The sequence below is a fragment of the Rhinoderma darwinii genome, chromosome 6 (assembly GCF_050947455.1).
Source record: "Rhinoderma darwinii isolate aRhiDar2 chromosome 6, aRhiDar2.hap1, whole genome shotgun sequence".
Lineage (NCBI taxonomy): Eukaryota > Metazoa > Chordata > Amphibia > Anura > Rhinodermatidae > Rhinoderma > Rhinoderma darwinii.
In genome coordinates, this window is record NC_134692.1 from 145843915 (window position 1) to 145962315 (window position 118401).

The 118401-nt window shown below is 44.2% G+C and overlaps 2 protein-coding genes across 2 annotated transcripts in view; one reads left to right on the top strand and one right to left on the bottom strand.

The window, feature by feature from the left end:
- LOC142656702 (transmembrane protease serine 9-like) overlaps window positions 1–643 on the top strand; it is a 38872-nt gene extending 38229 nt beyond the window's left edge. The window contains exon 9 of the mRNA XM_075831628.1: window positions 1–643. This exon is cut by the window's left edge and continues 718 nt beyond it. The gene's annotated coding sequence lies outside the window, so the exon portion shown is untranslated.
- A 57711-nt stretch (window positions 644–58354) lies between these two features.
- On the bottom strand, window positions 58355–112713 carry LOC142656090 (very long chain fatty acid elongase 4-like). The gene is made up of 8 exons (XM_075830960.1): window positions 112628–112713; window positions 86557–86623; window positions 85498–85685; window positions 82655–82735; window positions 79669–79725; window positions 76477–76591; window positions 75198–75325; window positions 58355–58771 (listed from the first exon to the last, which is right to left on the bottom strand). Exons 2-8 carry the CDS (start codon window positions 86612–86614, stop codon window positions 58601–58603), a joined length of 798 nt encoding a protein of 265 aa, XP_075687075.1. The 5' UTR covers window positions 86615–86623; window positions 112628–112713; the 3' UTR covers window positions 58355–58600.
- Between the last annotated feature and the right edge of the window lie 5688 nt (window positions 112714–118401).

Below are 118401 nucleotides of genomic sequence, written 5' to 3' on the forward strand. Positions count from 1 at the left end.
GCCTGCACCATGTTGTGTTAGATGCCACCCCACAACCTCGGACCAGGGAGCCAGAATGTTGTATGGGATAATGGTGGCATCACTTGGAGAGGGAAACCCTGCACCTTGCACCCTGCACCCTGCGTCAACAGTGGGGAAGGTGATGGGGCCAACGTGATCTTGGGTTTCCCTTTTCATGGAACCCATAGCAGTTGACTGTTTCCAGCAGCAGAATGGAACATATTTTGGAGGATCTCCTAATCTTCATGTGTGTATATATATATATGTTCATGTCTGCTAAGGACAATGTTTTACAAGGAAATCCCAGTAGCCCCATCGATGAAGAGCAGAAACGGATCATTGATTTGGTGGGATTGAAAGTCCTGTTTATAAACTGCTCATACAGAAATGATGATGACGCCATCCGGAAGGATCAATAGTCCATGGCTGCTGTGTATGTGGGATATATCCTGCGGGAGTCAGGTATACAGCGTATATTGTACCTACATAACAATCCCCTCCGATGACGTCATCCCAGACATCAACAATAGATCACAGAGTCTTTACATAATGTACATCTGGCGAGTTATCTGTCTCTTTATGATTAAAGATGGAAAGAATCTCCGTATTTCACATTATGACCGCGCTGATGATGTCATTGTTCTTAGCGAAGCTCATATCATGTAATAATATCATGTAATAATATCATGTAATAATGTAATAATATAACCATATCTCACTGATTGCTAAAAAAAAAAAAAAAGATCCTGAGATATTTAGGAGTCACAGAAATAAGATGTTTTGTTGAAATCTTCTGCTCTCCTTATTATAACAACATATAAAGCTGAAATCTGCGATAAAACAATCCTGCAGGGAAGTAGATGGAGAAGTAGATGAGTGATCAAAAAACGGAGCATTACACCCAGTATACAGGACAGGAGAAGTGGTACTGTGCAGTGTGTATATATATATACAGAATAATACAGATACTGAGAATTACACCCAGTATACAGGACAGGAGAAGTGGTACTGTGCAGTGTATATATACAGAATAATACAGATACTGAGAATTACACCCAGTATACAGGACAGGAGAAGTGGTACTGTGTAGTGTCCATATATACAGAATAATACAGATACTGAGAATTACACCCAGTATACAGGACAGGAGAAGTGGTACTGTGCAGTGTGTATATATATATACAGAATAATACAGATACTGAGAATTACACCCAGTATACAGGACAGGAGAAGTGGTACTGTGCAGTGTGTATATATACACAGAATAATACAGATACTGAGAATTACACCCAGTATACAGGACAGGAGAAGTGGTACTGTGCAGTGTCTATATACACAGAATAATACAGATACTGAGAATTACACCCAGTATACAGGACAGGAGAAGTGGTACTGTGCAGTGTATATATATACAGAATAATACAGATACTGAGAATTACACCCAGTATACAGGACAGGAGAAGTGGTACTGTGCAGTGTCCATATATACAGAATAATACAGATACTGAGAATTACACCCAGTATACAGGACAGGAGAAGTGGTACTGTGCAGTGTATATATACAGAATAATACAGATACTGAGAATTACACCCAGTATACAGGACAGGAGAAGTGGTACTGTGCAGTGTATATATACAGAATAATACAGATACTGAGAATTACACCCAGTATACAGGACAGGAGAAGTGGTACTGTGCAGTGTCCATATATACAGAATAATACAGATACTGAGAATTACACCCAGTATACAGGACAGGAGAAGTGGTATTGTGCAGTGTCTATATATACAGAATAATACAGATACTGAGAATTACACCCAGTATACAGGACAGGAGAAGTGGTACTGTGCAGTGTCCATATATACAGAATAATACAGATACAGAGAATTACACCCAGTATACAGGACAGGAGAAGTGGTACTGTGCAGTGTATATATACAGAATAATACAGATACTGAGAATTACACCCAGTATACAGGACAGGAGAAGTGGTACTGTGCAGTGTATATATACAGAATAATACAGATACTGAGAATTACACCCAGTATACAGTACAGGAGAAGCGGTACTGTGCAGTGTATATATACAGAATAATACAGATACTGAGAATTACACCCAGTATACAGGACAGGAGAAGTGGTACTGTGCAGTGTATATATACAGAATAATACAGATACTGAGAATTACACCCAGTATACAGGACAGGAGGAGCGGGTGAGTGCTGTCTGGGTGTTGGAGGAAGCTCTTTCCGGGTGTCGGCTCTTTCCTCTCCAGGGAGAGAGTTTGCTGCTGGGGATGAGAGGAAGTTCTTCCCAGCCAAGTGCTTCTCAGCCTCCTGTTACCCGGTCTAGGCCGGCGGGTAGCGGGAGCGTTCAGCAACCGGCCGAAGTTGTGGGGGTGAGAAGATCTAGTCGGGGTCACAGCGATGTGGCCCCGATCCTGCCCCTGCCTGAAACCAGGACAGAAAGCCAGGAAAGCCGCAAGGTTCCTGGTGTTGCAGCCAGCAGGATCGCTCCTGGAGATGTGCAGCAGAGCATGCATGATGGTGTGGAGGCAGATTGGGGTGAACTACGTGCCACGGAGTCAACAACCACCTTTAGCTCCCGTGTTGCGGAGTGCCTCCGTGGGTATGAGGACGCCGGGAAGGCCATTCGGAAGCTCCAGGAGGAGCTGAAAGCAGCCCGGGTTCGGTCGCACGTCACTTCTGGAGCAAAGAGGTTGGTAGTAATGGCGACTATCAGGGATCTCAAATCTGAGGTGGATGCCCTGAAAGAAAAGCGCAAGTTTATTTTGGAGAATAGTGGACCTTTCAAGGAGAAACTCCTCAATGATGATCGGTTCCGGGCAATGAAGGGTGTCTGTGACCCTGGAAAGCAGACGGATGATGAGGGTGAGGAGGAGGAAATGTGTCCGGGTGCGTCTGGTCAGTGGAGTACGTGCAGCGAGCTGCCTGCAGAGCAAGTGGCTTTACCCATGGACTCCAGCTCAGCCGGTGAGGGGGACACCTGTGACCAGGACATCAGCAGCGGCAATTCAGGTGGGAGGCTGATGGCGGAAATACGGCAGCTCCAGTCTCCGGTGAGCCTGCAGCATTTTTCTTTTGGCGCGGACTTGGGTCCAGAGGAGAAAGTTAATGCCAAGCGCGCAGCAAAGCGCAAAGCCCGGCGGCGACTAAAATCCAGAAAGGCTGGAAAAATCGTGGAGGAGGTCAGTTTTAAGTTTGTTCCCCACCCAGTGCTACCCCAGCTGGCCGCAGGGTCAGCTCGCTGCACAAGCCCCGTGATCCAGCCTAGCCCGGGCCCTGAAGTGGGTCCGGTGCAGGAAAGCGGGGAGATCAATGATGGCGTGATAATGAAGGCTGATGTCCCTGCTTGTCGTAGTAGCGGTGGCGTTTTTGGTGGCGTTTTTAAGGCGTCAATAGCGCCAGATAATGTTGGTGGCACAGCGTTGGGTGCAGAACAAAGCTCTGGTGCTCAGGTTTCCTCCTCAGTAATGGGGGGCGGCTCGACACCAGAGCTGGCAGCGAATATTCCAGTGTCCCTGGAACCCGTTGGTGCTACTGAGCGGCGGCAGCATGAAGGGGCTGCTGGGACTGACGGCACGGTTGAATGTCCCCCCAAGCTTGCGGTCATTGGGTCCGGTGGCGCAGTCACTAGTATTCCTTTGGTGGCTGCGTCACATGAATCCCCAGCCCGGGAGCCAGCTTTGCCAGGGGTGAGGGCGAGTCTGGGCATTGCTGGCTCTAAGAAGGAAGGATTGCCTCAAGTAAAGAAATGTCACGCTAATGAGGTGGAGGGGAAACCTGATGACACCGAGGCGATAACATCCGGCCCAAAAACACTTTTTACTGCTGGTCCAGCGGGTGAGGGTATGAATGGTGCCGGTACAAGTGCTGTTAATAATGGTGAGGGTATGAATGGTGCAGGTACAAGTGATATTAATAATGGTGATGGTATGAATGGTGCCGGTACAAGTGCTGCTAATAATGGTGAGGGTATGAATGGTGCCGGTACAAGTGCTGTTAATAATGGTGAGGGTATGAATGGTGCCGGTACAAGTGCTGTTAATAATGGTGAGGGTATGAATGGTGAGGGTATGAATGGTGCAGGTACGAGTGCTGTTAATAATGGTGAGGGTATGAATGGTGCTGGTACGAGTGCTGCTAATAATGGTGAGGGTATGAATGGTGCTGGTACGAGTGCTATTGATAATGGTCCCTCTCCTGTGTCTGGGGCCAGGGTGAGTGGTGGGAATGTTACTGCCAGGGGTATGAGGTCTAGTGAGGCCGGTCCATCTGCCCCCCCAGGGGTGACTACTCGCAGTTATGCCAGTGTCACTGCTGGGGCCTCCTCCTCATCTTCAGGCTCTGGGGACGGTATTTTACAGCGGCGCCTCCTGGAGGCCCTTAAAAAGGGTGAGAGAACAATAATGGTAGAGGGCCGAGCGGTTGATCTGTCCTTCTGGATAGACAGGCATGGCCTGACTGCTTTCCGAGAAGAAAGGGAAGGGGAAACTGTGTGGACCCTTCCGACAGCCGGGCCTGGGGGGGCTCGTAGGAATGTTGTTCGTCTTCGCTGGAGAGGCAATGATACGTGCCCACCTAGGGCAAAAATAGTTGAGCTTCTCTTGAAGATGAATTTCAGGGCGATCGACATCTTTGCCCTGATACATCCCTATGGCACCCCAGTATTTGACATCAGCTTTGTTCGGCCGGAGGGCCTGGAGCTCTTTTGGTCAAATTATGAGCTGGTGAAGAATGAGCCCGGCTGGCGAGACTTCGCTGTACAAGCGTTGTCTCGTCAGAGCGAAATCAAGAAGGTGACCGTCCTAACTTGCAATGAGTGTCTTTCTTGTATGGACATTATGACCTGGCTCAGCAGGTACGGGGAGGTAACGGAGGTCCCCAAAAAAAACAGGGATGAATTTGGCATCTGGTCAGGGGCCTGGACCTTTATGGTTAAATTAAAGCGTTCAGGAAGTTCTGTCACCCACATCCCTTCCTCAGCCTTTTTAGGAAGGGACCGAATCCTGGCCTTTTACCAGGGGCAGCCGAAGCTCTGCCACAGGTGTGGTGACCCCACGCACTTCAGTGCCCACTGCAGAGTGCAGAAGTGTGCGTTGTGCGGGGGGATAGGTCATCTTGCCACATCCTGTGGGGATATTCGGTGTCACCTGTGTGGGGATCTAGGTCACCCATTCAGTCGCTGCCCTCGTTCCTTTGCCAACGCCATGGCGGGCCCAGCGGGAGAAAGCCGAGAGGTTGCTCCTGCCGTGGTTGGCACTGGTGGAGGTGAAGGGGCTGAGGGGCCAGGGAAGAAAGGCAAGTCACCCTCCAAGTTAAGGCGATTGGAGAACCGTCGAAGGAGTAGGGAGCTCGGGGAGCCCCAGGCAACTGGGGTAACCCTTGGCCCTGCTCCGGGGGCAAGTGTCATTGCTACTGAGGCCCTGGGGGAACAGGACTTGAATGAAGAGGTCAGGAGGTTGGAGAGGGAGGAGGAAGCCGCTTCTTCATGTTCCTCGCTATATGAAAGTATGGATGAGGACAGTAGACGGTGGCTAGATGAAAAGCGCAAGCAGGGTGCTAAAAAGAAAAAAAAGGGAGATAAGAAATCTTCTCCTCCCCTGGTCCAGGTGCCTAAGGAAAGCCCAACCGACTCACCTCTTGTTGTTCTCTCAAACCGCTTTCAAACCCTCAAGGACATCTCCTCTTCAGATGAGGAGTGTGGGGGCGAGGATGTGGCGAAGGTGACGAGGGGGTCTGTGGGGGGCGTCCAGCTTCTTGCCTCAGGGCATGCGGAACCCTCAGGGAGAAGCGCTGTCTCGGAGCCTGGAGGTGAGGTTGATAGTGGTGCTGGCGGGGAGCTGGAGGAAGGGAGGGATATGGACACATCAGCATCCCTCAAAAGGGCCCTCGGCTCTTCATCAGACAGCGATAAAAACCAGGGGAAGGGCAAGGGGAAGGGGAAAAAGGTCATCTAATTCAATCACCCAGGATGGCGGCACCCACCCCGTTGACGCTGGCATCTATTAATGTCGCCAGCATTAAATCTGACAAGGCTAGATTTGCGGCCTTTGATTTTCTCGGCCGAATTGAGGCCGACATTTTATTTTTGCAAGAGACCAGGCTGACAGACTTGGCAGCCATACATAAAGCGAAAAAGGAGTGGAGGCGTGGACCATCTTATTGGTCTCTTGCGGCCGAGCCGGGTAGCGGGGTGGCGGTTCTTTTCACCGCATCGGTAGAATGCAGACGGGTTATTGAATTAGAAATGGGGAGGTGCCTGATCTTGGATGTCCTCATGAAGGGACAGGAGCTCAGGCTCATTAACATCTATGGTCCCCAAACCAGCTGGGACCGGAAAAGTCTCTTTATGAGGATCAAGCCCTATCTTTTTACGAGTCGGCAGGTGGTCTTTGGAGGGGACTTCAATGCTGCCACGAGGTCCCAAGATAGGGGAGGTTCCAGAGACAGGCTGACTTATGACTGTGTGGCCCTAAATAGGATAGCTAGTGAGGCTCGCCTGGTGGATGTCCACATCCGGCACACCCCAGGCCACGCGGGATTCACCTTTTATCGAGGTAGTTGTAGGTCTAGAATAGATAGGTTTTATTTAAAGGAGGATGCCATCTCTTCGGCAGTGTCCGTCGTTGAGGTGGAGTTCTCCGACCACTGTTTAATTTTATTTTCTCTGAATGTTGCAGAGACCCCCCGGATGGGAAGAGGCTTTTGGAGGCTCAATTCGTCTCTCTTGGAAGAAGCGGAGATAAGACGGTCCTTTGAGGATTTCTTTCAGAGCCAGGTACCATTACTGGATCTTTGTAGCAGTAAGTCGGAGTGGTGGGAGATGTTCAAAAAAAGGGTGGCGAGTTTCTTCCGCCAGCTCTCGAGCCTCAGGAGCCTGGACAGGTACCGCCTGTATCAGGGCCTGAGGAGGAAACTCGAGCATCTTGTCTCGACTGGAGGTGACCGCGAGGACATCTCCAGAGTGAAATCTTTGCTTAAGAGTTGCCAGTATGATAGACACGCATCTTTAGTTTTTGAGAGGGATTTTGGGAAGTACCGCTCGCCCGACCCCTACAAGAACTGCAAGATGTCAGTAAATAGTAAAGTGGTTTCAGGACTGATGGACAGTACAGGATCCCTGAAAAGGTCCAGATCAGGGATCTTGGAGGTCGTCAGATCCTTTTACTCGCACCTCTTGGGAAAGATGGATCTTGATCGGGATGCGATGTCGGCTTTCCTGGCTGAAACTGTCCCCGAACCAGGAGTAGACCCCTCTCTTGGTGTCTTGGCAGAGGCGATCAGGGAAGAGGAAGTGAGACTGGCGATTGAAGGGCTTGCCCTCAAGAAGTCGCCGGGTCCAGATGGCTTAACGTCTGAATTTTACAAGACCTTTAAGGACATTTTAGTTCCCCTGTTGACTGAGGTGTTGAATGAGTGTCTTTCCTCGGGCACTTTGCCGAAGTCAATGAGGAGGTCGGCCCTGATCATCCTGTCAAAGGGTAAAGACCCATCGCACATTGAGAATTGGCGTCCCATAGCGCTACTCAATGTGGACAGAAAGGTTCTGGCAAAGGTGCTGTTTAATCGGCTGGTGAAATTTGCACCCCGGCTCCTTTCGGGGGCTCAGCATTGCTCTGTTCCAGGCCGCAGCGCGTTTAGCGCTGTACTCGGTGTCCGAGAGGCAGTGGAGCAGAGTAGGGCGGGCCGTTGGAAGGGGTACTTGCTGTCCTTGGATCAGGCAAAAGCGTTTGATCGGGTTGATCACGAGTATCTCTGGTCGGTCCTTCTGAGGTATGGTCTGCCGGGGGGGTTTGTTGATTGGCTTAAGATCTTGTATGCAGGGGCAGAGAGTTTTCCGCTTGTGAACGGTTGGATTGGCCGCTCTTTTGAGGTTGGGTCTGGGGTTCGCCAGGGTTGCCCGCTGAGCCCGCTTTTATACGTGTTCGCGATTGACCCCTTCCTTAGGAGGGTAGATCGTGGACCGTTGGTGGGAGTCAGCATGGACTTGGCAGCCTCGGAAGCCACTCTGAGAGTGGTGGCGTATGCGGATGACGTCACCGTCTTTGTGTCCTCGAGAGGGGAGGCAGAGTGGGTGATGTCTGAAGTTGACCGCTACTCGGAGGCATCCGGGTCCATGATCAACCAGGATAAGTGTAAGAGTCTCTGGCTGGGAGGGGGAGATCCTACCTTTGATCTCTCGGACACTCTTCCAGGGCCTCAGGAGTTTGTAAAAATTCTCGGCATCGAATTTGGCCAGGGGGATTACCCCAAACAAAATTGGGACAGCAGGCTAAAGATCGCCGCTCAGAAGGTCGACCAGTGGAAGGGTTGGTCTTTGACCCTCAGAGAAAGGGTCAACTTGATCAAAACTTACCTGCTCCCTTTGTTAATCTATTTGGGCAGTGTCTGCATCTTGCCAGAACCTCTCTGGACTCGGGTCTACAGCTTGTTCTTCCAGATGTTATGGGGGAATAAGCTGAACCTAGTCAAGAGGGAGGTGACATACCGTACGAGGAGACTAGGGGGGTTGTGTATGGTCAACCCTGTGGTATTCCTGGTTAATACCTTTGTAAAGATCAACATGTCAAACCTCTGGCAAGAGAGGGCTCCTCCGTGGGTAGTCTCCTGCAGGGGGTGGTTTCGGCCTTTCTTCCAGGAATGGGAGACAGGAGGGCAAGTGAAGGACCTTCGCACGCCGCATGGGCATCTTCCGGCTTACGCTACCGTGGTTCTGAAAACAATTCGCCGGTGGGGTCTGGGGATGTGGGAGATCAGGACTCTGTCAAGGAGGCTCCTTGACAACAGGGTTCTGTTGACCCATTTCCAGAAGCCCCTGGCACTCAGGGACTGCCCAAGTCGGGATCTGGAGGTTGGTTTGAGGGTTTTAAATTCTAGTAGGATCCCTTTAAAGTTTTGGGACTTGGCTTGGCGTTGCTTCCATGGGAAACTGTATGTGAGGGACAACTTGAAACACAGGAACCCTGAGGAAAGGGGTTGTCCCCGGGAGGAGTGTGGCGGCGTGCTGGAAAGCATGGAGCACTTCCTGCTTCATTGTCCCCTCAATACAGGGGTCTACAGCAGGGTGGGTGCCTCCATTGGTTGGCCTGGTCTGACCGGTCTCTCCTATGCGGAATGGGCCTATGGAACATTCAGACACCTGGGTGGTCGAGATCGGGGCACTTTATTCTTAGTCAGCTTAGCGGTCAGGTACGGCACGTGGAACGCACGGTGTTTTGTATCAACCAGACAAAAAACCCTCCCGGAGGAAGAGGTGGTGAGGAACATTCTCGGTGACCTGGGGAAGGTTCGTTCTTTGGAGTTCGAGAGACTGGGCACGAGTAGGGCCTCCATGCTTTGGAGGGGTTTCTCCTTCAGCGTGCCCTAGTCTAGTCGTCTCTATTCCTGGTGGGGGGCTAATGCTGTCACTGTAGCTTTTTGTTTTCTTTATAGTTGATGATGGATATAGGGCTTGCAGGTACCGAACCAGGGCCTTGTGGGTAGGCTTTGTTAAGGATGTGTTATGTGTTATGTCAGGTAATGTATGCCATTGTACAGGCTGAGTCTTTACTTACTATATCTTGTAGAGTGTAGTATTTTTGTATAGATGTGAGGGGGTTAGGTGTTAGGTGGGGAGGGGGGAAAGGGGGGGAGGGGGGGTACAAATAATAAGAAAAAGCCGGGCCCGATCAAAGAGACATTGAAGGATGGACGATGGTGTCGGTCGGAGCTTAAAGGTACGGACTTTGGACTGGACATTGGTCTTGAATTGGGTATAATGTATATATTATATATATATATGTATGTTCAGTATTGCTTTGTATATATTGTATATATTGGTTACTAATTGGTATTCATATTGCGGATTTGTGGTTAAGAAAAAGGGTGGAGGGAAAGAAAAAAAAAAAAAAAAAAAAAATATTAAAAATGTAAAAAAAAAATTACAATTAAAAAAAAAAAAAAAAAAAAAATAAATAAAAAAAAATTTAAAAAAAAAAGGGGGGGTTATTTGCCAATTAGGCCCATGTTGTGTTTTCTCATGTAGGAATTTCTCATTTTCCTTGGTTAATATTTTTTGATGGGCACAGGGACCGGTTAGGGTCAGTTTTTGGTTTTATTGTGGTTTAACAATTTTATTTATTTTTTAGACTGTTACTGATTTTGTTCCTTTTGAGGCGTCTGGATTGATTTGTGACTATGAGTTTTGTGTATTTGTATTTATACTGATGTGAGTGACATGTGGATGATGAGAGTGATGTGTGGATGATGAGAGTGATGTGTGGATGATGTGAGTTATAATACAGAAGACTGAGTGCTGGTAGGAATGTGATCTGGACCAGAGAGGAGGCGGCCGAGATTGATAATGTGTTTATAACTTGTTCATTTTGTGTTGGTTTTTGACCCGTGTATTGTATGTGCGGATTTATGGCATGTGTATGTTTGTTAACATTTATTAAAAAGATGAGAAGTGGTATTGTGCAGTGTCTATATATACAGAATAATACAGATACTGAGAATTACACCCAGTATACAGGACAGGAGAAGTGGTACTGTGCAGTGTATATATACAGAATAATACAGATACAGAGAATTACACCCAGTATACAGGACAGGAGAAGTGGTACTGTGCAGTGTATATATACAGAATAATACAGATACTGAGAATTACACCCAGTATACAGGACAGGAGAAGTGGTACTGTGCAGTGTATATATACAGAATAATACAGATACTGAGAATTACACCCAGTATACAGTACAGGAGAAGCGGTACTGTGCAGTGTATATATACAGAATAATACAGATACTGAGAATTACACCCAGTATACAGGACAGGAGAAGTGGTACTGTGCAGTGTATATATACAGAATAATACAGATACTGAGAATTACACCCAGTATACAGGACAGGAGAAGTGGTACTGTGCAGTGTCCATATACACAGAATAATACAGATACTGAGAATTACACCCAGTATACAGGACAGGAGGAGCAGGTGTGTGCTGTCTGGGTGTTGGAGGAAGCTCTTTCCGGGTGTCGGCTCTTTCCTCTCCAGGGAGAGAGTTTGCTGCTTGGGATGAGAGGAAGTTCTTGCCAGCCAAGTGCTTCTCAGCCTCCTGTTACCCGGTCTAGGCCGGCGGGTAGCGGGAGCGTTCAGCAACCGGCCGAAGTTGTGGGGGTGAGAAGATCTAGTCGGGGTCACAGCGATGTGGCCCTGATCCTGCCCCCGCCTGAAACCAGGACAGAAAGCCAGGAAAGCCGCAAGGTTCCTGGTGTTGCAGCCAGCAGGATCGCTCCTGGAGATGTGCAGCAGAGCATGCATGATGGTGTGGAGGCAGATTGGGGTGAACTACGTGCCACGGAGTCAACAACCACCTTTAGCTCCCGTGTTGCGGAGTGCCTCCGTGGGTATGAGGACGCCGGGAAGGCCATTCGGAAGCTCCAGGAGGAGCTGAAAGCAGCCCGGGTTCGGTCGCACGTCACTTCTGGAGCAAAGAGGTTGGTAGTAATGGCGACTATCAGGGATCTCAAATCTGAGGTGGATGCCCTGAAAGAAAAGCGCAAGTTTATTTTGGAGAATAGTGGACCTTTCAAGGAGAAACTCCTCAATGATGATCGGTTCCGGGCAATGAAGGGTGTCTGTGACCCTGGAAAGCAGACGGATGATGAGGGTGAGGAGGAGGAAATGTGTCCGGGTGCGTCTGGTCAGTGGAGTACGTGCAGCGAGCTGCCTGCAGAGCAAGTGGCTTTACCCATGGACTCCAGCTCAGCCGGTGAGGGGGACACCTGTGACCAGGACATCAGCAGCAGCAATTCAGGTGGGAGGCTGATGGCGGAAATACGGCAGCTCCAATCTCCGGTGAGCCTGCAGCATTTTTCTTTTGGCGCGGACTTGGGTCCAGGGGAGAAAGTTAATGCCAAGCGCGCAGCAAAGCGCAAAGCCCGGCGGCGACTAAAATCCAGAAAGGCTGGAAAAATCGTGGAGGAGGTCAGTTTTAAGTTTGTTCCCCACCCAGTGCTACCCCAGCTGGCCGCAGGGTCAGCTCGCTGCACAAGCCCCGTGATCCAGCCTAGCCCGGGCCCTGAAGTGGGTCCGGTGCAGGAAAGCGGGGAGATCAATGATGGCGTGATAATGGAGGCTAATGTCCCTGCTTGTCGTAGTAGCGGTGGCGTTTTTGGTGGCGTTTTTAAGGCGTCAATAGCGCCAGATAATGTTGGTGGCCCAGCGTTGGGTGCAGAACAAAGCTCTGGTGCTCAGGTTTCCTCCTCAGTAATGGGGGGCGGCTCGACACCAGAGCTGGCAGCGAATATTCCAGTGTCCCTGGAACCCGTTGGTGCTACTGAGCGGCGGCAGCATGAAGGGGCTGCTGGGACTGACGGCACGGTTGAATGTCCCCCCAAGCTTGCGGTCATTGGGTCCGGTGGCGCAGTCACTAGTATTCCTTTGGTGGCTGCGTTACATGAATCCCCAGCCCGGGAGCCAGCTTTGCCAGGGGTGAGGGCGAGTCTGGGCATTGCTGGCTCTAAGAAGGAAGGATTGTCTCAAGTAAATAAATGTCACGCTAATGAGGTTGAGGGGAAACCTGATGACACCGAGGCGATAACATCCGGCCCAGAAACACTTTTTACTGCTGGTCCAGAGGGTGAGGGTATGAATGGTGCCGGTACAAGTGCTGCTAATAATGGTGAGGGTATGAATGGTGCAGGTACGAGTGATATTGATAATGGTCCCTCTCCTGTGTCTGGGGCCGGGGTGAGTGGTGGGAATGTTACTGCCAGGGGTATGAGGTCTAGTGAGGCCGGTCCATCTGCCCCCCCAGGGGTGACTACTCGCAGTTATGCCAGTGTCACTGCTGGGGCCTCCTCCTCATCTTCAGGCTCTGGGGACGGTATTTTACAGCGGCGCCTCCTGGAGGCCCTTAAAAAGGGTGAGAGAACAATAATGGTACAGGGCCGAGCGGTTGATCTGTCCTTCTGGATAGACAGGCATGGCCTGACTGCTTTCCGAGAAGAAAGGGAAGGGGAAACTGTGTGGACCCTTCCGACAGCCGGGCCTGGGGGGGCTCGTAGGAATGTTGTTCGTCTTCGCTGGAGAGGCAATGATACGTGCCCACCTAGGGCAAAAATAGTTGAGCTTCTCTTGAAGATGAATTTCAGGGCGATCGACATCTTTGCCCTGATACATCCCTATGGCACCCCAGTATTTGACATCAGCTTTGTTCGGCCGGAGGGCCTGGAGCTCTTTTGGTCAAATTATGAGCTGGTGAAGAATGAGCCCGGCTGGCGAGACTTCGCTGTACAAGCGTTGTCTCGTCAGAGCGAAACCAAGAAGGTGACCGTCCTAACTTGCAATGAGTGTCTTTCTTGTATGGACATTATGACCTGGCTCAGCAGGTACGGGGAGGTAACGGAGGTCCCCAAAAAAAACAGGGATGAATTTGGCATCTGGTCAGGGGCCTGGACCTTTATGGTTAAATTAAAGCGTTCAGGAAGTACTGTCACCCACATCCCTTCCTCAGCCTTTTTAGGAAGGGACCGAATCCTGGCCTTTTACCAGGGGCAGCCGAAGCTCTGCCACAGGTGTGGTGACCCCACGCACTTCAGTGCCCACTGCAGAGTGCAGAAGTGCGCGTTGTGCGGGGGGATAGGTCATCTTGCCACATCCTGTGGGGATATTCGGTGTCACCTGTGTGGGGATCTAGGTCACCCATACAGTCGCTGCCCTCGTTCCTTTGCCAACGCCATGGCGGGCCCAGCGGGAGAAAGCCGAGAGGTTGCTCCTGCCGTGGTTGGCACTGGTGGAGGTGAAGGGGCTGAGGGGCCAGGGAAGAAAGGCAAGTCACCCTCCAAGTTAAGGCGATTGGAGAACCGTCGAAGGAGTAGGGAGCTCGGGGAGCCCCAGGCAACTGGGGTAACCCTTGGCCCTGCTCCAGGGGCGAGTGTCATTGCTACTGAGGCCCTGGGGGAACAGGACTTGAATGAAGAGGTCAGGAGGTTGGAGAGGGAGGAGGAAGCCGCTTCTTCATGTTCCTCGCTATATGAAAGTATGGATGAGGACAGTAGACGGTGGCTAGATGAAAAGCGCAAGCAGGGTGCTAAAAAGGAAAAAAAGGGAGATAAGAAATCTTCTCCTGCCCTGGTCCAGGTGCCTAAGGAAAGCCCAACCGGCTCACCTCTTGTTGTTCTCTCAAACCGCTTTCAAACCCTCAAGGACATCTCCTCTTCAGATGAGGAGTGTGGGGGTGAGGATGTGGCGAAGGTGACGAGGGGGTCTGTGGGGGGCGTCCAGCTTCTTGCCTCAGGGCATGCGGAACCCTCAGGGAGAAGCGCTGTCCCGGAGCCTGGAGGTGAGGTTGATAGTGGTGCTGGCGGGGAGGTGGAGGAAGGGAGGGATATGGACACATCAGCATCCCTCAAAAGGGCCCTCGGCTCTTCATCAGACAGTGATAAAAACCAGGGGAAGGGCAAGGGGAAGGGGAAAAAGGTCATCTAATTCAATCACCCAGGATGGCGGCACCCACCCCGTTGACGCTGGCATCTATTAATGTCGCCAGCATTAAATCTGACAAGGCTAGATTTGCGGCCTTTGATTTTCTCGGCCGAATTGAGGCCGACATTTTATTTTTGCAAGAGACCAGGCTGACAGACTTGGCAGCCATACATAAAGCGAAAAAGGAGTGGAGGCGTGGACCATCTTATTGGTCTCTTGCGGCCGAGCCGGGTAGCGGGGTGGCGGTTCTTTTCACCGCATCGGTAGAATGCAGACGGGTTATTGAATTAGAAATGGGGAGGTGCCTGATCTTGGATGTCCTCATGAAGGGACAGGAGCTCAGGCTCATTAACATCTATGGTCCCCAAACCAGCTGGGACCGGAAAAGTCTCTTTATGAGGATCAAGCCCTATCTTTTTACGAGTCGGCAGGTGGTCTTTGGAGGGGACTTCAATGCTGCCACGAGGTCCCAAGATAGGGGAGGTTCCAGAGACAGGCTGACTTATGACTGTGTGGCCCTAAATAGGATAGCTAGTGAGGCTCGCCTGGTGGATGTCCACATCCGGCACACCCCAGGCCACGCGGGATTCACCTTTTATCGAGGTAGTTGTAGGTCTAGAATAGATAGGTTTTATTTAAAGGAGGATGCCATCTCTTCGGCAGTGTCCGTCGTTGAGGTGGAGTTCTCCGACCACTGTTTAATTTTATTTTCTCTGAATGTTGCAGAGACCCCCCGGATGGGAAGAGGCTTTTGGAGGCTCAATTCGTCTCTCTTGGAAGAAGCGGAGATAAGACGGTCCTTTGAGGATTTCTTTCAGAGCCAGGTACCATTACTGGATCTTTGTAGCAGTAAGTCGGAGTGGTGGGAGATGTTCAAAAAAAGGGTGGCGAGTTTCTTCCGCCAGCTCTCGAGCCTCAGGAGCCTGGACAGGTATCGCCTGTATCAGGGCCTGAGGAGGAAACTCGAGCATCTTGTCTCGACTGGAGGTGACCGCGAGGACATCTCCAGAGTGAAATCTTTGCTTAAGAGTTGCCAGTATGATAGACACGCATCTTTAGTTTTTGAGAGGGATTTTGGGAAGTACCGCTCGCCCGACCCCTACAAGAACTGCAAGATGTCAGTAAATAGTAAAGTGGTTTCAGGACTGATGGACAGTACAGGATCCCTGAAAAGGTCCAGATCAGGGATCTTGGAGGTCGTCAGATCCTTTTACTCGCACCTCTTGGGAAAGATGGATCTTGATCGGGATGCGATGTCGGCTTTCCTGGCTGAAACTGTCCCCGAACCAGGAGTAGACCCCTCTCTTGGTGTCTTGGCAGAGGCGATCAGGGAAGAGGAAGTGAGACTGGCGATTGAAGGGCTTGCCCTCAAGAAGTCGCCGGGTCCAGATGGCTTAACGTCTGAATTTTACAAGACCTTTAAGGACATTTTAGTTCCCCTGTTGACTGAGGTGTTGAATGAGTGTCTTTCCTCGGGCACTTTGCCGAAGTCAATGAGGAGGTCGGCCCTGATCATCCTGTCAAAGGGTAAAGACCCATCGCACATTGAGAATTGGCGTCCCATAGCGCTACTCAATGTGGACAGAAAGGTTCTGGCAAAGGTGCTGTTTAATCGGCTGGTGAAATTTGCACCCCGGCTCCTTTCGGGGGCTCAGCATTGCTCTGTTCCAGGCCACAGCGCGTTTAGCGCTGTACTCGGTGTCCGAGAGGCAGTGGAGCAGAGTAGGGCGGGCCGTTGGAAGGGGTACTTGCTGTCCTTGGATCAGGCAAAAGCGTTTGATCGGGTTGATCACGAGTATCTCTGGTCGGTCCTTCTGAGGTATGGTCTGCCGGGGGGGTTTGTTGATTGGCTTAAGATCTTGTATGCAGGGGCAGAGAGTTTTCCGCTTGTGAACGGTTGGATTGGCCGCTCTTTTGAGGTTGGGTCTGGGGTTCGCCAGGGTTGCCCGCTGAGCCCGCTTTTATACGTGTTCGCGATTGACCCCTTCCTTAGGAGGGTAGATCGTGGACCGTTGGTGGGAGTCAGCATGGACTTGGCAGCCTCGGAAGCCACTCTGAGAGTGGTGGCGTATGCGGATGACGTCACCGTCTTTGTGTCCTCGAGAGGGGAGGCAGAGTGGGTGATGTCTGAAGTTGACCGCTACTCGGAGGCATCCGGGTCCATGATCAACCAGGATAAGTGTAAGAGTCTCTGGCTGGGAGGGGGAGATCCTACCTTTGATCTCTCGGACACTCTTCCAGGGCCTCAGGAGTTTGTAAAAATTCTCGGCATCGAATTTGGCCAGGGGGATTACCCCAAACAAAATTGGGACAGCAGGCTAAAGATCGCCGCTCAGAAGGTCGACCAGTGGAAGGGTTGGTCTTTGACCCTCAGGGAAAGGGTCAACTTGATCAAAACTTACCTGCTCCCTTTGTTAATCTATTTGAGCAGTGTCTGCATCTTGCCAGAACCTCTCTGGACTCGGGTCTACAGCTTGTTCTTCCAGATGTTATGGGGGAATAAGCTGAACCTAGTCAAGAGGGAGGTGACATACCGTACGAGGAGACTAGGGGGGTTGTGTATGGTCAACCCTGTGGTATTCCTGGTTAATACCTTTGTAAAGATCAACATGTCAAACCTCTGGCAAGAGAGGGCTCCTCCGTGGGTAGTCTCCTGCAGGGGGTGGTTTCGGCCTTTCTTCCAGGAATGGGAGACAGGAGGGCAAGTGAAGGACCTTCGCACGCCGCATGGGCATCTTCCGGCTTACGCTACCGTGGTTCTGAAAACAATTCGCCGGTGGGGTCTGGGGATGTGGGAGATCAGGACTCTGTCAAGGAGGCTCCTTGACAACAGAGTTCTGTTGACCCATTTCCAGAAGCCCCTGGCGCTCAGGGACTGCCCAAGTCGGGATCTGGAGGTTGGTTTGAGGGTTTTAAATTCTAGTAGGATCCCTTTAAAGTTTTGGGACTTGGCTTGGCGTTGCTTCCATGGGAAACTGTATGTGAGGGACAACTTGAAACACAGGAACCCTGAGGAAAGGGGTTGTCCCCGGGAGGAGTGTGGCGGCGTGCTGGAAAGCATGGAGCACTTCCTGCTTCATTGTCCCCTCAATACAGGGGTCTACAGCAGGGTGGGTGCCTCCATTGGTTGGCCTGGTCTGACCGGTCTCTCCTATGCGGAATGGGCCTATGGAACATTCAGACACCTGGGTGGTCGAGATCGGGGCACTTTATTCTTAGTCAGCTTAGCGGTCAGGTACGGCACGTGGAACGCACGGTGTTTTGTATCAACCAGACAAAAAACCCTCCCGGAGGAAGAGGTGGTGAGGAACATTCTCGGTGACCTGGGGAAGGTTCGTTCTTTGGAGTTCGAGAGACTGGGCACGAGTAGGGCCTCCATGCTTTGGAGGGGTTTCTCCTTCAGCGTGCCCTAGTCTAGTCGTCTCTATTCCTGGTGGGGGGCTAATGCTGTCACTGTAGCTTTTTGTTTTCTTTATAGTTGATGACGGATATAGGGCTTGCAGGTACCGAACCAGGGCCTTGTGGGTAGGATTTGTAAAGGATGTTTTATGTGTTATGTCAGGTAATGTATGCCATTGTACAGGCTGAGTCTTTACTTACTATATCTTGTAGAGTGTAGTATTTTTGTATAGATGTGAGGGGGTTAGGTGTTAGGTGGGGAGGGGGGAAAGGGGGGGAGGGGTGGTACAAATAATAAGAAAAAGCCGGGCCCGATCAAAGAGACATTGAAGGATGGACGATGGTGTCGGTCGGAGCTTAAAGGTACGGACTTTGGACTGGACATTGGTCTTGAATTGGGTATAATGTAGATATTATATATATAAATGTATGTTCAGTATTGTTTTGTATATATTGTATATATTGGTTACTAATTGGTATTCATATTGCGGATTTGTGGTTAAGAAAAAGGGTGGAGGGAAAAAAAAAAAAAAAAAAAAAAATTATAAAAAAAAAAAAAAAAAAAAAAAGGGGGGGTTATTTGCAGATTGGGCTCATGTTGTGTTTTCTCATGTAGGAATTTCTCATTTTCCTTGGTTAATATATTTTGATGGGCACGTGGACCGGTTAGGGTCAGTTTTTGGTTTATTGTGGTTTAACAATTTTATTTTTTAGACTGTTACTGATTTTGTTCTTTTGAGGCGTCTGGATTGATTTTGTGACTATGAGTTTTGTGTATTTGTATTTATACTGATGTGAGTGACGTGTGGATGATGAGTGATGTGTGGATGATGAGTGATGTGTGGATGATGTGAGTTATAATACAGAAGACTGAGTGCTGGTAGGAATGTGATCTGGACCAGAGAGGAGGCGGCCGAGATTGATAATGTGTTTATAACTTGTTCATTTTGTGTTGGTTTATGACCCGTGTATTGTATGTGCGGATTTATGGCATGTGTATGTTTGTTAACATTTATTAAAAAGATGAGAAGTGGTACTGTGCAGTGTCCATATATACAGAATAATACAGATACTGAGAATTACACCCAGTATACAGGACAGGAGAAGTGGTACTGTGCAGTGTATATATACAGAATAATACAGATACTGAGAATTACACCCAGTATACAGGACAGGAGAAGTGGTACTGTGCAGTGTATATATACAGAATAATACAGATACTGAGAATTACACCCAGTATACAGGACAGGAGAAGTGGTACTGTGCAGTGTCCATATATACAGAATAATACAGATACTGAGAATTACACCCAGTATACAGGACAGGAGAAGTGGTATTGTGCAGTGTCTATATATACAGAATAATACAGATACTGAGAATTACACCCAGTATACAGGACAGGAGAAGTGGTACTGTGCAGTGTCCATATATACAGAATAATACAGATACAGAGAATTACACCCAGTATACAGGACAGGAGAAGTGGTACTGTGCAGTGTATATATACAGAATAATACAGATACTGAGAATTACACCCAGTATACAGGACAGGAGAAGTGGTACTGTGCAGTGTATATATACAGAATAATACAGATACTGAGAATTACACCCAGTATACAGTACAGGAGAAGCGGTACTGTGCAGTGTATATATACAGAATAATACAGATACTGAGAATTACACCCAGTATACAGGACAGGAGAAGTGGTACTGTGCAGTGTATATATACAGAATAATACAGATACTGAGAATTACACCCAGTATACAGGACAGGAGGAGCGGGTGAGTGCTGTCTGGGTGTTGGAGGAAGCTCTTTCCGGGTGTCGGCTCTTTCCTCTCCAGGGAGAGAGTTTGCTGCTTGGGATGAGAGGAAGTTCTTGCCAGCCAAGTGCTTCTCAGCCTCCTGTTACCCGGTCTAGGCCGGCGGGTAGCGGGAGCGTTCAGCAACCGGCCGAAGTTGTGGGGGTGAGAAGATCTAGTCGGGGTCACAGCGATGTGGCCCCGATCCTGCCCCCGCCTGAAACCAGGACAGAAAGCCAGGAAAGCCGCAAGGTTCCTGGTGTTGCAGCCAGCAGGATCGCTCCTGGAGATGTGCAGCAGAGCATGCATGATGGTGTGGAGGCAGATTGGGGTGAACTACATGCCACGGAGTCAACAACCACCTTTAGCTCCCGTGTTGCGGAGTGCCTCCGTGGGTATGAGGACGCCGGGAAGGCCATTCGGAAGCTCCAGGAGGAGCTGAAAGCAGCCCGGGTTCGGTCGCACGCCACTTCTGGAGCAAAGAGGTTGGTAGTAATGGCGACTATCAGGGATCTCAAATCTGAGGTGGATGCCCTGAAAGAAAAGCGCAAGTTTATTTTGGAGAATAGTGGACCTTTCAAGGAGAAACTCCTTAATGATGATCGGTTCCGGGCAATGAAGGGTGTCTGTGACCCTGGAAAGCAGACGGATGATGAGGGTGAGGAGGAGGAGATGTGTCCGGGTGCGTCTGGTCAGCGGAGTACGTGCAGCGAGCTGCCTGCAGAGCAAGTGGCTTTACCCCCGGACTCCAGCTCAGCTGGTGAGGGGGACACCTGTGACCAGGACATCAGCAGCAGCAATTCAGGTGGGAGGCTGATGGCGGAAATACGGCAGCTCCAGTCTCCGGTGAGCCTGCAGCATTTTTCTTTTGGCGCGGACTTGGGTCCAGGGGAGAAAGTTAATGCCAAGCGCGCAGCAAAGCGCAAAGCCCGGCGGCGACTAAAATCCAGAAAGGCTGGAAAAATCATGGAGGAGGTCAGTTTTAAGTTTGTTCCCCACCCAGTGCTACCCCAGCTGGCCGCAGGGTCAGCTCGCTGCACAAGCCCCGTGATCCAGCCTAGCCCGGGCCCTGAAGTGGGTCCGGTGCAGGAAAGCGGGGAGATTAATGATGGCGTGATAATGGAGGCTGATGTCCCTGCTTGTCGTAGTAGCGGTGGCGTTTTTGGTGGCGTTTTTAAGGCGTCAATAGCGCCAGATAATGTTGGTGGCCCAGCGTTGGGTGCAGAACAAAGCTCTGGTGCTCAGGTTTCCTCTTCAGTAATGGGGGGCAGCTCGACACCAGAGCTGGCAGCGAATATTCCAGTGTCCCTGGAACCCGTTGGTGCTACTGAGCGGCGGCAGCATGAAGGGGCTGCTGGGACTGACGGCACGGTTGAATGTCCCCCCAAGCTTGCGGTCATTGGGTCCGGTGGCGCAGTCACTAGTATTCCTTTGGTGGCTGCGTCACATGAATCCCCAGCCCGGGAGCCAGCTTTGCCAGGGGTGAGGGCGAGTCTGGGCATTGCTGGCTCTAAAAAGGAAGGATTGTCTCAAGTAAATAAATGTCACGCTAATGAGGTGGAGGGGAAACCTGATGACACCGAGGCGATAACATCCGGCCCAGAAATACTTTTTACTGCTGGTCCAGAGGGTGAGGGTATGAATGGTGCAGGTACGAGTGCTGTTAATAATGGTGAGGGTATGAATGGTGCAGGTACGAGTGATATTGATAATGGTGAGGGTATGAATGGTGCAGGTACGAGTGATATTGATAATGGTCCCTCTCCTGTGTCTGGGGCCGGGGTGAGTGCTGGGAATGTTACTGCCAGGGGTATGAGGTCTAGTGAGGCCGGTCCATCTGCCCCCCCAGGGGTGACTACTCGCAGTTATGCCAGTGTCACTGCTGGGGCCTCCTCCTCATCTTCAGGCTCTGGGGACGGTATTTTACAGCGGCGCCTCCTGGAGGCCCTTAAAAAGGGTGAGAGAACAATAATGGTAGAGGGCCGAGCGGTTGATCTGTCCTTCTGGATAGACAGGCATGGCCTGACTGCTTTCCGAGAAGAAAGGGAAGGGGAAACTGTGTGGACCCTTCCGACAGCCGGGTCTGGGGGGGCTCGTAGGAATGTTGTTCGTCTTCGCTGGAGAGGCAATGATACGTGCCCACCTAGGGCAAAAATAGTTGAGCTTCTGTTGAAGATGAATTTCAGGGCGATCGACATCTTTGCCCTGATACATCCCTATGGCACCCCAGTATTTGACATCAGCTTTGTTCGGCCGGAGGGCCTGGAGCTCTTTTGGTCAAATTATGAGCTGGTGAAGAATGAGCCCGGCTGGCGAGACTTCGCTGTACAAGCGTTGTCTCGTCAGAGCGAAATCAAGAAGGTGACCGTCCTAACTTGCAATGAGTGTCTTTCTTGTATGGACATTATGACCTGGCTCAGCAGGTATGGGGAAGTAACGGAGGTCCCCAAAAAAAACAGGGATGAATTTGGCATCTGGTCAGGGGCCTGGACCTTTATGGTTAAATTAAAGCGTTCAGGAAGTACTGTCACCCACATCCCTTCTTCAGCCTTTTTAGGAAGGGACCGAATCCTGGCCTTTTACCAGGGGCAGCCGAAGCTCTGCCACAGGTGTGGTGACCCCACGCACTTCAGTGCCCACTGCAGAGTGCAGAAGTGTGCGTTGTGCGGGGGGATAGGTCATCTTGCCGCATCCTGTGGGGATATTCGGTGTCACCTGTGTGGGGATCTAGGTCACCCATTCAGTCGCTGCCCTCGTTCCTTTGCCAACGCCATGGCGGGCCCAGCGGGAGAAAGCCGAGAGGTTGCTCCTGCCGTGGTTGGCACTGGTGGAGGTGAAGGGGCTGAGGGGCCAGGGAAGAAAGGCAAGTCACCCTCCAAGTTAAGGCGATTGGAGAACCGTCGAAGGAGTAGGGAGCTCGGGGAGCCCCAGGCAACTGGGGTAACCCTTGGCCCTGCTCCGGGGGCGAGTGTCATTGCTACTGAGGCCCTGGGAGAACAGGACTTGAATGAAGAGGTCAGGAGGTTGGAGAGGGAGGAGGAAGCCGCTTCTTCATGTTCCTCGCTATATGAAAGTATGGATGAGGACAGTAGACGGTGGCTAGATGAAAAGCGCAAGCAGGGTGCTAAAAAGAAAAAAAAGGGAGATAAGAAATCTTCTCCTCCCCTGGTCCAGGTGCCTAAGGAAAGCCCAACCTGCTCACCTCTTGTTGTTCTCTCAAACCGCTTTCAAACCCTCAGGGACATCTCCTCTTCAGATGAGGAGTGTGGGGGTGAGGATGTGGCGAAGGTGACGAGGGGGTCTGTGGGGGGCGTCCAGCTTCTTGCCTCAGGGCATGCGGAACCCTCAGGGAGAAGCGCTGTCCCGGAGCCTGGAGGTGAGGTTGATAGTGGTGCTGGTGAGGAGGTGGAGGAAGGGAAGGATATGGACACATCAGCATCCCTCAAAAGGGCCCTCGGCTCTTCATCAGACAGTGATAAAAACCAGGGGAAGGGCAAGGGGAAGGGGAAAAAGGTCATCTAATTCAATCACCCAGGATGGCGGCACCCACCCCGTTGACGCTGGCATCTATTAATGTCGCCAGCATTAAATCTGACAAGGCTAGATTTGCGGCCTTTGATTTTCTCGGCCGAATTGAGGCCGACATTTTATTTTTGCAAGAGACCAGGCTGACAGACTTGGCAGCCATACATAAAGCGAAAAAGGAGTGGAGGCGTGGACCATCTTATTGGTCTCTTGCGGCCGAGCCGGGTAGCGGGGTGGCGGTTCTTTTCACCGCATCGGTAGAATGCAGACGGGTTATTGAATTAGAAATGGGGAGGTGCCTGATCTTGGATGTCCTCATGAAGGGACAGGAGCTCAGGCTCATTAACATCTATGGTCCCCAAACCAGCTGGGACCGGAAAAGTCTCTTTATGAGGATCAAGCCCTATCTTTTTACGAGTCGGCAGGTGGTCTTTGGAGGGGACTTCAATGCTGCCACGAGGTCCCAAGATAGGGGAGGTTCCAGAGACAGGCTGACTTATGACTGTGTGGCCCTAAATAGGATAGCTAGTGAGGCTCGCCTGGTGGATGTCCACATCCGGCACACCCCAGGCCACGCGGGATTCACCTTTTATCGAGGTAGTTGTAGGTCTAGAATAGATAGGTTTTATTTAAAGGAGGATGCCATCTCTTCGGCAGTGTCCGTCGTTGAGGTGGAGTTCTCCGACCACTGTTTAATTTTATTTTCTCTGAATGTTGCAGAGACCCCCCGGATGGGAAGAGGCTTTTGGAGGCTCAATTCGTCTCTCTTGGAAGAAGCGGAGATAAGACGGTCCTTTGAGGATTTCTTTCAGAGCCAGGTACCATTACTGGATCTTTGTAGCAGTAAGTCGGAGTGGTGGGAGATGTTCAAAAAAAGGGTGGCGAGTTTCTTCCGCCAGCTCTCGAGCCTCAGGAGCCTGGACAGGTACCGCCTGTATCAGGGCCTGAGGAGGAAACTCGAGCATCTTGTCTCGACTGGAGGTGACCGCGAGGACATCTCCAGAGTGAAATCTTTGCTTAAGAGTTGCCAGTATGATAGACACGCATCTTTAGTTTTTGAGAGGGATTTTGGGAAGTACCGCTCGCCCGACCCCTACAAGAACTGCAAGATGTCAGTAAATAGTAAAGTGGTTTCAGGACTGATGGACAGTACAGGATCCCTGAAAAGGTCCAGATCAGGGATCTTGGAGGTCGTCAGATCCTTTTACTCGCACCTCTTGGGAAAGATGGATCTTGATCGGGATGCGATGTCGGCTTTCCTGGCTGAAACTGTCCCCGAACCAGGAGTAGACCCCTCTCTTGGTGCCTTGGCAGAGGCGATCAGGGAAGAGGAAGTGAGACTGGCGATTGAAGGGCTTGCCCTCAAGAAGTCGCCGGGTCCAGATGGCTTAACGTCTGAATTTTACAAGACCTTTAAGGAGATTTTAGTTCCCCTGTTGACTGAGGTGTTGAATGAGTGTCTTTCCTCGGGCACTTTGCCGAAGTCAATGAGGAGGTCGGCCCTGATCATCCTGTCAAAGGGTAAAGACCCATCGCACATTGAGAATTGGCGTCCCATAGCGCTACTCAATGTGGACAGAAAGGTTCTGGCAAAGGTGCTGTTTAATCGGCTGGTGAAATTTGCACCCCGGCTCCTTTCGGGGGCTCAGCATTGCTCTGTTCCAGGCCGCAGCACGTTTAGCGCTGTACTCGGTGTCCGAGAGGCAGTGGAGCAGAGTAGGGCGGGCCGTTGGAAGGGGTACTTGCTGTCCTTGGATCAGGCAAAAGCGTTTGATCGGGTTGATCACGAGTATCTCTGGTCGGTCCTTCTGAGGTATGGTCTGCCGGGGGGGTTTGTTGATTGGCTTAAGATCTTGTATGCAGGGGCAGAGAGTTTTCCGCTTGTGAACGGTTGGATTGGCCGCTCTTTTGAGGTTGGGTCTGGGGTTCGCCAGGGTTGCCCGCTGAGCCCGCTTTTATACGTGTTCGCGATTGACCCCTTCCTTAGGAGGGTAGATCGTGGACCGTTGGTGGGAGTCAGCATGGACTTGGCAGCCTCGGAAGCCACTCTGAGAGTGGTGGCGTATGCGGATGACGTCACCGTCTTTGTGTCCTCGAGAGGGGAGGCAGAGTGGGTGATGTCTGAAGTTGACCGCTACTCGGAGGCATCCGGGTCCATGATCAACCAGGATAAGTGTAAGAGTCTCTGGCTGGGAGGGGGAGATCCTACCTTTGATCTCTCGGACACTCTTCCAGGGCCTCAGGAGTTTGTAAAAATTCTCGGCATCGAATTTGGCCAGGGGGATTACCCCAAACAAAATTGGGACAGCAGGCTAAAGATCGCCGCTCAGAAGGTCGACCAGTGGAAGGGTTGGTCTTTGACCCTCAGAGAAAGGGTCAACTTGATCAAAACTTACCTGCTCCCTTTGTTAATCTATTTGGGCAGTGTCTGCATCTTGCCAGAACCTCTCTGGACTCGGGTCTACAGCTTGTTCTTCCAGATGTTATGGGGGAATAAGCTGAACCTAGTCAAGAGGGAGGTGACATACCGTACGAGGAGACTAGGGGGTTGTGTATGGTCAACCCTGTGGTATTCCTGGTTAATACCTTTGTAAAGATCAACATGTCAAACCTCTGGCAAGAGAGGGCTCCTCCGTGGGTAGTCTCCTGCAGGGGGTGGTTTCGGCCTTTCTTCCAGGAATGGGAGACAGGAGGGCAAGTGAAGGACCTTCGCACGCCGCATGGGCATCTTCCGGCTTACGCTACCGTGGTTCTGAAAACAATTCGCCGGTGGGGTCTGGGGATGTGGGAGATCAGGACTCTGTCAAGGAGGCTCCTTGACAACAGGGTTCTGTTGACCCATTTCCAGAAGCCCCTGGCGCTCAGGGACTGCCCAAGTCGGGATCTGGAGGTTGGTTTGAGGGTTTTAAATTCTAGTAGGATCCCTTTAAAGTTTTGGGACTTGGCTTGGCGTTGCTTCCATGGGAAACTGTATGTGAGGGACAACTTGAAACACAGGAACCCTGAGGAAAGGGGTTGTCCCCGGGAGGAGTGTGGCGGCGTGCTGGAAAGCATGGAGCACTTCCTGCTTCATTGTCCCCTCAATACAGGGGTCTACAGCAGGGTGGGTGCCTTCATTGGTTGGCCTGGTCTGACCGGTCTCTCCTATGCGGAATGGGCCTATGGAACATTCAGACACCTGGGTGGTCGAGATCGGGGCACTTTATTCTTAGTCAGCTTAGCGGTCAGGTACGGCACGTGGAACGCACGGTGTTTTGTATCAACCAGACAAAAAACCCTCCCGGAGGAAGAGGTGGTGAGGAACATTCTCGGTGACCTGGGGAAGGTTCGTTCTTTGGAGTTCGAGAGACTGGGCACGAGTAGGGCCTCCATGCTTTGGAGGGGTTTTTCCTTCAGCGTGCCCTAGTCTAGTCGTCTCTATTCCTGGTGGGGGGCTAATGCTGTCACTGTAGCTTTTTGTTTTCTTTATAGTTGATGACGGATATAGGGCTTGCAGGTACCGAACCAGGGCCTTGTGGGTAGGATTTGTTAAGGATGTGTTATGTGTTATGTCAGGTAATGTATGCCATTGTACAGGCCGAGTCTTTACTTACTATATCTTGTAGAGTGTAGTATTTTTGTATAGATGTGAGGGGGTTAGGTGTTAGGTGGGGAGGGGGGAAAGGGGGGGAGGGGTGGTACAAATAATAAGAAAAAGCCGGGCCCGATCAAAGAGACATTGAAGGATGGACGATGGTGTCGGTCGGAGCTTAAAGGTACGGACTTTGGACTAGACATTGGTCTTGAATTGGGTATAATGTATATATTATATATATATATGTATGTTCAGTATTGCTTTGTATATATTGTATATATTGGTTACTAATTGGTATTCATATTGCGGATTTGTGGTTAAGAAAAAGGGTGGAGGGAAAAAAAAAAAAAAAATGTAAAAATGTAAAAAAAAAAAAAATCAAAATTATAAAAAAAAATTACAAAAAAATTACAAAAAAAAAAAAAAAATTACAAAAAAAAAAAAAAGGGGGGGTTATTTGCCAATTAGGCACATCTTCTGTTTTCTCATGTAGGAATTTCTCATTTTCCTTGGTTAATATAATTTGATGGGCACATGGACCGGTTAGGGTCAGTTTTTGGTTTTATTGTGGTTTAACAATTTTATTTATTTTTTAGACTGTTACTGATTTTGTTCCTTTTGAGGCGTCTGGATTGATTTGTGACTATGAGTTTTGTGTATTTGTATTTATACTGATGGGAGTGACGTGTGGATGATGAGAGTGATGTGTGGATGATGTGAGTTATAATACTACAGAAGACTGAGTGCTGGTAGGAATGTGATCTGGACCAGAGAGGAGGCGGCCGAGATTGATAATGTGTTTATAACTTGTTCATTTTGTGTTGGTTTATGACCCGTGTATTGTATGTGCGGATTTATGGCATGTGTATGTTTGTTAACATTTATTAAAAAAGATGAGAAGTGGTACTGTGCAGTGTCTATATATACAGGATAATACAGATACTGAGAATTACACCCAGTATACAGGACAGGAGAAGTGGTGCTGTGCAGTGTCCATATACATAATAATACAGATACTGAGAATTACACCCAGTATACAGGACAGGAGGAGTGGTGCTGTGCAGTGTGTATATATACAGAATAATACAGATACTGAGAATTACACCCAGTATACAGGACAGGAGAAGTGGTACTGTGCAGTGTATATACAGAATAATACAGATACTGAGAATTACACCCAGTATACAGGACAGGAGAAGTGGTACTGTGCAGTGTATATATATATACAGAATAATACAGATACTGAGAATTACCCCCAGTATACAGGACAGGAGAAGTGGTACTGTGCAGTGTATATATATATACAGAATAATACAGATACTGAGAATTACACCCAGTATACAGGACAGGAGCAGTGGTACTGTGCAGTGTATATATACAGAATAATACAGATACTGAGAATTACACCCAGTATACAGGACAGGAGAAGTGGTGCTGTGCAGTGTATATATATACAGAATAATACAGATACTGAGAATTACACCCAGTATACAGGACAGGAGAAGTGGTATTGTGCAGTGTCCATATATACAGAATGATACTGAGAATTACACCCAGTATACAGGACAGGAGAAGTGGTACTGTGCAGTGTCCGTACATTGGGAAAGAGAATATAAATCAGCCTTTGAATGTAAACGATTTTTCCATTTACTTACAGCATGCAGAGATCTTAAACAACTTTTGGGAGATTGAAACACAAAGCTTACTAGAAACTTCTTTATTATACAATAATAGATTATACTTTAGTTGATGCTGTACATGCCGCCCCCCCCCCCCCCTCCTGAATATTTGAAGGTCACTCAGTTTTCTGGGTTTTCCCCGTCAGATCTGCAGGAAATTCTTAATCACAGACACAACTTATCATTGATTGTCCGAGCTCCACTGCTGAGGGAACCAAAGTTATATCATCCGAAAATAAAATAAGGTCCTTGAGTCGTCGTCTTTTATCTGTTTCTTGGAGAACTGGGTGACAACCAAGGTGACTGTCAGTACAGGGGCCATTACCCAGCTTTCCCGGATTCCTGAATGTCATATAAGTTATACAACTATGGACTAACACTCTGATATCATCTGACCAGGCAGGGCTGTCATTGTCCCGGGACTGGGATCATGAGATGGAGACAAGTCTGGGGAAGGGCAGTCAATCCGGCAACTGACAGGCAAAGAACTCATCATGAATGAGATATTATAGCTGGAGCGACAGGCCGGTCATGGAGAAGTCTTCACATCACAAGCAGTGGGCACAGGAGGGTCCCCATGATGGTGACCATGGACCAGACATGGGACTGAGCGCCACCATCTGGGAAAGCCTCAGTCCTGGTATGACTGAACGTCATACCCCTGGACCTTGTGGAGTGGTCCTCGCACTATTAGTCTCCGGCTGTAATGTGATGGGGGCCTTGGTTGTGTTGAAGATTCTGCTTGGAAGCAAAATATTCCCCCCATCGCTGTACTCCAAAGAGGGTTCATAGTGCTGGAGCCAGGACTGGTAGTGCTGGACCCTTGTGTACACACCCGGACGATTGGGCAATGCACATCCAATACCCCAGCTGGTAATGCCAAGTTGCAGCCAAACACCATTCACATTGCACACGAGGGGTCCCCCGGAGTCACCCTGCAATTATACAAGACAATCCATGGAAGCTTTACTGGTCAGGTCAGTGTGAACCCCATGACCCACCAAGTAGAAAACTACCCTGGGACCTCTACTGCCCCCTGGTGGAAGGTCATGTAAAGGCAATCCACAATACATACAATATATCAGTGTCACTCACAAGAACATTTATCTACTGCTTCAATGTTTCCAAAGCCAAATATTGCATCGCGGCAAACAAACACAACATACACTACAACCCCCAACGTCTCCCATACCTGACATGAATCCTTCCTCCCCTCCTGGTAGCCGGCACAGATCATGTCCTCCTTGATACGCTTGTAGCTGGACTTAGAGCTTGTATCAGACTGGTACATGGTCTCACAGTTTGTATTGTCTATCAGCGCTACGTCCACCTTCTGTAGAGTTTTCGGGAAAGCGAGGGGCACTGTGGAGAACCAGGAGAACGTGATGGACCTCAACCCCCAAATCAGCATCATTTTTTTTTATTTCTGAGACATTTTCCTTACCTAGTTCTTCTACATATCCCCAGCCTGTCACCCAGCACAGGGTCCCCTCCGCCAGCCGAACAGCTTGAGATGGCAGACAGACCGGAAGGATAGACGTAGTAAAAGTGACGGCATTCTCCAGTTTCACCAAAGCAATGTCCCCGCTGGATCCCTCGTGTATAAAGTCGGGGTGAATAATAATTTGCTTCACTCTTCTGGGCAATGTTTTGGGGTTCTGCAGGTCTGATAACTGTAATGCCCCCAGATAGACGGTGTATGCCGAGGTATTCAGAGGCCTGTAAGGCAGGAGGTACATGGTGATAGGACATTGGATGATGTACAAGAGGAGATTCAAGTCCAGCAGAATCATAGAGGGTGACCGATAGAGAGGACTTTAGTGCAACAAAATATTTTTAACACATTAATAAAATGTAACTAAAAAACATAAATCCATGAACCTCTCAGTGCATTTCATGTAAAGGTTCCCAGAAAAGAGACTTGTGTCTAAGCCTGGAGAGATTCAGATAAATCGGGATGGAAAAAGGGGAACCTCCGTGAACTTGAAATCTGTGGTTTACATAAAGCAGGGGGGTCCCAGGGCAAAAATAAAAACCAGGCCCCATAATGCCCCAATAACTATTCTCTTCCTCGAATCCCTCCTCAAGGAGAGTAAGGTGGTGTAACTCTCTGGCCGTCTCCCCCTTATGTTGTGAGTAGGGGCCCTGTTCAGACAACACAACCAATAGGAAAGGGGGATAGAGCTAGTTAAGCTTCCCTCTTCCTTCTCACGGGCCCCATAATCTTATTTATGACCTTACTTTCAAGTCTCCTTTTTCAATTCGACATTTTGCAAATTTCTCCTAAATATAGAACACTTTATTTACCCTTCCCATCATAGACGATTCTCTCTGCGGGATCCTGAGTGCAGAAGTGCAGTCCATATTTCCAGAAATAATTCTGTCCAAACTGGATCCAAGAGCCTGAACCTGAGATGTAATGCAACATCTCATCATTTGGGGTTGCACTGGACCCATGGCGGTGCCCAACCACCAACCAGATAACACCCTTATATATGATCCCAATCCACTCTTCAGTCTTATTAGGATATTTTTTCTGACATAAGTTCTTATTTCATCCACTGAAATGATGTGCGGTCTGACCACTGACTGCTCTCATCACAACCCATCCATGCTGTTTTCTTTTAATGGTGTCGCATTGCTCTAAAAAAATCCTATAGTTCTGGGGAACTTTTCCAGATACATTTGACCAAATTTAAGCTGAAATAAAAAAATATATCGTTTCGGAGCAGTGGTATTCTAGATAGGACAGAACAGTGAGCGTCCCTGCTACCCATACAATGTATATAGGGGATGCACTGTCTGCATTATAATAGATGACTGCTGGGAACTTACTTTATAAAGCAGTGAGCGGCTGTCAGCACCCAGGTATCAGTGATGAGTGATCCCCCACACAGGGCAATGCCATTGATGTGCAGGCTGATTTGCCAGGGCCATTCACCGTGCACAGAGTTCACTCCTCCGACAGTCCTTTCAGACACCATTTGCTTCCCACAACCTGATATATTCATAGAGAACAATGATAGGATATTAATACTTGGGGCAGCACCCAAGGAAGCATCAGATCCAAACTGTTCATTTCTATTCCTTCATTGTCCTTCATGATCGACATCCATTGTTATAAGACACATTTTTGAGACTGATCTAGACCTTCCATAAGGTTAGAAGAACATCTCAATAGCGGTAGAGTCAAGCCTAACCCTAAAGTCAAGCCTAATGGTCAATGATAACTCTGTCCCTTGGCTCAACCACTCCATCTATCCATAACTTTATCTATCCCTACTCAGATATGAGAATCGTTAGGACATCATTTGCCAACCCAAAATATCTCCGTGGACAACTCCATTGACTGCTTGAGGTTCTGAGGGATCTAAACCCGGAACAATACGCTGCAGGTTTTCAGAGATTGGGAGGGGGGCGATCATGTTGGGGCTTATACTGCCCATGGGGAAGGACAATAGAGCCAACCCGGGTTATAGTAACTGCAATACCCTTGAGGGATATCAGGAGACCATCACAAGTCATTGCCAATGTTCACAATCTAATATTCAGGGTGGGATATTTCTTACCTGTCGGAGCGTGACTTCCCCGGAATCCTAAGAAAAGAGGACAAAACAAGAGATCATAAACATTGTAGTGACATGATGAGGATGATGAGGATGATGATGATGAGGATAGGGATGATGAGGATGATGGTGATGAGGATGATGATGAGGATGATGATGATGAGGATGATGGTGATGATAGAAATAGAAGGATTCAGTAGAGCGTCCAGTTGGGGTACACACCAGGTTCTTACCGGGCTGGGTGAGAAGTCTGAGGAGCAGGAGAAGTTCCTTCATGCTGCTGGAGATGATGATGAGGTCCTCTTGCAGACACGTTTCATGTGCCGGTCACTTTCTATATTTCGGACGCGGTGATGACGAGGCTTATATAGAGCATTAAAGCTGCCGGACCGGTTGTGTCCTCCATCATGTGCGTAGATGAGAACAAATTCATTGTAAGAACCATGGAAATTGGAATTCTTCACGTCCAGTCACCTCCAGTCTTCCTGCTGCTGTTATTCATCTCTGCTCCATTAGGACACGGCTTTGATCAGTGACTCCAGCTCAGCTACATTGTCTGTTAGAGTCTGTGGTAGTCTGAAATCCTCCCCTGTCTCATCAGAGGTCCAGGCTTCTGCTTTGTCCGTACATCATGCTGTACAGTGCAGTTCTGCTCCATTAGTACACAGTTATGATCAGCTTGGCTGTATTCTATATTAGGTTCTAAGGTAATTGGAAATCTGCTCCATGCTCTACACTTCGGCACTGCTTCTTTAGACTGGCTGCTGTGTAGAAGAACAAGTTCAGTGGAAAGTGACTTTCATTCTTAGACTTTTCCAGTTGAAATTATTAAAGTAAGATGAAAAAAAAATCTGAACAGAAGTGTGAGGTAAAGCGAGCGCGGGGCATGATGGAGAAGAGGCGCCTCGTCCTCTGATAACAACCAGAAAAATTATAAAGCCAAGTGTGAATAATCACCAAGAAACCCATTCTCCATGGATGTTGGACAAGTGGTGTAATATTACAGTAGAGCCCCCCCCCCCCCCTCAGTGACCTCTAATGACCGAAATGAGGAGGTGCCTATTCTGCATCAATACAGGTATATACTGGTATATGGATGTGTACTGGGTATATAGAGGTATATACTGGTCATATGGAGGTGTATACTGGTATATGGATGTGTACTGGGTATATAGAGGTATGTACTGGTTATATAGAGGTGTGTACTGGTTATATGGAGATGTATACTGGTTACATAGAGGTATATACTGGTTATATGGAGGTGTATACTGGTTACATAGAGGTATATACTGGTTATATGGAGGTGTATACTGGTTATATGGAGGTATAAACTGGTTATATGGCGGTATATACTGGTTATATGGAGATGTATACTGGTTATACGGAGGTATAAACTGGTTATATGGCGGTATATACTGGTTATATGGAGATGTATACTGGTTATACGGAGGTATATACTGGTTATATTGAGGTATATACTGGTATATGGAGGTATATACTGGTTATATGGAGGTGTACTAGTTATATGGAGGTATATACTGGTTATATGGAGGTATATACTGGTTATATGGAGGTATATACTGTTATATGGAGGTATATACTGGGTATATGGAGGTATATACTGGTTATATGGAGGTATATACTCGTTATATGGAGGTATATACTGGTTATATGGAGGTATATACTGGTATATGGAGGTATATACTGTTATATGGAGGTATATACTGGTATATGGAGGTGATCAGGTCATACTTCACTCTTACGGGACCTCTTACGTGATGTCGTCAGTGTCAGGCAGGTAATTAGCCACTGGTAATAATCCATTATAAATGGTGGATATCCGCTCCGCAGGACTGAGTTATGGTTTGTCCCTTTTTACTTCACAGTTTTTTGTCACATGGGAAGAGTAAGAGGCGCTGACGATATCTCCATGTCTAATACCTATAACCCATAACGGAAGAGTCATGGATCACTACCCCCAACATCTAAGGTATAAACATGCAGATTCCAACAAGTCCAGGATGAATTGTGTGCATGTACTGTAAGTGACCACCAGGGGGCATCCATGTGCAGTATGCTATTAACCAATGAGCCTAATGTGGAACAAATTATATTCCTGCTCTGGGTCCTGAGTTCAGACAATATTAATATTCTGTCGGCGTCTCCTGATTCCTCTGTGTCTCCTGATTCCTGTTTCTCCTGATTCCTCTGTGTCTCCTGATTCCTGTTTCTCCTGATTCCTCTGTGTCTCCTGATTCCTCTGTGTCTCCTGATTCCTCTGTTTCTCCGGATTCCTCTGTTTCTCCTGATTCGTCTGTGTCTCCTGATTCCTGTTTCTCCTGATTCCTCTGTGTCTCCTGATTCCTCTGTGTCTCCTGATTCCTCTGTTTCTCCTGATTCCTCTGTGTCTCCTGATTCCTGTTTCTCCTGATTCCTCTGTGTCTCCTGATTCCTCTGTGTCTCCTGATTCCTCTGTGTCTCCTGATTCCTCTGTGTCTCCTGATTCCTCTGTTTCTCCTGATTCCTCTGTTTCTCCTGATTCCTCCGTGTCTCCTGATTCCTCTGTGTCTCCTGATTCCTCTGTGTCTCCTGATTCCTCTGTGTCTCCTGATTCCTCTGTTTCTCCTGATTCCTCTGTGTCTCCTGATTCCTGTTTCTCCTGATTCCTCTGTGTCTCCTGATTCCTGTTTCTCCTGATTCCTCTGTGTCTCCTGATTCCTCTGTGTCTCCTGATTCCTCTGTTTCTCCGGATTCCTCTGTTTCTCCTGATTCCTCTGTGTCTCCTGATTCCTGTTTCTCCTGATTCCTCTGTGTCTCCTGATTCCTCTGTTTCTCCTGATTCCTCTGTGTCTCCTGATTCCTCTGTGTCTCCTGATTCCTCTGTGTCTCCTGATTCCTCTGTGTCTCCTGATTCCTCTGTTTCTCCTGATTCCTCTGTTTCTCCTGATTCCTCCGTGTCTCCTGATTCCTCTGTGTCTCCTGATTCCTCTGTGTCTCCTGATTCCTCTGTTTCTCCTGATTCCTCTGTGTCTCCTGATTCCTCTGTTTCTCCTGATTCCTCTGTGTCTCCTGATTCCTCTGTCTCCTGATTCCTCTGTGTCTCCTGATTCCTCTGTGTCTCCTGATTCCTGTTTCTCCTGATTCCTCTGTGTCTCCTGATTCCTCTGTTTCTCCTGATTCCTCTGTGTCTCCTGATTCCTCTGTGTCTCCTGATTCCTCTGTGTCTCCTGATTCCTCTGTGTCTCCTGATTCCTCTGTTTCTCCTGATTCCTCTGTTTCTCCTGATTCCTCCGTGTCTCCTGATTCCTCTGTGTCTCCTGATTCCTCTGTGTCTCCTGATTCCTCTGTTTCTCCTGATTCCTCTGTGTCTCCTGATTCCTCTGTTTCTCCTGATTCCTCTGTGTCTCCTGATTCCTCTGTGTCTCCTGATTCCTCTGTGTCTCCTGATTCCTCTGTGTCTCCTGATTCCTCTGTGTCTCCTGATTCCTCTGTGTCTCCTGATTCCTCTGTGTCTCCTGATTCCTCTGTGTCTCCTGATTCCTCTGTTTCTCCTGATTCCTCTGTGTCTCCTGATTCCTCTGTTTCTCCTGATTCCTCTGTTTCTCCTGATTCCTCTGTGTCTCCTGATTCCTCTGTGTCTCCTGATTCCTCTGTGTCTCCTGATTCCTCTGTTTCTCCTGATTCCTCTGTGTCTCCTGATTCCTCTGTTTCTCCTGATTCCTCTGTTTCTCCTGATTCCTCTGTGTCTCCTGATTCCTCTGTGTCTCCTGATTCCTCTGTTTCTCCTGATTCCTCTGTGTCTCCTGATTCCTCTGTTTCTCCTGATTCCTCTGTGTCTCCTGATTCCTCTGTCTCCTGATTCCTCTGTGTCTCCTGATTCCTCTGTGTCTCCTGATTCCTGTTTCTCCTGATTCCTCTGTGTCTCCTGATTCCTCTGTTTCTCCTGATTCCTCTGTGTCTCCTGATTCCTCTGTGTCTCCTGATTCCTCTGTGTCTCCTGATTCCTCTGTGTCTCCTGATTCCTCTGTTTCTCCTGATTCCTCTGTTTCTCCTGATTCCTCCGTGTCTCCTGATTCCTCTGTGTCTCCTGATTCCTCTGTGTCTCCTGATTCCTCTGTTTCTCCTGATTCCTCTGTGTCTCCTGATTCCTCTGTTTCTCCTGATTCCTCTGTGTCTCCTGATTCCTCTGTCTCCTGATTCCTCTGTGTCTCCTGATTCCTCTGTGTCTCCTGATTCCTCTGTGTCTCCTGATTCCTCTGTGTCTCCTGATTCCTCTGTGTCTCCTGATTCCTCTGTGTCTCCTGATTCCTCTGTTTCTCCTGATTCCTCTGTGTCTCCTGATTCCTCTGTTTCTCCTGATTCCTCTGTTTCTCCTGATTCCTCTGTTTCTCCTGATTCCTCTGTGTCTCCTGATTCCTCTGTGTCTCCTGATTCCTCTGTGTCTCCTGATTCCTCTGTTTCTCCTGCAGTTTTTTGCCCATTTTCTCTATTTTTTCTCCTCATTGGTGACTTGTTTACACATTGATCTCCGTGACTGTCGATTACTCTGCGATCCACCAATGAATCAGTTATCACACATACAGCGCTCACGCCACATTCATTGATATTCTTGCAATATTTGCCCCTTTATAGACCTATCTGTGACCAGGGCCGGGACGAGTCGCTAGACGTGGTCGCAATGATCCCGTGTAAAGAAGTCGGTATATACAGTAAATCGGTGATTGGAGCAATACACAGTAAATATAACATTCCGGGCAATAGGACAATTTTAAAGAGGACCTGTCACCTGCCCAAAAAACTGCAGTTGACCCATCCATTAGATTGCAGCCGCCTCACAGATTCTGACGCCTTTTATTTTCTTCTTCTAGCCCCCACCATTGCTGAGATATCGGTGCCGTTAGTTCTGGTGTTTGATATGCAAATGAGGCCTTTGGCTGTCAAGTGGGCGGGTAACGCCTGTCACTTGATAAGGAGTAACCGCCCACTTGACAGCCAAAGGCCTCATTTGCATATGAGACACCAGAACTAACGGCACCGATATCTCAGCAACGGTGGGGGCTAGAAGAAGAAAATAAAAAGGGTCAGAATCTGTGAGACGGCTGCAATCTAAAAATGGAGATGTCAACTGCAGTTTTTTGGGGCGTGTGACAGGTCCTCTTTAACTATCCCTTGCAGATGGAGACAGGAGTAGCTCAGACCATCTCTGTGATCAAAGGGGGAACATTTACAGAATAATAGTCCAACACTCCTCGTGACCTTCACACTAACATGGGAGATTTCAGTAGACGCCTTCGGGGGTTGTGGGATATCCATTGGGGGAATATGTGAATAAAATAGAGCCGGCATTTAAACTTTTTAATTTATTAACAGAATTAGTCTAAAATTTTCCAGTTCAGGCAAAGCAAATGTTTGATATCAATGATTTAAACTGAAATTAGATTTTTTTCCCCATTGTACGATTGTGTTCATCGCAGTATAAAATCTGTGCAGGCGTTTGGCTTCATGAGGAAGAGGACAATAATGGAGCATGTACGGCCCTGCGGTGACCCCTGGTGTGTCAGGTCCCTACTCTCTCATATGTAATATCCTATATAGTAAGTTTACGACTAGAAAGCCAAGACACCGGGCTGGGGACAGATTTCTGCTGTAATCTCATGGTGCCGGGGCCTCGGCTTCTCTTTCTTTGGATTTTCGCTGGTTTTGGACGATGCCGCTGCCGAGCTGCACAGATCACATTCATAAGGACGACTACTTGGATTCTCGACTGGAGAATTATTCAACATGAATGGAAAGAAACAATCGACACAAACACAAAGGTCTTATCAAATAAACCCCAAAAATGTATTTACATATAACTACAATTCATATGAACAGAGTGTTTCCTTCTACATATGACAGAAATACGGACACATCACATGACATGGACAATATATACATTTTATATCAATTAGATTATTTATTGTGTGGCCCTATGAGGCTTAAATAAATAGATGCTGGAGAAGAGGAAGACGTATGAAGAGCCTTTATAGACGTCAGACTTCAAGATAGTCCCAATACATACAATTTCAAGGATGGACAGTGGTAGAGTTCATGTTGGTGGACTCATGAAGAACATCATTGTGGAGAGTCCAGTCCTTCAGATAGAGGAGAATATAATGATGGACTCATGAAGAACATCATTGTGAAGAGTCCAGTCCTTCAGATAGAGAATATAATGGTGGACTCATGAAGAACATCATTGTGGAGAGTCCAGTCCTTCAGATAGAGGAGAATATAATGATGGACTCATGAAGAACATTGTGAAGAGTCCAGTCCTTCAGATAGAGGAGAATATAATGATGGACTCATGAAGAACATCATTGTGGAGAGTCCAGTCCTTCAGATAGAGGAGAATATAATGATGGACTCATGAAGAACATCATTGTGGAGAGTCCAGTCCTTCAGATAGAGGAGAATATAATGGTGGACTCATGACGAACATCATTGTGAAGTGTCCAGTCCTTCAGATAGAGGAGAATATAATGATGGACTCATGAAGAACATCATTGTGGAGAGTCCAGTCCTTCAGATAGAGGAGAATATAATGATGGACTCATGAAGAACATCATTGTGGAGAGTCCAGTCCTTCAGATAGAGGAGAATATAATGGTGGACTCATGAAGAACATTGTGAAAAGTCCAGTCCTTCAGATAGAGGAGAATATAATGACGGACTCATGAAGAACATTGTGAAGAGTCCAGTACTTCAGATAGAGGAGAATATAATGATGGACTCATGACGAACATCATTGTGGGGTGTCCAGTCCTTCATATAGAGGAGATTAATGGTGGACTCATGAAGAACATCATTGGGAGGAGCCCAGTCCTTCAGATAGAGGAGATTAATGGTGGACTCATGAAGAACATCCTTGTGAAGAGTCCAGTCCTTCAGATAGAGGCGATTAATGGTGGACTCATGAAGAACATCATTGTGAAGAGTCCAGTCCTTCAGATAGAGGAGAATATAATGGTGGACTCATGAAGAACATCATTGTGGAGAGTCCAGTTCTTCAGATAGAGGAGAATATAATGGTGGACTCATGACGAACATCATTGTGAAGTGTCCAGTCCTTCAGATAGAGGAGATAAATGGTGGACTGTCTCACGACTGTTGTGGTAATGATGAAGTTTAATTATCTACAGAAGAAGCACTGGACCCAGGAGGAGCAGTACGGCATTTGCCAAGGACCAAATATCGGAATGCGCCCTGTTGCCCAGCAGAACGTCTATCTTGGTCTCGTTACTATAGTCGGTGAGATTTCCACTCTCTGTAGAGTTTTGCTCATATAGGATATAAGTGCGGCTACTGTTGCGTGGTTTGAATTTAAAGATATTACTTATTCCATTGAAGGTTTGGGTCAGGACACCATTCGGTCCATTGCTGATCTTCAAGGGTATCATACTGTCCTGAATCCAGGACTGGTAATATTGGACACTTGTATAGACACCAGGATGATCGGGCTCTGCACATCCAAAACCCCAACTGTTAATGCCCATCTGCACCCAGACACCTTTCACTTTGCAAGCAAGGGGTCCACCTGAGTCACCCTGTAAAGAAAAAAAAGGGTTAAAAACATACTTGGCATTTCAGGACCATATGTTATTATGCCCCTCGAAGTAGATGTTTATCTTCAGATTAACCTTTATCAAAGAATAAAGTCTGGAGGTGCTTCATATAGAAAACATACAACCACAAACTAACTCATTTCTTAAAGGGGTTCTTCACTTTGGACAATTTCTACTTGTTAGAAGGGTCCCTTGACAATACAATGATCACAAAGTGTTAGGACCCCCAGCGATCAGATGTGATCTGTGGGAAAACCTGGAAGTGTTCAGTTTCCCTGCAGCACCACCACAGGGGGAACTAAGTATTGCACATTATCTATTTAAATCAATGTGTTGTTCCCCAGAGAGAAAGACGCTTGTTATAACTCTCCACTTGTGTCTGGTTTAAGTCTATTTAATGTTGTTGTTTTTTATCATTCTCAACATAGGACGTTCTGGAAGAACATGGGATGAAACGCGTCAGACTCTGAGAAGATGATGACCACGTAGTAGTTGTGCAGCTCCACATACCTGGCATGAATCTTTTGTTCCATCTTTGTAGCCGGCACAGAGCATGTCCTCCTTGATCAGGTGGAATCTGGCGCTATAGCCCAAGCTTTCCCGGTACATGGTTTCACATTTATCCCTGTCAATCAGAGGAAGCTTCACCTCCTGCAGAGGTCTGGGGATGGCGAGGGGCACTGTAAGGAAAGGACGTCTCCATTACAACCTGACAGACATCCCGTGATGAGTGCCGGACAATTCCCACCTTAGAAGTTCAGTTACTGTATATATTTATGTATAAGTCCTAATGCTGGGACGTCCCTATATCTGAATGTCAGGATGTCGTCTTCTGCAGTTTCTCCGTCTCCTCGTTGACTCTCTGTATCTCCAGATGTCATGTTTCCCAATAGTCTATCTGCTGGCCCCAATGCCTTTAGGTGACCACAACTATCAATCTGCTGATCACCTATACATCCTGATGACTGTATTATAATCTACTATGGTCTTACCTCCATCTTTGATGTCGCCCCAGCCTGTTGCCCAACACATGGTTCCATCCATTGGCTTCAGGGGCTCAGACGGCAGACAGACGGGAAGTATAAAGAGGTTAAAATTGACGGGTTTCTCCAGCTCCACCAAGGCGATGTCTCCAGCGGCTCCTTCTTCTGTGAAGTCGTCATGGATGACGACTTGCTTCATTCTTCTGACCACAGTAGTGGACTCCTGCAGCTTTGATAGTTTATACACTCCGAGGTACATGGCGTATGCGGAGATATTCAGCGGCCTGCCGGAGAAGTCCCAATACAGAGTGTCATGCAATGTCCAACAGCCCCCGGGATATGCAGCTCTACGGACGTTTGGTAAATGACATTAATAAGGTGAGAGCTTCCAGGGTGTAGCGTCAGGTACGACATACGGAACAGGAGCCATTCCCATTAGTCCCAGGTCTCACCGCCAATTAGGGACTACTTTTAACAGGGATCACCCTCTGCTGTAGATGAAGCAGATGATCCATCAAGTGCATTGTAATTCTATCCATGTGAACTCAGTTCTATATCGTGGCCGCCATTACACTGACCGTACTCAAGTTTGATCATTTATTGACTCGCGTCCCGTATCATTTATTTTTCTTGTTTTTTACAGTTTGCAATGTCTACTTACAAATCAAAGCAGTGAGCAGCTGTCAGCACCCAGGAGTCGCTGATGAGTGACCCCCCGCAATGGGGAACGTCATTGAACATCAGGCTGACCTGCCATGGCCATTCTCCTCTTATCGAGTCCGTTCCTCCTACGATTTTGTCTGATATCAATGGCTTTCCACAACCTGCAGCGTCCAAAGAGAACAGTCATTAGATACCAACACATTTCTCCATCCAACCAAACAGTCCCATACATTGCAGGGGCGCCAGGGACTGACCAGCTACCAGAACATGGTACTAAAACTGACCTGATTACCGTCATAGAGGGGAATGAGAAAGTGGCCACTAGGTGGCGATATACCATTGAACTATGGTTAATATAATGGACAAAACTTGGCATTGCATTGGAAAGGACCCCCTAAGCCTCGTACTTATAGGAAGCCCATGCTGGGGCGGACATACCATATGGACAATTGCACAGGCACCAAATTAGTAAGGGACCCACTGCCACCCTAAAACCAGCTTTATACTGCCCGTCAGATTGCACCCAAGGGACTAATGAATTTCCTGGCTCACAATTACTGTGGATTGTTAGAGGGACATTAGGGAGATGTTCGGGGTCCTCTGCTGTCTGTGTCTGCTGCTGAGTCTGTGCCCAATATCGACCACCATTACCCACTGCCATTACATGAAAATATCTCTCCTCCACTTATTCATCCTAAACTTTCCTGCTCCGGACATTTACCCTCCTGGTCTATATAATACGTAGGTACAAGTAATAGTCACATAAAGATTCTATAACATGGGGCGGATATTTACCTGTCAATGCCAGTGTCCCGGCGAATCCTGAGAGAGGGTGACGAACAACACGAGGGGAACCGAGAAGAGAAGATGAGACGGAGGAAGGGGACAAAGAAAGAAGCGGTTAGATCTACTGCACCCCCATCATCATCATCATCATCATCACACCATCATGAATGAAGCCCCCCGAGCTATAACCTCAATGTCTGCGGAGGAGAGGACAAGACCAGAAATGAAAGCCTCCTAGGACCTCAAGGTTATCCGCAGTCACCGCACGTTACTGGTCCGGAAAACACTAAAATACATCGAAAAATTTAAAAAAGGCCCAAAACGACTTTCATCTTCATATGGCGCAGAGGGCTTGTTTGTATGTCTTGTTTGTATGTCTTTTATTTTTGTCCATGATCTCGAGATGGTTGGGGATCACAGGACTGATGTTTTATTCTTATCTTGTTATACTGGAAACATTTTCAGAAATTCTAGAATAATATATTCTTAATGATTTATTTTTATTTTTTAACAAAGGCCCAAAACTGAGAAGTTAGAAGAGGAAGGTGAGAGATTGTGCGCGTCTTACCGTGCTGTGAGAGGAGGGCGAGGAGCAGCAGAAGCTTCCGCATGGTGCTGCTGTAGTGGCTGCGGTGGTGGTGGCTGCGGTGGTGGTGGCTGCGATGGTGGTGGCTGCGGTGGTGGTGGTGGTGGCTGCGATGGTGGTGGCTGCGGTGGTGGTGGTGGTGGTGGCTGCGGTGGTGGTGGCTGCGGTGGTGGTGGCTGCGGTGGTGGTGGTGGCTGCGATGGTGGTGGCTGCGGTGTTGGTGGCTGCGGTGGTGGTGGTGGTGGCTGCGATGGTGGTGGCTGCGGTGGTGGTGGCTGCTGCGGTGGTGGCTGTGGTGGTGGTGGCTGCGGTGGTGGTGGCTGCGGTGGTGGTGGCGGCTGCAGTGGTGGTGGTGGCTGCGGTGGTGGTGCCTGCAGTGGTGGCTGCCGTTGTCCTCTTGATGATGCCTATCCTTTGACTAGTGATGTCCTGTATACCTGGTCTGGCTGAGGACATGACTTATATACAGCCCTAAAGCCGCCGGACCGGTTCTTGCTCATTAGCATATTAGTAAAATACATCCACTCAACAATACTCAGCAACGGCCACCAGTCACCCGCGCCTGACACATTGTCCTCACGTCTCCCCTCGGGGCGATTTCAGCCAATTCTATTCTAACAGTTTTTGTTTTTTTTTACAATGTTTTTGTATCATTTTTTTTGTTCTTTTGTGGAAATAAAACATTGACGTAGAACATAAGAAAACGCCCGCCACCCCCTGCCGCTTGTACTCCGTTCCTCGGGGCATTTTTTAACCCTCGTCGTGTTTTATTCTCTGTCTCGTTGACGTTTCTTATATCACACAAAACTCCATAAAATATTCGACGTCGCCGGCGCAGTCCGGTTTTCTTTTATTGAAAAATAACAACATAAAAAAGTCTAAAATATTCGACACCATCGATAGCCCATATTTATCAACATGGCGTCATTAGAGCCAAGGTCTACATTCGGACCCACCATTTATGACATCACGTTCCCCTCCGAGGAATCTGTCACAACGTTCATCACCGCCATTAACCTTCACATTGACGAAAATGACGCCAATGTTTCTGAGTGGAGTAGAAATTTAACTTTTTTTATTATTATTTTCGTCTTTTTTGCAAAAACTCCCATTCTCAATCCTCGCCACGCAGCAAAACCCTCCAATTTTGCCCTTCACTTTAAAAAAGTGAGATGCGTGGCGCAAAGGGTTAATAAATACGTCACACGACAGAATAAGAAACTATTTTGGCGTGAAAAGCGCAAATACATCGATAAATCTGGACCTGCGGCTTCTTTTCTTTTTAAATATTTTTTTCTTTATTGAAGAACGACTTTTTGGATTTTATGAAGAAACGATATAAAGCGATAAATGCAGCGGCCGGCGACGACTCACATCCCAAACATCATCATCAACATGAATGGGAATACCAAGGAAAGTTGTGGCCGCGGGAAAAAAAAAGTCTGAGTGAATCCGTAAACAGCGCGGCCCCCGAGGTCATGACGAGCAATACATAAAAAAGAATAAAACGCATTAACGGTCAGAACAAAAGAAACGGGAGGAAAAGGTAAAGCAGAGAAGGGGCGGAGCTACGCGCCGTAACCAGAGGGATTGGATCCGGGTTCTCCGGTAGGAATTATGTGGCGGCGGCGGCGGCGGGAATGTATGGAATATTTTGAGCCGATGAACATGAATTATTTATCTTTATATTGTGGCGTTTCCGGTGATCACTTTATTCTGGGACATAAATCCTGGAGCGACAGCGGCCGTTACTGGCGAGGAGCAGTGTCAGTCTTTACTGCATCATTTTCCTTCCATTTGGATGCACATCTAACTTACCAATACTGCGATACATGTTGCGCCAAATTTATGATGTGTTTTTGACACTTTTTATCCCTTAATTGACAGTTTAGAAAATGTCTAGAACAAGGCGGGGCGGCGTGGAGGAGTCAAGAAACGCGCCAGATTTATTACAGACGTGCGCCATTTTTTGTGATACTGTCTGCTCAGCCAATGTATCTAATCCTATCATGTGTGATACTGTCTGCTCAGCCAATGTATCTAATCCTATCATGTGTGATACTGTCTGCTGAGCTGTGTATCTAATCCTATCATGTGTGATACTGTCTGCTGAGCTGTGTATCTAATCCTATCATGTGTGATACTGTCTGCTGAGCTGCTGTATCTAATCCTATCATGTGTGATACTGTCTGCTGAGCTGTGTATCTAATCCTATCATGTGTGATACTGTCTGCTCAGCCAATGTATCTAATCCTATCATGTGTGATACTGTCTGCTGAGCTGTGTATCTAATCCTATCATGTGTGATACTGTCTGCTGAGCTGTGTATCTAATCCTATCATGTGTGATACTGTCTGCTGAGCTGCTGTATCTAATCCTATCATGTGTGATACTGTCTGCTGAGCTGTGTATCTAATCCTATCATGTGTGATACTGTCTGCTGAGCTGTGTATCTAATCCTATCATGTGTGATACTGTCTGCTGAGCCGCTGTATCTAATCCTATCATGTGTGATACTGTCTGCTCAGCCAATGTATCTAATCCTATCATGTGTGTTACTGTCCGCTGAGCTGTGTATCTAATCCTATCATGTGTGATACTGTCTGCTGAGCTGTGTATCTAATCCTATCATGTGTGATACTGACTGCTGAGCTGTGTATCTAATCCTATCATGTGTGATACTGTCTGCTGAGCTGTGTATCTAATCCTATCATTTGTGATACTGTCTGCTGAGTTGTGTATCTAGTCCTATCATGTGTGATACTGTCTGCTGAGCTGTGTATCTAATCCTATCATGTGTGATACTGTCTGCTGAGGTGTGTATCTAATCCTATCATGTGTGATACTGTCTGCTGAGCGGTGTATCTAATCCTATCATGTGTGATACTGTCTGCTGAGCTGTGTATCTAATCCTATCATGTGTGATACTGTCTGCTAAGCCGCTGTATCTAATCCTATCATGTGTGATACTGTCTGCTGAGCTGTGTATCTAATCCTATCATGTGTGATACTGTCTGCTGAGCTGTGTATCTAATCCTATCATGTGTGATACTGTCTGCTCAGCCAATGTATCTAATCCTATCATGTGTGATACTGTCCGCTGAGCTGTGTATCTAATCCTATCATGTGTGATACTGTCTGCTGAGTTGTGTATCTAGTCCTATCATGTGTGATACTGTCTGCTGAGCTGTGTATCTAATCCTATCATGTGTGATACTGTCTGCTGAGGTGTGTATCTAATCCTATCATGTGTGATACTGTCTGCTGAGCGGTGTATCTAATCCTATCATGTGTGATACTGTCTGCTGAGCTGTGTATCTAATCCTATCATGTGTGATACTGTCTGCTCAGCCAATGTATCTAATCCTATCATGTGTGATACTGTCTGCTCAGCCAATGTATCTAATCCTGTCATGTGTGATACTGTCTGCTGAGCCGTGTATCTAATCCTATCATGTGTGATACTGTCTGCTGAGCTGTGTATCTAATCCTATCATGTGTGATACTGTCTGCTGAGTAGTGTATCTAATCCTATCATGTGTGATACTGTCTGCTGAGCTGTGTATCTAATCCTGTCATGTGTGATACTGTCTGCTGAGCTGTGTATCTAATCCTATCATGTGTGATACTGTTGGCTCGATGCTACTCATGCCCTCGTATTCTGTGCTCTGGTCTTTTGAACCCTTCTATGTTCTAACTATAATTCATAAATAATCAGCGGTCGTGATGACCAGTCAGGACCTTCATGATCGGTGACATGTTAGATCTACAGATGTCGTGCGCTGGATCTTCTGATGCTTCATATTGAACTTCGTGTCATCTTAGTTATGTAGATAAGACTTCAAAAAAGGGGCCCCCACAATCTACGGTCAGAAGAACCTGCCATATCTATAAACGAGGCCCCGCCCGGCCCCGAGCAATGAACAATCATGTTGACTTCCTCTACTGGGCTCCGGATCCTCCTCAATGAAGGGCCATAAATATAAGGGGTTAAAGTTACACCCGGGCCCTGGCTCCTGAGGAGGCCCAATGACCCTTCTGGAGAGCCGGGCTATAGAGGCGGGTGATAGCTGGAGGACCATGTTACATAGTGACGCCTCTGGTCTGATGAACATCTCCTCTTGATCCAACATCTCCATAGAACATGTCCCCACCCCCCCACCCACTTCTATCTACGGACACAGGAACGAGACCAAAAGAAGATGAGAATCCGGCAGCCATGAACGGAAGATATTTCTAGAGGCCTCAAGAAACGGGTGATGGAATATAATATAACGGGCGATAGAATATAACGGGTATAATCCTGTAGATAGTGCCCCATGTATATTGTGCCATACAGCCCCCCTGTAGATAGTGTCATACAGCCCCCCCCCCCCTTGTAGATAGTGTCATACAGCCCCCCCCCTTGTAGATAGTGTCATACAGCCCCCCCTGTGGATAGTGTCATACAGCCCCCCTGTAGATAGTGTCATACAGCCCCCCCCCTTGTAGATAGTGTCATACAGCCCCCCTGTGGATAGTGCCCCCCACCTCCCCTTGTAGTGTCATACAGCCCCCCACCTCCCCCTTGTAGATAGCGCTCCCCAAACAAATAAAACAAAAACAATGATACTCACCTTGGCCCTGTTCCCGCGATGAACGGAGCTGCTCCACAACATCCTCAACGCTGACGGGGTCATTGCATCGTATCCAGTGACGTCATCGCGCGGCCTGAGCAGGGATCCGACTCCCAATGTGGCAGACACCTCCCTGCTCTTCATAATGTACAAAAGTGTCTAGGGACGCAGGGACATCTTAGGGACGCAGATACTAGTGAATGTGGCGTCTCTACCACACAACGGCAGCTAGCGGCGCCACCTGGCATGGGGGAGTGTGGGCGGGCGGCGCAGGCCCCTCATGCTGCGGGCCCGGTAGCAGCCATAGCGGTGGTTTCGCCTCTGGGAGGGACAGTCACGCAGTCTCCGTAAATATAAGATTGTTGGAGAATAAAGTGACAAGAACTTCACTGTAAGGAAAAATAATAAAAACCTCAGTCGTGTCCGCGTAAAAAAGAGAAATGAGTCTCTGCCACGTGAGCGGCGATTTGTCTCAGCGGAGAAGAATCACGGACAGGCGGCGTCTGACAGATCAGGAAACGACCATTGTCATGCAGGACCAGACCTGAAATTAGGTCAAACACCTCAGAATGGAACCTGTCAACCCATCAAAGACTTCTTACAAAACCCACGGGGCTCATGAGTTGTAGAAGGTCACGGAGTAAACGGAGTCCTGGTCACGTCCACAGGGACTTCCATGATAATAGCCGGATGCCAGGGGGGGCTGCGGGCAGATGATTAGCAAATCCAGCTTTCTTTTATTTTGTCTGCAAGGGTTAAAGATCTCATTAGTGATGCGAACTGTTTGGAGGTCAGTGGAAAAACCAGTGTGGTCAGCCCGAGGGCAAGAGGGTGACCTGTCCCAGTCCATCACAGCTGCTAACACCTCCATCACACCTGTAACCCCCCCCCCCCCCCCAGGAGATAAAACACGTAGGGCGTTCTGCGTCCGACTTCTGCCGAGATATCAAAATATCTCCAGGCTACATTAAGTTTCTCAAGTTGACCGCTAGGGCTTACGTTGGGTCAACTACGTGACAAACAGTAGGCCTGCCATCCATGATACCTGTAGAGCGCGGTCTATAACAGGCCTATTAAGACAAGGGACAGTCCAGATATCTACATAAGGCAAAACTCTAATACTCTAGAGTCCAATAGTCTGGCAACACCATGTCTATGACGAATGAATGAAGGGCATTTTAGTCCGTGGTCCCCAAAATCATCCTGAGAATCCAGGTAACTCAAGGGCAGAGGGACAAAAAGAATGGCAGACTATGCAGGTGGGAATGATATGCAAAAGACCAAGCTTACTGGGACCCGCCACCATAGTAAAACTAGCCGGTTTTGGGAGAAGAAAAAAATGTGCCTCGCCCCGCATGGAAACAGCTAAACATTGTGAAGACGTGATGAAAATCTTCCTGGCGTACCAGGTGTACTGGAGATACTGCCACCACTGTATTTAGGTGGTCTGGGTTCTGTATTAGTTTAGAGAATCAGGTCTTGGGTCTGTATTTAGCGGGCTTGTTCAGATGGATAAGAAAAGAGAACGACTCCCATCAGAGAAGACGTCACTTGTGGGCCACTGGATCTATAGAGGATCTGTCCCCTCTCCTGACATGTCTAGATGTGGAATACAAGGATTTCCTACAAGTCTTTCTGTACCCAGGACTAATAGACAAATGCGTGTCCCATAGTCAGGAGGATGTGTGATACAGTCAGCGATGGTTGTAGACTGTCAGTATGTAGGGACACAGCCCTGACAAGAGGAATCGTAACAACCATTTATCAATGATCACACAGAAAGGTGGTGTTCACTATAAACACGGCAGAGCAGCGGTGGGGAAGGAGGGCCCAAGCTTGTGGAACAGCCCAGGGCCTATGGTCTACTTAATCCACCACTGCCCAGACCAGACCATCTCCTATACAGGACCCCAGACCATCTCCTGTACAGACCCCAGACCATCTCCTGTACACACCCCAGACCATCTCCTATACAGGACCCCAGACCATCTCCTGTACAGACCCCAGACCATCTCCTATACAGACCCCCAGACCATCTCCTGTACAGACCCCAGACCATCTCCTATACAGACCCCAGACCATCTCCTATACAGACCACCAGACCATCTTCTGTACAGATCCCCAGACCATCTCCTGTACAGACCCCAGACCATCTCCTATACAGACCCCCAGACCATCTCCTATACAGGACCCCAGACCATCTCCTGTACAGACCCCCAGACCATCTCATGTACAGACCCCAGACCATCCCCTATACAGGACCCCAGACCATCTCCTGTACAGACCCCCAGACCATCTCATGTACAGACCCCAGACCATCCCCTATACAGGACCCCAGACCATCTCCTGTACAGACCCCCAGACCATCTCATGTACAGACCCCAGACCATCCCCTATACAGGACCCCAGACCATCTCCTGTACAGACCCCCAGACCATCTCCTGTACAGACCCCCAGACCATCTCCTGTACAGACCCCCAGGGGGGCGCATAGTAATCTCTCTATAAAGGACGCTGCGGGCTCCTGCTCGTCCCCCCTATAGTTCTGTGGATGTGATATATGGATGTGGTAGAGACGTCCTGTGGGTTCTCGTGGTAAGAAGCGCCCGGACACTTTGTCGTTTTTCATGTTTCACCGGTTTATAAAAATTGTCAATGATAAAAAAAATGGAAACGTAGAGTCACATCGTCTTCTAGCAGCAGGAGGGGATTGGATGGGAATGAAACAGATCGGACGTTGAAGCCACAAACCGGACACAGGAACGGGAGAAGGGGAGGGAACGGGAGAAGGGGAGGAAACGGGAGAAGGGGAGGAAACGGGAGAAGGGGAGGAAACGGGAGAAGGGGAGGAAACGGGAGAAGGGGAGGAAACGGGAGAAGGGGTGGAAACGGGAGAAGGGGAGGAAACGGGAGAAGGGGAGGGAGCGTTCTTCAACATTGACTTCCGTTTGATGTCTTTACTCTAGAGCTGCAAAAGAAGATTCTCCCACTGTCCTCCGGTACAACTTCCTGGAAGGAACGGCACTATAAAAATAATGATAATAATATAATAATAATAAATAATAATAACAATAATAATCTAAAAATAACAATAATAAAATAATAATAGTACTAAGGCTGGGTTCACACACACTATTTACGGACGTAATTCGGGCGTTTTAACCTTGAATTACATCCGAAAATGCGGCTCAAAAGCGTCGGCAAACATCTGCCCATTCATTTGTTCATTTGAATGGGTCTTACGATGTTCTGTGCCGACGGTCATTTTTTTTACGCACCGCAGTCAAAAGGCGGCGCGTAAAAAAGACGCCCGCGTCAAAGAAGTGCCTGTCACTTCTTCAGACGTAAATGGAGCCGTTTTCCATGGACTCCATAGAAAAACAGCTCCAAATACGTCCGTAATGGACGCAGCGAAAGACGCCTGCACATGCCATTACGGCTGAAATTACGATGCCGTTTTCTCCTGAAACCAGCACCGTAATTTCCGCCATAACGGACGCTGCCGTGTGAACATACCCTAATAACAGAGGCCTGGACTCACGGGACAGGGATTTAATATTACCACTTTACAAAGCATTAGTGAGGCCTCATCTAGAATATGCAGTTCAGTTCAGTAGACTCCTGCGGTGTCTACTGTCCCTGCTGTGACGGCTCCTGCGGTGTCTCCTGTCCCGGCTGTGACGGCTCCTGCGGTGTCTCCTGTCCCGGCTGTGACGGCTCCTGCGGTGTCTCCTGTCCCGGCTGTGACGGCTCCTGCGGTGTCTCCTGTCCCGGCTGTGACGGCTCCTGCGGTGTCTCCTGTCCCGGCTGTGACGGCTCCTGCGGTGTCTACTGTCCCTGCTGTGACGGCTCCTGTGGTGTCTCCTGTCCCTGCTGTGACGGCTCCTGCGGTGTCTACTGTCCCTGCTGTGACGGCTCCTGCGGTGTCTCCTGTCCCTGCTGTGACCAGCTCCTGTGGTGTCTACTGTCCCTGCTGTGACGGCTCCTGCGGTGTCTACTGTCCCTGCTGTGACGGCTCCTGTGGTGTCTCCTGTCCCTGCTGTGACGGCTCCTGCGGTGTCTACTGTCCCTGCTGTGACGGCTCCTGTGGTGTCTCCTGTCCCTGCTGTGACGGCTCCTGCGGTGTCTACTGTCCCTGCTGTGACGGCTCCTGCGGTGTCTCCTGTCCCTGCTGTGACGGCTCCTGCGGTGTCTACTGTCCCTGCTGTGACCAGCTCCTGCGGTAGGCTATTCCATAAATTCACCGTTCTCACAGTAAAGAAGCCTTGTCGCCTCTGCAGGTTGAACCTTTTTTTCTCCAGACGGAGGGAGTGCCCCCTTGTTTTTTGAGGGGGTTTTACAAGGAACAGGATTTCACCCTATTTTTTGTATGTGCCATTAATATATTTATATAAGTTAATCATGTCCCCCCTTAGTCGTCTTTTTTCAAGGCTAAATAGGTTTAATTCTTTTAATCTTTCCTCATAACTTAAATTCTCCATGCCCCTTATTAGCTTCGTTGCTCTTCTTTGTATTTTTCATCCTTTCTATGAACTGGACTCGCGGGACAGGGATATAATATTACCACTTTACAAAGCATTAGTGAGGCCTCATCTAGAATATGCAGTCCAGTTCTGGGCTCCAGCTCAGGGGCGGACATACCGCATGTGCAGCCGGTGCAGCTGCACAAGGGCCCCGCGTGGGAAGGGGGCCCGTTCCTCTGCTGGCCGACTCAGTTCTCAGCTGCGCGATGCTGAGGACTGAGACAGAGGCCCGTGGACCACTGGCGTAGCTATAGGGGTCGCAGCGGTCGCAATTGCGACCGGGCCCCGAAGCCAGGGGGGCCCACGGCCCCCCGCACCACATCAATAAAAAGTTACTATAGTAACTCGGGCCGCGGGCCCCTGTTACTATAGTAACATACTTTACTTACCTTCCTGGTTCCGGATCGCAGCGGAGGTCCTGACGTCAGGCGCTGTGCGCAGCGCATGACGTCACAGCGCTATGCCGCCGCGCACAGCATCGAGACTACAGAACTCCCGCCGCGGCCGAAGAGGAAGGTAAGATAGCCCTGACTGGCGGGGTCCGACTCCTGGGACCCGCCAATCAGCTGTTTTGAAGGGGCCGCAGCACTCGTACGAGAGCTGCTCCCCTTCATTCCTGTCACTTCATTCCGGTCACACTGTGAATCGGTGTCGGCGATTCACAGTGTGAGCGAGTAGTGAAATGAAGGGGAAGCAGCTCTCGTACGAGTGCTGCGGCCCCTTCAAAACAGCTGATTTGCGGGTCCCGGGCGACACATCAGCTATTGATGGCCTATCCTGAGGATAGGCCATCAATGTTTAGGGACTGCACAACCCCTAAGCCTACGATGTAGCAGGCTTAGGGGGCCCATGAGACAGGATCACAGATTGTGTGATGCTGTCTGCTGGGCCCTGTATCTAAGCCAATCACATGGTAGGCTTAGATACATGGCCCATGCGTGATCCTGTCTGCTGGGCCCTGTATCTAAGCCTACCACACTGTAGGTTTAGATACAGGGCCCCAGCACACAGTAATCTTATACTGTATAAGATTACTGTCTGCTGGACCCTGTATCTAAGCCTACCTTGTGGTAGGCTTAGATACAGGGTCCCACAGACAGTATCACACATGGGCCCTGTATCTAAGCCTTAGGGTATGTGCACAGACACTAATTACGTCCGTAAGTGACGGATGTATTTCGGCCGCAAGTACCGGACCGAACACACTGCAGGGAGCCGGGCTCCTAGCGTCGTACTTATGTACGACGCTAGGAGTCCCTGCCTCGCTGTGGGACAACTGTCCTGTACTGTAATCATGTTTTCAGTACCGGACAGTTGTCCGGCAGCGAGGCAGGGACTCCTAGCGTCGTACATAACTATGATGCTAGGAGCCCGGCTCCCTGCAGTGTGTTCGGTCCGGTACTTGCGGCCGAAATACGTCCGTCAATTCCGGACGTAATTAGTGTGTGTGCACATACCCTAACACATGTGTTACTAATCATTTTTTGTGTGTTTTCTTACAGGTTCGGTCGTTGGACTACGGCGGATTCCAGGACTACTTCGATGACAGCTTTTTTTTTTTATTAATAAAATGGTTAATGAGGGTTGTGTTTTTTTTTTTTATTTCAATAAAATATTTTTTCTATGTCTTTGTGGTTTTTTTTAAACTATATTACTACCGCCTTAGTAATGGCCGCCGGCTGATTGACAGCATCCATTGCTAAGGCAGGGCTTAGTGTTAGCCGGTGCAGAGGCTAACACTAACCCCCTTTATTACCCCGGTACCCACCGCCACCAGGGGTGCTGGGAAGAGCCGGGTACGATCCAGTACCTGACCATCTGTAGTGATGGTCGGCCACTGGGGTGGCCGCAGGCTGGTATTATCAGGAGGGGAAAGGCCAGATACAGTGGCCCTTCCTACCCTGGTGATGCTAGGCTGCTGCTGCTTTATTGTATCTGGCTGGTTATGAAAATGGGGGGGACGCCACGTCATTTAAAAAATAATTGGAAAGAACGATGTCGGGTCCCCCCCAATTTTCATAACCAGCCAGATACAACACAGCAGCAGCAGGCAGCATTACAAGGGTGGGAAGGGCCACTGTTTTTGGCCTTCCCCAGCCTAATACTACCAGCCTGCGGCCACCCCGGTGCCTGCCCGTCACTACAGCTGGTCGGGTACTGGTTTGTACCCGGCTCTTCCCAGTACCCCTGGTGGCGGTGGGTACCGGGGTAATAATGGGGGTTAGTGTAGACTCTGCACCGGCTAACATTAAGCCTCGCCTTAGTAATGGTGGTTGTCAATCAGCCAGCGGCCATTACTAAGGCGGTGATAATAAAGTTTAAAAAGATACAAGCACATAGAAATTTTTTTTATTGAAATAAAAACACAACCCTCATTAACCATTTTATTGAGAATAAAAAAAACGCCGTCATTGAAGTCCTCGTATCCGAAGTCCAACAACCGAACCTGTAAAAAAAACACAAACACACAAAAATAATCAGTAACACATAAAGAAGCAAAATTATTATTCTTACCTTTCCTGGGTCCAGCGCTGGAGCCGCAATGTCAGCGAGCTGGGCCCTGTATCTAATCCTATCATGTGTGATACAGTCTGCTGAGCTGTGTATCTAATCCAATCATGTATGATACTGTGCTGGGCCCTATATCTAATCCGATCATGTGTGATACTGTCTGCTGAGCCACTGTATCTAATCCTATCATGTGTGATACTGTCTGCTGAGCCACTGTATCTAATCCTATAATGTGTGGTACTGTCTGCTGAGCCACTGTATCTAATCCTATCATGTGTGATACTGTCTGCTGAGCCACTGTATCTAATCCTATCATGTGTGGTACTGTCTGCTGAGCTGTGTATCTAATCCTATCATGTGTGATACTGCCTTCTGAGCCACTGTATCTAATCCTATCATGTGTGATACTGTCTGCTCAGCCACTGTATCTAATCCTATCCATAGTTTATAGGGTCGTAGTGCTATAGATATGCTATGCTGTCTCCTATACACACACTTTTTTTTGGGGCGGACACATATGTATTGGGGCTATTTCCCGGACATTTTAAGCCCTGAGGGTATGTTCACACGGCAGCGTCTGTTACGGCTGAAATTACTGTGCTGTTTTCAGGAGAAAACAGCACCGTAATTTCAGCCGTAATGGCATGTGCAGGCGTCTTTTGCTGCGTCCATTACGGAAGTAATTGAAGCTGGTTTTCCATGGAGTCCATGGAAAACGGCTCCATTTACATCTGAAGAAGTGACAGGCAGTTTTTTACGCGCCGCCTTTCGACAGCGGCGCGTAAAAAAAAATGACCATCGGCACAGAACATCGTAAGACCCATTCAAATGAATGGGCAGATGTTTTCCGACGCTTTTGAGCCGCATTTTCGGATGTAATTCAATGCTAAAACGCCCAAATTACGTCCGTAAATAGTGTGTGTGTGAACCCAGCCTTAGTGACGCCCCGGCTGCTAGTGCTGCATTGTTGGGTCACTTAGGAGACCCAGCGATGCAGCTGAAAGCGGACCGTCGGCCATGAGAAGTTTGCGGGGTGGGGGGGGGGGGGGGGCCCTGGCACATTATCTGCACAGGGGCCTTTTGCAGTCTGTGTCCGCCACTGCTCCAGCTCATAGAAAGGATGAAAAATACAAAGAAGAGCAACGAAGCTAATAAGGGGCATGGAGAATTTAAGTTATGAGGAAAGATTGAAAGAACTAAACCTATTTAGCCTTGAGAAAAGACGACTAAGGGGGGACGTGATTAACTTATATAAATATATTAATGGCACATACAAAAAATATGGTGAAATCCTGTTCCTTGTAAAACCCCCTCAAAAAACAAGGGGGCACTCCCTCCGTCTGGAGAAAAAAAGGTTCAACCTGCAGAGGCGACAAGCCTTCTTTACTGTGAGAACTGTGAATCTATGGAATAGTCACCGCAGGAGCCGTCACAGCAGGGACAGGAGACACCGCAGGAGCCGTCACAGCAGGGACAGGAGACACCGCAGGAGCCGTCACAGCAGGGACAGGAGACACCGCAGGAGCCGTCACAGCAGGGACAGGAGACACCGCAGGAGCCGTCACAGCAGGGACAGGAGACACCGCAGGAGCCGTCACAGCAGGAACAGGAGACACCGCAGGAGCCGTCACAGCAGGGACAGTAGACACCGCAAGAGCCGTCACAGCAGGGACAGTAGACACCGCAGGAGCCGTCACAGCAGGGACAGGAGACACCGCAGGAGCCGTCACAGCAGGGACAGTAGACACCGCAGGAGCCGTCACAGCAGGGACAGTAGATGGCTTTAAAAAAGGGTTAGATAATTTCCTAGAACAAAAAAATATTAGCTCCTATGTGTAGAAATTTTTCCTTCCCTTTTCCTTTCACTTGGTTGAACTTGATGGACATGTGTCTTTTTTCAGCCGTACTAACTATGTAACTATGTACTATGTAACAATAATAAGAATGATGGCCGTGCGACTGAAATTCATAGGCCTCGAGTGTCATCCGCAATCACTGACCATGTACACAAAAGATGTGCATTCATGTCATTGGTGCCGAACCACAATTGCGTACCGGAAAATGACTTGTCCTGAGTTTTCCCGATCCACAATTGCGGCCCCCACACAGTCCGTGTAAAGCCTTATGAAATGAATGGGTCTGCAATTCAGCGGATGAATTGCGGACGGAAAAACACGTTCGTGTGCACGAGACTTTACCCTATAGAATGATTTGCGCCTCTGCCGTGTTTTGGATACTCTCCTGGTTTTGGCTTCCAAATACTGACCTCAATATGCCCGTGTGAAGGTGTCTTTATGGATATTAATGAGATAAATTTATATAAAACCTGGGGGGGTGACCGGTGCAGGTTATGTGGACAATATCAGAGGAGACCGGGATGTTGCCCTCTGCTGGTAGCAGGAGGAACTACTGAACTGCATTACAGGGTTTCCACATTCATTAGAAATTCCAAAAAGTTCACAGTGTCAATCACAGCGGCTTTATATCCGCGCACCGTGTGGCCCAGGGACAGAGCCCTGCTGAGCGGGGGCATCTAATGTGTTATATAATGGGGCGAGCAGATACCAGAATAAACTCTAGCACTAGGGGGTGTCAGGGATCATTACCATGTATATTGTTTGAAAAATATTATCCTTACATATATATATATATATATATATATATATATATATATATATTCAGTATATTACACAAAGAGATTGGATTCATGGAGCACAAAGAGCCTGCATAACACGCCTATGGAAGACACCGCCCCCTGGAATGCAAAGAGGAGTGTGCAGAAGAATGTACAGGAAAACTTACAACAGAGGAGCCAATGGGACTTAAACAAGTCGCACATCTCGAGGGAGGGGCATGTGTCTCCTCTGTCTGTTTCTTTGTTCTGAATAAAGTTCAGTTCTCCTCTTTTCTGATGAAGGGAAAGTGTGTAGCGAACATTTCTGACTCGTTCACTTCTTTCCAGGCATGCCTTCAGCTTTCAATTTACAGAGGTGGTTATTCGGTGTGAAATGACAGGGAGAAAGGAGCTTCCCTGATATACGGACCTGACAGGGGCACTGTGACAGGCAGATTCATGCATAAGTCTAGAGTCAGGGGCTTCCTCTTGCACAGGGGACCCCAGTGATGACGTCACTCAGATTTCCTCATCTTCCAGCGCTGAAGAGAAGTCAGATTTGTCCTTATATGAACAGCGACCACGTTTCCCAAGCGCGATTTATTACCCTGTTTTCTTCTATAGTCCTTCTACATTGCTTTATGGCCTGTAGTAAATACGGCAGAGAGGAGATAACGGTAAACCTGATATCACCGGTTGATTTTTGGGATCTGCGCACAAACATTTACTACACAGATCAAAGTGCGGCCGGTGAAGTCTTGTGTGGCCGAGGGAGCAGAGTCCTTGTGATGTCAGCGGGATCCTGGTCCCTCAGCTGGGGGGACGCTGCACTTTAACCTTTAGTGACGCTGCTCTTATAAAAGAGACAATTACCTAGATGGCAATTACCTGATCTATCAGAACTAGTACCGGTAAAGGGATGTGCACACAGCGCTGAAAAATCGGAAGCAGCACGCCAAATATCTGCTCATTGATTTCAATGGGGAAAAACGGCGTTCTGCTCCAACGGGGCATTTTATTTTTGCGCGGCCGTTTCGAAAAACGGATGGGTAAAAAAAAAGCCTGCGAAAAAGGAGTGCATGTCACTTCTTGAGCCGTTTTTCATTGAATCTATAGAAAAACGGCTCCAAAAACATCCGTAAAAACGCGAGTTGCTAAAATACGGCTGAAAATCAGGAGCGGTTTTCTCTTTGCTCCGTATTTTCAGCCGTTTTTTGTTCATACTCAGGACTTGTCGCTGGCCCGCAGGTGGTTGGTGATTACATGGAAATATCAGGGTAATGGCCGGAAGCTGCGATCGAGGATCATGTGACCAGTTCATGCAGCGCCAGCCATTAAACCAGACAATTCTAAGAGCGCCAAACATCCCGTATCACGTCTGCCCCGTCATACCGTACACGTTACATACACGAGCACTGAAGGAAACAGAACAGGTAAAAAAAACGAACACATTTATTGACTGTAGTGACGTCATCGGAAGGCGACCTCCGCGGTGTCTGATGTAGAGACCGGGCTGGGAGACTGATAGAAGAAAATAATATCCTATGTGGCCCCCAAACTGTTCATTTCCAGGCATCAGTGGCCCCTGAACACGGAGTTATTAGAACATCTGTGGCCCTTGAGCTGGGACCGCAGGTAAAGCACTTCATGCCTCCAGGCAGTAGACCGCGGCCCCCGACTGCTCACGCCTCCTTCTTGTGGGGCCGGCGGAGGTAGGTCTGGTAGTAGAAGTTGAGGAAAAGGATGATGAGGGTGATGATGTAGATGAAGACGGCCAAATTAAACCCATCCGGGAACGGACAGTCCGTGAAGAGGTTGTACCCCGAGTGAAGAGCAATGGCTGTAAACTGAGTCTACAGGGGAAGGGACAAGAGACAAAATAGTGATAATAATGTATATAATGTGATCTATGATCTGTACTGTAATATGTGACGGTGTATAATAATGTATATAATGTGACGGTGTATAATATACTGTATATAATGTGATCTATGATCTGTACTGTAATATGTGACGGTGTATAATATACTGTATATAATGTGATATAATGTGACGGTGTATAATATACTGTATATAATGTGATCTATGTATCTATGATCTGTAATATGTGACGGTGTATAATATACTGTATATAATGTATATAATGTGATATAATGTGACGGTGTATAATATACTGTATATAATGTATATAATGTGACGGTGTATAATATACTGTATATAATGTGATCTATGTATCTATGATCTGTAATATGTGACGGTGTATAATATACTGTATATAATGTGATCGGAGCGGTGATATAATGTGACGGTGTATAATATACTGTATATAATGTGATATAATGTGACGGTGTATAATATACTGTATATAATGTGATCGGAGCGGTGATATAATGTGACGGTGTATAATATACTGTATATAATGTGATATAATGTGACGGTGTATAATATACTGTATATAATGTGATATAATGTGACGGTGTATAATATACTGTATATAATGTGATCGGAGCGGTGATATAATGTGACGGTGTATAATATACTGTATATAATGTGATCGGAGCGGTGATATTATGTGACGGTGTATAATATAATGTGATATAATGTGACGGTGTATAATATACTGTATATAATGTGATATAATGTGACGGTGTATAATATACTGTATATAATGTGATATAATGTGACGGTGTATAATATAATGTATATAATGTGATCGGAGCGGTGATATAATGTGACGGTGTATAATATACTGTATATAATGTGATATAATGTGACGGTGTATAATATACTGTATATAATGTGATATAATGTGACGGTGTATAATATACTGTATATAATGTGATATAATGTGACGGTGTATAATATAATGTATATAATGTGATATAATGTGACGGTGTATAATATACTGTATATAATGTGATATAATGTGACGGTGTATAATATACTGTATATAATGTGATCTATGTATCTATGATCTGTAATATGTGACGGTGTATAATATAATGTATATAATGTGATCGGAGCGGTGATATAATGTGACGGTGTATAATATACTGTATATAATGTGATATAATGTGACGGTGTATAATATACTGTATATAATGTGATATAATGTGACGGTGTATAATATACTGTATATAATGTGATATAATGTGACGGTGTATAATATACTGTATATAATGTGATATAATGTGACGGTGTATAATATACTGTATATAATGTGATATAATGTGACGGTGTATAATATACTGTATATAATGTGATATAATGTGACGGTGTATAATATAATGTATATAATGTGATCGGAGCGGTGATATAATGTGACGGTGTATAATATACTGTATATAATGTGATATAATGTGACGGTGTATAATATACTGTATATAATGTGATATAATGTGACGGTGTATAATATACTGTATATAATGTGATATAATGTGACGGTGTATAATATAATGTATATAATGTGATCGGAGCGGTGATATAATGTGACGGTGTATAATATAATGTATATAATGTGATCGGAGCGGTGATATAATGTGACGGTGTATAATATACTGTATATAATGTGATCGGAGCGGTGATATAATGTGACGGTGTATAATATACTGTATATAATGTATATAATGTGACGGTGTATAATATACTGTATATAATGTATATAATGTGACGGTGTATAATATACTGTATATAATGTGATCGGAGCGGTGATATAATGTGACGGTGTATAATATAATGTATATAATGTGATCGGAGCGGTGATATAATGTGACGGTGTATAATATACTGTATATAATGTGATATAATGTGACGGTGTATAATATACTGTATATAATGTGATATAATGTGACGGTGTATAATATACTGTATATAATGTGATATAATGTGACGGTGTATAATATACTGTATATAATGTGATATAATGTGACGGTGTATAATATACTGTATATAATGTGATATAATGTGACGGTGTATAATATACTGTATATAATGTGATCGGAGCGGTGATATAATGTGACGGTGTATAATAAACTGTATATAATGTGATCGGAGCGGTGATATAATGTGACGGTGTATAATATAATGTATATAATGTGATCGGAGCGGTGATATAATGTGACGGTGTATAATATACTGTATATAATGTGATATAATGTGACGGTGTATAATATACTGTATATAATGTGATCGGAGCGGTGATATAATGTGACGGTGTATAATATACTGTATATAATGTGATCGGAGCGGTGATATTATGTGACGGTGTATAATATAATGTGATATAATGTGACGGTGTATAATATACTGTATATAATGTGATATAATGTGACGGTGTATAATATACTGTATATAATGTGATATTATGTGACGGTGTATAATATAATGTATATAATGTGATCGGAGCGGTGATATAATGTGACGGTGTATAATATACTGTATATAATGTGATATAATGTGACGGTGTATAATATACTGTATATAATGTGATATAATGTGACGGTGTATAATATACTGTATATAATGTGATCGGAGCGGTGATATAATGTGACGGTGTATAATATACTGTATATAATGTGATATAATGTGACGGTGTATAATATACTGTATATAATGTGATCTATGTATCTATGATCTGTAATATGTGACGGTGTATAATATAATGTATATAATGTGATCGGAGCGGTGATATAATGTGACGGTGTATAATATAATGTATATAATGTGATCGGAGCGGTGATATAATGTGACGGTGTATAATATACTGTATATAATGTGATCGGAGCGGTGATATAATGTGACGGTGTATAATATACTGTATATAATGTGATCGGAGCGGTGATATTATGTGACGGTGTATAATATAATGTATATAATGTGATCGGAGCGGTGATATAATGTGACGGTGTATAATATACTGTATATAATGTGATCGGAGCGGTGATATAATGTGACGGTGTATAATATACTGTATATAATGTGATATAATGTGACGGTGTATAATATACTGTATATAATGTGATCGGAGCGGTGATATAATGTGACGGTGTATAATATAATGTATATAATGTGATATAATGTGACGGTGTATAATATACTGTATATAATGTGATCGGAGCGGTGATATAATGTGACGGTGTATAATATAATGTATATAATGTGATCGGAGCGGTGATATAATGTGACGGTGTATAATATAATGTATATAATGTGATCGGAGCGGTGATATAATGTGACGGTGTATAATATACTGTATATAATGTGATATAATGTGACGGTGTATAATATACTGTATATAATGTGATCGGAGCGGTGATATAATGTGACGGTGTATAATATACTGTATATAATGTGATATAATGTGACGGTGTATAATATAATGTATATAATGTGATCGGAGCGGTGATATAATGTGACGGTGTATAATATACTGTATATAATGTGATCTATGTATCTATGATCTGTAATATGTGACGGTGTATAATATACTGTATATAATGTGATCGGAGCGGTGATATAATGTGACGGTGTATAATATAATGTATATAATGTGATCGGAGTGGTGATATTATGTGACGGTGTATAATATACTGTATATAATGTGATATAATGTGACGGTGTATAATATAATGTATATAATGTGATATAATGTGACGGTGTATAATATACTGTATATAATGTGATCGGAGTGGTGATATAATGTGACGGTGTATAATATAATGTATATAATGTGATCGGAGCGGTGATATAATGTGACGGTGTATAATATACTGTATATAATGTGATATAATGTGACGGTGTATAATATAATGTATATAATGTGATATAATGTGACGGTGTATAATATACTGTATATAATGTGATATAATGTGACGGTGTATAATATACTGTATATAATGTGATATAATGTGACGGTGTATAATATACTGTATATAATGTGATCTATGTATCTATGATCTGTAATATGTGACGGTGTATAATATAATGTATATAATGTGATCGGAGCGGTGATATAATGTGACGGTGTATAATATACTGTATATAATGTGATCGGAGCGGTGATATAATGTGACGGTGTATAATATACTGTATATAATGTGATCGGAGCGGTGATATTATGTGACGGTGTATAATATAATGTATATAATGTGATCGGAGCGGTGATATAATGTGACGGTGTATAATATAATGTATATAATGTGATCGGAGCGGTGATATTATGTGACGGTGTATAATATAATGTATATAATGTGATCGGAGCGGTGATATAATGTGACGGTGTATAATATACTGTATATAATGTGATATAATGTGATATAATGTGACGGTGTATAATATACTGTATATAATGTGATCGGAGCGGTGATATAATGTGACGGTGTATAATATACTGTATATAATGTGATATAATGTGATATAATGTGACGGTGTATAATATACTGTATATAATGTGATCGGAGCGGTGATATTATGTGACGGTGTATAATATAATGTATATAATGTGATCGGAGCGGTGATATAATGTGACGGTGTATAATATACTGTATATAATGTGATATAATGTGACGGTGTATAATATACTGTATATAATGTGATCTATGTATCTATGATCTGTAATATGTGACGGTGTATAATATACTGTATATAATGTGATCGGAGCGGTGATATAATGTGACGGTGTATAATATACTGTATATAATGTGATATAATGTGACGGTGTATAATATAATGTATATAATGTGATATAATGTGACGGTGTATAATATAATGTATATAATGTGATCGGAGCGGTGATATTATGTGACGGTGTATAATATAATGTATATAATGTGATCGGAGCGGTGATATAATGTGACGGTGTATAATATACTGTATATAATGTGATCGGAGCGGTGATATTATGTGACGGTGTATAATATAATGTATATAATGTGATCGGAGCGGTGATATAATGTGACGGTGTATAATATACTGTATATAATGTGATATAATGTGACGGTGTATAATATACTGTATATAATGTGATCTATGTATCTATGATCTGTAATATGTGACGGTGTATAATATACTGTATATAATGTGATCGGAGCGGTGATATAATGTGACGGTGTATAATATACTGTATATAATGTGATATAATGTGACGGTGTATAATATACTGTATATAATGTGATATAATGTGACGGTGTATAATATACTGTATATAATGTGATCGGAGCGGTGATATAATGTGACGGTGTATAATATAATGTATATAATGTGATCGGAGCGGTGATATAATGTGACGGTGTATAATATACTGTATATAATGTGATATAATGTGACGGTGTATAATATACTGTATATAATGTGATATAATGTGACGGTGTATAATATACTGTATATAATGTGATATAATGTGACGGTGTATAATATACTGTATATAATGTGATATAATGTGACGGTGTATAATATACTGTATATAATGTGATCGGAGCGGTGATATAATGTGACGGTGTATAATATACTGTATATAATGTGATCGGAGCGGTGATATAATGTGACGGTGTATAATATACTGTATATAATGTGATCGGAGCGGTGATATAATGTGACGGTGTATAATATACTGTATATAATGTGATCGGAGCGGTGATATAATGTGACGGTGTATAATATAATGTATATAATGTGATCGGAGCGGTGATATAATGTGACGGTGTATAATATACTGTATATAATGTGATCGGAGCGGTGATATAATGTGACGGTGTATAATATACTGTATATAATGTGATCGGAGCGGTGATATAATGTGACGGTGTATAATATAATGTATATAATGTGATCGGAGCGGTGATATAATGTGACGGTGTATAATATACTGTATATAATGTGATATAATGTGACGGTGTATAATATACTGTATATAATGTGATATAATGTGACGGTGTATAATATACTGTATATAATGTGATATAATGTGACGGTGTATAATATACTGTATATAATGTGATATAATGTGACGGTGTATAATATACTGTATATAATGTGATCGGAGCGGTGATATAATGTGACGGTGTATAATATACTGTATATAATGTGATCGGAGCGGTGATATAATGTGACGGTGTATAATATACTGTATATAATGTGATCGGAGCGGTGATATAATGTGACGGTGTATAATATACTGTATATAATGTGATCGGAGCGGTGATATAATGTGACGGTGTATAATATAATGTGATATAATGTGATCGGAGCGGTGATATAATGTGACGGTGTATAATATACTGTATATAATGTATATAATGTGACGGTGTATAATATACTGTATATAATGTGATATAATGTGACGGTGTATAATATACTGTATATAATGTGATCGGAGCGGTGATATAATGTGACGGTGTATAATATAATGTATATAATGTGATATAATGTGACGGTGTATAATATACTGTATATAATGTGATATAATGTGACGGTGTATAATATACTGTATATAATGTGATCTATGTATCTATGATCTGTAATATGTGACGGTGTATAATATACTGTATATAATGTGATCGGAGCGGTGATATAATGTGACGGTGTATAATATAATGTATATAATGTGATCGGAGCGGTGATATAATGTGACGGTGTATAATATACTGTATATAATGTGATCGGAGCGGTGATATTATGTGACGGTGTATAATATAATGTATATAATGTGATCGGAGCGGTGATATAATGTGACGGTGTATAATATACTGTATATAATGTGATCGGAGCGGTGATATAATGTGACGGTGTATAATATACTGTATATAATGTGATATAATGTGACGGTGTATAATATAATGTATATAATGTGATCGGAGCGGTGATATAATGTGACGGTGTATAATATACTGTATATAATGTGATCTATGTATCTATGATCTGTAATATGTGACGGTGTATAATATACTGTATATAATGTGATCGGAGCGGTGATATAATGTGACGGTGTATAATATAATGTATATAATGTGATCGGAGTGGTGATATTATGTGACGGTGTATAATATACTGTATATAATGTGATATAATGTGACGGTGTATAATATAATGTATATAATGTGATATAATGTGACGGTGTATAATATACTGTATATAATGTGATCGGAGCGGTGATATAATGTGACGGTGTATAATATAATGTATATAATGTGATCGGAGCGGTGATATTATGTGACGGTGTATAATATACTGTATATAATGTGATCGGAGCGGTGATATAATGTGACGGTGTATAATATACTGTATATAATGTGATCGGAGCGGTGATATTATGTGACGGTGTATAATATAATGTATATAATGTGATCGGAGCGGTGATATAATGTGACGGTGTATAATATACTGTATATAATGTGATATAATGTGACGGTGTATAATATACTGTATATAATGTGATCTATGTATCTATGATCTGTAATATGTGACGGTGTATAATATACTGTATATAATGTGATCGGAGCGGTGATATAATGTGACGGTGTATAATATACTGTATATAATGTGATATAATGTGACGGTGTATAATATAATGTATATAATGTGATATAATGTGACGGTGTATAATATACTGTATATAATGTGATATAATGTGACGGTGTATAATATAATGTATATAATGTGATCGGAGCGGTGATATAATGTGACGGTGTATAATATACTGTATATAATGTGATATAATGTGACGGTGTATAATATACTGTATATAATGTGATATAATGTGACGGTGTATAATATACTGTATATAATGTGATATAATGTGACGGTGTATAATATACTGTATATAATGTGATCGGAGCGGTGATATAATGTGACGGTGTATAATATACTGTATATAATGTGATCGGAGCGGTGATATTATGTGACGGTGTATAATATAATGTATATAATGTGATCGGAGCGGTGATATAATGTGACGGTGTATAATATACTGTATATAATGTGATATAATGTGACGGTGTATAATATACTGTATATAATGTGATCTATGTATCTATGATCTGTAATATGTGACGGTGTATAATATACTGTATATAATGTGATCGGAGCGGTGATATAATGTGACGGTGTATAATATACTGTATATAATGTGATATAATGTGACGGTGTATAATATAATGTATATAATGTGATATAATGTGACGGTGTATAATATACTGTATATAATGTGATATAATGTGACGGTGTATAATATACTGTATATAATGTGATATAATGTGACGGTGTATAATATAATGTATATAATGTGATCGGAGCGGTGATATTATGTGACGGTGTATAATATAATGTATATAATGTGATCGGAGCGGTGATATAATGTGACGGTGTATAATATACTGTATATAATGTGATCGGAGCGGTGATATTATGTGACGGTGTATAATATAATGTATATAATGTGATCGGAGCGGTGATATAATGTGACGGTGTATAATATACTGTATATAATGTGATATAATGTGACGGTGTATAATATACTGTATATAATGTGATCTATGTATCTATGATCTGTAATATGTGACGGTGTATAATATACTGTATATAATGTGATCGGAGCGGTGATATAATGTGACGGTGTATAATATACTGTATATAATGTGATATAATGTGACGGTGTATAATATACTGTATATAATGTGATATAATGTGACGGTGTATAATATACTGTATATAATGTGATCGGAGCGGTGATATAATGTGACGGTGTATAATATAATGTATATAATGTGATCGGAGCGGTGATATAATGTGACGGTGTATAATATACTGTATATAATGTGATATAATGTGACGGTGTATAATATACTGTATATAATGTGATATAATGTGACGGTGTATAATATACTGTATATAATGTGATATAATGTGACGGTGTATAATATACTGTATATAATGTGATATAATGTGACGGTGTATAATATACTGTATATAATGTGATCTATGTATCTATGATCTGTAATATGTGACGGTGTATAATATAATGTATATAATGTGATCGGAGCGGTGATATAATGTGACGGTGTATAATATACTGTATATAATGTGATCGGAGCGGTGATATAATGTGACGGTGTATAATATACTGTATATAATGTGATCGGAGCGGTGATATTATGTGACGGTGTATAATATAATGTATATAATGTGATCGGAGCGGTGATATAATGTGACGGTGTATAATATACTGTATATAATGTGATCGGAGCGGTGATATTATGTGACGGTGTATAATATAATGTATATAATGTGATCGGAGCGGTGATATAATGTGACGGTGTATAATATACTGTATATAATGTGATCGGAGCGGTGATATAATGTGACGGTGTATAATATACTGTATATAATGTGATCGGAGCGGTGATATAATGTGACGGTGTATAATATAATGTGATATAATGTGATCGGAGCGGTGATATAATGTGACGGTGTATAATATACTGTATATAATGTATATAATGTGACGGTGTATAATATACTGTATATAATGTGATATAATGTGACGGTGTATAATATACTGTATATAATGTGATCGGAGCGGTGATATAATGTGACGGTGTATAATATAATGTATATAATGTGATATAATGTGACGGTGTATAATATACTGTATATAATGTGATATAATGTGACGGTGTATAATATACTGTATATAATGTGATCTATGTATCTATGATCTGTAATATGTGACGGTGTATAATATACTGTATATAATGTGATCGGAGCGGTGATATAATGTGACGGTGTATAATATAATGTATATAATGTGATCGGAGCGGTGATATAATGTGACGGTGTATAATATAATGTATATAATGTGATCGGAGTGGTGATATTATGTGACGGTGTATAATATACTGTATATAATGTGATATAATGTGACGGTGTATAATATACTGTATATAATGTGATATAATGTGATATAATGTGACGGTGTATAATATACTGTATATAATGTGATCGGAGCGGTGATATAATGTGACGGTGTATAATATACTGTATATAATGTGATATAATGTGACGGTGTATAATATACTGTATATAATGTGATATAATGTGACGGTGTATAATATACTGTATATAATGTGATCGGAGCGGTGATATAATGTGACGGTGTATAATATACTGTATATAATGTGATATAATGTGACGGTGTATAATATACTGTATATAATGTGATCTATGTATCTATGATCTGTAATATGTGACGGTGTATAATATACTGTATATAATGTGATCGGAGCGGTGATATAATGTGACGGTGTATAATATAATGTATATAATGTGATCGGAGCGGTGATATAATGTGACGGTGTATAATATAATGTATATAATGTGATCGGAGTGGTGATATAATGTGACGGTGTATAATATAATGTATATAATGTGATCGGAGTGGTGATATAATGTGACGGTGTATAATATACTGTATATAATGTGATATAATGTGACGGTGTATAATATAATGTATATAATGTGATCGGAGCGGTGATATAATGTGACGGTGTATAATATAATGTATATAATGTGATCGGAGCGGTGATATAATGTGACGGTGTATAATATAATGTATATAATGTGATCGGAGCGGTGATATAATGTGACGGTGTATAATATACTGTATATAATGTGATCGGAGCGGTGATATAATGTGACGGTGTATAATATAATGTATATAATGTGATCGGAGCGGTGATATAATGTGACGGTGTATAATATAATGTGATATAATGTGACGGTGTATAATATACTGTATATAATGTATATAATGTGATCGGAGCGGTGATATTATGTGACGGTGTATAATATAATGTATATAATGTGATCGGAGCGGTGATATAATGTGACGGTGTATAATATACTGTATATAATGTGATCGGAGCGGTGATATAATGTGACGGTGTATAATATAATGTATATAATGTGATCGGAGCGGTGATATAATGTGACGGTGTATAATATACTGTATATAATGTGATCGGAGCGGTGATATTATGTGACGGTGTATAATATACTGTATATAATGTGATATAATGTGACGGTGTATAATATACTGTATATAATGTGATATAATGTGACGGTGTATAATATACTGTATATAATGTGATATAATGTGACGGTGTATAATATAATGTATATAATGTGATATAATGTGACGGTGTATAATATACTGTATATAATGTGATATAATGTGACGGTGTATAATATAATGTATATAATGTGATATAATGTGACGGTGTATAATATAATGTATATAATGTGATCGGAGTGGTGATATTATGTGACGGTGTATAATATAATGTATATAATGTGATCGGAGCGGTGATATAATGTGACGGTGTATAATATACTGTATATAATGTGATATAATGTGACGGTGTATAATATACTGTATATAATGTGATATAATGTGACGGTGTATAATATACTGTATATAATGTGATCTATGTATCTATGATCTGTAATATGTGACGTGGTGTATAATATACTGTATATAATGTAATATAATGTGACGGTGTATAATATACTGTATATAATGTGATCGGAGCGGTGATATAATGTGACGGTGTATAATATAATGTATATAATGTGATCGGAGCGGTGATATAATGTGACGGTGTATAATATACTGTATATAATGTGATCGGAGCGGTGATATAATGTGACGGTGTATAATATAATGTATATAATGTGATATAATGTGACGGTGTATAATATACTGTATATAATGTGATATAATGTGACGGTGTATAATATAATGTATATAATGTGATATAATGTGACGGTGTATAATATAATGTATATAATGTGATCGGAGCGGTGATATAATGTGACGGTGTATAATATACTGTATATAATGTGATCGGAGCGGTGATATAATGTGACGGTGTATAATATACTGTATATAATGTGATATAATGTGACGGTGTATAATATAATGTATATAATGTGATCGGAGCGGTGATATAATGTGACGGTGTATAATATACTGTATATAATGTGATCTATGTATCTATGATCTGTAATATGTGACGGTGTATAATATACTGTATATAATGTGATATAATGTGACGGTGTATAATATACTGTATATAATGTGATCTATGTATCTATGATCTGTAATATGTGACGGTGTATAATATAATGTATATAATGTGATCGGAGCGGTGATATTATGTGACGGTGTATAATATACTGTATATAATGTGATCGGAGCGGTGATATAATGTGACGGTGTATAATATACTGTATATAATGTGATCGGAGCGGTGATATTATGTGACGGTGTATAATATAATGTATATAATGTGATCGGAGCGGTGATATAATGTGACGGTGTATAATATACTGTATATAATGTGATCGGAGCGGTGATATAATGTGACGGTGTATAATATAATGTATATAATGTGATCGGAGCGGTGATATAATGTGACGGTGTATAATATAATGTATATAATGTGATCGGAGCGGTGATATAATGTGACGGTGTATAATATACTGTATATAATGTGATCGGAGCGGTGATATAATGTGACGGTGTATAATATAATGTATATAATGTGATCGGAGCGGTGATATTATGTGACGGTGTATAATATACTGTATATAATGTGATCGGAGCGGTGATATAATGTGACGGTGTATAATATAATGTATATAATGTGATCGGAGCGGTGATATAATGTGACGGTGTATAATATACTGTATATAATGTATATAATGTGACGGTGTATAATATACTGTATATAATGTGATATAATGTGACGGTGTATAATATAATGTATATAATGTGATCGGAGCGGTGATATAATGTGACGGTGTATAATATACTGTATATAATGTGATCGGAGCGGTGATATAATGTGACGGTGTATAATATAATGTATATAATGTGATCGGAGCGGTGATATAATGTGACGGTGTATAATATACTGTATATAATGTGATATAATGTGACGGTGTATAATATACTGTATATAATGTGATCTATGTATCTATGATCTGTAATATGTGACGGTGTATAATATAATGTATATAATGTGATCGGAGCGGTGATATAATGTGACGGTGTATAATATACTGTATATAATGTGATCGGAGCGGTGATATAATGTGACGGTGTATAATATACTGTATATAATGTGATCGGAGCGGTGATATAATGTGACGGTGTATAATATAATGTATATAATGTGATCGGAGCGGTGATATAATGTGACGGTGTATAATATAATGTATATAATGTGATCGGAGCGGTGATATAATGTGACGGTGTATAATATACTGTATATAATGTGATCGGAGCGGTGATATTATGTGACGGTGTATAATATAATGTATATAATGTGATCGGAGCGGTGATATAATGTGACGGTGTATAATATACTGTATATAATGTGACGGTGTATAATATACTGTATATAATGTGATATAATGTGACGGTGTATAATATAATGTATATAATGTATATAATGTGACGGTGTATAATATACTGTATATAATGTGATATAATGTGACGGTGTATAATATACTGTATATAATGTGATCGGAGCGGTGATATAATGTGACGGTGTATAATATAATGTATATAATGTGATCGGAGCGGTGATATAATGTGACGGTGTATAATATACTGTATATAATGTGATCGGAGCGGTGATATAATGTGACGGTGTATAATATACTGTATATAATGTGATCGGAGCGGTGATATTATGTGACGGTGTATAATATACTGTATATAATGTGATATAATGTGACGGTGTATAATATACTGTATATAATGTGATCGGAGCGGTGATATAATGTGACGGTGTATAATATACTGTATATAATGTGATCGGAGCGGTGATATAATGTGACGGTGTATAATATACTGTATATAATGTGATATAATGTGACGGTGTATAATATACTGTATATAATGTGATATAATGTGACGGTGTATAATATACTGTATATAATGTGATATAATGTGACGGTGTATAATATACTGTATATAATGTGATATAATGTGACGGTGTATAATATACTGTATATAATGTGATCTATGTATCTATGATCTGTAATATGTGACGGTGTATAATATAATGTATATAATGTGATCGGAGTGGTGATATAATGTGACGGTGTATAATATAATGTATATAATGTGATCGGAGTGGTGATATAATGTGACGGTGTATAATATACTGTATATAATGTGATATAATGTGACGGTGTATAATATAATGTATATAATGTGATCGGAGCGGTGATATAATGTGACGGTGTATAATATACTGTATATAATGTGATCGGAGCGGTGATATAATGTGACGGTGTATAATATACTGTATATAATGTGATCGGAGCGGTGATATAATGTGACGGTGTATAATATACTGTATATAATGTGATCGGAGCGGTGATATAATGTGACGGTGTATAATATAATGTATATAATGTGATCGGAGCGGTGATATAATGTGACGGTGTATAATATACTGTATATAATGTATATAATGTGACGGTGTATAATATACTGTATATAATGTGATATAATGTGACGGTGTATAATATACTGTATATAATGTGATATAATGTGACGGTGTATAATATACTGTATATAATGTGACGGTGTATAATATACTGTATATAATGTGATCGGAGCGGTGATATAATGTGACGGTGTATAATATACTGTATATAATGTGATATAATGTGACGGTGTATAATATACTGTATATAATGTGATATAATGTGACGGTGTATAATATACTGTATATAATGTGATATAATGTGACGGTGTATAATATACTGTATATAATGTGACGGTGTATAATATACTGTATATAATGTGATCGGAGCGGTGATATAATGTGACGGTGTATAATATAATGTATATAATGTGATCGGAGCGGTGATATAATGTGACGGTGTATAATATAATGTATATAATGTGATCGGAGCGGTGATATAATGTGACGGTGTATAATATACTGTATATAATGTGACGGTGTATAATAATGTGTATAATGTATATAATGTGACGGTGTATAATAATGTATATAATGTGATCGGAGCGGTGATATAATGTGACGGTGTATAATATACTGTATATAATGTGATCGGAGCGGTGATATAATGTGACGGTGTATAATATACTGTATATAATGTGATCGGAGCGGTGATATAATGTGACGGTGTATAATATACTGTATATAATGTGATCGGAGTGGTGATATAATGTGACGGTGTATAATATACTGTATATAATGTGATCGGAGCGGTGATATAATGTGACGGTGTATAATAATGTATATAATGTGATCGGAGCGGTGATATAATGTGACGGTGTATAATATACTGTATATAATGTGACGGTGTATAATAATGTGTATAATGTATATAATGTGATCGGAGCGGTGATATAATGTGACGGTGTATAATATACTGTATATAATGTGATCGGAGCGGTGATATAATGTGACGGTGTATAATATACTGTATATAATGTGATATAATGTGACGGTGTATAATATACTGTATATAATGTGATATAATGTGACGGTGTATAATATAATGTATATAATGTGATCGGAGCGGTGATATAATGTGACGGTGTATAATATAATGTATATAATGTGATATAATGTGACGGTGTATAATATAATGTATATAATGTGATATAATGTGACGGTGTATAATATACTGTATATAATGTGATATAATGTGACGGTGTATAATATAATGTATATAATGTGATCGGAGCGGTGATATAATGTGACGGTGTATAATATACTGTATATAATGTGATATAATGTGACGGTGTATAATATACTGTATATAATGTGATATAATGTGACGGTGTATAATATACTGTATATAATGTGATATAATGTGACGGTGTATAATATACTGTATATAATGTGATATAATGTGACGGTGTATAATATAATGTATATAATGTGATCGGAGCGGTGATATAATGTGACGGTGTATAATATACTGTATATAATGTGATATAATGTGACGGTGTATAATATACTGTATATAATGTGATATAATGTGACGGTGTATAATATACTGTATATAATGTGATATAATGTGACGGTGTATAATATAATGTATATAATGTGATCGGAGCGGTGATATAATGTGACGGTGTATAATATACTGTATATAATGTGATCGGAGCGGTGATATAATGTGACGGTGTATAATATACTGTATATAATGTGACGGTGTATAATCTCGTGTTACCAGCTGCAGGATCGTCAGGTAGCGCTTCCACCACAGGTATTTCTGCACGGACGGCCCCAGCACGGCGAGCGCGTAGTACAGATACATAAAGATGTGGACAAACGAATTGAGCATACCGATAAAAAACGCTGCGGAGACAAGAGGGGGCGATGATGGTGACGAGGACAAGAGGTCAGGGTCTCCGATCATTGAGAAATGTCACAAATAGTCATCCTGGAGGCATCGGATATCTGTTACTGGGGACGGCTGACAACCTAGATCTTGTCCTGGGGACGGCTGACAACCTAGATCTTGTCCTGGGGACGGCTGACAACCTATATCTCGTCCTGGGGACGGCTGACAACCTAGATCTTGTCCTGGGGACGGCTGACAACCTATATCTGCTCTGGCTGACAACCTAGATCTCGTCCTGGGGAAGGCTGACAACCTAGATCTGCTCCTGGGGAAGGCTGACAACCTAGATCTCGTCCTGGGGAAGGCTGACAACCTAGATCTCGTCCTGGGGAAGGCTGACAACCTAGATGGCCATCACTGCAGCTCTCGGAGTGCTTGATACCCTGCTCTGCCAGACTCCTGAAAGGTAAATGTGCCTGCAGCAATGTAAGAGTGAGGGATGGATCACCACATAGCCAGGTAGATTTGCTATTCAGGAGTGTCGGAAAGCTGGGTGACCAGCCATGTGGGAGCGGTTATGATCGGCATATGGTGTCACCAACAGGACGACTCATGGACTTTTTTTTACTAGAGATTTTTATTTTTTTACTTCAGAGGGACAAGTTCTCAAAGGAAAAAAACAACTTTATTATCCCAATGAGAATCCAGAAAAATGCAAATAGGATCAGCGACCGCTCCTCTAGACCGCGATGCCCGGTCACCCCATGGGACGGCTCATTCCCAAACCCACCGACAGCCCACAAAGTGGCCACAGCGTCTTCTTCAATCAAATATTATTCACTCGTGCCGGACCTGGGCACACCGGGGTAGGCAACGTTTTGACCCCATATAACTGGGCGCTCCTCAAGCCGGAGGAATGTATATACCGGTCTGACATGAATAAGGTTTCATTCTAGGAGACGCGGTCACTACTTTGTTAACTTCATTCCAAGTGACACAAGAGATAGAGGCAGCGGAGATCTGGGGATCTGGAGATCTGGAGATCTGTCCGTGTTATACAGGGAGACAGAGAAATGGCACATTGTTCCCACAAATGGTTAAAGCCAGGAATGTGGGATTAGGACAGCAGGAAGCTGGGGGGGCATAGATGTCGTTTCACACTCACCCTGCCCTCCGGCCACGTATTTGACCCCGGCCCACCAGTTGAAGATCATGGTTGCATGGTGATAAACGTGAAGAAACGAGATCTGATTAAACTTCTTCCTCATAATGAAGAAGATCTGAAGAAAAGAAGAAAGAAGATGATGAGAATTAAGATAGATCACGAGATACTCCCCAGACCGCCGACATACAGCCCAGACCGCCGACATGCAGCCCAGACCGCCGACATGCAGCCCAGACCGCCGACATGCAGCCCAGACCGCCGACATGCAGCCCAGACCGCCGACATGCAGCCCAGACCGCCGACATGCAGCCCAGACCGCCGACATGCAGCCCAGACCGCCGACATGCAGCCCAGACCGCCGACATGCAGCCCAGACCGCCGACATGCAGCCCAGACCGCCGACATGCAGCCCAGACCGCCGACATGCAGCCCAGACCGCCGACATGCAGCCCAGACCGCCGACATGCAGCCCAGACCGCCGACATGCAGCCCAGACCGCCGACATGCAGCCCAGACCGCCGACATGCAGCCCAGACCGCCGACATGCAGCCCAGACCGCCGACATGCAGCCCAGACCGCCGACATGCAGCCCAGACCGCCGACATGCAGCCCAGACCGCCGACATGCAGCCCAGACCGCCGACATGCAGCCCAGACCGCCGACATACAGCCCAGACCGCCGACATACAGCCCAGACCGCCGACATACTCCCCAGACCGCCGACATACAGCCCAGACCGCCGACATACAGCCCAGACCGCCGAGATACAGCCCAGACCGCCGAGATACTCCCCAGACCGCCGAGATACTCCCCAGATCGCCGAGATACTCCCCAGATCGCCGAGATACTCCCCAGACCGCCGAGATACTGCCCAGACCGCCGACATGCAGCCCAGACCGCCGACATGCAGCCCAGACCGCCGACATGCAGCCCAGACCGCCGACATGCAGCCCAGACCGCCGACATGCAGCCCAGACCGCCGACATGCAGCCCAGACCGCCGACATGCAGCCCAGACCGCCGACATGCAGCCCAGACCGCCGACATGCAGCCCAGACCGCCGACATGCAGCCCAGACCGCCGACATGCAGCCCAGACCGCCGACATGCAGCCCAGACCGCCGACATGCAGCCCAGACCGCCGACATGCAGCCCAGACCGCCGACATGCAGCCCAGACCGCCGACATGCAGCCCAGACCGCCGACATGCAGCCCAGACCGCCGACATGCAGCCCAGACCGCCGACATGCAGCCCAGACCGCCGACATACAGCCCAGACCGCCGACATACAGCCCAGACCGCCGACATACAGCCCAGACCGCCGACATACAGCCCAGACCGCCGACATACAGCCCAGACCGCCGACATACAGCCCAGACCGCCGACATACAGCCCAGACCGCCGACATACAGCCCAGACCGCCGACATACTCCCCAGACCGCCGACATACAGCCCAGACCGCCGACATACAGCCCAGACCGCCGAGATACAGCCCAGACCGCCGAGATACAGCCCAGACCGCCGAGATACTCCCCAGACCGCCGAGATACTCCCCAGATCGCCGAGATACTCCCCAGACCGCCGAGATACTGCCCAGACCGCCGACATACAGCCCAGACCGCCGACATACAGCCCAGACCGCCGACATACAGCCCAGACCGCCGACATACAGCCCAGACCGCCGACATACAGCCCAGACCGCCGACATACAGCCCAGACCGCCGACATACAGCCCAGACCGCCGACATACAGCCCAGACCGCCGACATACAGCCCAGACCGCCGACATACAGCCCAGACCGCCGACATACAGCCCAGACCGCCGACATACAGCCCAGACCGCCGACATACAGCCCAGACCGCCGACATACAGCCCAGACCGCCGACATACAGCCCAGACCGCCGACATACAGCCCAGACCGCCGACATACAGCCCAGACCGCCGACATACAGCCCAGACCGCCGACATACAGCCCAGACCGCCGACATACAGCCCAGACCGCCGACATACAGCCCAGACCGCCGACATACAGCCCAGACCGCCGACATACAGCCCAGACCGCCGACATACAGCCCAGACCGCCGACATACAGCCCAGACCGCCGACATACAGCCCAGACCGCCGAGATACAGCCCAGACCGCCGAGATACAGCCCAGACCGCCGAGATACAGCCCAGACCGCCGAGATACAGCCCAGACCGCCGAGATACAGCCCAGACCGCCGAGATACAGCCCAGACCGCCGAGATACAGCCCAGACCGCCGAGATACAGCCCAGACCGCCGAGATACAGCCCAGACCGCCGAGATACAGCCCAGACCGCCGAGATACAGCCCAGACCGCCGAGATACAGCGCAGACCGCCGAGATACAGCCCAGGTCGCCGAGATACAGCCCAGGTCGCCGACATACAGGCCAGGTCGCCGACATACAGCCCAGGTCGCCGACATACAGCCCAGATGACCTACATAGAGCCCAGGTCGCCGACATACAGCCCAGGTCGCCGAAATACAGCCCAGATGACCAACATAGAGCCCAGGTCACCGAGACATAGAGCCCAGGTCACCGAGACATAGAGCCCAGGTCACCGAGACATAGAGCCCAGGTCACCGAGACATAGAGCCCAGGTCACCGAGACATAGAGCCAAGGTCACCGAGACATAGAGCCCAGGTCACCGAGACATAGAGCCCAGGTCACCGACATACAGCCCAGGTCACCGACATACAGCCCAGATCACCGAGAAACTCATCAGATCACAAAATACTCCCCAGACCACCGAGATACTCCCCAAATCTCTAGGATACGCTTCAGATCACTAAAACAGATTATTGAGATATCCTGCAGATCCAAAGAAGCACCCCATAATACTGAAACCGGAGGTACACTCTAAATTGCTTAGACATCGCCCTAGATCACAGAGATGTAATAATCAATGAGACCTGAGCTACATATCACTGGGGCCTTATACGGGGGTCTCTGTTCTAGTGAGGCTCCTCATTACATCACTTTCCAGAGCAAAGAGAAAAAACAAAAAAAGACGTCACAGACAAAATACATCCGAACCCCCAGAGACCCCTCCATCATTACCATCAGACGTGTCATCCATTATCTACATGTCTAGCAATGTACGTATACAACTCAACCGTAATTATACCAAAGCAACGAGTGAAGGGATCGCTGCAACCGCCATACTCACTGTGTCAAGAAGTTCAATCACTTTGGAGAAGAAGAACCACCAGCAGACGCCCGCCATCTACAAGAGACCACAGCACGAGATCAGGGTGAGACGGACCCGAATACCACAATATTCCAACTGTCCTGACTCCACGACACTGGTGTTATTATAAATTCTGGAATACAGTTACTATTATTATCAGTGGTATAACGAACAGGGGGCGTGGCTGTGACAACCTCTCACACATGATATACAGGCTGGTTGTCAGTAGTAATAGATGAATAGCTGTTACTGTATATAAGATGTGTGGATCTCATGTCTGATCACATGTAATTATATTATATATCAGTGATGTCAGTAACAGGGGGCGGGGCTGTGACAACCTCTCACACATGATATACAGGCTTGTTGTCAGTAGTAATAGATGAATAGCTGTTACTGTATATAAGATGTGTGGATCTCATGTCTGATCACAGTGTAATTATATTATATATCAGTGATGTCAGTAACAGGGGGCGGGGCTGTGACAACCTCTCACACATGATATACAGGCTGGTTGTCAGTAGTGATAGATGAATAGCTGTTACTGTATATAAGATGTGTGGATCTCATGTCTGATCACAATGTAATTATATTATATATCAGTGATGTCAGTAACAGGGGGCGGGGCTGTGACAACCTCTCACATGATATACACGCTGGTTGTCAGTAGTAATAGATGAATAGCTGTTACTGTATATAAGATGTGTGGATCTCATGTCTGATCACATGTAATTATATTATATATCAGTGATGTCAGTAACAGGGGGCGGGGCTGTGACAACCTCTCACACATGATATACAGGCTGGTTGTCTGTAGTAATAGATGAATAGCTGTTACTGTATATAAGATGTGTGGATCTCATGTCTGATCACAGTGTAATTATATTATATATCAGTGATGTCAGTAACAGGGGGCGGGGCTGTGACAACCTCTCACACATGATATACAGGCAGGTTGTCAGTAGTAATAGATGAATAGCTGTTACTGTATATAAGATGTGTGGATCTCATGTCTGATCACATGTAATTATATTATATATCAGTGATGTCAGTAACAGGGGGCGGGGCTGTGACAACCTCTCACACATGATATGCAGGCTGGTTGTTAGTAGTAATAGATGAATAGCTGTTACTGTATATAAGATGTGTGGATCTCATGTCTGATCACAGTGTAATTATATTATATATCAGTGATGTCAGTAACAGGGGGCGGAGCTGTGACAACCTCTCACACATGATATACAGGCTGGTTGTCAGTAGTAATAGATGAATAGCTGTGACTGTATATAAGATGTGTGGATCTCATGTCTGATCACATGTAATTATATTATATATCAGTGATGTCAGTAACAGGGGGCGGGGCTGTGACAACCTCTCACACATGATATACAGGCTGGTTGTCAGTAGTAATAGATGAATAGCTGTTACTGTATATAAGATGTGTGGATCTCATGTCTGATCACAATGTAATTATATTATATATCAGAGATGTCAGTAACAGGGGGCGGGGCTGTGACAACCTCTCACACATGATATACAGGCAGGTTGTCAGTAGTAATAGATGAATAGCTGTTACTGTATATAAGATGTGTGGATCTCATGCCTGATCACAGTGTAATTATATTATATATCAGTGATGTCAGTAACAGGGGGCGGGGCTGTGACAACCTCTCACACATGATATACTGGCTGGTTGTCAGTAGTTATAGATGAATAGCTGTTACTGTATATAAGATGTGTGGATCTCATGTCTGATCACAGTGTAATTATATTATATATCAGTGATGTCAGTAACAGGGGGCGGAGCTGTGACAACCTCTCACACATGATATACAGGCTGGTTGTCAGTAGTAATAGATGAATAGCTGTTACTGTATATAAGATGTGTGGATCTCATGTCTGATCACAATGTAATTATATTATATATCAGTGATGTCAGTAACAGGGGGCGGAGCTGTGACAACCTCTCACACATGATATACAGGCTGGTTGTCAGTAGTAATAGATGAATAGCTGTTACTGTATATAAGATGTGTGGATCTCATGTCTGATCACAATGTAATTATATTATATATCAGTGATGTCAGTAACAGGGGGCGGGGCTGTGACAACCTCTCACACATGATATACAGGCTGGTTGTCAGTAGTAATAGATGAATAGCTGTTACTGTATATAAGATGTGTGGATCTCATGTCTGATCACAGTGTAATTATATTATATATCAGTGATGTCAGTACAGGGGGCGGGGCTGTGACAACCTCTCACACATGATATACAGGCTGGTTGTCAGTAGTAATAGGTGAATAGCTGTTACTGTATATAAGATGTGTGGATCTCATGTCTGATCACAATGTAATTATATTATATATCAGTGATGTCAGTACAGGGGGCGGGGCTGTGACAACCTCTCTCACATGATATACAGGCTGGTTGTCAGTAGTAATAGATGACTAGTTATTACTATAGTATAAGGTGTGGATCTAAAAAATGAGTCAGAGATTAAAATGCCCTTTAGTCCCTGTTCACACGGCGGAATATTTGTGGCGGATTCCACCTCCCATTCATTTCAATGATTTTTTCAGCTAGCGGGAAAATGAAGCGTCCTGCCCGATCTTCGAGCGGATTGTGTCCGGAACTTCCATTGAAGTGAACGGGAGGGGGGATAATTCTGCGGCAGATTCTGTAGTAGATGTAATTAGAATACAAGGAGGGTCAGGTCTGTAACTCCTGACGGGGGAGCTACAAGTGAGTGTGCGGTGCATGTAAATCAATGCGTCCTTCTCAGCGGATTGGCCAGGAGAGGTCACATGACCGGTTCTGTGACACCTTTACTAAAGTTCCTCTGGTGACTCCTCTTGTCAATCATCAGAGGAATGTTGGGGGCATCCAGTGCATGACAGATTGTCTGTGATTTTTTTTTTGTGGGCTCCACCACTATAATATTGTATAACAGACGTCACTCACCCGCAGGCCCAGATCACTGTTCGTGTAGTCCACCGGCTGGCAGAAATAGCTGTACCCCGCCAGCACCGACGTCACCAGGAACTGAGGAAAAATCACAAGAAGATGTGTGGAGCTCAGGAGAAGTCATGAACAGCGCGGCCTGGAGGGAGAGGGTCCGTGTACATCAGGGTGGAGTATATAGAAGCTCAGGTGTGATATATGTGGTTATATAAAGCGTGGCATGGAGGGAGAGGGTCCGTGTACATCAGGGTGGAGTATATAGAAGCTCAGCTGTGATAGATGTGGTTATATAAAGTGTGGCCTGGAGGGAGAGGGTCCGTGTACATCAGGGTGGAGTATATAGAAGCTCAGGTGTGATATATGTGGTTATATAAAGCATGGCATGGAGGGAGAGGGTCCGTGTATATCAGGGTGGAGTATATAGAAGCTCAGCTGTGATAGATGTGGTTATATAAAGCGTGGCCTGGAGGGAGAGGGTCCGTGTATATCAGGGTGGAGTATATAGAAGGTCAGGTGTGATAGGTGGTTATATAAAGCATGGCATGGAGGGAGAGGGTCCATGTATATCAGGGTGGAGTATATAGAAGCTCAGGTGTGATATATGTGGTTATATAAAGCATGGCATGGAGGGAGAGGGTCCGTGTATATCAGGGTGGAGTATATAGAAGCTCAGCTGTGATAGATGTGGTTATATAAAGCGTGGCATGGAGGGAGAGGGTCCGTGTATATCAGGGTGGAGTATATAGAACCTCAGGTGTGATAGGTGGTTATATAAAGCGTGGCATGGAGGGACAGGGTCCGTGTATATCAGGGTGGAGTATATAGAAGGTCAGGTGTGATATATGTGGTTATATAAAGCGTGGCATGGAGGGAGAGGATCCGTGTACATCAGGGTGGAGTATATAGAAGCTCAGGTGTGATTATATAAAGTGTGGCATGGAGGGAGAGTGTCCGTCTACATCAGGGTGGAGTATATAGAAGGTCAGGTGTGATAGATGTGGTTATATAAAGCGTGGCATGGAGGGAGAGGGTCCGTCTACATCAGGGTGGAGTATATAGAAGGTCAGGTGTGATTATATAAAGCGTGGCATGGAGGGAGAGGGTCCGTGTACATCAGGGTGGAGTATATAGAATCTCAGGTGTGATATATGTGGATATATAAAGCGTGGCATGGAGGGAGAGGGTCCGTGTATATCAGGGTGGAGTATATAGAAGCTCAGCTGTGATAGATGTGCTTATATAAAGCACGGCATGGAGGGAGAGGGTCAGTGTACATCAGGGTGGAGTATATAGGAGCTCAGATGTGATTATATAAAGTGTGGCATGGAGGGAGAGTGTCCGTCTACATCAGGGTGGAGTATATAGAAGGTCAGGTGTGATAGATGTGGTTATATAAAGCGTGGCATGGAGGGAGAGGGTCCGTGTACATCAGGGTGGAGTATATAGAAGCTCAGGTGTGTTAGATGTGGATATATAAAGCGTGGCATGGAGGGAGAGGGTGCGTGTACATCAGGGTGGAGTATATAGAAGGTCAGGTGTGATATATGTGGTTATATAAAGCGTGGCATGGAGGGAGAGGATCCGTGTACATCAGGGTGGAGTATATAGAAGCTCAGGTGTGATTATATAAAGTGTGGCATGGAGGGAGAGTGTCCGTCTACATCAGGGTGGAGTATATAGAAGGTCAGGTGTGATAGATGTGGTTATATAAAGCGTGGCATGGAGGGAGAGGGTCCGTGTACATCAGGGTGGAGTATATAGAAGCTCAGGTGTGTTAGATGTGGATATATAAAGCGTGGCATGGAGGTAGAGGGTCCGTGTACATCAGGGTGGAGTATATAGAAGGTCAGGTGTGATAGATGTGGATATATAAAGCATGGCATGGAGGGAGAGGGTGCGTGTACATCAGGGTGGAGTATATAGAAGCTCAGGTGTGATAGGTGGTTATATAAAGCGTGGCATGGAGGGAGAGGGTCCGTGTACATCAGGGTGGAGTATATAGAAGCTCAGGTGTGATATATGTGGTTATATAAAGCGTGGCATGGAGGGACAGGGTCCGTGTACATCAGGGTGGAGTATATAGAAGCTCAGGTGTGATATATGTGGTTATATAAAGCATGGCATGGAGGGAGAGGGTCCATGTATATCAGGGTGGAGTATATAGCTCAGGTGTGATATATGTGGATATATAAAGCGTGGCATGGAGGTAGAGGGTCCGTGTATATCAGGGTGGAGTATATAGAAGCTCAGGTGTGATAGATGTGGTTATATAAAGCGTGGCATGGAGGGACAGGGTCCGTGTACATCAGGGTGGAGTATATAGAAGGTCAGGTGTGATAGATGTGGATATATAAAGCATGGCATGGAGGGAGTGGGTCCGTGTATATCAGGGTGGAGTATATAGAAGCTCAGGTGTGATAGATGTGGATATATAAAGCGTGGCATGGAGGGAGAGGGTGCGTGTACATCAGGGTGGAGTATATAGAAGGTCAGGTGTGATAGATGTGGTTATATAAAGCGTGGCATGGAGGTAGGGGGTCCATCTACATCAGGGTGGAGTATATAGAAGGTCAGGTGTGATAGATGTGGATATATAAAGCGTGGCATGGAGGGACAGGGTCCGTGTACATCAGGGTGGAGTATATAGAAGCTCAGGTGTGATAGATGTGGATATATAAAGCGTGGCATGGAGGGAGAGGGTCAGTGTACATCAGGGTGGAGTATATAGAAGCTCAGGTGTGATAGATGTGGATATATAAAGCGTGGCATGGAGGGAGAGGGTCCATCTACATCAGGGTGGAGTATATAGATGTTCAGATCTTCCAGATAAAGAGTAGATTCACCTCATAAAACATATAGACCGACAGCACCACCAGCGCCAGGTTATAGATCAGGAGGACGGAGCGCAGGGTGAAGGGTTCCCGCCCCTCCATTAGTTTGGGTCCTAGGGCCACAAAAATGAGGTAGACGGCAAAGATCAGGATCACAGGGACGGGCGAGTAAACGAGAAGCCAGGGATCCGTGCGGCTGTCTGCAAATAACAGGAGAGCCGGGACATGAAGTACAAGAAGGAATAGGAAAAACGAAAAAATAGAGGATCCAGCGCAATCAGTTAAAATAGAACATTGTTCCAATTTTATTTTGAGTAATTTAAAACAAGATCGGTCCCGAGTGTAATACTTAGAGATAGATAGATAGATAGGTGCCTACGCGTTTCAACGCACACCACGTCCTTCCTCAAGCCATGAGGAAGGACGTGGTGTGCGTCTGAAACGCGTAGGCACCTATCTATCTCTAAGTATTACACTCGGGACCGATCTTGTTTTAAATGACTCAAAATAAAATTGGAACAATGTTCTATTTTAACTGATTGCGCTGGATCCTCTATTTTTTTGTTTTTCCTGTCACGGAGATCCAGGCGCAGAGCGCAAAGAACCTGCATTCAAGGTGAGCTGGAGGATCCCACCCACAGTTTCTACAAGAAGGAATGTTACCCACATCGTAGGGTCACCCCCAGCCGAGCGGCAGTCTGTATGTCACCCCAAAGTGGGAGGAGCAGAAATGATCCCAGCGAGATCCACCACCCCACAGCTCTCACCAGTCTTCTCCAGTAGAGTCTGTGCCCCGGAGCCGTCAGTTTTAGGGCATGTTCACACCCGGATTCAGCACTTTCCATATTGTAAGTCAGGGGACCCGGCGTGGGGCGGATTCAGCTGCGCTGTTACTTCTGTTACAAACCAAAGTCACGACCCAAATGTGAAGACTGTCGTGCCCTAGAGTGGGAGGGACTTATAACTCCTCCCTCTACATCACCCAGAGTGGGAGGAGCGGACATCAGGTCACCCTACACTAGGAGGGGCAGTCTGAGCGCTGTCACCCGGAGGGGCGTCTCATTTTCTTACCTCCATTCTCCAGGGCCCAGATGTAGAATTCTTGTGCTGCCTCCCACGTGGACCCCATCCTGCAGACCTGGAACACACACACAATTCCCAGCACTGACCCAGAAAGTCCCTACAAGTCCCTATAATGAGGAGCAGTAACTGGAGCGCTGCATCCGAGAACCAATATCAGCAGATCGTGCGCTCTACAAACTGACGGTAAATCGCTGAGACACAAACATTACCCGACACTTCATATTTACAGATCATATCTCACCTTGCGCACATTATATACATCCCGCTATACCACCCGCCCCTATACAAGATTCCAGTCCACTCCTGGAAGACCCTCCAGTGCAACCAGACACTACTCCCGGCTACAGAGGAGGACTGCAAGTCTCAGCAAGATTTTACCTTTTTACAAAGGAACCATTACAATAAATCAGTGCTTTAGTGCAGCTGACTGACGCTAAATTGATGCCTCTCCTGCTTCACAGTGAGGCCGGATTCACACGAGCGTGTGCGTTTTGCTCACGCAAAAAACATGGCGTTTTATGCCGGCGCTAAAAGGCACTTAACACCTCCGTATGTCATGATCATATGGTGCGCGGCTGCAAGATTTTCGCGCAGCCGCCATCATTATGACACTCTGTTTGTAGCTCGTGGTGCTTTTCTGTTTACATTCATAGTTTTTACGGCTGTTGCGCGAATCACGTGCGCCCCACGGAAGTGCCTGTGTGGTGCGCGTGATTTTCACGCACCCATTGACTTCAATGTGTGCGTGATGTGCGAAAAATGCACAAATATCGGACATGTCGTGAGTTTTACGCAGCGGACACACGGACACACACTGCACAAAAATCACTGACAGTCTGCACTGCCCCATAGACTAATATAGGTGCGTGTGAGGCGCGTGAAAATCACACGCGCTGCACGGACGTATTTTACTTTGTCTGAATAAGCCCTTAATGTGTTGGGGATTAGTAGACCTCTACCTGAATCTAGGACTATTACGACAGTCCAGAGATCATAACAGAGTTGGAGTGTTATAAGAGGAGCGGCTGATATCAGTCACACATATAATGTAATGTCTCTGGAGGATATAATAGTACTGGAGTGTTATAAGAGGAGCGGCTGATATCAGTCACACATATAATGTAATGTCTCTGGAGGATATAATAGTACTGGAGTGATATAAGAGGAGCGGCTGATATCAGTCACACATATGATGTAATGTCTCTGGAGGATATAATAGTGCTGGAGTGTTATAAGAGGAGCGGCTGATATCAGTCACACATATGATGTAATATCTCTGGAGGATATAATAGTGCTGGAGTGTTATAAGAGGAGCGGCTGATATCAGTCACATATGATGTAATGTCTCTGGAGGATATAATAGTACTGGAGTGTTATAAGAGGAGCGGCTGATATCAGTCACATATGATGTAATGTCTCTGGAGGATATAATAGTGCTGGAGTGTTATAAGAGGAGCGGCTGATATCAGTCACATATATGATGTAATGTCTCTGGAGGATATAATAGTACTGGAGTGTTATAAGAGGAGCGGCTGATATCAGTCATATATGATGTAATGTCTGGAGGATATAATAGTACTGGAGTGATATAAGAGGAGCGGCTGATATCAGTCACACATGATGTAATGTCTCTGGAGGATATAATAGTGCTGGAGTGATATAAGAGGAGCGGCTGATATCAGTCACATATATGATGTAATGTCTCTGGAGGATATAATAGTACTGGAGTGTTATAAGAGGAGCGGCTGATATCAGTCACATATATGATGTAATGTCTCTGGAGGATATAATAGTACTGGAGTGTTATAAGAGGAGCGGCTGATATCAGTCATATATGATGTAATGTCTGGAGGATATAATAGTACTGGAGTGATATAAGAGGAGCGGCTGATATCAGTCACACATATGATGTAATGTCTCTGGAGGATATAATAGTACTGGAGTGATATAAGAGGAGCGGCCGATATCAGTCACACATATGATGTCATGTCTCTGGAGGATATAATAGTACTGGAGTGATATAAGAGGAGCGGCTGATATCAGTCACATATGATGTATTGTCTCTGGAGGATATAATAGTGCTGGAGTGATATTAGAGGAGCGGCTGATATCAGTCACACATATGATGTAATGTCTCTGGAGGATAGAATAGTGCTGGAGTGATATAAGAGGAGCGGCTGATATCAGTCACACATATGATGTAAATGTCTCTGGAGGATATAATAGTGCTGGAGTGATATAAGAGGAGCGGCTGATATCAGTCACACATATGATGTAATGTCTCTGGAGGATATAATAGTGCTGGAGTGATATAAGAGGAGCGGCTGATATCAGTCACACATATGATGTAATGTCTCTGGAGGATATAATAGTACTGGAGTGATATAAGAGGAGTGGCCGATATCAGTCACACATATGATGTAATGTCTCTGGAGGATATAATAGTACTGGAGTGATATAAGAGGAGCGGCCGATATCAGTCACACATATGATGTCATGTCTCTGGAGGATATAATAGTACTGGAGTGATATAAGAGGAGCGGCTGATATCAGTCACATATGATGTATTGTCTCTGGAGGATATAATAGTGCTGGAGTGATATTAGAGGAGCGGCTGATATCAGTCACACATATGATGTAATGTCTCTGGAGGATAGAATAGTGCTGGAGTGATATAAGAGGAGCGGCCGATATCAGTCACACATATGATGTAATGTCTCTGGAGGATATAATAGTACTGGAGTGATATAAGAGGAGCGGCTGATATCAGTCACACATATGATGTAATGTCTGGAGGATATAATAGTACTGGAGTGTTATAAGAGGAGCGGCTGATATCAGTCACATATATGATGTAATGTCTCTGGAGGATATAATAGTACTGGAGTGATATAAGAGGAGCGGCTGATATCAGTCACATATGATGTAATGTCTCTGGAGGATATAATAGTGCTGGAGTGATATAAGAGGAGCGGCTGATATCAGTCACATATGATGTAATGTCTCTGGAGGATATAATAGTACTGGAGTGATATAAGAGGAGCGGCTGATATCAGTCACATATGATGTAATGTCTCTGGAGGATATAATAGTGCTGGAGTGATATAAGAGGAGCGGCTGATATCAGTCACACATATGATATAATAGTACTGGAGTGTTATAAGAGGAGCGGCTGATATCAGTCACATATATGATGTAATGTCTCTGGAGGATATAATAGTACTGGAGTGATATAAGAGGAGCGGCTGATATCAGTCACATATGATGTAATGTCTCTGGAGGATATAATAGTGCTGGAGTGATATAAGAGGAGAGGCTGATATCAGTCACACATATGATGTAATGTCTCTGGAGGATATAATAGTACTGGAGTGATATAAGAGGAGAGGCTGATATCAGTCACACATATGATGTCATGTCTCTGGAGGATATAATAGTGCTGGAGTGATATAAGAGGAGCGGCTGATATCAGTCACACATATGATGTAATGTCTGGAGGATATAATAGTACTGGAGTGATATAAGAGGAGCTGCTGATATCAGTCACACATATGATGTAATGTCTCTGGAGGATATAATAGTACTGGAGTGATATAAGAGGAGCGGCTGATATCAGTCACATATGATGTAATGTCTGGAGGATATAATAGTACTGGAGTGATATAAGAAGAGCGGCTGATATCAGTCACACATATGATGTAATGTCTCTGGAGGATATAATAGTACTGGAGTGTTATAAGAGGAGCGGCTGATATCAGTCACACATATGATGTAATGTCTCTGGAGGATATAATAGTACTGGAGTGTTATAAGAGGAGCGGCTGATATCAGTCACATATATGATGTAATGTCTCTGGAGGATATAATAGTACTTGAGTGATATAAGAGGAGCGGCTGATATCAGTCACATATATGATGTAATGTCTCTGGGGGATATAATAGTGCTGGAGTGATATAAGAGGAGCGGCTGATATCAGTCACACATATGATGTAATGTCTCTGGAGGATATAATAGTGCTGGAGTGTTATAAGAGGAGCGGCTGATATCAGTCACACATATGATGTAATGTCTCTGGAGGATATAATAGTGCTGGAGTGTTATAAGAGGAGCGGCTGATATCAGTCACACATATGATGTAATATCTCTGGAGGATATAATAGTGCTGGAGTGTTATAAGAGGAGCGGCTGATATCAGTCACATATGATGTAATGTCTCTGGAGGATATAATAGTACTGGAGTGTTATAAGAGGAGCGGCTGATATCAGTCATATATGATGTAATGTCTGGAGGATATAATAGTACTGGAGTGATATAAGAGGAGCGGCTGATATCAGTCACACATATGATGTAATGTCTCTGGAGGATATAATAGTGCTGGAGTGATATAAGAGGAGCGGCTGATATCAGTCACACATATGATGTAATGTCTCTGGAGGATATAATAGTACTGGAGTGATATAAGAGGAGTGGCCGATATCAGTCACACATATGATGTAATGTCTCTGGAGGATATAATAGTACTGGAGTGATATAAGAGGAGCGGCCGATATCAGTCACACATATGATGTCATGTCTCTGGAGGATATAATAGTACTGGAGTGATATAAGAGGAGCGGCTGATATCAGTCACATATGATGTATTGTCTCTGGAGGATATAATAGTGCTGGAGTGATATTAGAGGAGCGGCTGATATCAGTCACACATATGATGTAATGTCTCTGGAGGATAGAATAGTGCTGGAGTGATATAAGAGGAGCGGCCGATATCAGTCACACATATGATGTAATGTCTCTGGAGGATATAATAGTACTGGAGTGATATAAGAGGAGCGGCTGATATCAGTCACACATATGATGTAATGTCTGGAGGATATAATAGTACTGGAGTGTTATAAGAGGAGCGGCTGATATCAGTCACATATATGATGTAATGTCTCTGGAGGATATAATAGTACTGGAGTGATATAAGAGGAGCGGCTGATATCAGTCACATATGATGTAATGTCTCTGGAGGATATAATAGTGCTGGAGTGATATAAGAGGAGCGGCTGATATCAGTCACATATGATGTAATGTCTCTGGAGGATATAATAGTACTGGAGTGATATAAGAGGAGCGGCTGATATCAGTCACATATATGATGTAATGTCTCTGGAGGATATAATAGTACTGGAGCGTTATAAGAGGAGCGGCTGATATCAGTCACACATATGATGTAATGTCTCTGGAGGATATAATAGTACTGGAGTGATATAAGAGGAGCGGCTGATATCAGTCACATATGATGTAATGTCTCTGGAGGATATAATAGTGCTGGAGTGATATAAGAGGAGCGGCTGATATCAGTCACACATATGATGTAATGTCTGGAGGATATAATAGTACTGGAGTGTTATAAGAGGAGCGGCTGATATCAGTCACATATGATGTAATGTCTCTGGAGGATATAATAGTACTGGAGTGATATAAGAGGAGCGGCTGATATCAGTCACATATGATGTAATGTCTCTGGAGGATATAATAGTGCTGGAGTGATATAAGAGGAGCGGCTGATATCAGTCACACATATGATGTAATGTCTGGAGGATATAATAGTACTGGAGTGTTATAAGAGGAGCGGCTGATATCAGTCACATATATGATGTAATGTCTCTGGAGGATATAATAGTACTGGAGTGATATAAGAGGAGCGGCTGATATCAGTCACATATGATGTAATGTCTCTGGAGGATATAATAGTGCTGGAGTGATATAAGAGGAGCGGCTGATATCAGTCACACATATGATGTCATGTCTCTGGAGGATATAATAGTACTGGAGTGATATAAGAGGAGCGGCTGATATCAGTCACATATGATGTAATGTCTCTGGAGGATATAATAGTGCTGGAGTGATATAAGAGGAGAGGCTGATATCAGTCACACATATGATGTAATGTCTCTGGAGGATATAATAGTACTGGAGTGATATAAGAGGAGAGGCTGATATCAGTCACACATATGATGTCATGTCTCTGGAGGATATAATAGTGCTGGAGTGATATAAGAGGAGCGGCTGATATCAGTCACACATATGATGTAATGTCTCTGGAGGATATAATAGTACTGGAGTGATATAAGCGGAGCGGCTGATATCAGTCACATATGATGTAATGTCTCTGGAGGATATAATAGTACTGGAGTGATATAAGAGGAGCTGCTGATATCAGTCACACATATGATGTAATGTCTCTGGAGGATATAATAGTACTGGAGTGATATAAGAGGAGCGGCTGATATCAGTCACATATGATGTAATGTCTGGAGGATATAATAGTACTGGAGTGATATAAGAAGAGCGGCTGATATCAGTCACACATATGATGTAATGTCTCTGGAGGATATAATAGTACTGGAGTGTTATAAGAGGAGCGGCTGATATCAGTCACACATATGATGTAATGTCTCTGGAGGATATAATAGTACTGGAGTGTTATAAGAGGAGCGGCTGATATCAGTCACATATGATGTAATGTCTCTGGAGGATATGATAGTACTGGAGTGATATAAGAGGAGCGGCTGATATCAGTCACATATATGATGTAATGTCTCTGGAGGATATAATAGTACTTGAGTGATATAAGAGGAGCGGCTGATATCAGTCACATATATGATGTAATGTCTCTGGAGGATATAATAGTACTGGAGTGTTATAAGAGGAGCGGCTGATATCAGTCACACATATGATGTAATGTCTCTGGGGGATATAATAGTGCTGGAGTGATATAAGAGGAGCGGCTGATATCAGTCACACATATGATGTAATGTCTCTGGAGGATATAATAGTGCTGGAGTGTTATAAGAGGAGCGGCTGATATCAGTCACACATATGATGTAATGTCTCTGGAGGATATAATAGTGCTGGAGTGTTATAAGAGGAGCGGCTGATATCAGTCACACATATGATGTAATATCTCTGGAGGATATAATAGTGCTGGAGTGTTATAAGAGGAGCGGCTGATATCAGTCACATATGATGTAATGTCTCTGGAGGATATAATAGTACTGGAGTGTTATAAGAGGAGCGGCTGATATCAGTCATATATGATGTAATGTCTGGAGGATATAATAGTACTGGAGTGATATAAGAGGAGCGGCTGATATCAGTCACACATATGATGTAATGTCTCTGGAGGATATAATAGTACTGGAGTGATATAAGAGGAGCGGCCGATATCAGTCACACATATGATGTCATGTCTCTGGAGGATATAATAGTACTGGAGTGATATAAGAGGAGCGGCTGATATCAGTCACATATGATGTATTGTCTCTGGAGGATATAATAGTGCTGGAGTGATATTAGAGGAGCGGCTGATATCAGTCACACATATGATGTAATGTCTCTGGAGGATAGAATAGTGCTGGAGTGATATAAGAGGAGCGGCTGATATCAGTCACATATGATGTATTGTCTCTGGAGGATATAATAGTGCTGGAGTGATATTAGAGGAGCGGCTGATATCAGTCACACATATGATGTAATGTCTCTGGAGGATAGAATAGTGCTGGAGTGATATAAGAGGAGCGGCTGATATCAGTCACACATATGATGTAAATGTCTCTGGAGGATATAATAGTGCTGGAGTGATATAAGAGGAGCGGCTGATATCAGTCACACATATGATGTAATGTCTCTGGAGGATATAATAGTGCTGGAGTGATATAAGAGGAGCGGCTGATATCAGTCACACATATGATGTAATGTCTCTGGAGGATATAATAGTACTGGAGTGATATAAGAGGAGTGGCCGATATCAGTCACACATATGATGTAATGTCTCTGGAGGATATAATAGTACTGGAGTGATATAAGAGGAGCGGCCGATATCAGTCACACATATGATGTCATGTCTCTGGAGGATATAATAGTACTGGAGTGATATAAGAGGAGCGGCTGATATCAGTCACATATATGATGTAATGTCTCTGGAGGATATAATAGTACTGGAGTGATATAAGAGGAGCGGCTGATATCAGTCACATATGATGTATTGTCTCTGGAGGATATAATAGTGCTGGAGTGATATTAGAGGAGCGGCTGATATCAGTCACACATATGATGTAATGTCTCTGGAGGATAGAATAGTGCTGGAGTGATATAAGAGGAGCGGCCGATATCAGTCACACATATGATGTAATGTCTCTGGAGGATATAATAGTACTGGAGTGATATAAGAGGAGCGGCTGATATCAGTCACACATATGATGTCATGTCTCTGGAGGATATAATAGTACTGGAGTGATATAAGAGGAGCGGCTGATATCAGTCACATATGATGTATTGTCTCTGGAGGATATAATAGTGCTGGAGTGATATTAGAGGAGCGGCTGATATCAGTCACACATATGATGTAATGTCTCTGGAGGATAGAATAGTGCTGGAGTGATATAAGAGGAGCGGCTGATATCAGTCACATATGATGTATTGTCTCTGGAGGATATAATAGTGCTGGAGTGATATTAGAGGAGCGGCTGATATCAGTCACACATATGATGTAATGTCTCTGGAGGATAGAATAGTGCTGGAGTGATATAAGAGGAGCGGCTGATATCAGTCACACATATGATGTAAATGTCTCTGGAGGATATAATAGTGCTGGAGTGATATTAGAGGAGCGGCTGATATCAGTCACACATATGATGTAATGTCTCTGGAGGATAGAATAGTGCTGGAGTGATATAAGAGGAGCGGCCGATATCAGTCACACATATGATGTAATGTCTCTGGAGGATATAATAGTACTGGAGTGATATAAGAGGAGCGGCTGATATCAGTCACACATATGATGTAATGTCTGGAGGATATAATAGTACTGGAGTGTTATAAGAGGAGCGGCTGATATCAGTCACATATATGATGTAATGTCTCTGGAGGATATAATAGTACTGGAGTGATATAAGAGGAGCGGCTGATATCAGTCACATATGATGTAATGTCTCTGGAGGATATAATAGTGCTGGAGTGATATAAGAGGAGCGGCTGATATCAGTCACATATGATGTAATGTCTCTGGAGGATATAATAGTACTGGAGTGATATAAGAGGAGCGGCTGATATCAGTCACATATGATGTAATGTCTCTGGAGGATATAATAGTGCTGGAGTGATATAAGAGGAGCGGCTGATATCAGTCACACATATGATGTAATGTCTGGAGGATATAATAGTACTGGAGTGTTATAAGAGGAGCGGCTGATATCAGTCACATATGATGTAATGTCTCTGGAGGATATAATAGTACTGGAGTGATATAAGAGGAGCGGCTGATATCAGTCACATATGATGTAATGTCTCTGGAGGATATAATAGTGCTGGAGTGATATAAGAGGAGCGGCTGATATCAGTCACACATATGATGTAATGTCTGGAGGATATAATAGTACTGGAGTGTTATAAGAGGAGCGGCTGATATCAGTCACATATATGATGTAATGTCTCTGGAGGATATAATAGTACTGGAGTGATATAAGAGGAGCGGCTGATATCAGTCACATATGATGTAATGTCTCTGGAGGATATAATAGTGCTGGAGTGATATAAGAGGAGCGGCTGATATCAGTCACACATATGATGTCATGTCTCTGGAGGATATAATAGTACTGGAGTGATATAAGAGGAGCGGCTGATATCAGTCACATATGATGTAATGTCTCTGGAGGATATAATAGTGCTGGAGTGATATAAGAGGAGAGGCTGATATCAGTCACACATATGATGTAATGTCTCTGGAGGATATAATAGTACTGGAGTGATATAAGAGGAGAGGCTGATATCAGTCACACATATGATGTCATGTCTCTGGAGGATATAATAGTGCTGGAGTGATATAAGAGGAGCGGCTGATATCAGTCACACATATGATGTAATGTCTGGAGGATATAATAGTACTGGAGTGATATAAGAGGAGCTGCTGATATCAGTCACACATATGATGTAATGTCTCTGGAGGATATAATAGTACTGGAGTGATATAAGAGGAGCGGCTGATATCAGTCACATATGATGTAATGTCTGGAGGATATAATAGTACTGGAGTGATATAAGAAGAGCGGCTGATATCAGTCACACATATGATGTAATGTCTCTGGAGGATATAATAGTACTGGAGTGTTATAAGAGGAGCGGCTGATATCAGTCACACATATGATGTAATGTCTCTGGAGGATATAATAGTACTGGAGTGTTATAAGAGGAGCGGCTGATATCAGTCACATATGATGTAATGTCTCTGGAGGATATGATAGTACTGGAGTGATATAAGAGGAGCGGCTGATATCAGTCACATATATGATGTAATGTCTCTGGAGGATATAATAGTACTTGAGTGATATAAGAGGAGCGGCTGATATCAGTCACACATATGATGTAATGTCTCTGGAGGATATAATAGTACTGGAGTGTTATAAGAGGAGCGGCTGATATCAGTCACATATGATGTAATGTCTCTGGAGGATATGATAGTACTGGAGTGATATAAGAGGAGCGGCTGATATCAGTCACACATATGATGTAATGTCTCTGGAGGATATAATAGTGCTGGAGTGTTATAAGAGGAGCGGCTGATATCAGTCACACATATGATGTAATATCTCTGGAGGATATAATAGTGCTGGAGTGTTATAAGAGGAGCGGCTGATATCAGTCACACATATGATGTAATGTCTCTGGAGGATATAATAGTGCTGGAGTGTTATAAGAGGAGCGGCTGATATCAGTCACACATATGATGTAATATCTCTGGAGGATATAATAGTGCTGGAGTGTTATAAGAGGAGCGGCTGATATCAGTCACATATGATGTAATGTCTCTGGAGGATATAATAGTACTGGAGTGTTATAAGAGGAGCGGCTGATATCAGTCATATATGATGTAATGTCTGGAGGATATAATAGTACTGGAGTGATATAAGAGGAGCGGCCGATATCAGTCACACATATGATGTCATGTCTCTGGAGGATATAATAGTACTGGAGTGATATAAGAGGAGCGGCTGATATCAGTCACATATGATGTATTGTCTCTGGAGGATATAATAGTGCTGGAGTGATATTAGAGGAGCGGCTAATATCAGTCACACATATGATGTAATGTCTCTGGAGGATATAATAGTACTGGAGTGTTATAAGAGGAGCGGCTGATATCAGTCACATATGATGTAATGTCTCTGGAGGATATGATAGTACTGGAGTGATATAAGAGGAGCGGCTGATATCAGTCACATATATGATGTAATGTCTCTGGAGGATATAATAGTACTTGAGTGATATAAGAGGAGCGGCTGATATCAGTCACATATATGATGTAATGTCTCTGGGGGATATAATAGTGCTGGAGTGATATAAGAGGAGCGGCTGATATCAGTCACACATATGATGTAATGTCTCTGGAGGATATAATAGTGCTGGAGTGTTATAAGAGGAGCGGCTGATATCAGTCACACATATGATGTAATGTCTCTGGAGGATATAATAGTGCTGGAGTGTTATAAGAGGAGCGGCTGATATCAGTCACACATATGATGTAATATCTCTGGAGGATATAATAGTGCTGGAGTGTTATAAGAGGAGCGGCTGATATCAGTCACATATGATGTAATGTCTCTGGAGGATATAATAGTACTGGAGTGTTATAAGAGGAGCGGCTGATATCAGTCATATATGATGTAATGTCTGGAGGATATAATAGTACTGGAGTGATATAAGAGGAGCGGCTGATATCAGTCACACATATGATGTAATGTCTCTGGAGGATATAATAGTACTGGAGTGATATAAGAGGAGCGGCCGATATCAGTCACACATATGATGTCATGTCTCTGGAGGATATAATAGTACTGGAGTGATATAAGAGGAGCGGCTGATATCAGTCACATATGATGTATTGTCTCTGGAGGATATAATAGTGCTGGAGTGATATTAGAGGAGCGGCTGATATCAGTCACACATATGATGTAATGTCTCTGGAGGATAGAATAGTGCTGGAGTGATATAAGAGGAGCGGCTGATATCAGTCACATATGATGTATTGTCTCTGGAGGATATAATAGTGCTGGAGTGATATTAGAGGAGCGGCTGATATCAGTCACACATATGATGTAATGTCTCTGGAGGATAGAATAGTGCTGGAGTGATATAAGAGGAGCGGCTGATATCAGTCACACATATGATGTAAATGTCTCTGGAGGATATAATAGTGCTGGAGTGATATAAGAGGAGCGGCTGATATCAGTCACACATATGATGTAATGTCTCTGGAGGATATAATAGTGCTGGAGTGATATAAGAGGAGCGGCTGATATCAGTCACACATATGATGTAATGTCTCTGGAGGATATAATAGTACTGGAGTGATATAAGAGGAGTGGCCGATATCAGTCACACATATGATGTAATGTCTCTGGAGGATATAATAGTACTGGAGTGATATAAGAGGAGCGGCCGATATCAGTCACACATATGATGTCATGTCTCTGGAGGATATAATAGTACTGGAGTGATATAAGAGGAGCGGCTGATATCAGTCACATATATGATGTAATGTCTCTGGAGGATATAATAGTACTGGAGTGATATAAGAGGAGCGGCTGATATCAGTCACATATGATGTATTGTCTCTGGAGGATATAATAGTGCTGGAGTGATATTAGAGGAGCGGCTGATATCAGTCACACATATGATGTAATGTCTCTGGAGGATAGAATAGTGCTGGAGTGATATAAGAGGAGCGGCCGATATCAGTCACACATATGATGTAATGTCTCTGGAGGATATAATAGTACTGGAGTGATATAAGAGGAGCGGCTGATATCAGTCACACATATGATGTCATGTCTCTGGAGGATATAATAGTACTGGAGTGATATAAGAGGAGCGGCTGATATCAGTCACATATGATGTATTGTCTCTGGAGGATATAATAGTGCTGGAGTGATATTAGAGGAGCGGCTGATATCAGTCACACATATGATGTAATGTCTCTGGAGGATAGAATAGTGCTGGAGTGATATAAGAGGAGCGGCTGATATCAGTCACATATGATGTATTGTCTCTGGAGGATATAATAGTGCTGGAGTGATATTAGAGGAGCGGCTGATATCAGTCACACATATGATGTAATGTCTCTGGAGGATAGAATAGTGCTGGAGTGATATAAGAGGAGCGGCTGATATCAGTCACACATATGATGTAAATGTCTCTGGAGGATATAATAGTGCTGGAGTGATATTAGAGGAGCGGCTGATATCAGTCACACATATGATGTAATGTCTCTGGAGGATAGAATAGTGCTGGAGTGATATAAGAGGAGCGGCCGATATCAGTCACACATATGATGTAATGTCTCTGGAGGATATAATAGTACTGGAGTGATATAAGAGGAGCGGCTGATATCAGTCACACATATGATGTAATGTCTGGAGGATATAATAGTACTGGAGTGTTATAAGAGGAGCGGCTGATATCAGTCACATATATGATGTAATGTCTCTGGAGGATATAATAGTACTGGAGTGATATAAGAGGAGCGGCTGATATCAGTCACATATGATGTAATGTCTCTGGAGGATATAATAGTGCTGGAGTGATATAAGAGGAGCGGCTGATATCAGTCACATATGATGTAATGTCTCTGGAGGATATAATAGTACTGGAGTGATATAAGAGGAGCGGCTGATATCAGTCACATATGATGTAATGTCTCTGGAGGATATAATAGTGCTGGAGTGATATAAGAGGAGCGGCTGATATCAGTCACACATATGATGTAATGTCTGGAGGATATAATAGTACTGGAGTGTTATAAGAGGAGCGGCTGATATCAGTCACATATGATGTAATGTCTCTGGAGGATATAATAGTACTGGAGTGATATAAGAGGAGCGGCTGATATCAGTCACATATGATGTAATGTCTCTGGAGGATATAATAGTGCTGGAGTGATATAAGAGGAGCGGCTGATATCAGTCACACATATGATGTAATGTCTGGAGGATATAATAGTACTGGAGTGTTATAAGAGGAGCGGCTGATATCAGTCACATATATGATGTAATGTCTCTGGAGGATATAATAGTACTGGAGTGATATAAGAGGAGCGGCTGATATCAGTCACATATGATGTAATGTCTCTGGAGGATATAATAGTGCTGGAGTGATATAAGAGGAGCGGCTGATATCAGTCACACATATGATGTCATGTCTCTGGAGGATATAATAGTACTGGAGTGATATAAGAGGAGCGGCTGATATCAGTCACATATGATGTAATGTCTCTGGAGGATATAATAGTGCTGGAGTGATATAAGAGGAGAGGCTGATATCAGTCACACATATGATGTAATGTCTCTGGAGGATATAATAGTACTGGAGTGATATAAGAGGAGAGGCTGATATCAGTCACACATATGATGTCATGTCTCTGGAGGATATAATAGTGCTGGAGTGATATAAGAGGAGCGGCTGATATCAGTCACACATATGATGTAATGTCTGGAGGATATAATAGTACTGGAGTGATATAAGAGGAGCTGCTGATATCAGTCACACATATGATGTAATGTCTCTGGAGGATATAATAGTACTGGAGTGATATAAGAGGAGCGGCTGATATCAGTCACATATGATGTAATGTCTGGAGGATATAATAGTACTGGAGTGATATAAGAAGAGCGGCTGATATCAGTCACACATATGATGTAATGTCTCTGGAGGATATAATAGTACTGGAGTGTTATAAGAGGAGCGGCTGATATCAGTCACACATATGATGTAATGTCTCTGGAGGATATAATAGTACTGGAGTGTTATAAGAGGAGCGGCTGATATCAGTCACATATGATGTAATGTCTCTGGAGGATATGATAGTACTGGAGTGATATAAGAGGAGCGGCTGATATCAGTCACATATATGATGTAATGTCTCTGGAGGATATAATAGTACTTGAGTGATATAAGAGGAGCGGCTGATATCAGTCACACATATGATGTAATGTCTCTGGAGGATATAATAGTACTGGAGTGTTATAAGAGGAGCGGCTGATATCAGTCACATATGATGTAATGTCTCTGGAGGATATGATAGTACTGGAGTGATATAAGAGGAGCGGCTGATATCAGTCACATATATGATGTAATGTCTCTGGAGGATATAATAGTACTTGAGTGATATAAGAGGAGCGGCTGATATCAGTCACATATATGATGTAATGTCTCTGGGGGATATAATAGTGCTGGAGTGATATAAGAGGAGCGGCTGATATCAGTCACACATATGATGTAATGTCTCTGGAGGATATAATAGTGCTGGAGTGTTATAAGAGGAGCGGCTGATATCAGTCACACATATGATGTAATGTCTCTGGAGGATATAATAGTGCTGGAGTGTTATAAGAGGAGCGGCTGATATCAGTCACACATATGATGTAATGTCTCTGGAGGATATAATAGTGCTGGAGTGTTATAAGAGGAGCGGCTGATATCAGTCACACATATGATGTAATATCTCTGGAGGATATAATAGTGCTGGAGTGTTATAAGAGGAGCGGCTGATATCAGTCACATATGATGTAATGTCTCTGGAGGATATAATAGTACTGGAGTGTTATAAGAGGAGCGGCTGATATCAGTCATATATGATGTAATGTCTGGAGGATATAATAGTACTGGAGTGATATAAGAGGAGCGGCCGATATCAGTCACACATATGATGTCATGTCTCTGGAGGATATAATAGTACTGGAGTGATATAAGAGGAGCGGCTGATATCAGTCACATATGATGTATTGTCTCTGGAGGATATAATAGTGCTGGAGTGATATTAGAGGAGCGGCTGATATCAGTCACACATATGATGTAATGTCTCTGGAGGATAGAATAGTGCTGGAGTGATATAAGAGGAGCGGCTGATATCAGTCACATATGATGTATTGTCTCTGGAGGATATAATAGTGCTGGAGTGATATTAGAGGAGCGGCTGATATCAGTCACACATATGATGTAATGTCTCTGGAGGATAGAATAGTGCTGGAGTGATATAAGAGGAGCGGCTGATATCAGTCACACATATGATGTAAATGTCTCTGGAGGATATAATAGTGCTGGAGTGATATAAGAGGAGCGGCTGATATCAGTCACACATATGATGTAATGTCTCTGGAGGATATAATAGTGCTGGAGTGATATAAGAGGAGCGGCTGATATCAGTCACACATATGATGTAATGTCTCTGGAGGATATAATAGTACTGGAGTGATATAAGAGGAGTGGCCGATATCAGTCACACATATGATGTAATGTCTCTGGAGGATATAATAGTACTGGAGTGATATAAGAGGAGCGGCCGATATCAGTCACACATATGATGTCATGTCTCTGGAGGATATAATAGTACTGGAGTGATATAAGAGGAGCGGCTGATATCAGTCACATATATGATGTAATGTCTCTGGAGGATATAATAGTACTGGAGTGATATAAGAGGAGCGGCTGATATCAGTCACATATGATGTATTGTCTCTGGAGGATATAATAGTGCTGGAGTGATATTAGAGGAGCGGCTGATATCAGTCACACATATGATGTAATGTCTCTGGAGGATAGAATAGTGCTGGAGTGATATAAGAGGAGCGGCCGATATCAGTCACACATATGATGTCATGTCTCTGGAGGATATAATAGTACTGGAGTGATATAAGAGGAGCGGCTGATATCAGTCACATATGATGTATTGTCTCTGGAGGATATAATAGTGCTGGAGTGATATTAGAGGAGCGGCTGATATCAGTCACACATATGATGTAATGTCTCTGGAGGATAGAATAGTGCTGGAGTGATATAAGAGGAGCGGCCGATATCAGTCACACATATGATGTCATGTCTCTGGAGGATATAATAGTACTGGAGTGATATAAGAGGAGCGGCTGATATCAGTCACATATGATGTATTGTCTCTGGAGGATATAATAGTGCTGGAGTGATATTAGAGGAGCGGCTGATATCAGTCACACATATGATGTAATGTCTCTGGAGGATAGAATAGTGCTGGAGTGATATAAGAGGAGCGGCTGATATCAGTCACATATGATGTATTGTCTCTGGAGGATATAATAGTGCTGGAGTGATATTAGAGGAGCGGCTGATATCAGTCACACATATGATGTAATGTCTCTGGAGGATAGAATAGTGCTGGAGTGATATAAGAGGAGCGGCTGATATCAGTCACACATATGATGTAAATGTCTCTGGAGGATATAATAGTGCTGGAGTGATATAAGAGGAGCGGCTGATATCAGTCACACATATGATGTAATGTCTCTGGAGGATATAATAGTGCTGGAGTGATATAAGAGGAGCGGCCGATATCAGTCACACATATGATGTCATGTCTCTGGAGGATATAATAGTACTGGAGTGATATAAGAGGAGCGGCTGATATCAGTCACATATGATGTATTGTCTCTGGAGGATATAATAGTGCTGGAGTGATATTAGAGGAGCGGCTGATATCAGTCACACATATGATGTAATGTCTCTGGAGGATAGAATAGTGCTGGAGTGATATAAGAGGAGCGGCCGATATCAGTCACACATATGATGTAATGTCTCTGGAGGATATAATAGTACTGGAGTGATATAAGAGGAGCGGCTGATATCAGTCACACATATGATGTAATGTCTGGAGGATATAATAGTACTGGAGTGTTATAAGAGGAGCGGCTGATATCAGTCACATATATGATGTAATGTCTCTGGAGGATATAATAGTACTGGAGTGATATAAGAGGAGCGGCTGATATCAGTCACATATGATGTAATGTCTCTGGAGGATATAATAGTGCTGGAGTGATATAAGAGGAGCGGCTGATATCAGTCACATATGATGTAATGTCTCTGGAGGATATAATAGTACTGGAGTGATATAAGAGGAGCGGCTGATATCAGTCACATATGATGTAATGTCTCTGGAGGATATAATAGTGCTGGAGTGATATAAGAGGAGCGGCTGATATCAGTCACACATATGATGTAATGTCTGGAGGATATAATAGTACTGGAGTGTTATAAGAGGAGCGGCTGATATCAGTCACATATGATGTAATGTCTCTGGAGGATATAATAGTACTGGAGTGATATAAGAGGAGCGGCTGATATCAGTCACATATGATGTAATGTCTCTGGAGGATATAATAGTGCTGGAGTGATATAAGAGGAGCGGCTGATATCAGTCACACATATGATGTAATGTCTGGAGGATATAATAGTACTGGAGTGTTATAAGAGGAGCGGCTGATATCAGTCACATATATGATGTAATGTCTCTGGAGGATATAATAGTACTGGAGTGATATAAGAGGAGCGGCTGATATCAGTCACATATGATGTAATGTCTCTGGAGGATATAATAGTGCTGGAGTGATATAAGAGGAGCGGCTGATATCAGTCACACATATGATGTCATGTCTCTGGAGGATATAATAGTACTGGAGTGATATAAGAGGAGCGGCTGATATCAGTCACATATGATGTAATGTCTCTGGAGGATATAATAGTGCTGGAGTGATATAAGAGGAGAGGCTGATATCAGTCACACATATGATGTAATGTCTCTGGAGGATATAATAGTACTGGAGTGATATAAGAGGAGAGGCTGATATCAGTCACACATATGATGTCATGTCTCTGGAGGATATAATAGTGCTGGAGTGATATAAGAGGAGCGGCTGATATCAGTCACACATATGATGTAATGTCTGGAGGATATAATAGTACTGGAGTGATATAAGAGGAGCTGCTGATATCAGTCACACATATGATGTAATGTCTCTGGAGGATATAATAGTACTGGAGTGATATAAGAGGAGCGGCTGATATCAGTCACATATGATGTAATGTCTGGAGGATATAATAGTACTGGAGTGATATAAGAAGAGCGGCTGATATCAGTCACACATATGATGTAATGTCTCTGGAGGATATAATAGTACTGGAGTGTTATAAGAGGAGCGGCTGATATCAGTCACACATATGATGTAATGTCTCTGGAGGATATAATAGTACTGGAGTGTTATAAGAGGAGCGGCTGATATCAGTCACATATGATGTAATGTCTCTGGAGGATATAATAGTACTTGAGTGATATAAGAGGAGCGGCTGATATCAGTCACATATATGATGTAATGTCTCTGGGGGATATAATAGTGCTGGAGTGATATAAGAGGAGCGGCTGATATCAGTCACACATATGATGTAATGTCTCTGGAGGATATAATAGTGCTGGAGTGTTATAAGAGGAGCGGCTGATATCAGTCACACATATGATGTAATGTCTCTGGAGGATATAATAGTGCTGGAGTGTTATAAGAGGAGCGGCTGATATCAGTCACATATGATGTAATGTCTCTGGAGGATATAATAGTACTGGAGTGTTATAAGAGGAGCGGCTGATATCAGTCATATATGATGTAATGTCTGGAGGATATAATAGTACTGGAGTGATATAAGAGGAGCGGCTGATATCAGTCACACATATGATGTAATGTCTCTGGAGGATATAATAGTACTGGAGTGATATAAGAGGAGCGGCCGATATCAGTCACACATATGATGTATTGTCTCTGGAGGATATAATAGTGCTGGAGTGATATTAGAGGAGCGGCTGATATCAGTCACACATATGATGTAATGTCTCTGGAGGATAGAATAGTGCTGGAGTGATATAAGAGGAGCGGCTGATATCAGTCACATATGATGTATTGTCTCTGGAGGATATAATAGTGCTGGAGTGATATTAGAGGAGCGGCTGATATCAGTCACACATATGATGTAATGTCTCTGGAGGATAGAATAGTACTGGAGTGTTATAAGAGGAGCGGCTGATATCAGTCACACATATGATGTAATGTCTGGAGGATATAATAGTGCTGGAGTGATATAAGAGGAGCGGCTGATATCAGTCGCACATATGATGTAATGTCTCTGGAGGATATAATAGTGCTGGAGTGATATAAGAGGAGCGGCTGATATCAGTCACACATATGATGTAAATGTCTCTGGAGGATATAATAGTGCTGGAGTGATATAAGAGGAGCGGCTGATATCAGTCACACATATGATGTAATGTCTCTGGAGGATATAATAGTGCTGGAGTGATATAAGAGGAGCGGCTGATATCAGTCACACATATGATGTAATGTCTCTGGAGGATATAATAGTACTGGAGTGATATAAGAGGAGTGGCCGATATCAGTCACACATATGATGTAATGTCTCTGGAGGATATAATAGTACTGGAGTGATATAAGAGGAGCGGCCGATATCAGTCACACATATGATGTCATGTCTCTGGAGGATATAATAGTACTGGAGTGATATAAGAGGAGCGGCTGATATCAGTCACATATGATGTATTGTCTCTGGAGGATATAATAGTGCTGGAGTGATATTAGAGGAGCGGCTGATATCAGTCACACATATGATGTAATGTCTCTGGAGGATAGAATAGTGCTGGAGTGATATAAGAGGAGCGGCCGATATCAGTCACACATATGATGTAATGTCTCTGGAGGATATAATAGTACTGGAGTGATATAAGAGGAGCGGCTGATATCAGTCACACATATGATGTAATGTCTGGAGGATATAATAGTACTGGAGTGTTATAAGAGGAGCGGCTGATATCAGTCACATATATGATGTAATGTCTCTGGAGGATATAATAGTACTGGAGTGATATAAGAGGAGCGGCTGATATCAGTCACATATGATGTAATGTCTCTGGAGGATATAATAGTGCTGGAGTGATATAAGAGGAGCGGCTGATATCAGTCACATATGATGTAATGTCTCTGGAGGATATAATAGTACTGGAGTGATATAAGAGGAGCGGCTGATATCAGTCACATATGATGTAATGTCTCTGGAGGATATAATAGTGCTGGAGTGATATAAGAGGAGCGGCTGATATCAGTCACACATATGATGTAATGTCTGGAGGATATAATAGTACTGGAGTGTTATAAGAGGAGCGGCTGATATCAGTCACATATATGATGTAATGTCTCTGGAGGATATAATAGTACTGGAGTGATATAAGAGGAGCGGCTGATATCAGTCACATATGATGTAATGTCTCTGGAGGATATAATAGTGCTGGAGTGATATAAGAGGAGCGGCTGATATCAGTCACACATATGATGTCATGTCTCTGGAGGATATAATAGTACTGGAGTGATATAAGAGGAGCGGCTGATATCAGTCACATATGATGTAATGTCTCTGGAGGATATAATAGTGCTGGAGTGATATAAGAGGAGAGGCTGATATCAGTCACATATGATGTAATGTCTCTGGAGGATATAATAGTACTGGAGTGATATAAGAAGAGCGGCTGATATCAGTCACATATGATGTAATGTCTCTGGAGGATATAATAGTACTGGAGTGATATAAGAGGAGAGGCTGATATCAGTCACACATATGATGTCATGTCTCTGGAGGATATAATAGTGCTGGAGTGATATAAGAGGAGCGGCTGATATCAGTCACACATATGATGTAATGTCTGGAGGATATAATAGTACTGGAGTGATATAAGAGGAGCTGCTGATATCAGTCACACATATGATGTAATGTCTCTGGAGGATATAATAGTACTGGAGTGATATAAGAGGAGCGGCTGATATCAGTCACATATGATGTAATGTCTGGAGGATATAATAGTACTGGAGTGATATAAGAAGAGCGGCTGATATCAGTCACACATATGATGTAATGTCTCTGGAGGATATAATAGTACTGGAGTGTTATAAGAGGAGCGGCTGATATCAGTCACACATATGATGTAATGTCTCTGGAGGATATAATAGTACTGGAGTGTTATAAGAGGAGCGGCTGATATCAGTCACATATGATGTAATGTCTCTGGAGGATATAATAGTACTGGAGTGATATAAGAGGAGCGGCTGATATCAGTCACATATATGATGTAATGTCTCTGGAGGATATAATAGTACTTGAGTGATATAAGAGGAGCGGCTGATATCAGTCACATATATGATGTAATGTCTCTGGGGGATATAATAGTGCTGGAGTGATATAAGAGGAGCGGCTGATATCAGTCACACATATGATGTAATGTCTCTGGAGGATATAATAGTGCTGGAGTGTTATAAGAGGAGCGGCTGATATCAGTCACACATATGATGTAATGTCTCTGGAGGATATAATAGTACTGGAGTGATATAAGAGGAGCGGATGATATCAGTCACACATATGATGTAATGTCTCTGGAGGATATAATAGTACTGGAGTGATATAAGAGGAGCGGCTGATATCAGTCACATATGATGTAATGTCTGGAGGATATAATAGTGCTGGAGTGATATAAGAGGAGCGGCTGATATCAGTCACATATGATGTAATGTCTCTGGAGGATATAATAGTGCTGGAGTGATATAAGAGGAGCGGCTAATATCAGTCACATATATGATGTAATGTCTCTGGAGGATATAATAGTGCTGGAGTGATATAAGAGGAGCGGCTGATATCAGTCACATATATGATGTAATGTCTCTGGGGGATATAATAGTGCTGGAGTGATATAAGAGGAGCGGCTGATATCAGTCACACATATGATGTAATGTCTCTGGAGGATATAATAGTACTGGAGTGATATAAGTGGAGCGGCTGATATCAGTCACACATATGATGTAATGTCTGTGGAGGATATAATAGTACTGGAGTGTTATAAGAGGAGCGGCTGATATCAGTCACATATGATGTAATGTCTCTGGAGGATATAATAGTGCTGGAGTGATATAAGAGGAGCGGCTGATATCAGTCACATATGATGTAATGTCTCTGGGGGATATAATAGTACTGGAGTGATATAAGAGGAGCGGCTGATATCAGTCACATATGATGTAATGTCTCTGGAGGATATAATAGTACTGGAGTGATATAAGAGGAGCGGCTGATATCAGTCACATATGATGTAATGTCTCTGGAGGATATAATAGAGCTGGAGTGATATAAGAGGAGCGGCTGATATCAGTCACATATGATGTAATGTCTCTGGAGGATATAATAGTGCTGGAGTGATATAAGAGGAGCGGCTGATATCAGTCACACATATGATGTAATGTCTCTGGAGGATATAATAGTACTGGAGTGATATAAGAGGAGCGGCTGATATCAGTCATATATGATGTAATGTCTCTGGAGGATATAATAGTACTGGAGTGATATAAGAGGAGCGGCTGATATCAGTCATATATGATGTAATGTCTCTGGAGGATATAATAGTGCTGGAGTGATATAAGAGGAGCGGCTGATATCAGTCACACATATGATGTAATGTCTCTGGAGGATATAATAGTGCTGGAGTGATATAAGAGGAGCGGCTGATATCAGTCACACATATGATGTAATGTCTCTGGAGGATATAATAGTACTGGAGTGATATAAGAGGAGCGGCTGATATCAGTCACATATGATGTAATGTCTCTGGGGGATATAATAGTACTGGAGTGTTATATGAGGAGCGGCTGATATCAGTCACACATATGATGTCATGTCTCTGGAGGATATAATAGTACTGGAGTGATATAAGAGGAGCGGCTGATATCAGTCACACATATGATGTAATGTCTGGAGGATATAATAGTACTGGAGTGATATAAGAGGAGCGGCTGATATCAGTCACATATGATGTAATGTCTCTGGAGGATATAATAGTACTGGAGTGATATAAGAGGAGCGGCTGATATCAGTCACATATGATGTAATGTCTCTGGAGGATATAATAGTGCTGGAGTGATATAAGAGGAGCGGCTGATATCAGTCACATATGATGTAATGTCTCTGGAGGATATAATAGTGCTGGAGTGATATAAGAGGAGCGGCTGATATCAGTCACATATGATGTAATGTCTCTGGAGGATATAATAGTGCTGGAGTGATATAAGAGGAGCGGCTGATATCAGTCACATATATGATGTAATGTCTCTGGAGGATATAATAGTGCTGGAGTGTTATAAGAGGAGCGGCTGATATCAGTCACACACATGATGTAATGTCTCTGGAGGATATAATAGTGCTGGAGTGATATAAGAGGAGCGGCTGATATCAGTCACATATGATGTAATATCTCTGGAGGATATAATAGTAGTGGAGTTATATAAGAGGAGCGGCTGATATCAGTCACATATATGATGTAATGTCTCTGGAGGATATAATAGTACTGGAGTGTAATAAGAGGAGCGGCTGATATTAGTCACACATATGATGTAATGTCTCTGGAGGATATAATAGTACTGGAGTGATATAAGAGGAGCGGCTGATATCAGTCACACATATGATGTAATGTCTCTGGAGGATATAATAGTACTGGAGTGATATAAAAGGAGCGGCTGATATCAGTCACACATATGATGTAATGTCTCTGGAGGATATAATAGTACTGGAGTGTAATAAGAGGAGCGGCTGATATCAGTCACATATGATGTAATATCTCTGGAGGATATAATAGTAGTGGAGTTATATAAGAGGTGCGGCTGATATCAGTCACACATATGATGTAATGTCTCTGGAGGATATAATAGTGCTGGAGTGATATAAGAGGAGCGGCTGATATCAGTCACATATATGATGTAATGTCTCTGGAGGATATAATAGTACTGGAGTGTTATAAGAGGAGCGGCTGATATCAGTCACATATGATGTAATGTCTCTGGAGGATATAATAGTACTGGAGTGTAATAAGAGGAGCGGCTGATATCAGTCACACATATGATGTAATGTCTCTGGAGGATATAATAGTGCTGGAGTGATATAAGAGGAGCGGCTGATATCAGTCACACATATGATGTAATGTCTCTGGAGGATATAATAGTACTGGAGTGATATAAGAGGAGCGGCTGATATCAGTCACATATGATGTAATGTCTCTAGAGGATATAATAGTACTGGAGTGATATAAGAGGAGCGGCTGATATCAGTCACATATATGATGTAATGTCTCTGGAGGATATAATAGTGCTGGAGTGTTATAAGAGGAGCGGCTGATATCAGTCACACACATGATGTAATGTCTCTGGAGGATATAATAGTGCTGGAGTGATATAAGAGGAGCGGCTGATATCAGTCACATATGATGTAATATCTCTGGAGGATATAATAGTACTGGAGTTATATAAGAGGTGCGGCTGATATCAGTCACACATATGATGTAATGTCTCTGGGGGATATAATAGTACTGGAGTGTTATAAGAGGAGCGGCTGATATCAGTCACACATATGATGTAATGTCTGGAGGATATAATAGTGCTGGAGTGATATAAGAGGAGCGGCTGATATCAGTCACACATATGATGTAATGTCTCTGGAGGATATAATAGTACTGGAGTGATATAAGAGGAGCGGCTGATATCAGTCACACATATGATGTAATGTCTCTGGAGGATATAATAGTGCTGGAGTGATATAAGAGGAGCGGCTGATATCAGTCACACATATGATGTAATGTCTCTGGAGGATATAATAGTACTGGAGTGAAATAAGAGGAGCGGCTGATATCAGTCACATATGATGTAATGTCTCTGGAGGATATAATAGTGCTGGAGTGATATAAGAGGAGCGGCTGATATCAGTCACATATATGATGTAATGTCTCTGGAGGATATAATAGTACTAGAGTGTTATAAGAGGAGCGGCTGATATCAGTCACACATATGATGTAATGTCTCTGGGGGATATAATAGTACTGGAGTGTTATAAGAGGAGCGGCTGATATCAGTCACACATATGGAGGGTCTCAGTGGTGCAGATATTATGGGGGCGGGCGGTTTCGGGACTTCCCCTTGTAATAACGCCACCGTTAGCCTCTCCCCAGTCTGAAATGGCTGATAACAAGGAACAATAGTTCATTTATTTGCTCAGTAATTTCCGGACACTTTCTTGGTCAGTTTACAGGAGTCCTAGTTCTCGACTACACCAAGGTTGTCCCCAGCCCCCGCTCTCACCTGTACAGACCAGTGGTCTCAGCCCGGTCCCTTCTCGTGTCCCTATAACCCGCAGTGAATGGAGGATTTCTTACACAACAGAAAGCGCGGGGAGGGCGAAAACTTGTAATCCCCTCCCCTTTCAGGTCTCCCAGATTAACCCTGTCCTAGGTCTCTGCTGGAACACACTGCAGATTATTACACCACTGACCTCTCTACAGATCTGCAGAACATTGCTCCTCTACCTCCTGACAGATACATAGTGATATATCCTGCAGATTATTACACCACTGACCTCTCTACAGATCTGCAGAACATTGCTCCTCTACCTCCTGACAGATACATAGTGATATATCCTGCAGATTATTACACCACTGACCTCTCTGCAGAACATCGCTCCTCTACCTCCTGACAGATACATAGTGATATATACTGCAGATTATTACACCACTGACCTCTCTACAGATCTGCAGAACATCGCTCCTCTACCTCCTGACAGATACATAGTGATATATCCTGCAGATTATTACACCACTGACCTCTCTACAGATCTGCAGAACTTTGCTCCTCTACCTCCTGACAGATACATAGTGATATATCCTGCAGATTATTACACCACTGACCTCTCTACAGATCTGCAGAACATTGCTCCTCTACCTCCTGACAGATACATAGCGATATATCCTGCAGATTATTACACCACTGACCTCTCTACAGATCTGCAGAACATCGCTCCTCTACCTCCTGACAGATACATAGTGATATATACTGCAGATTATTACACCACTGACCTCTCTACAGATCTGCAGAACATTGCTCCTCTACCTCCTGACAGATACATAGTGATATATCCTGCAGATTATTACACCACTGACCTCTCTACAGATCTGCAGAACATTGCTCCTCTACCTCCTGACAGATACATAGTGATATATACTGCAGATTATTACACCACTGACCTCTCTACAGATCTGCAGAACTTTGCTCCTCTACCTCCTGACAGATACATAGTGATATATACTGCAGATTATTACACCACTGACCTCTACAGATCTGCAGAACATCGCTCCTCTACCTCCTGACAGACACATAGTGATATATACTGCAGATTATTACACCACTGACCTCTCTACAGATCTGCAGAACATCGCTCCTCTACCTCCTGACAGATACATAGTGATATATCCTGCAGATTATTACACCACTGACCTCTCTACAGATCTGCAGAACATTGCTCCTCTACCTCCTGACATATACATAGTGATATATCCTGCAGATTATTACACCACTGACCTCTCTACAGATCTGCAGAACATCGCTCCTCTACCTCCTGACATATACATAGTGATATATCCTGCAGATTATTACACCACTGACCTCTCTGCAGAACATCGCTCCTCTACCTCCTGACAGATACATAGTGATATATACTGCAGATTATTACACCACTGACCTCTCTACAGATCTGCAGAACATCGCTCCTCTACCTCCTGACAGATACATAGTGCTATATCCTGCAGATTATTATACCACTGACCTCTCTACAGATCTGCAGAACATTGCTCCTCCACCTCCTGACAGATACAGTGATATATCCTGCAGATTATTACACCACTGACCTCTCTACAGATCTGCAGAACATCGCTCCTCTACCTCCTGACAGATACATAGTGATATATCCTGCAGATTATTACACCACTGACCTCTCTACAGATCTGCAGAACATTGCTCCTCCACCTCCTGACAGATACATAGTGATATATCCTGCAGATTATTACACCACTGACCTCTCTACAGATCTGCAGAACATCGCTCCTCTACCTCCTGACATATACATAGTGATATATCCTGCAGATTATTACACCACTGACCTCTCTGCAGAACATCGCTCCTCTACCTCCTGACAGATACATAGTGATATATACTGCAGATTATTACACCACTGACCTCTCTACAGATCTGCAGAACATCGCTCCTCTACCTCCTGACAGATACATAGTGCTATATCCTGCAGATTATTACACCACTGACCTCTCTACAGATCTGCAGAACATTGCTCCTCTACCTCCTGACAGATACATAGTGATATATCCTGCAGATTATTACACCACTGACCTCTCTACAGAACATTGCTCCTCTACCTCCTGACAGATACATAGTGATATATCCTGCAGATTATTACACCACTGACCTCTCTACAGATCTGCAGAACATTGCTCCTCTACCTCCTGACGGATACATAGTGATATATCCTGCAGATTATTACACCACTGACCTCTATACAGATCTGCAGAACATTGCTCCTCCACCTCCTGACAGATACATAGTGATATATCCTGCAGATTATTACACCACTGACCTCTCTACAGATCTGCAGAACATCGCTCCTCCACCTCCTGACAGATACATAGTGATGTATCCTGCAGATTATTACACCACTGACCTCTCTACAGATCTGCAGAACATTGCTCCTCTACCTCCTGACAGATAGTGATATATCCTGCAGATTATTACACCACTGACCTCTCTACCGATCTGCAGAACATTGCTCCTCCACCTCCTGACAGATACATAGTGATATATCCTGCAGATTATTATACCACTGACCTCTCTACAGATCTGCAGAACATTGCTCCTCTACCTCCTCACAGATACATAGTGATATATCCTGCAGATTATTACACCACTGACCTCTCTACAGATCTGCAGAACATTGCTCCTCTACCTCCTGAAAGATACATAGTGATATATCCTGCAGATTATTACACCACTGACCTCTCTACAGATCTGCAGAACATTGCTCCTCTACCTCCTCACAGATACATAGTGATATATCCTGCAGATTATTACACCACTGACCTCTCTACAGATCTGCAGAACATTGCTCCTCTACCTCCTCACAGATACATAGTGATATATCCTGCAGATTATTACACCACTGACCTCTCTACAGATCTGCAGAACATTGCTCCTCTACCTCCTGAAAGATACATAGTGATATATCCTGCAGATTATTACACCACTGACCTCTCTGCAGATCTGCAGAACATTGCTCCTCTACCTCCTGACAGATACATAGTGATATATCCTGCAGATTATTACACCACTGACCTCTCTGCAGATCTGCAGAACATTGCTCCTCCACCTCCTGACAGATAGTGATATATCCTGCAGATTATTACACCACTGACCTCTCTACAGATCTGCAGAACATTGCTCCTCCACCTCCTGACAGATACATAGTGATATATCCTGCAGATTATTACACCACTGACCTCTCTACAGATCTGCAGAACATCGCTCCTCTACCTCCTGACAGATACATAGTGATATATCCTGCAGACTATTACACCCCTGACCTCTCTACAGATCTGCAGAACATTGCTCCTCTACCTCCTGACAGATACATAGTGATATATCCTGCAGATTATTACACCACTGACCTCTCTACAGATCTGCAGAACATTGCTCCTCCACCTCCTGACAGATACATAGTGATATATACTGCAGATTATTACACCACTGACCTCTCTACAGATCTGCAGAACATTGCTCCTCTACCTCCTGACAGATACATAGTGATATATGCTGCAGATTATTACACCACTGACCTCTCTACAGATCTGCAGAACATTGCTCCTCTACCTCCTGACAGATACATAGTGATATATCCTGCAGATTATTACACCACTGACCTCTCTACAGATCTGCAGAACATTGCTCCTCTACCTCCTGACAGATACATAGTGATATATCCTGCAGATTATTACACCACTGACCTCTCTGCAGATCTGCAGAACATTGCTCCTCCACCTCCTGACAGATAGTGATATATCCTGCAGATTATTACACCACTGACCTCTCTACAGATCTGCAGAACATTGCTCCTCCACCTCCTGACAGATACATAGTGATATATCCTGCAGATTATTACACCACTGACCTCTCTACAGATCTGCAGAACATCGCTCCTCTACCTCCTGACAGATACATAGTGATATATCCTGCAGACTATTACACCCCTGACCTCTCTACAGATCTGCAGAACATTGCTCCTCTACCTCCTGACAGATACATAGTGATATATCCTGCAGATTATTACACCACTGACCTCTCTACAGATCTGCAGAACATTGCTCCTCCACCTCCTGACAGATACATAGTGATATATACTGCAGATTATTACACCACTGACCTCTCTACAGATCTGCAGAACATTGCTCCTCTACCTCCTGACAGATACATAGTGATATATGCTGCAGATTATTACACCACTGACCTCTCTACAGATCTGCAGAACATTGCTCCTCTACCTCTTGACAGATACATAGTGATATATCCTGAAGATTATTACACCACTGACCTCTCTACAGATCTGCAGAACATTGCTCCTCCACCTCCTGACAGACACATATATATCCTGCAGATTATTACACCACTGACCTCTCTAGAGATCTGCAGAACATTGCTCCTCTACCTCCTGACAGATACATAGTGATATATCCTGCAGATTATTACACCACTGACCTCTCTACAGATCTGCAGAACATTGCTCCTCCACCTCCTGACAGATACAGTGATATATCCTGCAGATTATTACACCACTGACCTCTCTACAGATCTGCAGAACATTGCTCCTCCACCTCCGGACAGATAGTGATATATTCTGCAGATTATTACACCAGACCTCTCCAGAGATCTGCAGATCATTGCTCCTCTACCTCCTGACAGATACATAGAGCTGCACTCACTATTCTGCTGGTGGAGTCACTTTGTACATACATTACATTACTTATCCTGTACTGATCCCGAGTTACATCCTGTATTATACTCCAGAGCTGCACTCACTATTCTGCTGGTGGAGTCACTGTGTACATACATTACTTATCCTGTACTGATCCTGAGTTACACCCTGTATTATACTCCAGAGCTGTACTCACTAGTCTGCTGGAGAAGTCACTGTGTACATACATTACTTATCCTGTACTGATCCTGAGTTACATCCTGTATTATACTCCAGAGCTGTACTCACTAGTCTGCTGGTGGAGTCACTGTGTACATACATTACTTATCCTGTACTGATCCTGAGTTACATCCCGTATTATACTCCAGAGCTGCACTCACTATTCTGCTGGTGGAGTCACTGTGTACATACATTACATTACTTATCCTGTACTGATCCTGAGTTATATCCTGTATTATACTCCAGAGCTGCACTCACTATTCTGCTGGTGGAGTCACTGTGTACATACATGACATTACTTATCCTGAGTTATATCCTGTATTATACTCCGGAGCTGCACTCACTATTCTGCTGGTGGAGTCACTGTGTACATACATTACTTATCCTGAGTTATATCCTGTATTATACTCCAGAGCTGCACTCACTATTCTGCTGGTGGAGTCACTGTGTACATACATTACATATCCTGTACTGATCCGGAGTTACATACTGTATTATACTCCAGAGCTGCACTCACTATGTACTGGTGGAGTCACTGTGTACATACATACATTACTTATCCTGTACTGATCCTGAGTTACATCCTGTATTATACTCCAGAGCTGCACTCACTATTCTGCTGGTGGAGTCACTGTGTACATACATTACATTACTTATCCTGTACTGATCCTGAGTTACAGCATGTATTATACTCCAGAGCTGCACTCACTATTCTGCTGGTGAAGTCATTGTGTACATACATTACTTATCCTGTACTGATCCTGAGTTATATCCTGTATTATACTCCAGAGCTGCACTCACTATTCTGCTGGTGGAGTCACTGTGTACATAC

What these genes read in the sequence shown, in the direction of transcription:
- LOC142656090 (XM_075830960.1), bottom strand. Translation starts at nt 86,614, where the DNA reads ATGGGGTCCACGTGGGAGGCAGCACAAGAATTCTACATCTGGGCCCTG. An exon ending in TGATTGAACTTCTTGACACA is followed by an intron (nt 76,592 to 79,668) that starts GTGAGTATGGCG and finishes TCTTTTCTTCAG; the next exon opens with ATCTTCTTCATTATGAGGAA. An exon ending in ACCTGACGATCCTGCAGCTG is followed by an intron (nt 58,772 to 75,197) that starts GTAACACGAGAT and finishes CTTCCCCTGTAG; the next exon opens with ACTCAGTTTACAGCCATTGC.